The 144,179-nt window shown below is 44.3% G+C and overlaps 2 protein-coding genes across 3 annotated transcripts; one reads left to right on the top strand and one right to left on the bottom strand.

Moving 5' to 3' along the window:
- Positions 1-37,520: 37,520 nt before the first annotated feature.
- On the top strand, positions 37,521-81,919 carry HPCA (hippocalcin). Of its 2 annotated transcripts, none has more exons than XM_073615344.1 (4): positions 37,521-37,857; positions 69,515-69,895; positions 79,354-79,459; positions 79,625-81,919. In XM_073615344.1, the coding sequence occupies exons 2-4, from the start codon at positions 69,518-69,520 to the stop codon at positions 79,720-79,722; spliced, it is 582 nt and encodes a 193-aa protein (XP_073471445.1). In that variant the 5' UTR covers positions 37,521-37,857; positions 69,515-69,517; the 3' UTR covers positions 79,723-81,919. The 2 variants fall into 2 exon arrangements, with proteins under 2 accessions (XP_073471445.1, XP_073471444.1); XM_073615343.1 differs by having other exon boundaries at positions 37,522-37,846.
- Positions 81,920-86,134: 4,215 nt separating this feature from the next.
- On the bottom strand, positions 86,135-141,651 carry TMEM54 (transmembrane protein 54). Its single transcript, XM_073615341.1, has 6 exons — positions 141,500-141,651; positions 115,531-115,712; positions 101,567-101,626; positions 101,230-101,418; positions 96,930-97,058; positions 86,135-88,003 (listed from the first exon to the last, which is right to left on the bottom strand). The coding sequence occupies exons 1-6, from the start codon at positions 141,510-141,512 to the stop codon at positions 87,917-87,919; spliced, it is 660 nt and encodes a 219-aa protein (XP_073471442.1). The 5' UTR covers positions 141,513-141,651; the 3' UTR covers positions 86,135-87,916.
- Between the last annotated feature and the right edge of the window lie 2,528 nt (positions 141,652-144,179).

Genomic DNA, 144,179 nt, shown 5'->3' with positions numbered 1-144,179 from the left:
ACAAATAGAGTTTTCTTTTGGTGGTTTTTAATCACTGCTGGGTTTATTTTTTACTAAAAAAAAGAAAAAAGACTTAAAAATTTTGAAAAAAAAAGTTTTTCTTAGTTTCTGTCAGTAAATTTTGTAAATTAAGTAATTTTTCTCCTTTACTGATGAGGCAGCACTGATGGGCACTGGTAGGCTGCATTGATGGGCACTGATAAGGTGGCACTTATGGGCACTGATTAGGTGGCACTGATATGGTGGCACTAATATGCCACACTGATGGGCACTGATAGGTGGCACTGATATGCAACACTGATAGGTGGCACTGGTGGGCACTGATGGGCGGCACTGATGGGAGGCACTGATGGGCATTGATGGGCAGCACTGATGAGCAGGCACTGATGGGCACTGTAAGGCTGCACTGACTCACATCACTGATGGGCACTGATTGACGTCACTGATGGGCACTGATTGGTGGCACTGATTGGTGACACTAATGGGCACTGCTGGGGCTTTCCTGTAATCTGGGTACTGATGATTAGTGCCCTGATTACCTGCCCTGGTCTCCCCTGCGAGGAGATACTGCTGATCAGCACTCCTCGCCACACACTCTGTCAGCGTGAGGCGAGGAGAGCCGATTAATGGCACTTCTGTATTTACATGTGACTGGCTGTGATTGGACACAGCAGTTCACATGGTTAAAGAGCTGTGTCATCCTGCTCTTTACAGAGATCGGGGTCGCCCCACGTCCTAGGAACACGGCGCTGCCACGATCGCCGTGCTGCACGCCTGAGAGTGGCCGTCCTGGGGAGCCATCATGTGACGTCCTCCCAGAACGAGAGCCGCACCGCTCCTCCATCATTTGACGGTGGGCAGGCGGGTGGCAAGTAGTTAATGAAGTGCTCCTTTAACCACTTCAGCCCTGGAAGGTTTTACCCCCTCAATGACCAGGACATTTTTTGAGATACGACACTGCGTCACTTTAACTGACAATTACGCGGACGTGCGACGCTGTACCAAAACAACATTTTTGTCCTTTTTTTCCCACAAATAGAGCTTTCTTTTGGTGGTATTTGATCACAAATAAAGTTTTCTTTTGGTGGTATTTGAGCTATAAACAAAAAAAGATTGAAAATTTGGAAAAAAAACTATATTTTTAACTTTCTGCCATAATACCTATCCCCAAAAAAATATATAAAAAAACAAATTTATTCATCAGTTTAGGCCAATATGTATTCTGCTACATATTTTTGATTAAAAAAAATCACAATAAGCGTATATATTGATTGGTTTGTGCAAAAGTTATAGCGTGTACAAAACAGGGGATAGATTTATGGACTTTTACAATTTTTTATGTTTTTACTGGTAATGGCGTCGATCTGCAATTTTTTGCGGGACTGCGACATTGCAGCGGACAAATTTGACCTCAAGTGACATTTTTTGTTGACCAGTGATATTATTACATTGATCAGTGCTACAAAAATGCACTGATCAATGTATAAATGACACTGGCAGGGAGGGGGTTAACGTTAGGGGGGCGATCAAGGGGTTACCTGTGTTCCCTCAGCGTGTTCTAACTGTGTGGACTGGGCTGCCTGGGACAACACAGAGATCACTGTTCCTGATCACTAGGAACAGCAGATCTCAGAGTTGTTCCCTGACAGAACAGGGATCCGCCTTCTTTACAAAGGCAGATCCCTGTTCTGCCTCTCATCACCGCGGTCGTGGATGGCCGGCGGACATCGAGTGCGCACCCGCAGTTTAACATGCACGGCATACCTCCCAACTTTCTAAGATGGGAATGAGGGACACCTGTTAGCAAAAGTATGCAGGCATAGGACATGCCCCCTGTCACGCCCCCTTAAAGGAGAATGGTACAAAAGATATTGATTGGTTAAACCTACAAGTGTTTTTTTTACCACTACTATTACCATTATATTGGCTTGTGGAATTTACAAATGTAGCAATTTAGAAATTGGATAAAAGGTTTAGTTCTGGGAAACACTTTTTGAAAGATAAATAGTGCATTTTATATACAACTATATAGATTAGACCAGAATGAGGGACAAATGAGGAGCTATCGAAATCAGGGACAGTTGGGAGCTATGTGCACGGACCAACGTACGGCTACGTTGGGTTGCGCAGGAGAGCCAACCTGCGCAGTGTATATATTGTGGCTAGTCGGCAAGTGGTTAAGGTAGGCTTAGACAAAGCAATTAAAGCATATTTTTTTTAGGTACAAGAAAGCCTGGGTTTTGTTTAACCACCCCTTAACCCCCTCCCACCGTTAAGACTCTGGCCACACCCACATTTTCCTACGCATACTGCAGCTAACTTCCTCCCTCAATTGTCACTCATTCTGAAGTTCACAATTTGGGATATATGCTTTACTGGCTCTCTGGCAGCCTGTTAGCTAACAACCTTTGAGTAAAAAGTCTTACATGTTTAAAGATCGGTACACGGTAAGCAAATGCAAATGCAGTTTACAAGCTCTTGATTACAGTATGGTCTCTCTCCTATGGACTACAGTTCCCACAGTGCATTGCCTGCCTGACTCAGCCTATTGAACTCTTCCTGCTCAGTAGCTACCTCCTCTTGCTGAAGTAGTTTGTTAACAAGTTCAGCAGCACAGGGCAGCAGGTATAGAGAGCAGCTGCAGCCAGTGTTTCTCTCACTTTCCATTTTTAGACAAGCGCCTCGTTACACTCGTATAAAGAAAACTATCATAATCTACCTTATGCCCTTGTTATCTTTTTAGTTATTTATATATCTTCAAAAGAGATGCTTACAATAAGGGTAGAGTGTCTGTTTCTAATACGCCACATATAACAGCCATATGCAAGAGTAATGCATAGAATGCATTAAGCCGAAAAACCTTAAGGCTTTAGAACCACTTTAAAGGAAGTGAATTTTTAATGCACTCTACACCTCCTTCCTTGCATTAGCTATTTGCTTGTAGCACACTGCACGCTTAGTAAACCACACAGCTCTAATGTTCTTTGATGTGAGGTCTGCACAATGCTACACAGCCAAACTCTTCCCAGTACACACAGCGAGCCAGCCACACATTATTCTCAGTGACTCTATTCTTTTCAATGAAAAACTGTCTACAAGTTGACAGGCTGCGGATGAGCACTGGAAATCAATGAAGTCCACAGTGTGCATGCAAGCATGGGAGCTGCACCAACGACCTGGAAACCTTAAAGGAGAGATCATGTGGCGCCAGGCAAAGAAAATCACAAGGGCCCTCTGGTTTAGTAAGAATAAGCTATTAGTAAAATAGCCAATACACAAAGGGGAGCCTAAGGATATGTGCACTAAAAGTGTTTATCCTTTAACCCTTTTGCTGGCACAGGATGTTGCTAAAATTTACATTACGGACTTGAAAATTCAAAAATACCTCCCCAAAGCCATATGTTTTTAAAAACTAAAGGAGCTATACTACTGACGTTGCACAATGTTTGCACAACTGGGTATGAAATCTATACCACAGCTTATTTTGCAAAGTAGAATAATGTTTATCGAGAAGTGGGGGATCACAAACATAATTTGATTTTACAATTTTTTTACAATTTACATGAGCATTTTATGACTGAAGAAATTTGGATCAGAAGACCTAAGGTTATTTTTTTTTTTTTTGTCATCAACCTACAATTATTCCTGGTGGCCTGTTACAGTGAGCCTACACACTCCTAGATGAGTGGTTTGTCACTGCTTTCATAGGAGCCAAACCTTAAAGTGGTTCTAAAGGCTCAAAGTTTTTTTACCTTTATGCATTCTATGCAGACGCAGAGACAAATAGTTTCTCTGATATCTGACTGCGTGGCTCAGTTGAATATCCTAGTAATGGAAATTCCCCATTAATTCTCTTAGTTTAGCGTAAGATTTTAGGTCTGAGTCATCGAAAATGTAATTCCTGCAGCCTCCCACCGTGTATGGCCTCTAAGTTTGGCTATTTCTGTGTAAAATCTATTCTGTCATATAGGTGTACTGGAAAGGAAGCCATTTATTCCTATTCTCCCTCTGCTTCCCTTTTAACCAATATGGCATATGTAACAATATTCAGCACTATAAAATATGGCCAATATTCAGCACTATAAAATATGGCCAATATTCAGCACTATAAAATATGGCCAATATTCAGCACTATAAAGACCACAACCATTTTTGCACACTTTAATTTTTTTAATTTTTTTTCTTGCTCAGGAGAGCACAAATTATGGTCCTGCACACAGGCCCATTAGTTGCATAAAAAAGCCCCTGGCTCTCGGATATGCTCCTCATTACATGTGTAACATGAATACCACCCAGAAAAATAATAAGGCCTGTAGATATTTTGTTTGTAACTGTGTATTTTTCATTATTAAAATTTATATATCTGGTTTTAGATGTTTGTATATTATTATCCAGTACCGTAATAGTCCCAACTTCCAATTTTGGGGGCGCAGACGGGAAGAGACAGGAGCAGCAACTGCCATCACGTCTCCACCCCCTCATTCCCTTTTTATGAATACCACCCAGGTGTTTGCTGGGGAGTCCGAGCTCATCCTGGCACCATCCTGCTGATAGCTGGTAGTACGGCGTCACACAGTACCACCAATGATTGAGAATCCTGAACCTCATCTTCTGTTCATTCATAACTGAAGCACAGTAAACTGTGTTTACTATGCTTCCGCTTGTGAATGACCAGGAAGCCGCTCAACACAGAGCACTTCCCATTCATTTACTGCCTTGTGCAGCTGAGGCTGAAGAGAAAGGCATGTGGGTTTGAGCTTTAGGGTGCACACCCTAATGCAATAAGCTGCGCACACCTATAGTGAGTGTATCAACATACTGGATTGTAAAAGAAAACTCTAGTGATGAGTGAATCTGCCTAACTTTGATTTGCACAAGGTTTTTGTAAATCCAGTTAGATATTTGGAGAACCCAAACTTAGAAGTGAACCCCATTGCAGTCTATGGGTAGCAAATCTTGTTATTCAGTTCTGACCACTATTCAAGTTAATAGGCAAGCTAGTGTCAAAAAAAGAACTGGGGAGCTGGGCATTGCCATAGGGGACGTGTACACAAAATGGTAGGAATAGCATACAGCGGAAAGAGGGTCCTTTTCGTGAGGCTTCGTGAGGTTTGGGGATGCTTTAATGTTGCACATGTTGTTTGAACAGTACAATTTTCAAGACAAGCTCAGCAACAGCATATTTTTTTGGCAGCATATTTTTTTCCACAGCAAATTTGGCTGTGAACTCTATTTTATTCTTTTTCATTTAGCTTGGCTTACATACAGTAGCAGCACCCCAATTTGATCCATTTCAGTTTAAAAAAAGGCTTTTTTAGTAATAGGCCTGCTTTGACCGATGGATGGAATTTGGCCAGTGGTTTACTAAGGCTGTCCCTGCTCTCTCTGATGCAACATTGTCCTACCACTGGCTAATATCAGCATTGCAGGAGTGAAAACCAGCAGTCATGACCAGGGCCGCTGATAGGGGGGGACCACCAGTCCTCCTGTAGGGGGCCCGGGCACACAGCTGGGCCCGAGCAGCAGGAGGAATCGGTGCAGCTGGGCAGAGGTGCAATAATTATAAAAGGATTCCCTGTGCGGCTCTCTGCAGCAGCTGAAAGACAGTTTCTCTCCCTCATGCCAGCTACAGGGAGAGACACAGACACAGGGCATTGTTCCTGTAATTGCTTGCCCTGCAGCAATACCCCTCCGTGTTCTGCCTGCTTCTGATTCTTCCCGTGTGCTCCCGTGTCACTGTGCCTTCCTCCCACAGTGCTGCCGGCTTCCCTGTCCCACCGGCTGCCGTGGGTACAGGGCATGTGCCAGGATTAAGAATGGAGAAAGGGGCTGGTAAATATGTTATTTACCAGCCTCTTCCTTTTTTGAATGGACAAAGTGAGTGATTGGCACTGCTCACTTCTGTGTCCATTGATAACTGAGCATAGTAAACTATGTTTACTATGCTTCCGTTTATGAATGAACATTCATTCATCTTCAGTGTAGCTTAGGCTGCAATTCCTTTCTCTGTCTCAAATGTGAGATGTCAGGGGTCTGTTTCGACTCCTGATATCTCACCAAGGCCTCCCCCAACTGTATTGTAAAAAAAAAAAGTACATACAAATTATATATAAAAAATGTAAAACATAAATGGTAAAAAAAATAATTGTTGAAAATTGTAATACAAAATTATTTTAAAAAATTGTAAAAATCAATTTAAAAATATCAAGGGCTAATTCACATGGGTTCTCTGTTATGCTTGTGCCCGCTTATAATGATTTTAGTGTATTTTTAGTAATATTGTTTTGATATAGTTGGGTGGGGGGAGGGGGGCCCTACCAGGTAGGCTGTACAGGGCCCCGTGATTTCTAACAACAGACCTGGTCATGACGTGGGTTGCTAACTAAAAGTATTTCAGCCAGGCTTCTAAGGGGACCCAAATGGCCTATAGAAAAAACAATATAAAAGCGATGATCGTTTTACAAAGCTGCACAGATTATTAATATCCAAGGTGGCCCCTTGACTGCATAGGCTATTTTTTGGAAAAGGTGAACTTTGAGAATAATACAAAAGTACAAGGCAATATATGTAATAGAGAGGCATGATGCACTGTTTATACTGACATGAATGTGCAATATGTAAAAGCGCTGTGTGAATTGTTAGTGCTATATCTGCAATAAATAAAATAAAATAATTCATACACAGAAAAGTATGAGGTACTGCACATGATAACAGTAAGTGAGAGGAGTGACCGAGAGGGGGTATTAGAAACTATGTGTAACAGAAAGCCATGAAATACTGTTCGCAATACAACATTGTATAAGGCACTGCATATAACAAAAGGTCATGAGGCACTAGATGTAATAAAATGTTACACAAACATTCTGTGCTCCTTAGATGTTACCTGCAGCAACTGTTTCACTTGCAAAAAACTGTGTGGTGATAAATCTTTTTTTGTAACAGCTACATTCTGTTTACCACACCAATTACCATGTTAGTTTATGCATGCCAAAATCCTGCCATCCATTTTCCTGCCAGTGTCATGTTTGCAATTTTTGTATACGTTAAAAAAATCATTTTAGGCCTGAAGATTAGTTTAAACCCCCAAACATGATGTATTTTCCAGAAAGCTGACACCCTGGGGCAGGGTTTCTCGACCAGGGTTCCATGGAACCCTTGGGTTCCTCTTCAGTTTGCCAAGTGTTCCTTGAGCAATGAAGGCGTTTTAATTTCCAGTAACCACTGATATCAATTATCTTTTTAGCTGTGTGTAAGGGGGTAAGAGTGTCCTTTTCCCACTGGACATTAATATAAGGGATCCTTCTCCACTGGCCACCAATGTATGGGTCCACTACTCCAACTACCAATATAAGAAGACACTTTATCATTGACCACCAGTTTAAGGGGCACTTCAATTTTCACGGTCGATGTTTCTTTTCTGGGTATATAAGTGGAGTTCTACCCATAAATTGATCTTTAAATGAATCATTACCTTCCTGCAAGTATAACAACATTTGGAAAAAAATTTTTTTTTTGGCTTACTGTATGTGGCTTGTTGCTAGGGTGTCCCTTGTAATCTGCCCCTTCCGGGCCGTGGCGATGTACATAATTTCCTGTGGTGCCTCTGCTCCTGGGAAATGTGTGTCATCGTTCCCAGGAGTCAGTGGGCATCGCCGCAGGATTGCTTTGCATTATTTCCAAACAGGAAATGACGAGATGAAAGGCGGATCTAAGCGCCATTTTTCAAAAGGGAAAAAAAGTATTTGTTGCCGTTACCAGTTTGTTTGTATACAGAGCAGGCAGCTGCGGTGATGGAAGTGTGTAGAGTGGCTATAGCAGGGATCTTTGTGAAGATTTACAGCATGATTACTGCACCTTTATGTCTAATTCTACATGAGGACTTCAGACCATGTAAGATTTGTAGAATGTAGAATGTGCATGCGCGAGATCGGGAAGTGCATTCTGGGTAGCCAGCAGCACTTTATCCCGAAACAGAGTCCAAGTGGGCTTTACATGCCCACAATCAAGATAGAAGCGCTCAGAAAGTTGAAAACTAAGGTAACTAAACTATAAAAAAAGATGTACTCGAACTGCGATAATTTTTTTTTTAAACACGATTTACATTATAGTATTCATACAAGCAGAATGGTTGCTAAAAAAAAAAATTAAAATATGTGGGCAGAACTCCGTTTTAATATTATTTGTTCCATTTCATGACTATTACTAAAATATTTTTTCCTTATAGAGCAGGGAAGTGTTAAAAAAATTACTGCTTTGGGTGTCAAATATTCTAGCTACACTATATTCTTCATGTATGTATTATTACATTTATAGCTTACTGATCTCACAAATGCGTTGTGTGATAGAAATGTAATAATTTAGTAGAGGTTCCCCGAGACATGAAAATTACTTCAAGGGTTTCTCTGTATTAAAAAGATTAATAAAGGCTGCCCTGGAGAATAAAATGCTGGTAGATACATTTTTTTATGTCACATGATATTTGCGCAGTTTATCGAGCACAACATTTCAGAAATACATCAAAGTTAATTTTAGGGCACAAAAACACAATATATTACCCCACTTTTTGAAATGTAAAATATGAGCTTGCACCAAGTACATAGATACCCAGCATATCAAGTTTTATATTTGCTAATGTCTGCAAAATGATTACAAACAACAGCATTTTATATTTTCCATAGGTGTTGCTTTATGCCCCCACAGGTCATCAGTTTAGAGTTAACCATGAATAGTGGCCCTAGAATTATTGCTCTCACTTCGCACGGTAATATGTAGCAGAGCGCCTATCATGCTCCATTAACTTCTTCCCTGGGCCAGGGAAAGTTGTACTAGAAAAAGAAAATTATGTTTTAAACATCTTTTCCAGGTTCATTCTAGCTAGGGGAGAAGAGCAAACAGATGTTCGCTGGTCTTCTTCCCCTCCATCTCACAACACTCGTCGTGCATGTCCCAGGCCTATAGGTGGCACTGCGGAGCCCATGACGTAAATCTATTAGCGCATTTTTCAAAAGCAAGCATCATGGTGCATTTCAGTGTTTGCTCCTCCTTCCCTTTTGGTTGTTTCAAACAACCATATTATCCTGATAAATATGGAAGTGTTAGCCTCCAAGTACTGGCACCAAAAGCTCTCAAAAAAGTCCATTAATAACAAAACATGTTGGGCATTTGTGTTGGATGTTTTAAATCATTAAAATGTTTTGCTTTCATCGATTAAAAAAACAAAACACTACAAAATCCCATCTGTTGTGTTTCTCTTACATGGTGCTAGGGACTCGGAGGCATAGTAGTAGCCAACACTTATGACCAACACATGAACACACTAAGGGCTCATTTACACAAGTGACAAAAACTGCCATGATTCTGAAAAGCGATCATCGCTTTCAAAGGCATTGACAGACAGGAGGCTACATATTGCCCGTTTTAATCCTATAAATACTACACTGAAGGGGCAGATCAGTTGCAGTCCCCTAAATACTGCACCCACCGCCTTAGTAGGGTAGTTGCAACTCAGCTCCATTTACCTAAATGGGTCACATTCGTACCCAGGTGATCATGACACATTGGAGGGATTTTCCAAGTGCCTGATCAAACATTTTAAAAAAATCAATTCACCCTATGAAGTCACCCTAAATCTGACCTGATGTTGTCAAGGTCTCATTAACACTGCCACTCTTGATTGTAGCTTTTCTAAATGCAGAAGATATCTGGGAAGTATAAACAATTGCTTTTTCTGCATTTAGATGCTCTTATTGTAGCCCCACACCCATCAAAGCCACAAGATTACTGTCCAGGTATTCCCAAACTTCAGCCCCACAGCCAGGCACACAGTAGGCTTATTCACTCATGAGGACTTAAAGCAGAGTTCCACCCAAATATGGAACTTCCGCTTTAAGGGAGGTGACCCCCTGACATGTCACATTTGGCATGTCATTTTTTTGGGGGGGAGCCGGTACCCTCTTTTCAGAGGGTCCTAGCTCCCACTTCCTCCTGGCGCACCGCGGCTCCGGAAGGGAGATCACCTCTCCCCCCCTCCCTCTCAGCAACCATCTGGGACATGTCACAGGTCCCAAATGATTGCCCAGCCAGTCACAGCACGCGGCACGGCTCGCACATGCGCAGTGGGTGCCACATTTGGGCGCCCACAGTTACAATGCCAGCGCCGCAGAGAAGAGGGGGAGACGAGTGGGGCTTAGTTCCCTCGCATCGCTGGATCCCTGGGACAGGTAATTGTCCGATTATTAAGTCAGCAGCTGCAGTATTTGTAGCTGCTGACTTTTTATTTTTTTTTTTATTTTTTTTTTTAGCAGAACTCTGCTTTAACTTTCCTTTCTGCTTTAAGAAGTAGTGAAACAAGTAGAGCAAAATTTCACCCCTTAGTGGACAATATCTGGACAGAGCTCTTTTGGAACACCAGTCAGTGTCCCCTTTAAATAGACCTACAGCTGACCATACTAGGCACCAAAGTGGTAGCTAGAGCACAAGGTCCCCAAGATCCAGCAATGTCTGTACTCAGAACCAGTGGCGGCTGGTACTCAAATGGAAAAATACTGAAACCCCCCCATCAATTGCAGCCTCACTGTGCCCATCAATTGCAGCCTCACTGTGCCCATCAATTGCAGCCTCACTGTGCCCATCAAACGCAGCCACGTGTGCCCATCAAACGCAGCCATGTGTGCCCATCAAACGCAGCTACGTGTGCCCATCAAACGCAGCCACGTGTGCCCATCATATGCAGCCACGTGTGCCCATCATATGCAGCCACGTGTGCCCGTCAAATGCAGCCACTTGTGCCCATCAAACGCAGCCACCGTGCCCATCAAATGCAGCCACTTGTAGCTGGAGGACTTTCTTTTGTTTTTCTTTTTTTCTCTTTTTTTCCATTCTCCTGTCCCCCTCCATTTTTGCTTGTTGGAGTTGGGCATTTTTTATGCATGCTAAATAATCAAGGGCTTTTATTGCTTCCCCATGAAGTGAGATGCGTGCGTTTGTTATGTATTTACCTATTGTACGTGCTATGTGAGGGTGTAGTCCTTGGAGGCATTATACTTGTTATATTCTACATTTGTTTAGATTATGGTTAGATTTTTTTTTTGTTTATATTGAAAGTAAAAAGATTTGCAACGTTAAAAAAATAATTTAATTAATTTATGTGTTTAGAAATGTCCTCTAAATGCAGGTCAAACACACCCAGTGTTAATGAAACCTAAGACTTCGATAAATAAAGAACAGGGAGCAAAATGGTAGAGAACTGGCTAACCCTACCTATCAAGATCATAATCTCACTAGACATTCCCACTTATAGCTTTTTCTAAATTTCCTGGTGTGTTCCTGACCCTTGAGTAAGTAACAGTATTGCTTTTATTCTTTTAAACAGAAAATATCTATTTAATGATTCAGTGAGAAGAGGGGACCACAGGGAGAGACTTTACTACACTGGATGTTCACAATCTGAGTTGCTGAAATATAATATTACAGTTAGAGATCTATTATTCTATTCAGGCAGAATACACAAATGTGCATATCTTTTGCATATTGCGTAGATTTAATTTAGGACAATTCATATTTCTCTGCCCTTGAGAATGGTTTGTCATTACCTCAAGTAGGTTATGTAGAGAACACTGAGCTCACAGTAGAATCCACAAGAGAGCACATGGCCCAGATCTCCATATACCATTGTCTAGATTTCAATATCACTATTACAAAGTCATTTTCTGAGAAGAACAGGGCTTTACTGGTCAGTTCAGCTGCCTATGGGCTTTGGAGAAATACAGTCCCATAGGGCCATCTGAAAACAAAGTGAATCCCAATGTCATTATAAAAATGTAGAGAAGCAAAAATGTCTGCTGCACAGGAGAATGTCCATCGAACACTGGAAAGCGGCACTTGGGCAGGGCTGTAGACCAAAAAAATACAAAAATGATCCATAATCTACTAAACTTTACAAAGGTGCCTTGACCTGCTTCACATGTATTTGGACATTTTTGCAACAAAAATCTCTGTTTTAACTTAAAGAGAAGCTCCAGTCTCCCCCCCAAAAAACTAAAAGTCAGCAGCTACAAATACTGTTGCTGCTGACTTTTAATATAAGGACACTTACCTGTCCAGGGATCCAGCCATGTTGGCACCTGAGCCGATTCTTCAATAAGCTGCAGGTGTAGGCGCCAGGCATCTTAGGTAAAGGAAACCGGCAGTAAAGCCTTCCGGCTTCACAGCCAGTTTCCTACTGCGCTTTCTGAATGGTCCTGGACCTGTGTGTGTCTCAGAAGACTGAGGGGGAAAGGGGGAGGAGAGGCAGTACATCGTCGTAGATTGTCACAGTGATCTGACCAGGAAGTGGGAGCGGGTACCTGTCAACACCAGGTACCCGCCCCACCCCCCCAAAGAAAAAGGTGCTAAATGTGACAGTGGATGGGGGGAGGGTGCAAACATACTGAGCTTTTGGGTGGAGCTCCACTTTAAATGATAAAAATATTTTAAAAAGTACTTTGTGTTTAAAACGTAGGGGGCACAGTATTTTATGTGTTGTAATTTTGGTGTTGCTAAGACTCCAGAGCCAGCACTAAGATAAATATCAGCCCACTATATAATATATACCATATTTATCGGCGTATAACACGCACATTCATTTTAAGAGGGAAGTTTCAGGAAAAAAACTTAAATTTTAAATAAGGAACTTTGAAGTAAAATAAGGGTCAGTGCCCATCTGCAGCCTCACCATTGCCATCAATGCAGCCTGATCAATGCCCATCTGCAGCCTCACAAGTGCCATCAAGGCAGCCTCATCAGTTGACATCAATGTAGCCTCACCATTGCCATCAGTGCAGCCTGATCGATGCCCATCTGCAGCCCAGAGGGGACAGGGAGGGGGGCGGGACCAGCGCAGACAGATTACATACAGTGAGAATCTCCTATGATAGACAGAACAGTGGTCCAATGGCAGCCCAGGAGACGGGAGTTCCTATTACAGAGGCCGCCAAGTAAACAGGAGATTCTCACTGTATGTAATCTGATGGTGCTCGTCCTGCCCCCCTCCCTGTCCCCTCTGAGGCAGCTAAAACTGAAGTATTGACGTATAACACGCATGCACTATTTGCACCCGATTTTTATGGTGAAAAAGTGAGTGTTATACGCCAATAAATACAGTACTTCTCTTCTATCGCCGATATGGATGCTGTGTGTCCATTGGAATGGAAGTATGATTACCAATGATATGCATTGACTGCATCTCATTTCTAACAGCTAGTTCTGTGTGCCTTTGGTTGTACGATTGCTATTATTAAAGCAGGATGTGGCTATTTTAAAGTAAAACTAATCAAAAAGCATTAAAATGTAACAGCTTTTTATTTTTTTGCAACATATTTAGCTGATTTTAACCGAATGTTTAAATGGGCTTTAAAGGCTAAGTATACATTTTTGCAAAAAAATAATAAATGCACCTAAATTCACTAATAAAAAAAAGTGCATGTACAGTAATATATTTTTGCATAGGATCCTGAAAAACATTGCAGCTGTGATCAGTGGATCATCTGGCTCCTACAGGCTATTTTTCCTGCTGCAGTTACAGGGCTGGAGGAAGTGTCAATGAACTACAAGTGTGGTGATGCCAGCACACTTGTGCTCCATTGAGAACTACCAGTCTCTCATTCCTGTGAATGAATGTCACGGCTGTGTGATTGGAGCAACAGACAGACATGTCAAATACAGGAGCAAGAAGGGAGAAAAATTCCGGGCTTCTGTAAATGAGGAAGGTGGCTTGGGGGGGTTACAGACTGAGACTCTGACTATGCTTTATATTACACACTAAATATAGGTATGACATTAAACATGGTCAGAAAGGCGGACCTTGCTATTAAGTATTTTAGAATGCGAAGACTTGCCAATTAAATGGGCAAATTTTAACCGTAATATGCCATTAACCATTTACATTAAATTGTAATATACCATTAAAAAATTAACATTCCTGTTGCACCAATTTAATGTAAATTATGGCATTTTAGCTCACCACAAAAGCTACATGCAGACAAGAATAAGTACTAGGAAGTAATATCCCATTTTTCTAAATGTGATGGCTTGAGGCAAGTAATATGGGATGAGTTAAAAGCTCTGTGGTACAATGATTACTGAAATAGCTGGAAAGTGATGCTGAAAACACATATATAATTACATATTATGGCCACAGAAAAAAATATTTGGACAATATAATCTCAAGCAAAACTCTACATCCTTGTGGGAGTCATTTTAAGGATATTTTAGAACCTTTAAGATTTTTTATAAATTGTATTTTATATACCATAATTGGACTGACCATTGCACAATTTGTGTTTGTTCCCTTATGCCTTATTGTACAATGTAATTATTAAAATATTATGATCAAATGACCAAGCTAGAAACACTGTGCTATAAAAAAAAATCACTAAATCCCATGAAAACAATGTCATGCCAATTTAATGTTACTCTTTATAGCAGAAGGCTGCTGTCTAAAGTTTACTTTAAATGTGTGCCTGAATATCTTCATTGAATAGAAATAATGATAATGCTTACCCTGTGCTATCACTGAATCCATGGAGAAAAGGTACACATTTTGCAATCAGATATCTGGAAGCATGTAAGGTACAGGGTAAACTCTATATTTCATGTTTCCTAGGCCAATGTTTTAAAGTGGTTGTAAAACCCTGTTACACCAATTTTACCTACAGGTAAGGCTATAATAAAGCTTACCTGTAGGTACAGTGAATATCTCCTAAACTTGCACAGTTTAGGAGATATCTGCACGTGCCAACATCATCGGTACGTGCGCACTGAAGAAACGGCCCGCTCGTGCCATTTCTTCAAAAGCCATGCTGTGGCTCCCACACGCATGTGCAGGAGTGATGTCATGGCGGCTCCGGCCAACCACAGCACCGGAGCACGCGAACCCGGAAATAACTCTGGGAGACATGTCACTGGTCACATGGGGACCACTGCAATAGCTGCAATCTAAGGTAAGTATTTCATAATGAGCTAGTATGCAACGCATACTACCCCATTATGCCTTTGTCTTACAGAGTTTTTTTTCTTAGTTTACAACCACTTTAAATTGCCCGTTACCCTAGTCGGCTGGCTAGCCTCAGTATCATACAAATAGCAGACATCATAGCAACATAAGACCCACTTGGGCTAGGGGTGCTGAGGCTTAAAGAACCAATTTGCACACTTTGGAGGTCATTTACTACAGTGCAGCGTGCTAATTAGTGCTAATTACTGCCAATTAGCGCTAATCACTGTAATTAGCGCTAAAACGGTATTCACTATAGCACTGTGCAAAAAATACTCTCAAAAACGAATTTACTATAGCTCCCTGAAAATAAATAGCCCCCAAACCATGACTCTTGTTAGGACCAAGACTATTGCACATGGAAATAATGTTTGGAGCATGATATAATTGCCTAAATTGTACTGAAATATGCGGTATATTGTTTAAAGATGGCAAAAAAAAAAGAAAAAATTTGCGCTGAACTGAAGGAAGCAAGCGCCAGCAAAGTTTGTAGATATCAAACAAAAAGTCACATTCAAAAAATTATTGCGGCGCTAAAAAGTTCAAAAGGAGTCTGAAGAGTGGGAGGAATCAAATCACCAGATATATTGTGCAGATGTAGAAAGAGTCACTCGTCACCACGTGATAATGTAGTCTGCTTACCAGAAGGTATTAAGGATTAGGCATGAATAATAAATTCTCAATGGCATCCAGCAAATCCAGCCCACTGGAACCCCTCGTCAGACCACAACATCCGTGTAATTTCCTTCATATATAAACATCTCCCAATGATCACTTTAGAATTAAGGCTTTCAGGCATGTAGTCATCATAAATCCGAGAAAAGAAATGAAGGACCCATAGTGAAGCCCGTAATAATAGGTATAAAAACTTTAATGTAGTAACTTACAATTGAAGCTTAAAACAGCATGCATCAAAGAAAAGGACAATCGACTGCAGCAATCAGTGTACGGATGTCAGCCTGCCTGACATGTTTCTTCCTAAGGGATGTCTTCAGAGGCAATGAAACATGTCAGGCAGGCTGACATCCGTCATCGGATTTATGATGACTACATGCCTGAAAGCCTTAATTCTGAAGTGATCATTGGGAGATGTTTATATATGAAGGAAATAACACGGATATTGTTTAAAGATAATGTGCTTTTAAACTGTGTGAAAAAGTGATTTCTACACTGAAATGTCTTTAAAAGTCTCAGAGGAGATAAATTCCCCTAGGTGCCACTAGGTGCCAACACAACTGAGCATGCTCAGACCTGCAAACAGCTCTCATTTTAACTCCCATGGCTTTTTACCAACAGTTATAGTAAATACCAAATTGAGCGCTGGGTTAAAAAGCATTTTTCTCTGTCACTTTCACTTGTTGCTGTCCATCTCACAAAAATCTTTACCCAAACTCACACAGGTGTCTTTACAAACCACAAACAAATTTAAAATGAGTCTCAATTTTTTGTGCTTTTTATTTTTTCCATATAATCATAATTTGAGCCCAAAAAATGTGATATGTGTACCAACATCAGAAATAAAAATGGCATTCCAAAAATTCTGAGGATAACATCACTATTCTACACTCACACACCAAGAACCACCAAATATCACATAATAAATCAAGAATAACTCCTGGCTAATGTAATTCCACCACCTATATTTCCAAAGTAATGCAGTATTTATGTGTAGGAGGGCTCCACATGTGGCAGCTCAGTGGCTTAGAGGTGAGCATTTCCGTCTACTAGCACTGAGTTTCTGGAGTCGCATCCCAAACATGCCACTTCATGTATTAGAAGTTCTGTTCTATTTCATGTATAGAAGTTATGTTGTTAAACATAACTCCTGACTCAGGGACTTCCCTAAATTGTCTAAATGTAGTATTTATGTGTAGGAGGGTTCCACCACCATTGCAAATTGTGTCATATGTTTTCCATGGGCAGGGACTGCATGGGGTTCCCCCCAAAATCCATACCTACATTACGCCCATCCAATTGTAGATATATCACTCCTCTAATGTTCTTCTGGACTTTGGATCACAAATGGAGGCATGATGTGTCTTTCATCTGCTGCATTGTTTCTTTGTCCGACCACTGCATCTACGGTCCTCAACAGTGCCCATTTCTTTGTGCTTATTCAAAAGAGCTTGAACAGCACATTTTGAATCCCTAGTTCACTTGAAATCTTTGTCTGGGAGAGACCTTGCTGATGCCGTATAACTACCTTGTGTGCCCAGTCTTGCCATGGTGTATGACCTGTGACATGAAACTGTCTTCCACAACCTCTTAGTAGCAGAGTTTGGCTGTTCCTTGCCCAGTTTTAAGGCTCCAACACAACTATTTCTGTTTTAGTTCATGACTGTGTTTCAACATACATATGAAATTGATGATCATTAGCACCTGCTTGTTATAATTGGTTAGTCATACACCTGACTCTATTCCTACAAAACCCCTGTGTGCAAGTGTGCAAAGTGTGCAAATGGAAAAAGTTATGCTGGTTTCAAGCCAAAGGGTAGTCACAACAAATATTGATTTTCTTTAGATATTTCTTCTGTTTGTTCACTTTGCATTTTGGAAATTAATAAAACTAAACAATTAAAATATATATTTTTGAAAGCATTCTTACTTTACAGCATTTCTTCACACTTGCCTAAAACTTTTGCACATTACTGTATATCTAGCCATTAAGATTTGCAAATCAGCCATAATTAATTAAAAACAGCAATATCCAAGACTGGGTGTTAGCAAAAGTCTGGCCCAGGCACTGTGGGGATAGTATATGAAAGGGACAAAAAAACAACACATCCCAAATGTTCTTCACCTGGTATCTAGAATAAATATGGGACTCCTATCATTTACATCATTTAACTAAATTACATCTAACCAACTCCAAAGCTTCATTACATGCTGTAAGAAGTCTGTGAAGGCCTAATTTTTTTGCCTTGAGGTTCCTTGTATATATTTTAGTGTGTTGAATTAATCTAATCAAGAAATGTACAATAGAACAATATGTGGCTCTGGTGTGGCTTTTCTTTCTCACCTTAAATCCCTTTTTACAACAGACCTAAACACAGCACTGAGTCCAAGGTACACATTCATAGGCATTTGTATTCAAAATCTCAGTAGAGGTTACAAACAGCACTCTGTTCGGGTCCAGCGCTACTCCCATCCTAATACATATTGCAGGGGTGTCCAAACTTTTTTCAAAGAGGGCCAGATTTGATGAAGTGAACATGCGTGGGGGCAGACCATTTTGCCTGACATTCCTTGAAACATTAAAATTCGGTCTAAGTGTGTTTGAGCATTAATACACTGCCCAACAAGAATTCTGTTGCCTTTGTGGCTGTGTGTGGCGAAGAGATGAGCTCGGGCATGTTAGTTGGATATATATATATCTTTTGTGGCCCCCAACAAATCTCCGAGCGCCGCTCAGGCCTAAGGATGAGCTTGGACGTGTTATTTGGATATACCGTATTTATCGGCGTATAACACGCACAGGCATATAACATGTACCTTCACTTTAAGAGGGAAGTTTTAGGAAAAAACTAAAATTTTAAATAAAGAACTGTGAAGCAAAAAAGGGGTCAGTGCCCATCAATGCAGCCTAGTCAGTGCCCATCTGCAGCCTCACCATTGCCATGAATGCAGCCTCACAAGTGCCATGAATGCAGCCTCACCATTGTCATGAATGCAGCCTCACCATTGTCATGAATGCAGCCTCACCATTGTCATGAATGCAGCCTCACCATTGCCATGAATGCAGTCTCACCGTTGCCATGAATGCAGCCTCACCATTGCCATCAGTGCAGCCTGATCGATGCCCATCTGCAGCCTCAGAGGGGACAGGGAGGGGGGCGGGATGAGTGCCAACGGATTACATACAGGAGAATCTCCTGTTTTCTCGGCGGCCTCTTTAATACAAAGTCCCGCCTCCTATGATAGACAGAACAGTTGTCCAGTGGCAGCCCAGGAGATGGGACTTCCTACAGAAGCCGCAGAGTAAACAGGAGATTCTCCTGTATGTAATCTGACGGCACTCATCTCGCCCCCTCCCTGTCCCCTCCGAGACAGACAGAATATATATCTTTTTTGGCCCCGGCGCTTGGGGATTCGTTGGGGGCCACAAAATATATATATGTCCAAATTACCAGTGGGGCTGTATGAAACTGCAACGCGGGCCGGAATTTGGACATGCCTGATATATTGACACTAGTGCCATCACAGGTCCTTTCTTATACCCATCACTTCACTAAACAACTCAAAGAAGAGTGCAGAATAGGAACATAATTCTTGTATGATTATGGGAAGGTGAAAAAGGAGAAGAATGTCATGGTGACAAAACATAGCACTATGACATGTCAATCTATTGTTGCCAGAAGCCGACACCTTTATTTTCAGGCCAATTACTGCTGTAGAGGGGTTACATTTTATTATGAGGACTTCCAAGGCATGTCCAAATCACATGGGAGATATAATCTTATAAAATTACTCTCAGGGCCTAATTCCAATCCATTTCTAATTCCACCCTTGCCCCAGCACACTCCATCTTTACAGTGCCTTGAAAAAGTATTCATACTCCTTGAAATTTCCCCACATTTTTTCATGCTACAACCAAAAACGTAATTGTATTTTATTGGGTTTTTATGTGATAGACCAAAACAAATTGGCACGTAATTGTGAAGTGGAAGAAAAATATAAATAAATAAATATCTGAAAAGTGTGGCATGCATTTGTATTCAACCCCCTTTACTCTGATACCTCTAACCAAAATCTTGCGGAACCAATTGCCTTCAGAAGTCACCTTATTAGTAAATAGAGTTCATCTGTGTGTAATTTAATCTCAGTGTTAATACAGCTATTCTATGAAGCCCTCAGAGGTTTGTTAGAGAACCTCAATGAACAAACAGCATTATGAAAGCTAAGGAACACACCAGACAGGTCAGAAGTAAAGTTGTGAAGAAGTTTAAAGCAGGGCTAGGTTATAAAAAAAAATATCCCAAGCTTTCAACATCTCACAGAGCACTGTTCAGTCCATCATCCGAAAAAATGGAAAAAGTATGGCACAACTGTAAACCTACCAAGACATGGCCATCCACCTAAACTGACAGGCCAATAAAAGAGAGCATTAATCAGAGAAGCAACCAAGAGGCCCGTGGTAACTGTGGAGGAGCTACAGAAATCCACAGCTCAGGTGGGAGAATCTGTCCACGGTACAACTATTAGTCGTGCATGCCACAAATCTGTCCTTTATGGAAGAGTGGCAAGAAGAAAGCCATTTTTGAAAGAAAGCCATAATAAGTCCTGTTTGCAGTTTGCGAGAAGCCATGTGGGGGACACAGCAAACATGTGGGAGAAGGTGCTCTGGTCAGATGAGACCAAAATTGAACTTTGTGGCCAAAAAAGCATGGAATGATTTAGATCAAAAATATAAAAACACTTAACTTTAAGAGAGCAAATTTTCTAAGGATGAGGGCTGCTCTCAAAGACTTAGACTGGGAGGGAATATTGGCAACGATGAACACAGAACAGAAATGGAAATTCTTCAAAAAGAAAATAAAACCTATGTGGCTCACGGCCAATCTTAAAAAAAGCTATAAATAATAAGAAAAGAGCTTTTAAAAAATATAAAAATTAAGGAACATTATCATCGTTTAAATGTTACACAGAATTTAACAGAATATGTAAAAAGGAAAGCAAGGATGTAAAAATTCAAAAGAAACGAAAGATTGCAAAAGATAGTAGGACAAACACTCAAAAAATCTTCAAATATAGCAATAGTAAAAAGGTCAGGTCTGAGCATTTAGACCCTATACAAAATAATCTGGAGTGGGTGACTGCGGACAAAGAGAAGACAAATTTATTAAATACATTCTTCAGCTCTGTGTATACAAAGGCGCATGGGGAGCTCAAGTCCATAATGGGGATGGTATTGACACAGCCCCAAATGATCCACAATGGCTTAAAAGTTATATGGTCCAGAAATATTTATACAGAATAAATATGGATAAAGCACCAGGACCTGAGCTCTGTCATTTCAAAGCCAATGTTTCTAAATTTTAGTGACTCGTTAATGACTTTAATAGTACCACTGGATTGGCGTAGGGCCAATGTGGTGCCTGTATTTGGTGCCTATATTTAAAAAGGTATCAAAGTCTTTACCAAGCAGCTATACACCTGTTAGTTTAACTTCTATAGTCTGGAAGATACTGGAGAGTTTAATAAAAAAACACATAGATGAGTTCTTGCTGGAAAAAAATATTTTAAGTAACAGACAGCATGGATTCATGAAAGACAGAAGTTGTCAGACAAACCTGATTTATTTTTATGATCAGGTAAGTAAAACCTTAGAAAGAGGGGTGGCTGTAAGGTAAAGTCTACAGGCTTGGAAAGATCAGTTTGTAACTGGATTGAAAACTGGCTAAGAGATAGAATTCAGAGGGTAGTGGTTAATGATTCATACTCTGAATGGCCTAAGGTTATCAGTGGTGTACCCCAAGGTTCAGTGTTGGGACCCTTACTTTTTAATACCTTTATAAATGATATAGGGTCTGGGATTAAAAGCACCATTTCAGTCTATGCAGATGACACCAAGCTATGCAGTGGAAAAACGTTCTTACAGGATGTCTGCAATTTACAAGCCGACCTCAATGCACTGTTTAGCCGCTTGCCAACCAGCTGCCGTCGTTATACGGTGGCAGGTCGGCTCTCCTGCGCAAATCGCCATAGCCATACCACGGCTCGCGCAGGCTCGATAGCGGGTTGGGGCAGACTCAATGTCAGTAGATTGCTTTGAAAAAGGTCTGGATTCTTTCCTAATTGTACATATTATAACTGGGTAGTAACATTTATAGGTAAAGTTGATCCAGGGAAAATTCTATTGCCTCTCAGGGGATCAGGAAGGATTTTTTTCCCCTGCTGTAGCAAATTAGATTATGCTTTGCTGGGGTTTTTCGCGTTTCTCTGGATCAACTGTAGGTATAGGATTGTGTATATGGGATCACATGATTTTTTAAATTTTTTTATTGCTTGAACTAGATGGACTTGTGTCTTTTTTCAAGACTAACTATGTAACTATGAAAAAGCATATTCGTGTGTTTGAATGGCACAGACTTAAACTCCAATCGAGAATCTGTGGTAAGGCTTGAAAATTGCTGTTCACAGATGCTCTCCATCAAATCTGACAGAGCTTGAGCTATTTTGCTAATGGCCAACAATTTGACTCTCTAGATGTGCAAAGCTGGTAAAGACATACCCAAAAAGACTTGCAGCTGTATTTGCAGCAAAAGGTGGTTCTACAAAGTATTGACTGAGGGGGAGCTGAATACAAATGCACGCCACACTTTTCAGATATTTATTTGTAGAAAATTTTGAAAACCATTTATCATTTTTCTGCCACTTTGTGTTGGAAAATTTTAAGAGGTATGAATACTTTTTCAAGGCACTGTATCTCCCTGAAACTAGAGTTGGGCTGAAGGGAAGGCAGAAGAGATGGCTGCCCTGGGCCCTTCATCGGTAAAGGAGGGTAGGCAAAAAGTGCCAGAATCTGCAAGGTATGTTTCTGAAGTAGTTTAGGGTTCAATCACAACAGCATGCTGTACACATGGCTGAACGCATGACTGCTGGTGTGTATTGGGAGGACACAGTGCTGAAGCACGGACTCCAGTGCATCACACTGTTTACTTTTTTTCTTAGAACTTTATTGAAATGTCACAGTTGACATTTCATTAAAGTGTCACTAAACTCACATCATAAGAAACTATCAGTACATGCTGTATTACATGATGTTCATATTCACTCAGGCACTATGGGATTTGTTTTCTGTATTCTGCAAAAAAACTGTTTGATTCTGCTGTTCTCTATAACCCCCTTCTGTCCAAGTCTCCAATTCAGCTAGGGATTTTGCAGGGCAGTGTTGGCAGCCCAGCACATGCTCAGTTTTCAGTGAGTTTCTATGCTGAGCATTTCCTCCCTATCACATCTGAGTAGCCCATGTGACTTAAGAGTCACTCATGTGGGTGTATACACAGTGGTAAATGACAGCCCACTCCCTCCCCCTCCTGCCCCAGGGGACATGTATCAATGCAAAAAAAGTTTTAAAAACTGATGTTTTTCAGGAGCAGTGATTTTTATAATGCTTAAAGTGAAACAATAAAATTAAATATTCCTTTAAATATCGTGCCTAGGGGGTCTCCTTTGCCTGCCTGTAAAGTAATGCATCTTTCCCATGTTCATAACAGTACCGCAGCAAAATTACATTTGTAAAGGAAAAAATGTCACCAAAAAAAATAAAAAAATCCACACCAGACCTGATTTTAAGGGGAACCCCGCACCAAAATAAAACAAAAAAAATGGCGTGGGGGGGTTGGTGGGAATAAGGGCCTCTTCCCCACAACCCACGTCATTTTAAAAAAAAATTTGCCGCGGGATTCCCCTTAATATCTATACCCAAAGGGCCTGGTAATGGACTGGGGGGGAACTCACGCCGTTTTTTTCAATGATATTTATGTATATTGCTGGGATCCGGCAATACATTACAGCCGCGAGCAGTTTTAAATTAAATTTTTTACTTTAGAAATGTCATTTTGCTGCTCTCAATCATTATACTATATACGGCTGCCTTGTAAGCAGCCTTACATAGTGTGGGGCGTTGACTTGCCCCCTGAGCCATGATTGGCCAAAGGCAACCTGTCTTTGGCCAATCATGGCTCTCACAGCAGAGAACGCTGTGATTGGCCAAAGCATACAGGTCAGGTGCATGCTTTGGCCAATCAGCAGCCGTCAATGCACTGCGATTTCGCAGTGCGTTGAAGATCTCGTAGTGCATTATGGGGTGTTCCGCCGGCGCTCGAATTTCCCACGAACGCCCTATAATGTTTTAATTTGCCGAAAGGCAAACACCCGATGTTCGAGTCGAACTCAAGTTCGACTCGAACATCGGGCTCATCCCTAATCCCAAAAGCTTTTTTTTATTTTGAACATGTGACCAGAACTAGACACTCCTCCTGCTTATGTTTACCTGCAGACAGGCTGGGAAGATCTGGGTCATATCACAACTGTATATTGATTAGGTAAAAGGTACTTATATATTTTTTTATTAAAATAATTACAGTGCCGTCATCCATATACAGAAATAGAAGTGACAATGTAAATTAAACAGTGTGCGTTTAGTATTACTTTAAGTTCTATTTACACAGCGGTGTTGGGATGTGGCAGTTTCTGTGGCAAGCTGCTGTCCAGAAAGAAAGTAGTGCACAAACTACTTTTTTTCAGCACACACCACCACAAAGCAGTGCTGTAAACTGACATTCTAGGACAGTGTTTCATAACCTTATTCCAGTCAAGGCACCCTTTAAAATTATGCACAATTATAAGGCACCCCACTCCAAAATGTAAAAAACAAAACTAGTTTTACATAATGCTACAACATCCACACAGGTAAGACACCCAACATAGTCCTTACAAAGCAAATACTCTTTTGCACACTGGTAATGACTAGTATTCCAGCATTTCTTGGGGGGGGGGGGGGCTGCCAGGGCTGCTGTTAGAAATCATGATGCCCCGTACAGCCTGACAGGGCTCCCCAACCCCGCCTACACCCCCCCCCCCCCCAAAGGAACAGCAACACTGACTTTATCCGCCTACATCCCAAAAATGAAAAAAAATTCCCTCTTCTGTTCCCACCTCCTTGGGCCCCTCTGTTGACCTGATGACACTTTGAATGACAATTACTCAGTCATTCAACACTGTACCCAAACAAAATTTTTATAATTTTTTTCACACAAATAGAGCTTTCTTTTGGTGGTATGTAGTCACCACTGGGTTTTTTATTTTTTGCAATATAAGCACTCCACTTCACGGCCAACACGTCCTCATTTCTCATAAATGCAGATTCCCCGTCTTGTGGATTTTTTGTTAATAAATTTTGTGGGAAGCCCTTCCTGTTTTTTTTTAAGGTACCGCAGGCCAGTGTTTTTTTTATGGTACAGGTGACGAAAAAGGGGCAAGCTGGTATAATAATTGTCCACATATAAATTATATCCTTTTTTGAACAGGGGGTATGCCAGCTTTCAGACAATTTTCCCACTGGTTCCAAAATATGTGGGGCACTCAGGGGGCTGGAGCTGGGAGTCTTTGCCTTCATAAATGTGGAAGGTGTACATGTATCCAGTGGCTCTATCACAAAGTTTGTTTAGTTTTAACCCGTGCCTGGCTCTCTTAATGGTTTGAAGTGCAGCCAGCCAGTAAAGTGGATAAGGGATGCGTCCACACATATGTTTTGGTCTGGGACAAACACTTCAGCAAATCGCTGGGAAAAAGAATTTATTAGGGGGCTTAGTTTGTACAATTTGTTGTGGTTGGCATGATCTCGGAGAGGGCACTGCGAGTTATCATTAAAATGCAGGAAACCCATAATCATGTCATAGTGTGTCCTGGATATGACAGCAGAACATATCGGCATGTGGTGGATAGGGTTGGTGGACCAGTAGGTATGCAGTTCGTTCTTCTTTGTAAGCCCCATATTAAAAGTAAGGCATAAAAACAATTTGAATTAGTCTAGTGTGAGATGTTGCCAATGGAACATATGGGTGAGGGTATATTGGGGTTGGAGGCAATAAATTGCTCTGCATAGAGATTTGTTTGGTCCACCATATACTGCAACAAATCTTTGGAGAAAAACAAATAAAAATAATCTAATTGGGAAAAATTTGTACTGGTACTGGGCTCCTCTCCTGGGGTCTGGCGCTGCTGGTGGTAGGGACGGTTTCCTCCGCTGACTCGGACTCCGATCCACTACCCTCTACTGGCTCGTATTCCAAACCAGAATTGGATGATGAGCGCTCCCCGCTGCTCCCATCACCTGACATGGCAAGTATGGTATATGCCTCCTCAGGTGTATAAACTCTTTTGGCCATGATGACGGTACTGATGGCGGGCCTGTATGACGGAACTGATAGCAGTACTGATCGCAGGCCTGTGTGAAGGTACTGTTGGTGGTACTGACAGGTCACTGATGGTAGGCCTGTGTGACGGTACTGATGGCGGTCCTGTGTGACGATACTTCTGGTGGTACTGACAGGTCACTGATGGCAGGCCTGGGTGACTGTACTGATGGCAGTACTGATGGCGGGCCTGTGTGATGGTATTGCTGGTGGTACTGACAGGTCATTGATGGTGGGCCTGTGTAACGGTACTGATGGCCGTGCTGATGGTGGGCCCGTGTGGCAGATCCAGATGGGCTGTGTGACAGATGGGCTGTGTAACAGATTCTGATGGACTGTGACAGATCCAGATTGGCTGTGTGGCAGTACTATTGTGACAGGTTCTCTTTATTGGGGAAGGGGGCGTGTGGTGCACAATAAGGTGTAAAACACTCAGACAGACAGTAATCACTCACTGAACTCCTGCTCTCTCCTCACACGATCGGTGTGTGAGGAGAAGAAGCAGGGATCAGATAGTAACCACTGTCTTGTTTACATTTGTGACCGGCTGTGATTGGACACAGCCGGTCATGTGGTAAACAGCCAATTTCATTGGCTGTTTACCTTGATCGGGGATGGGCTATGTCCAAGGGACACACGCCGTCCCAGTGTAATATGACGCCCAGTCAGGATAACGCAATGACTTCCCAGCTATTATTTTGCTATATGGGGTGATTGGGGGGATATGAGGGGAATTTGGAGGGGGGAGAGGATTTATGCTCAGAGGGAAAATTTGAGGGGCAGAGGATTTGTGGTAGAAGGGGTGATTTGGAGGGGGGAATTTGTACTAGGAGGGTAGATTTGTGTTAGGACAGGGGGTTGGGGGGATTTTGGCTAGTAGGGATAATTGGGGAATTTGTGCTAGGAAGGGAAGTTTCTGGGGGGGATAGTGCTAGGAGAGGGGATATGGGGGCAATTTATGCTGGGAGAGGGGGATTTGGAGGGGAGAGAGGATTTATGCTCAGAGGGAAAATTTAAGGGGTAGAGGATTTGTGCTAGAAGGGATGATTTGGGGGGAGGGGATTTGTACTAGGAGGGTTAGATTTGTGTTAGGAAGGGGTTTGGGGGGGTTGTGCTAGTGGGGATTATTGGGGGATTTGTGCTAGGAAGGGAAGTTTGGGGGGGGGGGGGTAGTGCAAGGAGAGGGGATATAGGGGGAATTTATGCTGGGAGAGGGGGAATTGGAGGGGAGACAGGATGTATGCTCAGAGGGAAAATTTGAGGGGTAGAGAATTTGAGCTAGTAGGGATGATTTGGAAGGGGGATTTGGACTAGGAGGGTTAGATTTGTGTTAGGAAGGGGGATTGGGGGGATTTTTGATAGTAGGGATGATTAAGGGATTTGTGCTAGGAAGAAAAGGGGGGGGGGAATTAGTGCGGGGAGAGAGGATATGGGGGGAATTTAATGCTGGGAGAGGGAAATTTGGGGAGGGAGAGGATTTGTGCTGGGAGGAGGGATCTGTACTGGGCCCCCAAAAAGTCCCGGTCTTGTGATGCTCATTCAGAATTATTAGCCCTGAGTCCCAGGGCCTGGGGTTGGCCAGGAACTTGGGGCTATACAGGGCCGGACTGCCCTGGGGCCGCTTTTCAGGGCCGATCCTGGGTGGGCACGGGCTGTTTCTGAAGGGAAGGGGCAAGCGCCACCAGTTTACACAGAGCAGGGAGCTCCCGCTTACCTGGAGCTCGCAGTCACACAAAGTCCCGCCTCCTGAACCGGTTCCTATGATGGACGTTACACTGGTCCAGGATGCGGTACTTTGTGTGACTGCGAGCACTGGGTAAGCGGGAGTTCCCTGCTCTGTGTAAACTGGCGTCTCTCCTATCCCCATGCACTGGCAAGGCTGCGCTGATGGGCACTGGCAAGGCTGCACTGATGGGCACAGGTATGGCTGAGCTGATGGGCACTGTTTAGGCTGCATTGATGGGAACTGATCAGGCTGCATTGATGGGCACTGATAAGGCTGCATTGATGGGCACTGGTGAGGCTAAGATAATGGGCACTGATCAGGCTGCATTGAGGGGCACAGGTAAGGCTGAGCTGATGGGCACTGGTGAGGGTGAGCTGATGGGCACTGGTGAGGGTGAGCTGATGGGCACTGATCAGGCTGCATTGATGGGAACTGATCATACTGCATTGATGGGCACTGGTGAGGCTGCATTGATGGGCACTGGTGAGACTGAGCTGATGGACACTGATCAGGCTGCGTTGATGGGCACAGGTAAGGCTGCACTGATGAGCACTGATGAGGCTGCATTGATGGGCACATATAAGGCTGAGCTAATGGGAACTGATCAGGCTGCATTGATGGGCACAGGTAAGGCTGCATTGATGGGCACAGGTAAGGCTGCAATGATGAGTACTGATCAGGCTACATTAACGGGCAAAGGTAAGGCTGAGCTGATGAGCACTGATCAGGCTGCATTGATGGGCCCAGGTAAGGCTGCGCTGATGGGCACTGATGAGGCTGCATTGATGGGCAATGGTGAGGCTGCATTGATGGGCTCTGGTGAGGCTGAGCTGATGAGCACTGATCAGGCTGCATTGATGGGCATAGGCAAGGCTGAGCTGATGGGTGCTGATCAGGCTGCATTGATGGGCACTAGTGAGGCTGCATTGGTGAGGCTGAGCTGATGGTCACTGATGAGGCTGCATTGATGGCCTCTGGTGAGGCTGAGCTAATGGGCACTGATCAGGCTGCATTGATGGGCACTGAGAAGGCTGCATTGATGGGTACTGGTGAGGCTGCATTGATGGGCTCTGGTGAGGGTGAGCTGATGGGCACTGATCAGGCTGCATTTATGGGAACTGATCAGGCTGCATTGATGGGCACTGGTGAGGCTGAGCTGATAGACACGGATCAGGCTGCATTGATGGGCACTGGTGAGGGTGAGCTGATTGGCACTGATCAGGCTGCATTGATGGGAACTGATCATACTGCATTGATGGGCACTGGTGAGGCTGCATTGATGGGCACTGGTGAGACTGAGCTGATGGACACTAATCAGGCTGCGTTGATGGGCACAGGTAAGGCTGCACTGATGAGCACTGATGAGGCTGCATTGATGGGCAATGGTGAGGCTGCATTGATGGGCTCTGGTGAGGCTGAGCTGATGAGCACTGATCAGGCTGCATTGATGGGCATAGGCAAGGCTGAGCTGATGGGTGCTGATCAGGCTGCATTGATGGGCACTAGTGAGGCTGCATTGGTGAGGCTGAGCTGATGGTCACTGATGAGGCTGCATTGATGGGCTCTGGTGAGGCTGAGCTAATGGGCACTGATCAGGCTGCATTGATGGGCAGTGAGAAGGCTGCATTGATGGGTACTGGTGAGGCTGCATTGATGGGCTCTGGTGAGGGTGAGCTGATGGGCACTGATCAGGCTGCATTTATGGGAACTGATCAGGCTGCATTGATGGGCACTGGTGAGGCTGAGCTGATAGACACGGATCAGGCTGCATTGATGGGCACTGGTGAGGGTGAGCTGATGGGCACTGATCAGGCTGCATTGATGGGAACTGATCATACTGCATTGATGGGCACTTTTTGAGGCTGCATTGATGGGCACTGGTGAGACTGAGCTGATGGACACTAATCAGGCTGCGTTGATGGGCACAGGTAAGGCTGCACTGATGAGCACTGATGAGGCTGCATTGATGGGCACATATAAGGCTGAGCTAATGGGAACTGATCAGGCTGCATTGATGGGCACAGGTAAGGCTGCAATGATGGGTACTGATCAGGCTACATTAATGGGCAAAGGTAAGGCTGAGCTGATGGGCACTGATCAGGCTGCATTGATGGGCACAGGTAAGGTTGAGCTGATGGGCACTGATCAGTCTGCATTGATGGGCCCAGGTAAGGCTGCACTGATGAGCACTGATGAGGCTGCATTGATGAGCACATATAAGGCTGAGCTAATGGGAACTGATCAGGCTGCATTGATGGGCACAGGTAAGGCTGCATTGATGGGCACAGGTAAGGCTGCAATGATGAGTACTGATCAGGCTACATTAACGGGCAAAGGTAAGGCTGAGCTGATGAGCACTGATCAGGCTGCATTGATGGGCCCAGGTAAGGCTGCGCTGATGGGCACTGATGAGGCTGCATTGATGGGCAATGGTGAGGCTGCATTGATGGGCTCTGGTGAGGCTGAGCTGATGAGCACTGATCAGGCGGCATTGATGGGCATAGGCAAGGCTGAGCTGATGGGCGCTGATCAGGCTGCATTGATGGGCACTAGTGAGGCTGCATTGGTGAGGCTGAGCTGATGGTCACTGATGAGGCTGCATTGATGGGCTCTGGTGAGGCTGAGCTAATGGGCACTGATCAGGCTGCATTGATGGGCACTGAGAAGGCTGCATTGATGGGTACTGGTGAGGCTGCATTGATGGGCTCTGGTGAGGGTGAGCTGATGGGCACTGATCAGGCTGCATTTATGGGAACTGATAAGGCTGCATTGATAGGCACTGGTGAGGCTACATTGATGGGCACTGGTGAGGCTAAGCTGATAGACACGGATCAGGCTGCATTGATGGGCACTGGTGAGGGTGAGCTGATGGGAACTGATCATACTGCATTGATGGGCACTGGTGAGGCTGCATTGATGGGCACTGGTAAGACTGAGCTGATGGACACTAATCAGGCTGCGTTGATGGGCACAGGTAAGGCTGCACTGATGAGCACTGATGAGGCTGCATTGATGGGCACATATAAGGCTGAGCTAATGGGAACTGATCAGGCTGCATTGATGGGCACAGGTAAGGCTGCAATGATGGGTACTGATCAGGCTACATTAATGGGCAAAGGTAAGGCTGAGCTGATGGGCACTGATCAGGCTGCATTGATGGTCACATGTAAGGCTGAGCTGATGGGCACTGATCAGGCTGCATTGATGGGCCCAGGTAAGGCTGTATTGATGGGCTCCGGTGAGGCTGAGCTGATGAGCACTGATCAGGCTGCATTGATGGGCATAGGTAAGGCTAAACTGATGGGCGCTGATCAGGCTGCATTGATGGGCACTGGTGAGGCTGCATTGATGGGCATTGGTGAGGCTGAGCTGATGGTCACTGATGAGGCTGCATTGATGGGCTCAGGTGAGGCTGAGCTAATGGGCACTGATCAGGCTGCATTGATGGGCACTGAGAAGGCTGCATTGATGGGTACTGGTGAGGTTGCATTGATGGGTACTGGTGAGGCTGCATTGATGGGCATTGGTGAGGCAAAGCTGATGGGCACTGATGAGGCTGCATTGATGGGCTCTGGTGAGGGTGAGCTGATGGGCCCTGATCAGGCTGCATTGATGGGAACTGATCAGGCTGCATTGATGGGCACTGGTGAGGCTGCATTGATGGGCACTGGTGAGGCTGAGCTGATAGACACAGATCAGGCTGCATTGATGGGCACTGATGAGGCTGCATTGATGGGCACAGATAAGGCTGAGCTGATGGGCACTGATCAGGCTGCATTTATGGGCATAGGTAAGGCTGCAATGATGGGTACTGATCAGGCTACATTGATGGGCAAAGGTAAGGCTGAGCTGATGGGCACTGATCAGGCTGCATTGTTGGGCTCTAGTGAGGCTGAGCTGACGGGCACTGATCAGGCTGCATTGATGGGCCCAGGTAAGGCTGAGCTGATGGGCCGTGATCAGGCTGCATTGATGGGAACTGATCAGGCTGCATTGATGGGCACTGATGAAGCTGCACTGATGGGCACTGGTGAGGCTGCATTGATGGGCCCTGGTGAGGCTGAGCTGATAGACACGGATCAGGCTGCATTGATGGGCACTGATGAGGCTGAGCTGATGGGCACTGATCAGGCTGCATTGATGGGCCCAGGTAAGGCTGCATTGATGGGCTCTGGTGAGGCTGAGCTGATGAGCACTGATCAGGCTGCATTGATGGGCATAGGTAAGGCTAAACTGATGGGCGCTGATCAGGCTACATTGATGGGCACTGGTGAGGCTGCATCGATGGGCACTGGTGAGGCTGCATTGATGGGCACTGGTGAGGCTGAGCTGATAGACACGGATCAGGCTGCATTGATGGGCACTGATGAGGCTGCATTGATGGGCACAGATAAGGCTGAGCTGATGGGCACTGATCAGGCTGCATTTATGGGCACAGGTAAGGCTGCAATGATGGGTACTGATCAGGCTACATTGATGGGCAAAGGTAAGGCTGAGCTGATGTGCACTGATCAGGCTGCATTGATGGGCTCTAGTGAGGTTGAGCTGACGGGCACTGATCAGGCTGCATTGATGGGCCCAGGTAAGGCTGAGCTGATGGGCCGTGATCAGGCTGCATTGATGGGAACTGATCAGGCTGCATTGATGGGCACTGATGAAGCTGCACTGATGGGCACTGGTGCGGCTGCATTGATGGGCACTGATGAGGCTGAGCTGATGGGCACTGATCAGGCTGCATTGATGGGCCCAGGTAAGGCTGCATTGATGGGCTCTGGTGAGGCTGAGCTGATGAGCACTGATCAGGCTGCATTGATGGGCATAGGTAAGGCTAAACTGATGGGCGCTGATCAGGCTGCATTGATAGGCACTGGTGAGGCTGCATTGATGGGCATTGGTGAGGCTGAGCTGATGGTCACTGATGAGGCTGCATTGATGGGCTCTGGTGAGGCTGAGCTGATGGGCACTGGTGAGGCTGCATTGATGGGCACTGGTGAGGCTGCATTGATGGGCATAGGTAAGGCTAAACTGATGGGCGCTGATCAGGCTGCATTGATGGGCATAGGTAAGGCTAAACTGATGGGCGCTGATCAGGCTGCATTGATGGGCACTGGTGAGGCTGCATTGATGGGCATTGGTGAGGCTGAGCTGATGGTCACTGATGAGGCTGCATTGATGGGCTCTGGTGAGGCTGAGCTGATGGGCACTGGTGAGGCTGTATTGATGGGCACTGGTGAGGCTGCATTGATGGGTACTGGTGAGGCTGCATTGATGGGCATTGGTGAGGCTAAGCTCATGGACAATGATGAGGCTGCATTGATGGGCTCTGGTGAGGCTGAGCTGGTGGGAACTGATGAGGCTGCATTGATGTGCATTGGTGAGCCAGGCAGCAACCAGCAAGTAAGCCTACCCCCCCCCCCATGATGCTGGGCTTGGGCTGGATTTACTTTAAAATGTGGGAGGGCTTATCAAATTTACATTTAGGCTGAAGCCCCTGGTCTTTTTCCCACCTAGCAACACCCCTGGGGGAAAATGTGAAGATTAGTGCTCACATTTTTTTGGAGGGGGTTTTTGAGGACATAATGCTCATACATTTCGAGGGAACATCTTCACCCTGGACACTAGTTGACCTTGTTCTGGCACTGCATATGGTATAATTGGACCATTCAGCTCAGGGGGGTGCGCCCTTTGGACTGTTTGCCTTGGACGCTGAAGGACCTTGTCCCGGCACTGCATATAGTATGAACGGACCCTTTAGCTCATGGGGGGTGCCCTTTGGACTGTTCACCTTGGACGCTGAAGGACCTTGTTCCGGCACTGCATAAAGTATGAACGGACCCTTTAGCTCATGGAGGGGTGCCCTTTGGACTGTTCACCTTGGACGTTGAAGGACCTTGTCCCGGCACTGCATATGGTATGATTGGACCCTTCAGCTCATGGAGGGGTGCACCATTTGGACTGTTCACCTTGGACGCTGAAGGACCTTGTCCCAGCACTGCATATGGTATGATTGGACCCTTCAGCTCATAGGGGGGTGGGGGGTGTGCCCTTTGGACTGTTCGCCTTGGACGCTGAAGGACCTTGTCCCAGCACTTGTCTTTTTCCCACCTAGCAACACCCCTGGGAGAAAGTGTGAAGATTAGTGCTCACATTTTTTGGAGGGGGTTTTTGCTGACATAATGCTCATAGATTTCCAGGAAGCATCTTCACCCTGGACACTAGTTGACCTTGTTCTGGCACTGCATATGGTATCATTTGACCATTCAGCTCATGGGGGGTACGCCCTTTGGACTGTTTGCCTTGGATGCTGAAGGACCTTGTCCCGGCACTGCATATAGTATGAATGGACCCTTTAGCTCATGGGGGGGTGCCCTTTGGACTGTTCACCTTGGACGCTGAAGGACCTTGTCCCGGCACTTGTCTTTTTCCCACCTAGCAACACCCCTGGGGAAAAGTGTGAAGATTAGTGCTCACATTTTTTTGGAGGGGATTTTTGCTGACATAATGCTCATACATTTCGAGGAAGCATCTTCACCCTGGACACTAGTTGACCTTGTTCTGGCACTGCATATGGTATAATTGGACCATTCAGCTCATGGGGGGTGCGCCCTTTGGACTGTTCACCTTGGACGCTGAAGGACCTTGTCCCGGCACTGCATATGGTATGATTAGACCCTTCAGCTCATGGAGGGGTGCGTCCTTTGGACTGTTCGCCTTGGATGCTGAAGGACCTTGTCCCAGCACTGCATATGGTATGATTGGACCCTTCAGCTCATAGGGGGGGGGGGTGGGGCGGGGGTGAGCCCTTTGGACTGTTCGCCTTGGACGCTGAAGGACCTTGTCCCGGCACTGCATATAGTATGAACGGACCCTTTAGCTCATGGGGGGTGCCCTTTGGACTGTTCACCTTGGACGCTGAAGGACCTTGTCCCGGCACTGCATAAAGTATGAACTGACCCTTTAGCTCATGGAGGGGTGCCCTTTGGACTGTTCACCTTGGACGTTGAAGAACCTTGTCCCAGCACTGCATATGGTATGATTGGACCCTTCAGCTCATGGAGGGGTGCACCATTTGGACTGTTCACCTTGGACGCTGAAGGACCTTGTCCCAGCACTGCATATGGTATGATTGGACCCTTCAGCTCATAGGGGGGTGGGGGGTGTGCCCTTTGGACTGTTCGCCTTGGACGCTGAAGGACCTTGTCCCGGCACTTGTCTTTTTCCCACCTAGCAACACCCCTGGGAGAAAGTGTGAAGATTAGTGCTCACATTTTTTTGGAGGGGGTTTTTGCTGACATAATGCTCATAGATTTCCAGGAAGCATCTTCACCCTGGACACTAGTTGACCTTGTTCTGGCACTGCATATGGTATAATTGGACCATTCAGCTCATGGGGGGGTACGCCCTTTGGACTGTTTGCCTTGGATGCTGAAGGACCTTGTCCCGGCACTGCATATAGTATGAATGGACCCTTTAGCTCATGGGGGGGTGCCCTTTGGACTGTTCACCTTGGACGCTGAAGGACCTTGTCCCGGCACTGCATATGGTATGATTGGACCCTTCAGCTCATGGAGGGGTGCGCCCTTTGGACTGATCGCCTTGGACGCTGAAGGACTAATTCCTGGAACTGCACATGGTATGATTGGAACCTTTAGCTCCTGGGGGGGGTGTGCCCTTTGAACTATTCACCTTGGACGCTTAAGGACCTTGTCTAGGCACTGCATATGGTATGGTTGGACCCTTCTGCTCATGGGGGGGTGGTGGTGCGCCCTTTGGGCTGTTCTCCTTGGACACTGAAGGACCTTGTCCCGGCACTGCATATGGTATGATTGTACCCGTCAGCTCATGGGGGGAGTGCGCCCTTTGGGCTGTTCTCCTTGGACACTGAAGGACCTTGTCCCGGCACAGCATATGGTATGATTGGACCCTTCAGCTCATGGAGGGGTGCGCCCTTTGGACTGTTCACCTTGGATGCTGAAGGACCTTGTCCCAGCACTGCATATGGTATGATTGGACCCTTCAGCTCATGGGGGGGTGGGGGGGCGCCCTTTGGACTGTTCGCCTTGGACGCTGAAGGACCTTGTCCCGGCACTTGTCTTTTTCCCACCTAGCAACACCCCTGGGGGAAAGTGTGAAGATTAGTGCTCACATTTTTTTGGAGGGGGTTTTTGCTGACATAATGCTCATACATTTCGAGGAAGCATCTTCACCCTGGACACTAGTTGACCTTGTTCTGGCACTGCATATGGTATAATTGGACCATTCGGCTCATGGGGGGTGCGCCCTTTGGACTGTTCACCTTGGACGCTGAAGGACCTTGTCCCGGCACTGCATATGGTATGATTAGACCCTTCAGCTCATGGAGGGGTGCGTCCTTTGGACTGTTCGCCTTGGATGCTGAAGGACCTTGTCCCAGCACTGCATATGGTATGATTGGACCCTTCAGCTCATAGGGGGGGTGGTGGGGCGGGGGTGAGCCCTTTGGACTGTTTGCCTTGGACGCTGAAGGACCTTGTCCCGGCACTGCATATGGTATGATTGGACCCTTCGGCTCATGGGGGGGTGCGCCCTTAGGACTGTTCGCCTTGGACGCTGAAGGACCTTGTCCCTAGCACTGCATATAGTATTAAGGGACCCTTCAGCTCATTGGGGGGGGTGCGCCCTTTGGACTGTTCAGCTTGTACGCTAAAGGACCTTGTCCCGGCACTGCATATGGTATGATTGGACCCTTCAGCTCATGGGAGGGTGGGGTGCACCCTTTAGACTGTTCGCCTCGGACACTGAAGGACCTTGTCACGGCACTACATATGGTATGGTTGGACCCTTCAGCTCATGGCGGGCGCACCTTTTGGACTGTTCGCCTTGGACGCTGAAGGACCTTGTCCAGGCACTGCATATGGTATGATTGGACCCTTCAACTCATGGGGGGGGTGTGCCCTTTGGACTTTTCACCTTGGACGCTGTAGGACCTTGTACCAGCACTGCACATGGTATGATTGGACCCTTCAGCTCATGGTGAGGGATGCACCCCTTGGACGCTGAAGGACTAATTCCTGGAACTGCACATGGTATGATTGGAACCTTTAGCTCCTGGGGGGGGGTGTGCCCTTTGAACTATTCACCTTGGATGCTTAAGGACCTTGTCTAGGCACTGCATATGGTATGGTTGGACCCTTCTGCTCATGGGGGGGTGGTGGTGCGCCCTTTGGGCTGTTCTCCTTGGACACTGAAGGACCTTGTCCCGGCACTGCATATGGTATGATTGTACCCGTCAGCTCATGGGGGGAGTGCACCCTTTGGGTTGTTCTCCTTGGACACTGAAGGACCTTGTCCCGGCACAGCATATGGTATGACTGGACCCGTCAGCTCATGGGGGGAGTGCGCCCTTTGGACTCTTCGCCTTGGACACTGAAGGACCTTGACCCGGCCATCTGCTTGTAAGAAGTCAATGTTGTATTTCGGAGCTCCCCGCAGGAATTGGATAATATCATATTAACCTAGATTGGAGACATCAGACATTATCCATGAATATTTGTAAATCATGTAGGACATCCATACATTGATCTGACACAGGACAATGTGGAATAAATAGAACCGGCAATGATGTGCCATGAAAAGTGCTGGGAGTACATATTTATTATGTGTGCACAGGACTGGGTGCCCTCCATGTGTACATCTGTGTTCTATATATGACAGGAACATACACGCATCATTCTTCTCTTCCAGCCTAAAGACTCATTCAGTTTGTGCTGAGCAGCCGACTGATCCATTCCTCACGACAGGGGGGTGAAATGTTTCCTTCCCCGTGCCGTGTGATGGCATGATGCCGGAGATTGTAGATCTCCCCCTCCTATGGTAAAATAAATGAGGTGGGGGAAGTCGGGAGGTGCAGTGGGCGTCCTGGGAGGATTCCCCTGATATTAGTGTGTAGGCTGACAGTAGGGATCCCCCCGCCATCTGCACAGTGCCGAGTCCCGGCCAGTCTGTAAGCTGTACAATCCGCTCAACTGCTCCAGGGAAGAGATCTACACGGAGAGATAACGGGGCTGCGATCGGGACCGGCTGAGCGGGGGACGGGCACTCAGTGACAGCTCGGGATCACAGGCAGACCATTGTGTGTGTGCGACCATTGGAAGATCACACCTTGATCCGAGCACAGGACACAGCGATCAGGTAATCCAGAGGTAGGCATTTATCTGTCTGCTTCCTTATGACTAATCCACGGGGAATAGATCACAGCACTTCTGTACGATCATTATCACCATCGTCATCAATGTGTGTGTGTAGGGATCTGATGATGGATCCGAGCACACTGTATACAGGTGAGGGCTGTCCAAGCCTCTCCCCAGCACCTGTCTGATCAGATCACTGAGTAGAGGAAAAGCCAGCCTTCAACTCACCTGGGGCTCTGCATGACAAGGGTGTACTCCATTCTCCATCCCCTACCCCTGGGATCATCCTGCATGCACATCTTATATAACATGAATTATGTAATATATAAATAAATAATATCTCATATCTCCATATGCAATAGGAAAAAACAAAAAAGGATTGCAATTTTTTTGGTGATATGCCAAGCCATGTACACGTCACCATTGAACCATGGATGCGTAAACGATATATGTCAATAGGCTTTTTTTGATTGCATGTAGTACATTAGCAAAGGGAAGATCAAAAATTATTTGGAGAGGGGGTGACGTAGATTTTTTTTTTTTTGAAGGTAAGGGTTAATTGGTGAAATCTAGTGTTCAACCCTAACCAAGAATGAGTCATGACTGTCAGGTCTCCCCCACCCCCCAGGATCCCCCTTTTTCCCGAAAGGGTCACATCTGCTGAGTTTGGTGTCCAGAGATAGTCTGCACATGCCAGCTGTGCTGAACAGCTGTACCAGACCTTGGGATAATCCGAGATCAGCCAGCCGGTAATGAGTTCTCCATCACACACAGGGAGGAGGTGACATGCCTGTGTTCAACACACCAGTATCTCAGGAGCAGGGGCTCATGCCCTATATCATGACCAATGCCACCCTATATGTGACATCCCGCGGTTTAGAGATTCAGTTTCCATGCATAATATTTGGGAAGCTTGGCTTCTGTGTATATTTTGATGACTCTACTTCTTTTTTAACATGGAACTGTAAGAAACACTCCATAGTTATAATCTTGATGAGTCCTCTACTTCCTTTTTAACATGGAACTATAAGAAACCCTCCATAGTCATAATCCTGATGAGCCCTCTACTTCCTTTTTAACATGGAACTATAAGAAACCCTCCATAGTCATAATCTTGATGAGTCCTCTACTTTCTTTTTAACATGGAACTGTAAGAAACCCTCCATAGTCATAATCCTGATGAGCCCTCTACTTCCTTTTTAACATGGAACTATAAGAAACCCTCCATAGTCATAATCCTGATGAGCCCTCTACTTCCTTTTTAACATTGAACTGTAAGAAACACTCCATTAGTCATTGTCCTAGATCTGCATTTTTGATCACCAACAATGGTTAATTGAATGAAAGTTTCCAAACCACTTTCCCCAAAATGCTTATATCTCTAAAGGTTGGTTAGGGCTTTTTCCCATTGGGGCTCCAGGTTTTCTTGTGTTATGTGACATGTAATTGCCCTATATTGGTTTAGAAAGAAAACTCGATTTAAGTATGTTTTGTTAACTAAAAAATGTCCCTTCTATTACACTCAGCCTCCTCCAAATACCTTTTTTTTTTGCTGCTGTGTCTTGTTAGAGGGTAACTACATTCATTCTCCATGGTCCCACTGTATGTATGAACGTAGCCACCCCCTCCTCCTTGTTTGATCCTCAATTGATGGACTATGGGATTTGTAGTGTGCATAGAGCAAGTAAGCACAAATGATCACAACTAACATGCACCGCTTGTTCCAAAAAAACAAAAGTTAAGGAAAAAAAAAAAAGAGTTTCAGGAGCTCAAAGAGGCAGAAAAACACAGTAACGCTCAATGCACAGTGGTTTAAAATCACTGCTTCTACAGGAGTTTTGTATTTTTCCTGTAGAAGCAGCTCACATTATGACGTTAAGAGGCATATTTTGAGCTCAACATTTAGAGGCAGAACAAAAACCCTTCTGGTTTGCGTTTCTGATTGGAGCTTTCTAGCATAAAAAATGCGAAACTCTCCTAAACTACAAAAAATGCTCTATATGAGTGGGTTTTTTTGCCAGGGGAACTGGCGTTTTTTTTAAGCCCAATGTGCATGGATCCAAAGAATTGATTTAATAAAACATAGATTACAGAGCCATTAAGAATGGGTTTGTATGGATTATTTTTGAAGAGTAGGGATATAATTTAATGTCAATGTAATGGATTATTACTATAATAATTTCCTACTTCTAAGACTTGATTTAGAAATGACTTTCAGCATTACATATTATACAGAGATTGTAGGGTAGCTGGGAGTGTTCATTTGACTTGACTTAATGTCTTTCCTATGGGTAGGTGCTTTTACATAGGACCAAACTCAAATTGAATGATGCAAGAATCTGAATATTCATAATTGTATGATAGACCTATAGTTGCTACCTTAAGGCCATGTCACATTGGGTGGTAAGGGTGCTTTTTACACATCACCAGCAGCAAGACCAGTTGAGATCAGCAACATCAGATCTCAGAAGCCTCCCAGCTCCAGGAGTTATCCTCAAAGTAAAGCCTCATACACACAATAGGACTTTGTACAAACGTTCCCGTGGATTGTTGTACCAAAAGTTTGTATTGCATATATACGGCATACATACGGCAGAGCTTTTTCAGCCAACTTTCACCAAATCACGTGGTTTTTCAGCTCTTTACCACCACCCTTTGGTCAACTTCTGTATTGTCTGATATTGTGTCAATCTCGACGCTTTTATCGGCGAGATTGACACCTTGCGAGTCGGGTTCACACTGGTGCGGGGATCTGCCTTGGATCCCCGCCAATGCCAGGCACTGTGTTTGGTATGAATCATGAGGGGGAACTCCATGCCAAATTTTAAACAAAAAACCGGCATGGGTTCCCCTCCAGGGGCATACCAGACCCTTATCCGAGTACGCAGCCCGGCCGGTCAGGAAAGGGGGTGGGGACAAGCGAGCGCCCCCCCCCTCCTGGGCCGTAACAGGCCGCATGCCCTCAACATGGGGGGGTGGGTGCTTTGGGGGAGGGGGGGCCCTGCGGCCCCCCCTCCCCCAAAGCACCTTGTCCCCATGTTGATGAGGACAAGGGCCTCTCCCCGACAACCCTGGCCATTGGTTGTCGGGGTCTGTGGGCGGGGGGCTTATCGGAATCTGGGAGCCCCCTTTAATAAGGGGGCCCCCAGATCCCGGCCCCCCACCCTATGTGAATGAGTATGGGGTACATCGTACCCCTACCCATTCACCTAGGGGAAAAAAGTGTCAATAAAAAAACACACTACACAGTTTTTTAAAGTAATTAATTAGGCAGCTTCGGGGGTCTTATTCCAACTTCGGGGGTCTTCTTCCGACTTCGGGGGGTCTCTCCGGCCTCTTCTCTTGATGTCCGGTTCTTCTCCGCTCTCTCCGGCCTTTTCTCCTGGTGTCTGGTTTTCTCTCCTGGTGTCCGGTTCTTTTGCCGGGCTCCTCCGCTATCTTCTGCTCTTTTGCAGCTCTCTTTCTAGCGGTGGCCCGGTCTTCTTCATCGTCTTCTTCCTTCTTCTCTTCTTCCGATGTTGACACGACGCTCTCTCCCGCTGTAATGCTGTGTGAGCGCCTCACGATGACTTATATAGGCATGGGGCGTGGTCACCAGGTGATGTCATCCTGTGATGATGCTCCCTTATGACATCACAGTCCCAGCATGCCCCGGTCACCCGGTGACCACGCCCCATGCCTATATAAGTCATTGCGAGGCGCTCAGACAGCATTACAGTGGGAGAGAGCGTCGTGTTAACATCGGAAGAAGAGAAGAAGGAAGAATAAGACGACGACGAAGAAGACCGGGCCACCGCTAGCAAGAGAGCAGCAAAATGGTAGAAGATAGCGGAGGAGCCCGGCAGAAGAACCGCACACCAACAGAAGAGGCCGGAGAGAGCGGAGAAGAGGCCGGAGAGACCCCCGAAGTCGGAAGAAGATCCCCGAAGTTGGAAGAAGACCCACGGAGCTGCCTAATAAATTACTTTAAGAAACTGTGTAGTGTGCTTTTTTATTGACACTTTTTTCCCTAGGTGAATGGGTAGGGGTACGATGTAACCCATACTCATTCACATAGGGTGGGGGCCTGGATCTGGGGGCCCCCTTATTAAAGGGGGCTCCTGGATTCTGATAAGCTCCTCGCCCGCAGACCCCGACAACCAACGGCCAGGGTTGTCGGGAGGAGGCCCTTGTCCTCATCAACATGGGGACAAGGTGCTTTGGGGGAGGGGGGCAGCAGGCCCCCCCTCCCCCAAAGCACCCACCCCCCATGTTGAGGGCATGCGGCCTGGTACGGATCGGGCTCGCTCGTCCCCACCCCCTTTCCTGATCGGCCGGGCTGCGTGCTCAGATAAGGGTCTGGTATGGATTTTGGGGGGACCCCCCACGCTGTTTTTTCGGCCTACGGGGTTCCCCTTAAAATCCATACCAGACCTAAGGGTCTGGTATGCTCCCAGAGGGGAATTCCCTCTCGCGCTCGCTGCGATAGGAAAATGTGTTTTTCCTATTGCAGCCAGCGCAAGATGTACAGTACCCTCCGATGGAGCGTACACACAGTCGGATGTTGCTCCAAAACAGCTAATTTGCATGTTTGTTGTTAAAAAGTCCGATCGTGTGTACGGGCCTTTAGAAAACACATTTTTCTTTCATAACAATACCTACATAGTTATAGTAATTTCAGACAAAATATTTAAATTTACACACAATCCCAAATGTAACTGGCCCTCTTTAAAGATACATTAGGTCACAAATATGTACAAATATGTACAAGGAACACAACTTGCTTTCACAGACTTTGGTGTTTTATTTAGACATTTTGGTTTTTTTTTTTTCTTTCCAACCGACAGTCGAAAAACATTTTGTAGTAGGTATTTACTATACCCAGATGGATTTTCCTACCCCTCTGGTTATTGGGGGTGGGGGGGGGGGGGTCATAGAGCTTCATCATACAGATGACATCATCACCCAGCCCACTATCTACCCTGCTCTGATCCCTCACTACTCCCAACTCAATATCTTTCTATATGCACTACATATGGCCACTTTGCATGGCTTCACTTCCTTATTCCCCCACCGAGGATGGCGGCGGCAGCAGCCGAGAGCCGAAGGACGGATCGGCTTCAGCTGCCGACATCGCGGGCTCCCTGGACAGGTGAGTGTCCATATATTAAAAGTCAGCAGCTGCAGTATTTGTAGCTGCTGGCTTTTAATACTTTTTTTTTTCAGCGGACCTCCGCTTTAAGCTTTGTCCAAAAAAAACTGGAAGCCGATTGGTTTCAATACAGAACTGCACCAGATTTTGCACTCTCCAGTTTTAGTAAACCAACCCCACAGGCTGCTGAAGATGTTAGTATAATGGCTGTGCTATTCTACGGACCTGATGGCTTCTTTGTAGAGCTTACAGCCCTAGAGCACTGGTGGATTTATTTCCTGCTAACACTTAACAACATTTTAACAGGACACCATATTGACCACTAAGTGTAATGGTGACCATACACACTTCTATTTTATTATTCCATTGATATGCAATTTGATTAAAACTATTAAATCAGCAAACAGTTGAATAGACATACATTCCTTTCAAATCAAGTTAGACTAAATTAAAAGTGGATTCAATCAAACTGTGTCCAAAGCAAGGGCAGGAAATGATCGATTGTGCTGCTTTGATCTGCATCACTGGGATGCTCCGTTCATGAATTTGGTTGAATTTTGCTCAATCGGATCATGAGACTGCACGGTAACAATAAAAGATGTGATGGATAACTTACAATTGTATCTTTTTAATAGACGTTCAAAATCCACATCCTCGTGTGCGACATATCGATTGAATGGCTTATCCACTATAGATCGGTTATTCCCAGGGCTCTTTTTATCAGAAAATAGGTGCAGGAGTCGGCCTTCGTTTCTGCCCCCTACTTATCTCTGAACGCTGTCCCTTGGTTCTACCTCCTACCTACCTGCCAGTGCCGCCCCTTTTAGAGAATACAGAACCAAGTCTAACTTTGTGCTGCTAAGTGATTCACACAGCATTTGTTCAACAAGCATGACAACAAGAAAGACAAGAAAGCAACAATAGACCCCACCCCAGCAACAGTAGACCACCCAGAAACAATAGAGCCCGTCCCAGCAACAATAGATCCCCCTATGCAACATTAGCTTGCACCCCCCGCGTGCAACAATGTCCCCCTGCAACAAAATACCACCTCAGCTACAATAGACCCCCAGCAGCAACAACAGATCTCCTAGCAGCCAGCAACAATAGACCCTTCCCTCAACAGTAGATCTCTCCCAGTAACAATTTCCCACCCACCGGCAACAATAGACCCCCCCCCCATGCACAAATAGATCCCCACCAGCATCAATAGAACCTCCAGCTGGAGGTGCAGGAATGGCATTCCCCCCACGTTCCTGCTGAAAAAAAGCCCTGATTATTCTTAACAGCTAAATGTCTGTGTTTCTTTAGTGGACATTATTATTTTACTACAAATAGTTTTGTTTTATAGAGCAGTGGTGTGTTCAAAAAAATAGGTGTTAGATTCTGTAGCTATTGCTACATTCCTTGTTCTTTTATTTAAAACATTTCACAAATTACTGATCATGATAATGTATCATGAGTTGTAGAGATAATAATTTTTAGCAGGGGGTCAGTGAAACCTAGAAAATGAATTTAAGATTTCCTCTGGGGGTTAAAAAGTAGAGATGAGCTTGGGCATCCTCAAAACTCATTTCTATCTGCATAGGCTAACAAACTACACCGCTTCAGGTCAGACTGCCTCAATCCAAGCCCCACTGTCCATCAAGAAAGTGTCGGTCCCATTCGCAGCTGCAGAATCATAGGAAAGGAGAGTGGATGATCGCACACTGCCTGGTTCACACCCATGCAGGTTGCAGTTTGCATATTCCAGGTGCATTTTGCGTTTTTCAATACACGTTTTTGATCCATTGAAGTCTATGGAACCAAAAAAACACAACCTGCTGGCTCCTGGCCCTTTCCATAAAACCCATAGGAAACCATGTTAAATGGACTGTAGTGTGTTTCTGCAAAACTGAAAACCCACTAAAAAAATGCGTAGGTTTGAACAAGGCCCAAATGGGAAATCTAGCAATTGTATTGAAAGGATCCAAAGATAAAAACATCACTGGACGCTCGCTGGACAGGTAAGTGCCCTTATAAAAGTCAGCAGCTACAGTGTTTGTAGTTGCTGACTTTTTTTTTTTTTTTTTTATAAATGGCCAGACCTCCGTTTTAAGGCTTCATTCACACCTATGCATTTTTAGTGCTTTTTGCATTTTGCAGATTTGCACAGCAGTCCATGTAACATGGCTTTTTATGGAACACGTTCTGTAGTGCAAATCTGCAAAACGCAAAAAGCACTAAAAATGCATAGGTGTGAATCAGGCCTAAAAGAAGAGTTTCAGCCTGGGTGAATTCAGCCCCCCTAAGGCTCGATTCACACCTATGCATGTTGCTTTTGAGCGTTTTTGGAGGTTTTTTTTTCATGCTTGCCGCGTTTTTGAGCCGCGTTTTTGCCGCGTTTTAGCGGCGTTTTTGCCGCGTTTTTGCCGCGATTTGCGTTTTTTTTTTTTTTTTTTTTTTTCATTTTTTTTTTACAGTCTTACAAAAAAATTACAAAAAAAAAAAAAAAAAAAAAAAAAAAACGGCAAAAACGCACCAAAAACGCACCAAAAACGCATCAAAAACGCTGCAAAAAAGGTGCACTTGCGTTTTTGATGCTTGTCCATTGAAAACCATTACATGCAAAACGCTGCATTTTGCATGAGAAAAAGTCCCCGACCCTTTCCAAAAACGCGGAGATACAAAAAAGCATTGATGTGAACATGTTCCATAGGAACCCATGTTAAAAAATTCCCGTGCATTTCTGCAAAATGCAAAATGCATCAAAAAACGCGCTAGTGTGAATGGGGCCTAAGGCTCCATTCACACTAGCGCCGTTTTTTGATGCATTTTGCATTTTGCAGAAATGCATGGGAATTTTTTAACATGGGTTCCTATGGAACATGTTCACATCAATGCCTTTTTGTACCTCTGCATTTTTGGAAAGGGTCAGGGACTTTTTTTCATGCAAAATGCAGCGTTTTGCATGTAATACAATTCAATGGACCAGCATCAAAAACGCAAGTGCACCGTTTTTGCAGCGTTTTTACAGCATTTTTGCAGAGTTTTTGGTGGGTTGTTTTTTTTTTTTTCTTAATTCTTTTTTTTTTTTAAACTGTAAAAAAAAAGAAAAAAAAAAGCACTAAAAATGCTTAGGTGTGAATCCAGCCTAAAAGTAAAAGTCAGCAGCTACAAATATTGTAGCTGCTGACTTTTAATATTAGGACACTTACTTGTCCAGGCATCCCGTGTTGTCCTCACCAGAGCCGATTCTTCTATCAGCTTTCAGGGGCTGGCGCCACCATCTTGACACACTAGCCGGTTTCCTACTGCACATGCGAGAAGTGCGCTGTGCTTTGTAAATGGTCCACAGTCTTCTGGGACCTGTGAAGAGTCCCTGAAGGCTGTGGGGGAAGGAGCGGGGGCCGAACTTCTGGCTCAATTTGCCACAGCAAATTGAGCTGGAAGTGGGAGAAGGTACTTATCAAAATCGGGTACCTGCCCCCCCCCCCCCCCAAAAGGTTAAATTTGTGGCAGTGGAGGGGGGAGGCAGACAGGCGGAGGCTTGTGTGCCTCCCCCTTTAAGCTCCGCTTAAAGCCAGCCATAGATGGTTCGAATCTTGAACGATTGATCAACTTGGATAAAACCAGCCTGCTGGAGTGTTCTCCCAGTGGGGACGGCCTCCCCCGTCCCCTGTGTGTGTGTGTTGATGGGGGAATCAAGCAAATTTCTTCCCTGCAACCCGTGGTTGTAGGAACAAAATTTGCTCCATTTATGGCTGGCTTTATTCATAACAAATTAGCCCATTGAGTGTGAAACCTTGAGCACCCTGAGCGTAAAATGGGTCAACGTTTGCTCTTGTCTTTGTGGGCTGTGATATTTTTATCTTTGGATCCTTTCAATAAAATTAATGGATTTCCAATTCAGCAGTGTGCGATTATCCACTCTCCTGTCATTTCTATCTGAACTCAAAGCTCGCCCTCCTCCTTTTTTTACTCCAATGAGCTGCAGGCTGTGTTCCCACATCACAGCTCACGTAAACAAAGATGCAGCCTGCAGGCATGACATGGCGTTCGGTTAGAGATAAGGTCAGAGGATGTCCAACCTCACCTCTTACTAGAATGGTTGAGAAAGGCTGTCTTGGGCTCGATTCACATCTATGCATGTTGCTTTTGAGCGTTTCTGCAGTGGTTTTTGCTGTGTTTTCTGCGTTTTTGTAACCACGTTTTTACCGTGATTTGCATTTTGCGATTTTGTGTGTTTTTTTTTTAATTTACTGTATATAGCTGGTTGCTAAGGAGCAGGTCGGGAAGCTGGCTGCCGCGTCCTTAACAACCGATGAGTCATCAGCTGTCAGCAGGCTTCCCCGCTGACAGCTGAATGTATGAAAAAGAAATTGCCGGCTAAAACAATTTTTACAAAAGAATCGTTGTTGGTCCCCCCCCCAGTTCATACCAGGCCCTTTGGTCTGGTATGGGTTTGGAGAGAACACTCCATGCCAAATATTTTTTTTAAAAATGGCATGGGGTCCCCCCAAAAATCCATACCAGACCTTTATCCGAGCATGCAGCCTGGCAGGAAAGGGAAGGAACAAGTGAGCGCCCCCCCTCGTGAACCATACCAGACCACATGCCCTCAACATGAGGGGAAGGGGATGGGTGCTTTGGGGCAGGGGGGCCTCTTCCTGACAAACCCGGACGTTGGTTGGCGGGGTCTGCAGGGGCTTCCAGATTATTGGAATATGGAAGCCCCTTTAACAAGGGGGGCCCCCAGATACCGCCCCCCCCATGTGAATGGGTATCGGGTACATCATACCTCTACCCATTCACCAAAAAAGCAGTGAAATGTAAAAAAAAACAAGAGCCGGTTTTTGACAAATCCTTTATTTAAAAAAATAGCTCTGTCTTCTCCCCGAGCCATCTCTCCCGCCGCCATCTCTCCCGCCGCCATCTCTCCCGCCGCCATCTTCTCCCGGAGCGGTCTTCTCCCGCGACGCTATCATCTTCCACACCGTCGGTTACCTACTAAAAACAAAAAAGTCCGCTCTTGTCCTAATGCTGTCTTCCTCCATTGTGACGTCCCCCGCTGTCTGACATCTCTTATGTAGCCATCCGATGACATCACCGGAGAGCCCGCCCCCCCTGTGACAGCGGCGGGAGAAGTTGGCTCGGGCAGTAGACAGAGCTATATTTTTAATAAAGGACTTGTCAAAAACCGCCTCTTGTTTTTTTTTTTGCATTTCACTGCTTTTTTGGTGAATGGGTAGGGGTACGACAACATCGGGGCAAGGTGCTTTGGGGTGGGGGGAGCGCAAAGCTCCCCCTACCCCAAAGCACACCACCCCCCCCCCATGCTGAGGGCATGTGGTCTGGTACGGTTCAGGAGGGGGGGGGGGGGCGCTCGCTCGTCCCCTTCCTTTCCTGACCTGCCAGCCTGCATGCTCAGATAAGGGTCTGGTATGGATTTGAGGGGGACCCCACGCCTATTTTAAAAAAAAATTCACACCAGACCGAAGGGCGTGGTATGGACTGGGGGGGACCCCCATGCCGTTTTGTGAATGGTTTTTTTTAGCACTTGCAGAGTGCAACTGCACTTTGCAAAGTACACAGTCTATTTGCCCTTAGTAAATCAACCCCAGTGTCTTAGTGTGTCTGCACTCTGACCTTTGGACAGCAGCATTGGCAATCTGGGAAGAGGGTAGTGTTAGATGGACTAGCAGAGTTATATGGACTTGACTAAGACATTTAAGCCCAGGTTCACACTGAGCTGCAGGAATGAAGTCTTGCGATTTCTGCTGAACTCACACAATTTCACATGTCAGTCCCGATTTCGGCCGCAATTTCAGAGACATATGTGCAGAAACTACTTTTTGAAATCAGTGCAGCACCGCAGATGCGGCGTCACACCGATTAGGATGGTGCCATTGACAGCAATTGACGCCGATTTGACATGTAATTTTACATGTCAGATTGCTCCAGTGTGAACCAGGTCTAAAGCTCAACTCCAGCTAGCACTTTATAAGCAGTTAGGCTCGGTTCACACTTGTGCGATACGGGAGCCCTGCGAATCCACTGCGGGTTCCCGCATCGCACCCGACTCGCACGACAGTTCACACTGCCATATGCGAACTGCGGGGAGTGAATACATTGTTAATGACACCCCATTTCAGCTTGCATATGCGAACTGAAAGTTCAGACATGAATCGGTTCGCATAGGTGTGAACACCCATGCAATCCGATTCTGGTGCGGACCAAAAAATAGTCCTGTGTGAATGCGATACAATTTCAGCCATACTATCTGTATGGCTGAAATCGCATTGCATGGACATTACATGTGATTTGTACTGCGGTGCGAATCACATGTGATCTCGCACCACGCAGCAGTGTTAACCGGCCCTTACAGCTTCAGTTTTTTCCTTTTTGGGATAAAGGTTTTTCTTAAAAGAATAAAGGGTAATCATTGTAACTGATTATAACTGTAACTGGTACTTTTGCTGGACAGCTTAGTCTGGTAAAGGAAAAATAAGGCTTACTGATCGAATCAGCAGGTGAAAATGAAGGAAAATAAAATTTAATGCAGCCACCACATTTAAAAATTGGTAAGCTGCAATATATTGGGCTTTTGGGGGTTTAACACTGCTTTAAAGGTATTGTAAAGGCAGAAGGTGTTTTTTATCTTAATGCATACTATGCATTAAGATAAAAAGCTTTCTGTTTGCAGCAGCCTCCCCTAACACTTAGCTGAGGTCCCTCTGTCCAGTGATGTCCAAGAGTGTCTCAGCCATCCCAGATTCTTCTTCCTGATTGGCTGAGACACAGCAGCGGCACCATTGGCTCCTACTGCTGTCAATCAAATTCAGCTAGCCAATCAGGGAAGAGATGGGGCATGGCCGGGTCGGGGCTCCATGCCTGAATGGACACAGGGAGCTGTGACTCAGCTCAGGTGCCCCCATAGGAAGCTGCTTGTCGTGGGGGCACTGAACAAGAGGGACGGGCCAGGAGCACAAAAGAGGGACCCCGAGATGAGGAGGATCCAGGCTGCTTTGTGCAAATTCACTGCAACAGAGCAGGTAAGTATAACGGATTTATTATTTTTGTTTTTTAAATGAGACTTTACAATCACTTTAAGGCTTCATATACATCTGCACATTCATGGAACGCACAAAAAACAACCATTGCACTTGTGCCATTCATTGTTAATGGCACCCCAAACGCAGTCAGCAGACCACATGTTTTCGCATGTGTCAAAATGCGCAAAGCTCAACACCCAAAAAAGATGCAGAAGCTTCTTTGTCACATGTGGAATGGGCTACCCTATGCATGTCGCTAAAAAAAACGCACGTTTATGCAACGCTAAGATGTGAACGTTGTCTAAGGTTGGTCATATATGGTTCATGGTTGAATAAAAAAAAAAACTGAACCGATTCCCCCCATTCACACATTTGAGGTGGATGGGGGAATCCTCCCTGCTGTATCATTGTTTTCTGACAGTAGGAAGATGGGTCGAGTCCCCCTGCTGTCAGAATACACACAGTTGTGCTCATAAGTTTACATACCCTGGCAGAATTTATGATTTCTTGGCCATTTTTAAGAGAATATGAATTATAACACAAAAACATGTCTTTCGCTCATGGTTAGTGTTTGTCTGAAGCCACGTATTATCAATCAACTGTGTTTACTCTTTTTAAATCATAATGGCAACAGAAACTACCCAAATGACCCTGATCAAAAGTTTACATACCCTGGTGATTTTGGCCTGATAACATGCACACAAGTTGACACAAAGGGGTTTGAATGGCTATTAAAGGTAACCATCCTCACCTGTGATCTGTTTGCTTGCAATTAGTGTGTGTGTATAAAAGATCAATGAGTTTCTGGACTCCTGACAGACCATTGCATCTTTCATCCAGTGCTGCACTGATGTTTCTGGATTCTGAGTCAGCAAAAGAATTGTCAAAGGATCTGCAGGAAAAGGTAGTTGAACTGTATAAAACAGGAAAGGGATACAAAAAGATATCCAAGGAATTGAGAATCCCAATCAGTAGTGTTCAAACTCTAATCAAGAAGTGGAAAATGAGGGGTTCTGTTGAAACCAAACCACGGTCAGGTAGACCAACTAAAATTTCAGCCACAACTGCCAGGAAAATTGTTCAGGATGCAAAGAAAAACCCACAAATAACTTCAGGTGCAATACAGGACTCTCTGAAAACATGTGGTGTGGCTGTTTCAAGATGCATAATAAGGAGGCACTTGAAGAAAGATGTATCCCGCCTATAATACGGCAAACAGCACAGAGACAAGCCTCAAACCTTCTGGCACAAAGTCATTTGAAGTGATGAGGCCAAAATTGAGCTTTTTGGCCACAACCATAAACGCTACATTTGGAGAGGAGTCAACAAGGCCTATGATGAAAGATACATCATTCCTACTGTGAAACACGGAGGTGGATCGCTGATGTTTTGGGGGATATGTGAGCTACAAAGGCACAGGAAATATGGTCAAAATTCATGGCAAGATGAATGTAGTATGTTTATCAAAAAATACTGGAGGAACCTTTTGCATTCAGCAGCCAGGAAAGCTGCGCATGGGACGTACTTGGATATTCCAACATGACAATGATCCAAAACACCATGCCAAGTCGACCTGTCATTGGCTACAGCAGAATAAAGTGAAGGTTCTGGAGTGGCCATCTCAGACTCCTGACCTCAATATCATTGAGCCACTCTGAGGAGATCTCAAACGTGCAGTTCATGCAAGACAGCCCAATAATTTACAGGAACTGGAGGCTTTTTGCCAAGAGGAATGGGCAGCTTTACCATCTGAGAAGATAAAGAGCCTCATCCACAAATACCACAAAAGACTTTAAGCTGTCATTGATGTTAAAGGGGCAATACATTGCCATTATGATTTAAAAAGAGTAAACACAGTTGATTGATAATAAATGGCTTCAGTCAAACACTAACCATGAGTGAAAGAAAAGTTTTTGTGTTATCATTCATATTCGCTGAAAAATGGCCAAGAAATCATAAATTCTGCCAGGGCATGTAAACGTATGAGCACAACTGTAGATCAGTGCTGCAGCCATTGACTGCATGTGCTGATTGAATGGCTAAAATCAGAAAGGGCAGTCGAACCGAAGTTGATCGGTAGATCGACCTCTGTATAACTGCGGTGGTCCCTTTCACGCAGGCGGAACATTTGTCCATTTTTCATCCATTGGTTGACTGATGAAAAACAGACAGCAGTGCATGTCTAAGGACAAATGGATATAAAAGGATGATCATTTGTTTACATCTGTATCTGTTAAGATCTGTTTTTTAAAAACAGATCATAGCTCTGTTTTGGCTGTTAATTTGGAATAAAATTGAGTCTTGTTTTTTTTTTCTTTTTCCAATAAGCAGCTAATAGAAGAAAAGTAATATGGGTAACTGATAAATGCTTCATCACACAATGTAGTATGAATATACTCCATGGGATAATGAAGAGAAATCTAGTTAAAAATCATTTGTGGAAGAGATGCCTTTTCTACCCCCTCCCCTGTAATTACAGCTTAGAACAATGCACACATTATCCACTAGGTGCTGTTTTGCGCATAATGCATTCAATTACTACAATTAACATTTGCTGAGCCTGTAGGGGATTACAGAGAAATGCTACGTTTTTTTTTTTTTTTTCTCCTTTTTTAGATGTGCAGGTTAGTCGGTGTGTTTTATGTTTGTGTGTTTATCTAAAACGCTAATTGATGTCGCCTAATATTTTTTTACATCTCTGACAGCACAGCAATTAACATGTTTTTACAATCTGCAGTTAACTTTCCATTTCTGCAGCCTAATGAGTATAGTTTGTCACGTAGCTTATTATAGCTTTATGTGCTGCTGCTTTACATCAAAGACTGATCCCACTCTATTGGCATGATAGTCTGATTCTGTGTGGAATAAACATGATCATCTCAACCGATGTTCCATGAGAATCAGGGTCTGGATTGACGGCTTGGTAATTATTGTCCAGTCCTCCAGTGCAACGTTTCTCAACTCCAGTCCTTAAGTACCCCCAACAAGTCATGTTTTCAGGCTTTCCATTATTTTCCACAGATGATTTTATCAGTTTCACTACTACAGTCGTTTCATTTGAGGGAAATCCTGAAAACATGACCTGTTGGGGGTACTTCAGTGGACACAGTGATGCCTAGTCTTTATTCAACTGATATCCCTACCTTTTTTTTTTTTTTTGGTGGGGGGAGGGAATGGGAGGACTCTCACTGACAGTTTGCTGGTATGATTGAACCTGAACTACGGTGGTTTCTGAACTGGAGTATTTTGCCCTGTACACAATATCGGACTTTCCAACGGAAAATGTGCGATCGGAGCTTGTTGTCAGAAATTCCGACCGTGTGTGGGCTCCATTGGACTTTTTCCATCGGAATTTCCGACACACAAAGTTTGAGAGCTGGCTCTAAAATTTTCCGACGACAAAATCCGTTCGCGTAAATTCTGATCGTGTGTAGACAATTCTGACACACAAAGTGCCACACATGCTCGGAATCAAGCAGAAGAGCAGCAGTGGCTATTGAACTTCATTTTTCTCGGCTTGTCGTACATGTCGTACGTCACTGCGTTCTTTATGTTCGGAATTTCCGACCAACTTTGTGTGACCGTGTGTATGCAAGACAAGTTTGAGCCAACATCCGTCGGAAAAAATGCATGGATTTTGTTGTCGGAATGTGCGATCGTGTGTACAGGGCATTTAAGTCTAAAGCTGCTAAAAAATAGATTTTGGAAAAGCATTTGATGTCTGTAGCATCTGGATAGCGGCTGATTTATTTATCTTGGTTTCCCTTTTATATCTGATGCATTGCGAAAAAAAACCTTTTAAGCTCCATGAACACTAAAAAAAATGCTAGTTCCCTTGGCAGAAAAAAATGCTCATAAAGAGTGTTTTTGTACTTAGTTTAGGAGAATTTAGCATTTTTTCTGCCAGAAAGCTCCAATCAGTAACGCAAATCAGATGTTTTTTTTTTTTTTCTGCCTCTAAGGCCTTATGCACACTGGACGTTATAAAAACGCCATTAGTTTGCAGTGAGTTTTTCAACGTTTTTCAACATTTTTTGCAATACCATCTTTTAGCGTTAGTGCTTTTAAGCGTTTTTTTTTTTCAGTGGGATGAAAAACGCTAAACACTGGTGAGCCACGTTTTTGAGCGTTTATCTGCATTTTATGACGTTGGATCGTCTTTACAGCTGAAAAACTCCTCTCAGAACCCACTAGTCTTGGGTGTTTTTTACAACCAAAAAATGCCCCAGCCGCAAACAGTTAATAACAGCCTATGTGTGCATGGACACATAGGATAACATGCTGGGGAGTTTATTGACTGTAGAAAAAAAATGTCTGAAGCCAAAAACGGCAGCTGTAAAAACGTCCAAAAATGTCCAGTGTGCATGAGCCCTAAACGTTGAGCTAAAATTTGCCTGTAATTGTTCGCATGGACACACAGGATAAAATTGAGCTGCTTCTACACGCAGAACACAAAGCTCCTGTAGCAGCAGCAATTCTTAAGCCAGTGTGCATGGAACATTAACACCCCTTTCACACTGGGGCGTTAGCGGTAAATCTGCACTAGTTTTAACGGCGCTTTACCACTGTTATAGTGGCGCTTTGGCGCTGCTAGCGGGGCGCTTTTAACCCCCCAGAAGGGGTTGAAAAGGATTTAAAAGCACCCGCTTAGCGCTGCTTTCAAAACGCTTTTACGGCGCTTTGAAAGTGGCGCCCATTCATTTCAATGGGCAGGAGCGGTGGAGGAGTATACACTGCTCCCACACCGCCCCAAAGAAGCTGCTTACAGGACTTTTTTTCTGTCCTGCAAGCGCACCATTCCAGTGTGAAAGCACTCGGGCATTCTATGCATTAAGATTTAAAAGCCTTCTGTGTGTAGCAGCGGCTCCCTCAGCCCCCCTAACACTTACCTGAGATCCCTCTCTGGCCAGCGATATCCATTAGTGTCTCAGCCTTCAGAGACTCTACCTCCTGATTGGCTGAGACACAGCAGCGGTGCCATTAGTTCCTGCTGCTGTCAAGCAAAGTCAGCTAGCCAATTGGTGGAGAGAGGGGGCAGGGCAAGGTCAGGTCTCCGCGTCATAAATGGACACAGGGAGCTGTGCCTCGGCTCGGGTGCCCCCATAGAAAGCTGCTTGCTATGGGGGCACTGAACAGGAGGGGGGGCCAGGAGCACAGGAGAGGGACCCGAGAAGAGGAGGATCCGGGCTGCTCTGTGCAAATCCACTGCAACAGAGCAGGTAAGTATAACATGTTTGTTATTTTTATAGGGAAAAAAACAAGACTTTACAATTGCTTTAAAGTGTATTTCCATATTTGCAGACAATTTTAAAGTAGCACTAAATATCCTTCTCCAAATATAATCCATATACATCCACTACTTAATGGCCTTGTAATTTATTTTTATGATAAATGTAAAGTGGGGACGCTAATGAGTAATATTCTGAAGTGTGTGTACCTAAATTTAAATATAATGGTAAAGCCTAGTACTCACGGGCCAAATGTCGGGCAGCTTCTGCCAATTCAATAGAAACCGGGGCGACATTCAGCCCGTGTGTACTGCAGCTGGTCCAACAGAAGCCTGCCGTTTGGCCGGCTTCTGTCGAAGGGGCATGACCAAATAAGGTCTGCCAACCAGCTCACGATCAGCGCTGACTGGAGTGCTCTGGTGGGGGGGGGGGCATCCCCCTGTTGGAGCACAATAGCACAGAAGGGGAGATTGCTGTACTAACAATGTATTGTTAGTACAGCGCTTTAGACCTGAGCTGTCAGTTTTTTTTTGTTGGTTTTTTTTGTTCAGCACGCTGGGTTGAACAAAAAAAAACCTAGTATTGTGTACTATGTTTTAGTCACGTAAAAAAACATCAATAGTTAAAAATGTTGATAAAAAGTGCAATAAAGTGTCAATAAATAATTCTGTGCGACCATAAATATATGCAATACAGTGCCAATAAACAATTCTGTGCAACAATAAATATATGAATCAGTCCATAACAAGTAAACAGTCTCTTCATGCGAACTTACAGATGGTGTTAATTTCGTCGACCAAATTAACACTATTTTAGTCGATTAAAACAAAAACAATTCAAAAGACTAAAACAAATTCAAAATTTGACATCAAAATTAACACTGCACTACTACATAAGAATAATGGAAGTTTACAGTTTTTTTTTTTTTTTTAAATATTTTAAAGTTGCAGATCTGTTTGTCAAAAAGCAATATTTTTGTTTTTGAAACTTGGTATAATGAATAAAGAAGTTATATATCACAACGGCTTAGGCCCCTTTCACACAAGTGGATCGATCGGGTCTGCCTGTTTGTTTTTCAGGTGGACCCGACTGAACCACCCATTGTTCTCTGTGGGGAGGCAAATGTAAATGGACATGTGTCCGTTTACACCCGCCTACATCCGGTCCTCGGATCGGATCACAGTCGAATGGACACAGTCTGTTTTCATCCGACTGCCCCATAGAGCACAGCGGGCTGTGTCTGTGTCCGCTCTGCATTAGTGGACACGGACCTGTCATCCGTCTTTTTAGCGGTAATCAGCAAAGAGATCCCCGCTGAGCAGACAGATCCGCTTAATGGAGTCCGCCCCATGTGAAAGGGGCCTAAATCTGTGTCTGTAGTGTATGTTCAAACCTTAAAGAGGAAGTAAACTCCATCTTTAAATTATACTTATAGGTAAGCCTATAATAAGGCTTACCCAGGGCTCAAAATGTCAAGTCCTGAGCTACTAGGCAGGCCTTAAGAGTTACTCGCCACCAGTTGCCCCACCCAAGCCCTACCCTGCCCGCCCCTAAACACACCCTGGTAAATTATCTCATGAAATTACACTGTTAAATACTTTATTGAGGATTAAGTTACAAAAATAAATATTAACAACAACTTTACCAATTTTAACCTCCCCCCCTTCAATCCAGCACATCTATGCTTTCAATATTCCCCCCAATCCATCATACCTATGCCTCCAATTCCGCCCCCCCCGATCCATCATACCTTTTCTACCCCCCACCCCCCCAATCATCCATCATACCTATTCCTCCAATTCCACCACCACTTCCCCCCAATCTATCATGCGGTATGATAGATTGGGGAAGGGGGGGTGTAATTGGAGGTATAGGTATGATGGATTGGGGAGGGGAATTGGAGGCATAGGTATAATGGATTGGGGTTGGGGGTGGAATAGATATGATGGATTGGGTTTGGAATAGGTATGATGGATTTGGGGGGTGGAATTGGAGCAATCGGTATGATGGATTGAGGAGGGTATTGGAGGCATAGGTATAATGGAATTGGGGGGGAGGGTGGAATAGATATGATGGATTAGGGGGGTGGAACTGGTATCATGGATTGGGGAGGGGAATTGGAGGCATAGGTATGATGGATTGGGGGGGTGGGGTGGAATAGGTATGATGGATTGGGGAGGGGGGGGGGTGGAATAGGTATGATGGATTGGGGGTGGAATTGGAGGCATAGGTATGATGGATTGGGGGGGGGGGTTGCAATAGTTATGATGGCTGGGGCGGGGGGTGGAATAAGTATCATGGATTAGGGGGTGGAATTGGAGGCATAGGTATGATGGATTGGGGGGGGTGGAATATGTATCATGGATTGGGGGGTAGAATTGGAGGCATAGGTATGATGGATTGGGAAGGGGGGGTGGAATTGGAGGCATAGATATGATTCAAACCTCCAACCCCCCCCCCCCCCTTTCCCTGATGTCTATTCCACCCCCCCCCCCAATCCATCATACCTATTCCACCCCCCCCAATCCAACATACCTATTTCACCCCCCAATCCATCATACCTATTCCACCCCCCCATCCATCATATCTATGCCTCCAATTAACCCCCCCCCCCAATCCAGCACATGCTTGCTCACAATCCCACGCCCCCCTCCTTCCTCCCAACACACATCCTGTTTAATCCCCCATTGTACCAATGCCTCCAGCACATTTTTTACCATTCTGCAGCCACGAGGGTCAGTCATCGGTGCACACTGAGGGCGGACCGAGATGTGCAGCAGGAGGGAGGCGGTCCCAGGTGGCTCTTTATGCCTATTGAACAGCACGCTTTGCAAGCGTGGGTGGGGATGTGCGACAGGAGGTGGAGAGGGGTAGTCCAAGGTGGCTGACTGTATGTATTGCAATGGCCGCGCTGCGAGCCTGCGCGCGGCGGGGGGGGGGAGGGCTATACATTACTGGGACAGCACAGCCCTGTCCATACTCACCCTCCTCATTTGTTTACTCGCCAAATACGAGTAGGCGAGTGCAAATTTTGAGGGCTGGCTTACCAGGTAGTGTAAATATTTCCTAAATGTTTAGGAGATATTTAGTGTACATGCAGCCAGTGACATCACTGGCGCATGCGCTCTGAAGGGAACGGCCACCCGTGCCATTCCTTCAGAGCACTGTGTCATGACCATGTGGGAGTGACATCATCGTGGCTCTGGCCAGTCACGGAGCCGGAGTCCGTGAACCCGGAAGCAAGACGGGTGAAGATGGAAGCTGTCTCAGGCTTCGCTTTCAGGTAAGTTTCACATAATGTGCTAGTATGCAATGCAAACTAGCACATTATGCCTTTGTCTTGCAGGTAAGAAAAAAAAAAGTGCAACGGTTTGCAACCGCTTTAATACCATAAATAACAACATGTTAGTAGATTTTTACTCCAGGAGTATATGATGAGTTTGTCAAATCTAGAGAGATGGTTCAATAATACATTACAAATTAACTAAACCCATTCGATTTTAATTGATTAAAAGGTACTGGAGATTTTAGTTGATTGAAATACAACTAAAACAATTCAGATGTCTAAAATACAACTAATACTAAAATGGCATTTTAGTCAAAAGACTATGACTAAAACTAAGTTGAAATTTGACGTCAAAATTAACACTGCTTGCAGACCAATGGCTGTCTTCTGGTAGGTTAGATCTCTTATCCTCCACTAAAAAAAGAAGCAAATATTTTTTTTACATATTTTGGCGTAGAGGTTTTCTTTTATATTTATCTATTTTTATGAAATTGCTTTACTTACTGTGTTTTTCTGCCTCCTTGTAGAGTCCTCCGTGAGCTCCCGGACCCCTTCTTTCCCTCCCACTTCCATTTGTTTGGAAAAAGCAGTGCACATTAGTTGTGCTCATGTGTACTGCTATATGCACACTACAAATCCCATAAGCCATAGTACCTAGTTCATCTCCAGAGTAAGCAAGAGAGGGTGGCTATGTTCCTACATATGGTGGGACCATGGAGAGTGAGCATAGCCACCCTCTAACAGGAAGTTAGATCAAAAAAGCAAAAAAAAAAATGGAAAGAGGCTAAGTGCTATAAAAGATGTTTTTTTTATAGTTGAGAATATAATTTTTTTTAACCACATGCCGACCGGGCCATAGCCGAAGGACGGCTACAGTGCGGTCGGCTTAATCTGGGTGGGCATCCATGGAAGTCCTCACAGAATCGCGCTCCTGGGGCGCGCATGCGGGATCATCCGGGTCCGGGGGACCCGGCGCATCACGGATCACGGTAAATGGCCACTGATAGCGGCCGTTTACCACGTGATCGCTCGGTCAAATGACGGAGCATCACTTGTAAACAAATCAGCGTCATGTCATGACGTCGGTTCCTCCCTCCCCTCTCTGTACCGATAGGTACAGTGAGAGGAGAGAAGTAGAGATCGTTTGCAGCGCTGTGGGCACTACAGATCCAGCCCACAGCGCTGCTAAGTGCCCATACTCTGCCATACTCTGCAATACTATGCAATACTCTTCCAATACTCGCCAATACTCTGCAATAAATTTTAACAGAAACAAAGAATTTTTTTTTTTTACCGAATTTTCAGTCTTTTTTAATTTTATAGCGCAAAAAATAAAAAACCCAGCAGTGATTAAATACCACCAAAAGAAAGCTCTATTTGTGTGAAAAAAGGACACACATTTCAAATGGGTACAGTGTTGCCTGGCTGAGTAATTGTCATTCAAAGTGTGAGAGCAGCAAAAGCTGAAAATTGGTCTGGTTAGGAAGGGGGTTTAAGTGCCCAGTGGGTAAGTGGTTAAAACAGAGTTTAGTGTAACCCCCACAAAATATCTTTAACTCTTTGTTAAGATATGGGGGGGGGGGGGATCTGGCGCAGCTATGCAAAGAAAACAATCCGCTTCCAGGTTTAAATTGAACAAGCTGAAGGCTACAGGCATCATCCAGATATCTTTTTTTTCAGCCAGCGATTCTCTACAATGTAAAAGCCATCCTAGCCATTAGCCATTGGATTGCTTTTACAGACAGCAGAAGGGGACATCCCCCCTCCCGCCGGCCATCTGCGCATCTCCTAGCTCTCCCGTGCGCTCAGGAAGCCAGAGATCTGATCCGACAGTGGTGCTGGGTTACCACAGAGCTGGTCGAGGACCAGATGGTCTCCGGCCATCTCAGTGACCCTGGAAGGCTGGAAGCAATGTCATGACGTCACTTCCGGCTCTGGCAGATGTAAACACTGCCATTTTTTTTTTTTACCCTAGAAGGCAGAGATCAAGTTTTTTTTTTTTTTTAAATCTCACGCTTTCCAGGGTAGAGGAGAGATCTGGGTTCTTATAGACCCCAGATCTCTCCATAAAGAGGACCTGTCATTAGGGTTGCACCAATACCAATACTAATCATTTGCATGAGTATCGGTAATAGCGCTAATGCTTCGATACCCAAAACCAATACCAGAAGTGATGTCAGCTTGGGAGCAGAACACCTCCTCCCATCCAGCCGGCTGTCATCTCTGGCAGGTGCCATTCCCGCCTCCTCCTCGCCTCCATCCGAGGGTCTTTTCTGGTGGGTGCCATCCCTGCCTCCGGCCAGCTGTCATCTCTGCGGGTGCCATCCCCGCTACCTCCTTCCCTCCAGCCGACTGTCTTCTCTGGCAGGTGCCATCCCTGCCTCCTCTCCTCCAGCTGGCTGTCTTCTCTGGCAGGTGCCATCTCCACCTCCTCCTCCCCTCCGGCCAGCTGCCACTTCTGCCTGTTGCCTCCTCTTTCCCTCCACCGGCTGCCACCTCTGCCCCATATCTCCCAACAACCCTTTCATACCCATCCACCCATCCTCTCACCCCCCCCCCCCCCCCCCTCAGCGATCACAGCCTTTTCCGTCCCAACTCTCCCACCCCACAATCCCTATTCCACCCCACCCTCAACTACCCTGCCCTCACCCTCTCCCACAATGCCCTCACCCCCAGCCTCATCCAACTGCCCCCCCCCCACCTCCCAAACCACCCTCTACCTACTCTTCCAAGGCAGTAGGTATCGGTAATGGCGGGTACTTTAAAAAAAGTATCAGTACTCGTACTCAATATTTAAAAAATGGTATCGGTGCATCCCTACCTGTAATGCTTTATTTCTATCACAAGGGATGTTTACATTTCTTGTGATAGGAAAAAAAGGGATCAAAAATAAATAAACTAAAGGGACTGTGTTAAAAATAAATGTAGAGCGCCCTTGTTCCCCCGTGCTGTGAGGGATTGCTGCAAATGTCAGAGTGAGAGCAATAATTCTAGCGCTAGACCTCCTCTGTAACTCTAAACTGGTATTCTACAAGCATGCACAATTTTAAAGCGTGACATATTTATTTGGCGTAACATCATCTTTTATATTATACAAAAAAGATGGGTTACATATTGTGTGTGTGTGTGTGTGTTTTTTTATTTTTTTTTTTGCATTAAAATTCATTAAAGTGTATTTCCTCCTAAAAAAAATTGCGTTTGAAAAATTGCGCAAATACCGTGTGACATAACAAATGGCAGCGATCGCCTTTTTATTCTCTAGGGACTCTGCTAAAAAAAATATATAATGTTTGGGGGTTCTGAGTGATTTTCTAGCAAAAAAAAATACTGATTTTACATGTAGGCGAGAAATGTCAGAATTGGCCTGGATGCGAACTAGTTAAATCGTTCAAACTAAAAGTCCTACCTATAGACAGGTGCTACAAGAGGTCTTCTTTTTAGGGCCGGTTCACACTGCTGTGTGGTGCGAGATCGCCTGCGATGTCCGTGCAATTCGATTTCAGACATACAGATATTATGGCTGAAATTGCATCGCATTCAGACTAAACTCGCACAGGACCCTTTTTTTGGTCCGCACCAGAATTGGATCGCATGGGTGTTCACACCTATTCCTACTGATTCATGTCTGATTCATGTCATGGAGGTAAAAGCAGAGTGACATAGATTAGCTCTTCACTGTGCTGCTTCTCCTTTCACTGTCCAGTCTTAAGGCCCGTACACACGATATGAAAATCGGATGGAAAAATTTGTACGACGAGCTGTTTGACGATTTTCGGATTGTTAGTATGGTGCTTTCGACAGACGATTTTTGCTTTTTCATCAGACAAAAGTTGGATGCGCAGACTATAAAATTTTTGTCGGATGTGAACTCAACATCCGATTTTAGTTTCATTAGTACGGTTTTCATACAAAAAAAATAGTAAGAGCAAGACTACGCATGCTCAGAAACGAAAGAATACATACAAAACTATTCAACACATTACATCACTTCTGACGTTGTATTCTGTCGTACGAAAATTTTCGTATTGTGTGTAACCTCTTCACTTTTGACATGAGACTAGCATGCCACAAAAAAAGGACGTTTAATCGTTGGAAAATCTAAATGTGTGTACGAGGCTATAGACTGGGGGCAGGTCCAGGACAACCTGAGCTTAGTGGAAATGGGTTGAATGATGCTGGCCATTAAACAGAGGACATCTAGTGGCAGCAAAAAAGTACTACGATGGAATGCTCTGGGCTGAAGGTGAATGTTGCAGCAAAAGCTGATCTTGTTGTTTTATGTGTTAATGGAAACCCCCGCTAGCGGTCGAAGAGAGATTTAAAACCGACCATGTTGGAGGGCTTCGGAAGCGCTGCCCATTCATTCCAATGGAGGGGGGGGGGATAGGAGTGGTGTATACACTGCCCCAATGATGCTGTTTGCGGGACTTTTTTTCCCGTCCCGCAAGCGCACCGCCCCAGTGTGAAAGCACTCAGTCTTTCACACTGGGGAGGCATGAGAGGCAGTTTTCATGCACTTTACAGGCACTATTTTTAGCGCTAAAATGCCTGAAAACTGAATCAGTGTGAAAGTGGTCTCAATGCACTTTAAAGTAACCCCTGTTGCTGCAGTTATTTTGAAGCAGTCCTCAAAGTTCACAGCAGACGCACTTGAGTCATTTAAGTCAGCAGCTCAGCTAATTTTTTTTTCACTCCCTGCAGTGACTAGGCAGCCATTCAGTCTTCTCATCTTTAATGTGGACATGTGGAGCAGGTGCTGTGGATCAGAGGAGCGGGGTGAACTGAGCTGCTGAGAGGCGGGTGGACAACTATAGCATGTCTGTCTTAAACTCAAAGATGGTTTGCTCTACAATGCCTGCAGCTAGAGAGGTCAGTGAAGACTTGTTTTAAAGCGGATGTTGGGCTACTTTCACATTGGGGGCGTCGGCAGTAAAGCGCCGCTATTTTTAGTGGCACTTTACCGTCTTTTTTGCGGCACTTTTCGGCCGCTAGCTGGGCACTTTTAACCCCCGCTGATGGCCGAAAAAGGGTTAAATGCGCCCGCAAAGCACCGTTGCAGCGGCGCTTTGCCAGCTCTTCTGCGGCGCTGCTCATCGATTTACACCGCTCCTACAGCACCTCAAAGATGCGGCTTGCAGGACTTTTTTTGGCGTCCTGCCAGCACACCGCTCCAGTGTGAAAGCACTCGGGCTTTCAGACTGGTGTGAGAGAAGAGGCTCTTTACAGGTGCTATTTTTAGCGCTATAGCGCCTGTAAAGTGCCTCAGTGTGAAAGCAGCCTAAACCACAGGTTTTTTAGGACCTGCAAGGTAAAGGCATAATGTGCTGATATGCATCGCATACTAGCACATTATGTGAAACTTACCCAAAAACGAAGCCCTCCAGTGATCAGCGTCCATCTTCACCCAGCCTTGCTTCTGGATCTATAGGCTTACCTATAGATACAAATTATGCACAGGCGTTTTCTTCCTCTTTTAAAGCTCATTTAATATTTGTTAAAACGTGTAAATACTTACTGGTAAATGTCAGTAGGCTGGGGACAGTTCTACTTTAAAATGGCGACAAGTGTATCAGGCTGTGTTTAGGGCAGTGCCACAAAGTCTTGTTGGCCTTTATAAATGATTGGGGCTTACAAGGAACCTGTCTGGGTAGAAGTATAAGACCTGCCATTGCTAAATTGTTCTTGTGGACCCTGGGGGCTGCTATTCATACATTGACCATACACTGTTATAATTTCAGAAACTGGCTGAAAATATAAGAGGGTGGCCCTGCCAATCAGCTGCAGGCACTGTTCCGGTATTCTGACAGCCAGAGCGTGCAGCTTTCAAAATACAATGTCCTAGCAGGGGGATTTGTCCATCCATGCCATCAATTAAAGTATGGCCAGCTTTAACTATTATTACTGTACTAAATGAACCACTAACCTGATAAAAGCATCCAGCCAAGGAAGCATCTGATATGAACATGCTTTTTTGGGGTTAGTGATTTATTAACCCATAATAGTGAAGGATGACAGCTCTGAAGTTTGCACCTTCAAAAACAAGTCGGCAATGGCAGCTGTCCCAATTCTATAATCACATACAGGTTACATTTCACATTTTCCAAATGGTTTTCCAATTTAGTTTAGGAGCTTTATAGTCTAGTTAAGGTAGTTGTAAAGGCAGAAGGTTTTTTCTTAATGCATCTATACATTAAGATAAAAACCCTTCTGTGTGCAGCAGCTCCCCTAATACTTACCTGATCCCCATCTCAATCCAGCGATTGCCTCGGCTGTCCGGGACTCTCCCTCCTGATTTGCTGAGATACAGCAGCGGCGCCATTGGCTCCCGCTGCTGTCAAAGTCAGTTAGCCAATGAGGAGAGATAGAGGGGGTGGGGCCAGGGCTCTGTGTCTGAATGGATACATGAACCTGCAGCTCGGCTTGGGTGCCCCCATAGCAAGCTGCCTGCTGTGGGGGCACTCAACGGGAGGGAGGGGCCAGGAGTGCCGAACAGGGACCCGAGAAGAGGAGGATCCGGGCTGCTCTGTGCAAAACCACTGCACGGAGGAGGTAAGTATAACATGTTTGTAATTTTTATAGCAAAAAAAGAGACTTCACAATCACTTTAAGCATTTGAAACCACTATTTTTTTTTATTTCATGCCATAAATTATTTTTGCATTTACATCAGCACATTTATTATACAAAATCAGTAGTGTATGGTAATAGCTGAAAGGGTGCACATATCTGAATCAGCCTTTTTTTTTAAGTGTTTACTTTTTTTTTAAGAAAGAAAATCCATTTAAAAACATTTACAGCAATAATGAATAAAACACAAGTTGGCTCATACAGAATGGTACATCTGCATCTCTGTGTTGAAAAGGCTCAGAAACAAATTACATCTGAAGATGTTTTATCTAGGGTCAATGTTAAATGCTTTTTGATAGGCCAACTTATTTATTTTATTATTTTAAAAAGATATTTATATAGCACAGACAATATACGCAGGGCATTACACATTGTACATTCACATTAATCCCTGCCTTCAAGGAGCTCACAGTATAAGGTCCCTATCTCATATACAGTACATATTTACACATACTAGGGCTAATTTAGACAGTTAGACTAATTAACCTACCAGTATGGCTTTGGAGAGTGGGAGGAAACGAGGTACTCGGAGGAAACCTTTACAAGCACAGGGAGAACATGCAAACTCTATGGAGATAGTGTCCTAGCTGGAATTTGAACCCAGGCCCTAGATACATTTTATCTGACAATAGGTACCAGTAAAATACCAAACATGAATTAGAAGCCTGTTGTGTCCTGGGCATAAACAGACATTTTTCTTAACTGGCTTTTACGTATGTGCTGTGAAAGGAACGAGGAAGAGGCAAACTCAGAATACTGCATATAATCTGCTGCCAGAGTAGCTCAGTGCAGTTACACCCTGTAGGCTGTCCTCTATTATCTTCCATTTCTTTTGACTGCAATTCATTTGAGCAGCTTTTCCGTTCTGTCCACAGCTGTCTGTCATTGAAACCTTGGACTGAGCTGTCTATTAAGGGATGAACGATTGTTCTGAGTCATCCAGCCCTTTGTGTAAATTTCATCTTGATCTATTCACAGCAGGCTTTTCTCAACATGTACCAGGGAGGGAGAACAATGAGTGGGACTGAGAGTGCCACCTGCTGGGTGGATAGAGGACTTTAGAATGTTCATATGAAATATTTACTATTTACACATTAAAAAAAAACACAAACAAACGAGTAACTTGCTTTTAAAAATGCTTATTTTATTAATCTCTGACAATAACAAAATGAGAAAATATGTACAAATATTCAAAACCACTATACATCCTCTTTAATACAGTATACAGTGCATCATAATTCTAAAAACAATACCCCATAATTACCGCACGAAAGAAGTTGGCTTGAAATCTTTACAAATGTTAAAAATAAAAAACGAAAAAAAAAAAAATCACATGTACATAAGTATTCACAAAAATTGAGCTCGCGTGCATCCTGTTTCCACTGATCATACCTGACCTCCTAAAAAAAAAAAAACAATAAAAAAAGATCAAGGTATGTAAGAGCCCTTTCACACTGGGGCGGTTTGCAGGCGCTATTGCGCTAATAATAGCGCCTGCAAACTGACCCGAAAGTGCCGCTACTTTCATTCCAGTGTGAAAGCCCCGATTTGATGTTGTGTGTGGTTTATGGTCTGAGCACTGACATACAGACCCCCCCACCCCTTCAACCTCTGCAGCAATGCTGGCAGCACTCATACATCTATTTCCCAAAGACAACCTCTGGATTTGACACTGAGCACGTGCACTCAACTTCTTTGGTCGACCATGGCGAGGCCTATTCTGAGTGGAACTGGTCCTGTTAAACCACTGTATAGTCTTGGCCACCATGCTGCAGCTCAGTTTCAGGGTTGTGGCAATCTTCTTATAGCCTAGGCCATCTTTATGTAGAGCAACAATTCTTTTTTTCACATCCTTAGAGAGTTCTTTGCCATGAGGTGCCATGCTGAACTACCAGTGACCAGTATGAGAGAGTGAGAGCGATAAACGCCAAATTTAACACACCTGTTCCCCATTCACACCTGAGACCTTCTAACACTAATGCCCCGTACACACGGTCGGATTTTCCGATGGAAAATGTTCGATCGGAGCGTGTTGTCGGAAATTCCGACCGTGTGTAGGCTCCATCGGACATTTTCCATCGGATTTTCCGACACACAAAGTTGGAGAGCAGGAGATAACATTTTCCGACAACAAAATCCGTTGTCGGAAATTCCGATCGTGTGTACACAAATCCGACGGACAAAGTGCCACGCATGCTCAGAATAAATAAAGAGATGAAAGCTATTGGCCACTGCCCCGTTTATAGTCCCGACGTACGTGTTTTACGTCACCGCGTTCAGAACGATCGGATTTTCTGACAACTTTGTGTGACCGTGTGTATGCAAGACAAGTTTGAGCCAACATCCGTCGGAAAAAATCCTAGGATTTTGTTGTCGGAATGTCCGAACAAAGTCCGACCGTGTGTACGGGGCATTAGGGTCCTTTCACACGGGACGGATCCATCATGTTTCGCCCCGTGAACATCCGCTTGCTCCGTGGATCCCCGCTGAGCAGGCAGATGTGTGCAGCGACGGACCTGTCAGAGTGCCGCTCTCCCCTATGGCGGATCGGGTGATGACGGACCGTAGAGTCCGTCGTCACCCGATCCGATCCGAAAACGGATGGAAAAGTAGGCTTTTCCTCCGTTATACTTTTCAGATCGGAGCGGGTCGGATATCAGCGGACATGTCACCGCTGACATCCGATGCTCCATAGAGGTTTATGGAGGGTCCGTTCAGGTCCGCCTAAAAAACTGACAGGCGGACCTGAACGGATCGTTCATGTGAAAGAGGCCTAACAAGTCACATGACACCGGGGAGGGAAAATGGCTAATTGGGCCCAATTTGGACATTTTCACTTAGGGGTGTACTCACTTTTGTTGCCAGCGGTTTAGACATTAATGGCTGTGTGTTGAGTTATTTTTGAGGGGACAGCAAATTTACATTGTTATACAAGCTGTACACTCACTACTTTACTTTACATTGTAGCAAAGTGGCATTTCTTTAGTGTTGTCACATGAAAAGATATAATAAAATATTTACAAAAATGTGAGGGTATACTCACTTTTGTGAGATACTGTGTATATATAGGGTATATTTGTTTATGTGGTATATATCACATTTGCAGTACACTTAGTTGTCTCCTTTGAGTTATATACCAGTTATTAGGCTAGGTTTCCACTATTGCGACCCCAAAGTCGCGTGATTTTACAGTGCGACTTTACAATGCGATTTTTGATGCAATGTCATGCGACCGGGAAGAACCATGCGAGAACAAGTCGCACTGACGTTGGAATAAAGTAGTGCAAAAACCTTTTTTGGAGTCGCACCAATTACTACGGGGACCATTGAATTACATGGATTTTGACTTGTCATGCGACTTCACATGTGTCAAATCGAAAACAACTCACATTAGTGGAAACAGAGCCTTAAGGTTTCAGCAGCATAAGTTGGATACAGCATTCTGGTGATTCACATTCACATAGGGGGTTTCCATCACTATTCACATGTTAGTTTTTTAAGGCAGCGCTACACTGTTTGGTTTTTTTGGTTCCCTTAGGTGTGAGAACTGCAAGAATTAAGGGTCTCATAGAAAACTACACTATATTGTCAAAAGTATTGGGACGCCTGCCTTTACACGCACTTGAACTTTAATGGCATCCCAGTCTTAGTCTGCAGGGTTCAATACTGAGTTGGCCCACCCTTTGCAGCTATAACAGCTTCAAATCTTCTGGGAAGGCTGTCCACAAGGTTTAGGAGTGTGTCTATGGGAATGTTTGACCATTCTTCCAGAAGCACATTTGTGAGGTCAGGCACTGATGTAGACGAGAAGGCCTGGCTCGCGGTCTTCACTCTAATTCATCCCAAAGCTGTTCTATCGGGTGGAGGTCAGGACTCTGTGCAGGCCAGTCAAGTTCCTCAACCCCAAACTTGCTCATCCATGACCTTGCTTTGTGCACTGGTGTACAGTCACGTTGGAACAGGAAGGGGCCATCCCCAAACTGTTCCCACAAAGTTGGGAGCATGAAATTGTCCAAAATGTCTGATTGTGCCATTTGTTATGACCTACAATTACAGAATATTAAACCTTATAAATAAAAGGCATGCTTTTGCCTGCTCACTCATGTTTTCTTTAAAATGGTACATACCGTAGGTATTCTCCAAGGATATACAGTTGAGCACAACTGTAGACTAATATTTCGGGAAACTTGCAGGTAAATAGTTCAGCGATTATCTATCTATCTATCTATCTATCTATCTATCTATCTATCTATCTATCTATCTATCTATCTATCTATCTATATGAAACCTAGTTCACATTTATAATCCGTTGTTATATATTTTCTGAATTTTCAATAACCATTTCTACTTTTGGCCCTGTGCAGGAGATGGGTAAGCAAAACAGCAAGCTGCGCCCAGAGATGCTACAAGACCTGCGTGAAAATACAGAGTTCTCAGATCATGAGTTACAGGAGTGGTATAAAGGTTTTCTAAAAGACTGTCCATCTGGCATTCTCAATGTCGAAGAGTTTAAGAAGATCTATGCCAATTTTTTCCCATATGGAGACGCCTCTAAGTTTGCTGAGCATGTTTTTCGTACATTTGACACCAACGGTGATGGGACCATAGATTTTCGGGAGTTTATCATTGCTCTGAGCGTCACCTCCAGGGGGAAGTTAGAGCAGAAACTAAAGTGGGCGTTCAGTATGTACGATCTAGATGGGAATGGCTACATCAGTCGGGAGGAAATGCTGGAGATTGTACAGGTAATCGGGAATTTAGAAACATTTATACAAATGTAAAACTGTGTGGAACTTGATTGATTAGCCCCGGTTCACACTTATGCGCTGCGAATTCAGTGTGAATTTAAAGCCGTACACTGTGCAAATTCTCATTGTGATTTCTGCTTGCCATGTGCGATTTCAATGCAAATTAGTGAAGGGAGTGGTAACATCTGTGATTTTTATTTTCTATCAAATCTCTAGGTAAAAAAAATAAAAACTCTGGACTGCGAATTTAATCCGGTCCCATAGAAGTCTATGGAGCTGAAATTCGCACCGCACTAAACTCGCACAGAACTTTTTTTTTAACCGAATCAAATTTGCACCACATATATATGAACAGCCTTCATTGGGAATAATGCTTATTTACATGACATGCGATTCTATGCCTTTCAGATCGCATCTGATCTGCAAAGAATTTGCATAAGTGGGAACCGGGGCTAAAATTACAACAACCAAATACATTGCTCTTGCATGCTGCGACTTTTTCCTGACTGTACCTCTAGGCAAAATCTCTTTTTTTTTTTTTTCCTTTTTTTTTTGTGTGGTTTTTTTTTTAGTTTTGGATAGATTGGGGAAGAGTTAAACCGTCTGTCTTGTTTTTATTGCTATGTCCCCATTGGGATGATTCACCGCTCTATTTGTACCATTGTCACAGTGAAAGGAATTAAGGGAAAATCCAAAACTTTACAGTTGTCCCAATCTTCTAATGGGGACACTTGTTCTGGTGACAATAGTCTAAAGCCCCCTACACGCTGATTTTCTGCTGATTTTTTCCTTCAGATTTACCAAAACCATATAATATGAGGTCAAACCTTAGGAGCTCCAGTTTGTATGCAATCAGGCAGGCCCTTGCACTACATGGTTTTGGTAAATCTGAAGACAAAAATCAGCAGAAAATCTGATAGTGTGTATGGGGCTTAAGAGGGAAATTCTCCTCGCTTTGAGTGTTTTCCACTAACTCAATGTTGTGTCTCCAAAACAGGATATGAAGGGAATTTTTCACAATGGTACACCAAAAAAAAATCTGGCAGGGGTTTTAACCCTTCCCTACCCTATCCAAAATGAAAAAAAAAAAATAGAATAGTATCATTTTACGTTAACAGCTTATAAAAGTACAACAGACAGAAATGCTGACGAGTTAAAAATGTAAATAGAGCGGAAATCATGGAGGTTTATGAAGTGGAATCTACAAGCTTAAAGTGGAACTAAAGGCAAGAAATACTCATGTATGCTCCAACAATCCGACGCCCACAAGGTCCCTCGCCAGCACCGGCCTCTTCTGGGTGCTGGTCTTCACGTGCATAAGTCATTCATTTGGCGCTCTGGCACTGTGATGGAAATGTAAACAGATCTGTGCATGTGCAGCTTGTGTACATTCTGCGAAGGATTGCAAACAGGCAGGTAAGTTTATTTTACTGCAGAGAAGACCTTGCATGTCTCTAATGCAAAAAAAAGTTCCTGCCTGTTTGCAACTTTTTATTTTTCGTATTTCCGCTTAAAAGCAGGATTTCAGGCAAATGAAATACACAGCTGAAAACACACATAAACAAGCCCCTTTCACACTTGTGCGACATGAAAGACGCGCGATTTTGCTGTGATTTTGATGTAACTTTAACTGCTTGCCGCCCACCGTCAAATGACGGTGGGGCGGTGCAGCTCTCGTTCTTGGACGCCGTCATAATGGCCGCGCACACTGGGGTGCGCAACGCGGCCGCGCCGTGTTGCTAGCCGTGTCCGCGCCTCTTTAACCATGTGATCGGCTGTGTCCAATCACAGCCGGTCACATGTAAACCAGAAAGTGCCTTTAATCGTCTCTCCTCGCCTCACACTGACAGCGTGTGAGGAGAGCCGATCATCTCCTCACAGGGGGACATGTAGCAATGTAATCAGGGCACTGATCATCAGTGCCCTGATTACAATAGTGCAACACAGTGTCACCAATCAGTGCCCACCAACGCCAGCTATCAGTGGCAGCAATCACTGCCCACAAGTGCCACCAATCAGTGCCCATTAGTGATGCCAGTCAGTGCTGGCAATCAGTGCCACCTATTACTGCTGCCCATCAATGCCCATCAGTGTCATCCATCAGTGCCACCCATCAATGCCCATCAGTACCACCTATCCGTGCCCACCAGTGCCACCTATCAGTGCTGCCTATCAGTGCGGCATATTAGTGCCTCCTCATCAGTGCCACCTATTTTTTCCCCCAAAAGTGCCGCCTCATCAATGCTCACCAGTTCAGGCTATCAGTGCCTATCAGTGCCGCCTCATCAGCGCACATCAGTGAAGGTGAAAAATTACTTACAAAATTTACTGACAGAAAAAAAGTAAAAAACATTTTTTTTTCCAAATTTTTGGTCTTTTTTTTGTAAAAAATAAAAAACCCAGCACTGATTAAATACCACCAAAAGAAAAGAAAGAAAATGATAAATTGTTTGGGTAGAGTGTAGCAGGACCGCGCAATTGTCATTCAAAGTGTGACAGCGCTGAAAGCTGAAAAATGGCTTGGGCAGGTAGGGGGTGTAAGTGCCTGGTAGGCAAGTGGTTAAGCAATGCCTGTGTAACCTTGAGGTCTTTGGACCTCAAATTGCATCAAAGTCGGACCAAAGTAGTGCAGGGACTACTTTGAAGTCGTCCACATATGAATGGTACTCATTGGAAATAATGGGCTATGACTTGTCATGTGACTTTGCAGTCCCAAGTCGCACAAGTGTGAAAGGGGCCTTATATGTGCCAGTGTAATTAGTAAACCCCTGCCACACTGCATAGCCAGGCAAGTGACAACCCTATGTCCTAATTCAGCTTTGCAGTTTTTTGGTTTTCCATCTGCAGCCTGTCCTTTGGGCATCAAATCCTTATCATCATCATCATCATCATCATCTCTGTCCAGTAAGCTGGGAAATCAAACAGGAAGCTGTAAAGCTGAGCAGAAGGGTTATGACTAAGGCTCGGTTCACACTGGGACGACTTGGGATCCGACTTGTCGCCCCTCAAGTCGCCCCAAATCGCCCCAGAAAGAGATTCACATGACAGTGAATGGGAGCGTCTTAATAGACACTACTGAAGTCGCTCCGACTTCAGAGCGTACTCCCTGTACTACTTGGATCCGACTTGGTAGGCGACCTGTACCATAGAAATCAATGGAAGTCGCCTCCAAGTCAGATCTCTCTCTAAAGTCAAGCGACTTTGCAGGCAAAAAATTTCGTTTGCCCAGGCAAACCCCTCCCTCCCAGAGAGCTGATTGTCCTGTGATTGGCCACAGCCGAAGTCGCCTGTCCTGGAGGCGACTTGAAGTCGCGTTGTAATTTGCTAAAGTCGCGTTGAAGCCGCGTTGAAGTCGCCGTGCAAAGTCGCGCTGAAGTCGTGTTGCCCCTGTGTGAATCGAGCCTAAGGCCGGCCATACACATTAAACAGTACCTGCAGCTCTCTGAATACTAGAGCAATGACTGCATCATATTAGAAGCAGTTACTAGTTGGCTGATAATTTTCTCCCAGCTTCTTTGACTTTGTCGAAATTTGTCGAGTGGGGCGGTGCCAACAAAGCTACCCACAGTTTGAACACTGGCAGATTCAACAGGAATCTGCCCAAAATTTAAGTTGTGTATGTCCAACTTAAAGAATAAGTTCACATTTTTTTTTCTGAATTCCTGCTCCAATATGCATCAATAGGCTCAGTTCACATATATGCGAATAGGATGCATTTTGAACCGCATCCCAAGGACAGACCTTGGGATGTGACACAGGAAGGAGTTTACCAGTTGACCACATTAGCACACACCCTGCATTTGGCCTCCCCCTTCCAGAAGATCACTACCACCCCTCATCAGGGGCATGTTTTTCTCATGCAATCAGCGAATATCGTTCTCATTAAATACACATGCAGTAATCATTCATTTGGCAGAGTGTGCAGAGGATGAGCAATCAAATAACTGCCTATGTGGATAGAGTTGTAATATTGAAAACAGGAAAAGTATGTCCTGGGTTCTGTAAAGCTCACCATACACTATACAATCTGATTGTACAATTTTTCTTTTAGAGCTACCTTCAACTATGTAGTGCAAGGCCTGATTGGCTACAGAGTGGCTGCATAAATGGTGTGTCCTTCTTCTATCATATAGTTTTGGTAAATGTAATGGAGATCGTACAAAAATTGTACAATCAGATTGTATAGTGTTTGGCCACCTTTATACACCTAAAAATAACTAGTTGTGCTTATGGTGCCATTAATTGTTAACAGCACATCCAACACAAAAGCAAACACACATTTTGCCACATGAAAAAAAACTAGCGAAAAATGCAGCAAAACGCACAGTAAAAAACATGCAACCAGGAACACACCAAAATGTCCCATGAGCTACTTTGCCACGTGTAGGGCAGACCACTAACATCAACAGGCTGCCTTGTACGTGTCATGGTAAAAATGCGCCCTTCCAGTAACACTAAGTGAAATTGGTGGGTTTACACAAGAACAATGAAACTCCATTCACCTTTCATTTCTGAACGTATGGCAAACCACACACAGAAAATGCGCACTTTGCCTTGCCTTTCAGAAACACGCTGCCAATGTGCCAAAAAGCATGTTAAAAAACGCATCAGGCTCTAAAAAAAAAAGTTATGGAGCTGCTGTGGCACGATTGTTGCGCGTAGGGCAGCCCATTCAAGTGAATAGGCTGCCCTATACGTGACAAGTGAAAATGCTCCAAAACGCATGCGGGAATGTGTGTTCACACTACGCAGAGATGTGAACGGGGCTTGACAGCTGATTGTCTCCACCCACTCCCTCCTATGTACTTGTATAAAGCTGGCCATACACTACGCAATCTGATTGCACAATCTCTGTACAATTTTCTTTTAGATTTACTAGAACTATGCAATAAGAGAACCCACCTATCTATCCATTGATTCTGTATCCAATCAGACAGGCCCTAGCCCTACAAAGTTGATCTAAACCAAACTTTCTAAAGAAAGGGCCAATTTACTGTCCTTAAAACTTTAGGGGGACAAAACTGTGCCTAGTAGGAGTAAACGATGACTGATCTTTGGTATTAGGAGAAATATTTGGTATCAGTTGAAGGAATTATGCCCCATTGTTGGTTTCGGTAGCAGGAATTATACCCCAAGGGCCAGCTAAAAGCAAGCAAAAGGTCGCATCCGCCCCAGGGCCACAGTTTGGTCACCACTGATCTAAAGGAAATTGTACAATGCGGCCCCAGAGTATAGCATGCAGCCCGGGCCCATCTGGAGGGACACTGGGGATGCTGTACAAACATAGCAGCTGTGGCAGCTTATATTGACAAGCCAGGCAAATGCACGTGGGGAGGGATGCCGGGGATGCTGTAAAAACCTAGCTGATGGATGCAGGACATGTGCTAATGAGGTCAGCTGGTAAACTGCTTCCTGTGTCTTATTGGCTCTCACATCCCAAATCACATACCAGGAAGTCTCTGAAGCTTCCTCTGGCACACAGCAAGGGCTAAGGTAAGGCCTTGTTCTGAAAATCAAAGAAAGCTTGTATCTTTCTGAAACGGAGGTACATTAATGGTATATTGGTACATAGAGGAGCTAGATTTTATTAAAAAAAAAGGTGAACTTAGCCTTTAAGGCTTTACCTTTTTGAAGTAGCCAAATTTGTCTGCCTGTGTTTACTTCTATGCATCACAGCATGTAAAATCTGGTTTCCCCACCAACCTTTTGAACATACAACATTTTAAATGGCTGAACTAGAAGGTTTCGTTCACCTGGGTGTACTACAGCATACACCTGTGTGAGGTGTTTGCCAGGGATGCTCAGGTGTTCAATGCATCCTTGTGCAGGCAATCCCATTCCTGTCAATTGGGGTGCCCTGCCGCTGCTCTCAGATTGACAGCTTTGGCAGTGCATGGCCCCTGCACAGTCATTGTGCGCTCACAACCATGCACCTGTATTCTTGTCAAAGTGGGAGCAGCGGCTGTATCCGTGCAGCCGCTGCATCCCACTGTAGTACACCCTAGGCCTTAAAGTGTTACCTAACCCAGGACTGCATTCACTATATCTGGTCTCCCACAGTACATAGAAATGCAATTATTTTAGTAAATATAAACTGCTAAATACCTTTTCTCATCAGCAGTATATAGCAGCCTTGTAACTTCTATCAGTGTCTATTTAAAGGTTGTAGGAGGAGTGTTCATTCTTCCCTGATTGTTCTATGAGGCTGCAGGACCCCTGACCCTGTGTCTGGGCAGTGCTGATTGGCCCTGTACTGATCACATGCACTCTCCCAAGGAACAAAAAAAACTTCCTAGCAATGCACACCAAACTTAGCATGTGCAGCTCGCCCACAAGGCTCTGTTCTATCGGCAGATAGTTTGGGGACTGTGGAAGAAGGATAGGATCAGAGAAGACAGGATTAAGAAGAGAGGATTAACTCCTTAGGTTCCATAGTGAGCATGCTTTATTGCATATACACGCTTATTTTACTGTTGTGGGTTTAGGAACACTTTAAGACATCAACATATCAGAGATGTTTTTATTTTTTTAGAGATATTCGGCATGCTATTTCTTGCAGTTGCTAAACTTCTCCTTACATGTGATCAGAACTGAGGTTTTCTCCTGTGTTTTATTTCCGGTACCCTCTTGTTCGCCCACATCTTTAAAAAAAAAAAAAAAAAATCTAGGTGATGATTTTTTTTTTTTTTTTTTATTGTTTATAGCATATGTGCGCCTTCTGACAAGAATGTCATTACAGCAGAAGCCATTCCTGGCCTTTTAAATAATTACCTTGCTATAGCTGATCTCCATGTATTCCAGGTCTGTTAGGTAAAGTACAGACCTCTGTCTCTATAAATATAAAATTAAAATGGTGCAACTGCTTGAGTAATATGTTCTTTCTTAGGCAAAACAATTTCATTTTCTGAAACATCGAGACAGAAGCACTGGTGTCATTTTTCCACCCCCTTTTCCCTTGGTCATTCACAGAATGTTATGTTTTCTGTGAACGATTCACTCAATACATGGTGTTCTGTGAATGGCAAAGGGGAGATGGGGTGGATAAATAACATGAACGCTTCTGTGTTTGAGAGCTGCAGCTCCCGCATCTGCAGTGGACCATAAATATATTGGGAGCAGTAATATTCTGTATATAGAAAAGTAATGATTTTAAAAGGACAGAGCAGTGATCTGACCATGACATATACTTTAGCAGGGGTAACATTTGTAGAACTGAGAAAAAAACAAAAAACCCTGTGTCTTGAGTTCTGCTTTAATTAATAAATTACTAATATGGTGTGTAATGTTAGTGAGGTTCTTTTTTTTTTTTTTTTTTGGGAGGGTGCGTGTGATCAACACAGGGCCAATACGCACCGTCCAGACACAGGGTCAGGGGTCATGCAGCCTCATAGGACAGTCCAAGGTGAATGAAAACTCCTCCTACAAGCTTTAACCAGACACTGATAGAAGTCACAAGACTGCTAGATACTTCTGTTGAGAAATATTTTCTAAAATAATTGCATTTCCATATTCTGTGTACTGTGGGAGACCAGATATAGTGAATGCAGGGTCCTGGGTTTAGTAACACTTTCAGTGTAAGTACCTGAAGTTGAGTTAGTATCAGTCTCTTACAATCCCTTATACAACAACATGCATACTGGAAGAGGGAGGGACATGATTGGGAGCCAATCAAATGTACTACATGCACATGTGCTGACAAGGAGCATGCTGTTTCACTATCCAATCAACAGGCTGGGGTGGAGAAAGGACACCATCGTATCCCCTCTATGGTCTAGAACTATAACAGCTAAAAGGATGCCATCTGCCTGGCTGTACTGTGCGGCAGAGCTGTGTAAATCTGAAAACGATATCGATTGAAACACAAATACACGTAAACCAGTTTAAAGGAAAGGGATGGTCGGCACTCAGGATGACATTCAAAATAGTATTTCTTTTTTAAATGCATGTACAAAGCTGTAAAACAGCCTATGCGTTTCGGACATTAGTCCTTAGTACTGATGGACTAACATCCAAAAACGTGGGATATTTTACAGCTTTGTACATGCATTTATTAAAGAGATACTATTTTGGATGTCATCCTCAGTGCCCACCATCCCTTTCCTTTAATCTGGTACGTTGGAGGTGTCAACAGCCTCAAGGTCTGAGCACCGGGCGGAGCTTTTATGTGGGAAAGTTGCTCCTATACACCTATTTTCCTTGCATGTAAAGCAGTTCCCATATATGTACAGTATTTCATTTGTCTATTTAACTGTTTGCCTGGAGTTCAGCTTTAAAGTGGTTGTTAAGCCACTCTAACCTGTATACACCATTAGCACTGTCTCCTATTGTAGTATCCCCCTCTGTGTGTGATTTATAAAAATAAATGCTGCAAATACCCAATTTCATTGCCGAGATTGCGAGCACATGACCAGCCAGCTTTCTCCTTTCCACCTCTGAGAGATGCAGCGGGCGGGGCTGAGATTCCCCTGCTGACCTCAGTCTGGAGGGAAGGAGGAGGATGGGGAGAGAGCTGGCTGGTCATATGATTGCAATCTCAGCTCTTAAATGAGGTATTTACAGCATTTATATTTATAAATCATTTACAGAAGGGAACACTGCAATAGGAGGCAGTGTTGATGGTGTATACAGGTTAGTGTTATGAGAGCAGCAGAAGGGGGGAGGGGCGTCTTACACACAGACAGGGAGGGGAGGGGGGAGGGGGACACAGGCACAGAGAGGAGAGCAGAGAGCAGGCTGCTGATGACAGAGGCACGTAAACTGACCACGGTGTCAGGGCTCAGTAGCCATGATACACTGTGGTCAGTTTACAGAGGCGTGGGGAGAAACTGGCAGGATCAGCCAGGTTTTTTAGGTGTTACAGGGGGCCAAATGACACAGGACAAGCACTGTGTCATATAACATGCTTTAAAGGAGCAGGATCCATTTTATTTCTTTTTGGGTTAACAAATGCTTTAAGGCTTGGTTCACACTGGTGTAACGTGGGAACTACTGCGATTCCTGTGTGGGTTCCCGCATTGCATCTGACTCGCAGGCAATTCACACTGACATCTATAAAGTTAATGACACCCCCAAATCATTTAGCAGATCGCAGTGTGGAATCAAATCGCATAGGTCTGAACACCCATGCGATCCGATTCCAGTGCGGACCAAAAAAGGGTCCTGCACAATTTTGATGCAAATGCGATGCGATTACAGCCATACAGAATGTATGGCTGAATTTGCATCGCACAGACATCAGATGTGCACAGCAATGCCAATCACATGTGATGTCTGGCATCACATATATGTGAACCCCTCCTAAAACAAACATCTAAACATGATGGGTAACAAAGTACAGTCAATATCTGAATTCAGTAAATGTGTACATTTCCTTTGCTGCAGAGATGTATTTCTTTCTGATAAGGAGGGCATGTGATGTCTGATTTTTGACTGAGTTCCCGTGCATTTTTTTTCAGGCAATTTATAAAATGGTTTCCTCTGTAATGAAGATGCCAGAGGACGAGTCCACGCCAGAGAAACGCACAGAGAAAATCTTCCGACAGATGGACACAAATAATGATGGTAAGATGGGAACATGTTTGAGTAATTTATTCTTTTCTCCATGACTTAATGAGCTATGTTTTGTATTTATGATTGCCACGTTGTAGATTTTCTGTGGTCTGCCCCCAAGTTTGGTTAAAATACCACTTCTGCTTACCTTTTTATCTGTGTTGCTTATCGTTCTAGGTAAATTATCGCTGGAGGAGTTCATTAAAGGTGCCAAAAGTGACCCATCTATTGTGCGGTTACTGCAGTGTGACCCCAGCACAGCATCACAGTTCTGAAGCTGTCTGCAGCCTGGGAACCATCCAATTCATCTAGTGGCTGTGCCTCGCCTCTGCACAGCGGCCTGTCCCAGAATCCTTTTGGGCATTAGATGGACTTGAAAGCACTGCCAGTCAATCAGCCCACTTCCTACCCCCTATTTATTACTATAAAACTTGTATTATGTTTATTGTATGGAGTAACCATGGATTGCATGGAGATTTGGGGCACAGGGGTGGGTAGGGCATAATAAAGTGTCTAAAGGGACCAGATGCACATTGAAATAGTAAGAGATGCTACGAAATAGAGTAAGTGACCACCAGCTGCCTTGCTTTGATATATACTTTGTGGCAGTGAGTTGAGGTGGTCTTTACTGAAGTGAGCAAAAGTGGAACTGGTTGCACTAAAGCAGGGAGTAACTATGCACGCTATATTTATTTATTTATTAGGGGATGAGAGAGATGGTAGTAGTCTATTATGTTGTTTAGATATGCACTTTCCTTTGTATCCTTCTTCCTTCATTTCATTATAGGGAACCCCTTTGACCTAGTATCCTTCTGTTCTGGGTGGGGGATTTGCATATAATTAGACCCTACTTCGTTTTTATTATAACTGAATCGGCTCTTAATACTTGTAACTTTTCATTACAAAGTGACAAACTTTCCATCCATGCATATATTGCCAGGTATATTATTTGTATGTATATTATGTGTGCATCCTTACAGCAATAGAATGAAGAAACCTAGCTGCACTAAAAGTTGCTTCTATAGGAAAGAATATTTTTTAATAGTATTGATGTGTTTTTATTATACTAACTGCCTGTCACTAAAAACAAAGTAATGTTATATAAAGAGATAACATAAGATCAGGTGTCTTTAGATTCTCCAATGGTTTAAATGAGTGCTTCCATATCGCTGTATAATTTTATATGCTCAGTAACATGTGAATGCTCCCCATACCCGTGAAAAAGTGGTGATTCATTAGGATTGGCATTTGTCTGTTCTGTCTTACGTGATCATTAATTCACTTTGTGGGCATTGATGATTAGGTATGATATTTTTGGGTCATGTATGAACTGTTCATAATTTCTCCTGCATTTTTGAATTGGTATTGCAGAATTTTGCAACAGCAACAGATACTAGTGAGGTTAAAGCGTTTGTAAAGGTGTTTTTTTTTTTTTTTTTAAAATAACAAACATGTTATACTTACCTTCACTGTGCAGCTCGTTCTGCACAGAGTGGCCCCGAACCTCGTCTTCTGGGGTCCCTCGGCGGCTGTTTCAGCTCCTCCCCGCAAGCATTCACCACCTTAATGCGAGCTCCCTCGCACGGTGGTGAGTGCTTGCGGGCGCGCTCCCGTGATACAGCCGGCGGCTATAGCCGCTCGCTGTATCACTCGGCCCCGCCCCCCGGCGCGCCGCGTCATCGGATGTGATTGACAGCAGCGCGAGCCAATGGCTGCGCTGCTTTCAATCCATCCACTGCAGCCAATCAGCGGCCAGGGTGTGCGGAGGAACAGATGTCGGGAACGCGAAGCTGACTTTCGAGGCGTCAGGTAAGTAAAACGGGGGGGCTGGGGGCGGCGGTTCTGTCAGAAGTTTTTTCACCTTAATGCATAGAATGCATTAAGGTGAAAAAATTTTTACCTTTACAACCCCTTTAAGGCTTAGCCGGCACAGGGCAAGGCTTTGCACAATGATGGTAGGTCACATTTCATTTGTGTTTGGGGGTCTGACTTCTTTAAATCAGCTAGAGGCTGCTGCAAAGGTGTTGTACAGTGACACTCGCATTAATGAAGACACTTGTATTCATGTGTCAGTCAGTGCTACAGGCTGTGCTAGTAAAATTGCAATTGTAAGATGCAGAATTTTCATACAGGAGCTTGACTATAAAGAGAGCAAAGAACATGGAATTACTTTCTTGACCACCAGTATTTTAGTGTTTCCTAATAAAGCAGCTTAAATTTTCATAATGCATCCTGACAGTTTGTCAGTAAATGCCTCTATTATTAAGGGGTGTAACCACTGTGCTATTTGGTTACTCATACAGTGCATCCGGAAAATATTTACAGTGCTTCACTTTTTTCTACATTTTGTTATGTTACAGCCTTATTCCAAAATGGATTAAATTCATTATTTTCCTCAAAATTCTACAAACAATACCCCGTAATGACAACGTGAAAGAAGTTTGTTTAAAATCTTTGCAAATGTATTAAAAATAACAAAATGAAAAAATCACATGTACATAAGTGTTCACAGCCTTTGCCATGACACTCAAAATTGAGCTCAGGTACATCCTGTTTCCACTGATCATCTTTGAGATGTTTCAACAAATCGATTGGAGTCCATCTGTGGTAAATTCAGTTGATTGGACATGATTTGGAAAGGCACACACCTGTCTCTATAAAGGTCCCACAGTTAACGGTGCATGTCAGAGCACATACCAAGCAATGAAGTCCAAGGAATTGTCTGTGGACCTCTGAGATAGGATTGTATGAAGGCACATATCTGGGGATGGGTATAGAAAAATTTCTGCAATGAGCACAGTGGCCTCCATCATCCGTAAATAGAAGAAGTTTAAAACCACCAGGACTCGTCCTAGAGCGGGCCACCAGGCCAAACTGAGCAATCGGGGGAGAAGGGCCTTAGTCAGGGAGGTGACCAAAAACCTAATGGTCACTCTGACAGAGCTTCAGCGTTTCTCTGCGGAGAGAGGAGAACCTTCCAGAAGAACAACCATCTCTGCAGCACTCCACCAATCAGGCCTGTATGTTAGAGTGGCCAGATGGAAGCCACTCCCCAGGAAAAGGCACATGACAGCATGCCTAGAGTTTGCCAAAAGGCACCTGAAGGACTCTGACCATGAGAAACAAAATTCTCTGGTCTGATGAAACAAAGATTAAACACTTTGGCCTAAAATGGCAAGCGCCATGTCTGGAGGGAACCAGGCAGTGCACATCACCTGTAAACAGAAAAGAAAAAAGTCTAACCCTGCGCTTACCCAACGACTCAGCAGCTCACACAACAAATAAGGATTTTGTCTAAAATTACAAGTGCACAAACAAGTGTAGCGCTAAAGGTATTGCAAGCTTATGATATTACATATACATAACAAGAGTTTGAAAAAGAAACGAAAAAAGTCTTAATCAATTCTTAGTGCACAAAAACACAGTCTCTGGTAATCTTCAGATGTCACTTTAAATGCGGAAAATTATTCATAATCCAATGGTTGCATGCAACTTCCTAATCACCACGTGGATAACTCATACGAAGAAGTGAGTGTGATGAACCCTCCACACAGAAAAAATGAAGGCTTACCAGAGGGGTTGGACTCATAGGAAGATATGCTCAATGAGTCAACCAGGCTTGTATCACCAACAGGTAATAAAAGGAGGGGACCTCTCAACTGGATGACAGCAGAACTCCAAACTTGTCCAGAACCGTAAGGGAACCCTCTTTATAATTATAGTTAAAAAAAAAAAAAAAAAAAAAGCGCTTCATGTAAAATTATGGCAGGCAGTGGGAGACTCCACTGCCTGCCATAATTTTACATGAAGCGCTTTTTTACTACAGAAATGTAAGTTGTTTACCTATTTTAAATAAATTTGTTTTACAAACGGTATTATGCTATGTGGCCCCTTTTTATTTCATATGGGCTATTCCCCTGAGACGGTCCATTGGACGGGTTGCCATCCATTATAAAGAGGGTTCCCTTACGGTTCTGGACAAGTTTGGAGTTCTGCTGTCATCCAGTTGAGAGGTCCCCTCCTTTTATTACCTGTTGGTGATACAAGCCTGGTTGACTCATTGAGCATATGTTCCTATGAGTCCAACCCCTCTGGTAAGCCTTCATTTTTTCCATGTGGAGGGTTCATCACACTCACTTCTTCGTATGAGTTATCCACGTGGTGATTAGGAAGTTGCATGCAACCATTGGATTATGAATAATTTTCCGCATTTAAAGTGACATCTGAAGATTACCAGAGACTGTGTTTTTGTGCACTAAGAATTGATTAAGACTTTTTTCTTTTCTTTTTCAAACTCTTGTTATGTATATGTAATATCATAAGCTTGCAATACCTTTAGCGCTACACTTGTTTGTGCAACTGCACATCACCTGGCCAATACCATCCCTACATTGAAGCATGGTGGTGACAGCATCATGCTGTGGGGGTGTTTTTCAACGGCAGGAACTGGGAAACTAGTCAGGTTCGAGGAAAAGATGAATGCAGCAATGTACAGAGACATCCTTGATGAAAACCTGCTCCAGAGTGCTCCGCACCTCGGACTGGGGCGAAGGTTCATCTTCCAACAGGACAACGACCCTAAGCACACAGCCAAGATAACAAAGGAATGACTATGGGACAACTCTGTGAATGTCTTTGAGTGGCCCAGCCAGAGCCCAGACTTGAACCTGTTTGAACATCTCTGGAGAGATCTGAAAATGGCTGTGCACCGACGCTTCCCATCCAACCTGATGGAACTTGAGAGGTCCTGCAAAGAAGAATGAGAGAAACTGCCCAAAAATAGGTGTGCCAAGCTTGTAGCATTATACACAAAAAGACTTGAGGCTGTAAATGGTGCCAAAGGTACTTCAACAAAGTATTGAGCAAAGGCTGTGAATACTTATGTACATGTGATTTTTTTTTTTTTTTATAAACTTGCAAAGATTTCAAACAAACTTCTTTCATGTTGTCATTTTGGGGTATTATTTGTAGAATTTTGAGGAAAATAATGAATTTTATCAATTTTGGAATAAGGCTGTAACATAATGAAATGTGAAAAGAGTGAAAAGATTGAAGCACTGTGAATACTTTCTGGATGCACTGTAAATAAAGAGTACAGTAAGGCCGGTCATAGGTGGAGCGATTTTCTTTCCTGCAGCCACGGGTTGCAGGAAAGAAAATCACTCGATTCCCCCATCAACACAGTCAGTGTTGATGGGGGAACCCCTCCTGAGGAGCCATTGTGTTCTCCTGGCGGGGGAAGCCATCCCCATTGGGAGAACACAGTGATTATTGCTAGTGGCTATAACAGCCGCTAGCAATAATCGCATGTAGAATCTGAACAGGCTAGATAGATCAACTTGGGTACACTCAGCCTGCCCATACATGGTTTCAATCCGTCTACGGCAGGCTTAACTTGTAACAACCAATTAGAAATCAGAATTTAGGATTCTGATTTCTGTGTGGTGGTTATGGAATAAGGACGCAGAAACCACATATCATTAGCACTTCAGCAGTTAATTCAGCTATCTAGATACACGATTTGAGCAGACACCCTTGAAACCCTGATACTATGTATGTAATACACAATACAGTCTTGGAGCATGTGGAAATTTTTCTTATTATTCAGTCACATTAACTACTTTTCCTGGGCCATAGAGAATTTGCTGAAAAGTAACACTAATGCGTGGATGGCATTGTTCACATTGTTTTGTTTTTTTGTTTTTTGTTTTGTTTTTTTCATAAAAAAGTTAAAAAATGAGTTGTATATTTTCTGGAGTTTCTTTTTTGAGCCACACGAACAATGAATGATTGTTTGTTTTTAGCCTTTGTATAACCACGTGAAAGAAGGCCGAACATCTGTGTCAGCTATAACCTTTTGAGAACATACACAAAGCTATGAAGGGCACTACTATATTGAGTACTATTATGTTGGTTATATTCGGTTGTGATTAATATGGACCCACATATAACAGCCTGTTGACTTGGTTTTGTTTTGTTAAGTGCCCATTTGACCATTGGGAGTCTGCTCCATGCGCAGCTGACCTCTGCAGAGTAAGGGCCCTTTCACACTTACAATTTGCAGTAATGTATGCGTTTTTTTGTTTTTTTTTTTACACTGCATAGATTTATACACATCTTTGTACATTTTATACATGCATTTATGTGCGCTTTTGTGTCTTTTTAAACATGTGGTTTTTTGTTGATGCATATAAGTAAGGGAGTAAAATTGGATATTGGTATTGAAATTTTCCATGGTGGAGATGTGTTAGAAAAAGAAGAAAAAACGCACAAAAATGCATGACACGTGTTTTTATGCATTTAACAGTAATTTTCCATGAATGCTTATTTGATTATTACTGTTATAGGACAGCATATGACCTCCTATGTAACAGTACTCTGGTCTAACCGTAAATCTAGGCCTGAATACTGCCACATTATGGACGGGGCATTGTCACCCAACACCTCAGACGGTAGGTATTTAGGTGGCTTCTGCAACAGAAGCAGCAGCAGGGGATCGCTGCAGAGGTAAGTATCACTGGGTCAGTAAGGAGGTCCCCTTCTCACAGACACTGTCACCTTGCCCTAATTAGGTAAAGTGACAGTGTCTCTTTTGTGTTTGTGAAAAAAAAAGCTACATGGCATATTTTTATAATATCCTAAGTAGTAGCGCATAGGTACAAACCAACCACATGGTACTCAATGGGATTTCTACCTAAACTGCTTTTTAATGCAGTAAACCTATTTTTTTACTACAGGAAAAACAAACAAGTGTGAACAGACCCTGAGGCTGTGAAAAAAACATAAATGGTGTGTGCTGAGGTCAAAGGCTGAACCTTGTATGTCTGCAATACACAAAACCTGCTCTGTAAGTGAGGCTGGCCGAGTGCAGCAATTATGTTATTGGTAATTTTTTATCACTGTAAAGTCCCCAGAACAGGGGAAACACTATTTTTTCTATAACAAATAAAGCCTTGTATCAATGTCTAAATGTTGTATTGCTTCAGTTACCATGCACATTTCTCATCTGATGGTTACTATGACATCAAGTTGCTTTTGGAGTGCAACATAATCTTGAAAGCACAGTAACTACAAGCACATCCAAGCATCATGATGGTGAAACAGTTTCTTCTGGTGCTGGGGTCTTTGCACTGCTTGATTTTGACATAGGACCCTGATGCCCAACCTGTAATTTACTAAAACTGAAGCAGTTGTGCATAGTAACCCCAATCAGCTTCTAAGTTCAGCTTGTTCAGTTAAGCTTTAAAAATTAAAGCTAATAGGTGATTGGTTGCCATAAACAGCTGCTCTAGATACTGGCTGCTCCAGTCTTAATAACGTCCACCTCACTTTGCGGCCCTCAGGCCCCAGCCGTCAGTAGACATTATTTTCCTTGCCTAGCTGCTTGCTTAGGGCCAGTGAAGGAAAATATAAATTATATTGGTTTCTACTATATAAATAAATTGGTTTCTTTCACACTTTCATCCTTTTTCTGTGCAGACCATTCTTGCTTCTATTTTTTTATTATGTAGCTTTTTAAAATTTAATCATTTTCCATATCTCTATACAAATCTGTAGTATATCTTTAGTTTTGGAATGGTAGCATTACCCGTAGTATATTTGCTGTTTTTGACCATCTCCTAAAGCAGGCATATGCAATTAGCGGACCTCCAGCTGTTGCAAAACTACAAGTTCCATCATGCCTCTGCCTCTGGGTGTTATGCTTGTGACTATCAGAGTCTTACTATGCCTCATGGGACTTTTAGTTCTGCAACAGCTGGAGCTCCGCTAATTGCGTATCCCTGTCCTAAAGTATGTCCAGTCTTTGACCATAGCCTTGCATATGTGCAACCTTTTGGGGATGTTAGAGGCCACGTTTGAGGCCCCATAGAACAAGTAGTTGACCACCACTGACATAGTAGGTGAATGGTCCTAGCACACAGATGAGAATATAGCAGGATAGGGATTGAGGGAAAAGTTAAGTGTTCAGGCCTTAGTTTAGGGGTTAATTGTTGGGAGAATAGAAAACCATGCAACACTGGGTGCCTGAGCATTCAGTCACCAGATCTTGTGAGAATCCTTGCTTGGAGCTTATACAGGGCTTTTCCCTTTTACTCCACTGGATGAACAAGCTAATGAGGGAGCTAAAAAATAAGTCGGGGGGTAGGTGGCTGTGTTAACCTGAAGCTTTGCCCTGCATTTTTATGGTTGGGGGCATTAGGGCTAAGGAACAGTTTAGGATTTATTGTTGAGGGCTATTTTTTCACTTCATGGAAGCTGCAGAGTTATTTGTTCTCGTTGGAGGACCCATACCCTCGAGTCTGCTAGCATAAAGACAAATGGATTAAGTTTTTCTTTTTATAGTAACAAAACTGTTGTGATTTATGTAAGATTTTTAGTTTTGCTGTACACGTTCTCTGTCGATAGGTGTTCAAAGCAAAGTTTAGAGTCTTGATCTGAGAAATCTTTTGTCCAGCTGGTACCTGAGTATTAAACCCTTTCAGTGTAGCTGCCTGAAGCATTCAGCCTTTCTTGCTCTGTTCTACTTTCTTCTTCCACAGAAAAGTGAATTCTGACCTATAGAAAAATGTCACAAGACAAATTAGAAATTACAAGGAGGTTAATGATGTATCCCACAATTTCAAGCAATGCACTTATTAAGGCATAGAATAGTGGAGGCCAGGACACTGCAGAATTTAGGGGATTTCATTTTTGCCACTTTTGCCAAAATATCAATGTACCAAATATACAGTGTGTAAAGAGTCCCCAAAATGTCAGGCCAGTTGAAATCTTTGTGCCTCACACAAAAAAGTAATTTTAAAGGTTGTCTTCACATTTTAGGATTCCAGGTGCCTTTTACCCCCCCACCACCACTGCTTCCTAATAGGACTGCTTTAGTTTTGGATAAATTATAGAGAAATTAGAGCTTCTGTGTCTGTTTCTATCTATGATAAGCGGGGGAGATTTCCCCTACCTTCCTTTCTGAGACACAACAGCACTTGAAAGGAAACTTCACTTCAAATTATGTTTGAGTACTTTCACAGTATTTAAAAAGCCCTATGCTTCACAGGTTAGAAACACACTGTATAATGTGGGCTCTGCCCCTTGTGTTATGCTATTATTTTCTAAAACTACTGCTGGATTGCACCATTGGGGAAAGCATGGGATCCACCGTGTATTGCGATTTACTTGTCAACTGTACAGACCACTAAATAAGAGAAGGGAGAACTTGCTTTTGAAATTCTGAGCCTTCTGACTACTCCCAGCATCTCCTGCACCCCTAACCTCTACACTAGTTGAATTTTTCCAGAAATATAAAGAAGTAGACATAAATTGTAAATTCTGAGGCATAGCACAGCCCCCCCCCCCCAACCTTGCAGCTCAAGGCACAGGCCCATGTGTGATTTATGTTAAATACAGCTCTGCACAGAATGTTGTAATTTGGTTCAGCAAAGTCTGGCCAGAATTAGAAATAGACTTGAAAAACTTAACATTAATAAGTCACCGGGACCAGATGGCTTGCACCCGAGGGTTCTTAAGGAACTCAGTCAAGTAATTGCCAGACCATTGTTCCTAAATTTTTTTGAACGGTCTACTGACTGGAACGGTACCAGCTGATTGGAGAAAAGCCAATGTAGCACCAATATTTAAAAAAGGGCCAAGATACATCCCTGGGAATTACAGTCCAGTTAGCCCAACATCAATTGTATGCAAGCTTTTGGAGGGGATGATAAGGGACTATATACAAGCTTTTAGTAATGACAACGCTATCATTAGCATTAATCAGCATGGATTCATTAAAGTGGTGTTCCACCCTAAAAAAAAAAGTCATGATTGTGCCTAAAATAAAAAAAAAAATTTGGATATTTTTTTTTTTTTTTACTTGCCTCTAAATGCCTGTTGCTAGGGGGTCCCTCGTAGTCTGCCGATTCCAGTGCCTGGGCTGGTGACATCACTTCCCCCTCGGCACAGGAAGGGCTCAGCTCTGCTCCCTCCCTCCTGTCAATCATCTGGGACCCATTACAGGTCCCAGGTGACTGAGCGGCCAATCACGGCGCGCGGCACCGCTCGCGCATGCGCAGTGGGTGCCAGGCTGTGAAGCCACAGCCCAGCGCCCACAGTTGCAATGCCGCCGCCACTGAACGGAGGGGGAGACGAGCGGGGCTTTGATCCCCGCATTGCTGGACCCCGGGACAGGTAAGTGTCCAATTAAAAGTCAGCAGCTGCAGTATTTTTAGCTGCTGACTTAATTTTTTTTATTTTTTTGACTGGCCCTCCTCTTTAAGAATGGTTTGGCAAGAACGAATCTATTAACCTTCTATGAGGAGGTGAGCTGCCCTCTAGATAAGGGAAGGCCCGTAGACTTGGTGTATTTGGATTTTGCAAAAGCATTTGATACAGTTTCCCATAAACATTTACTGTACAAAGTAAGGTCTGTTGGCAAGGACCATAGGGTGAGTACAGTGGAACCTCGGATTACGAGCATAATCCATTCCAGGAGTATACTCTTAATCCAATGTACTCGCATATCAAAGCGAGTTTTCTAATTGAAGTCAATGGAAGCGAAAATAATTAGTTCCGCATTGACTTCAATGGGATGCAATACCGCATGCAGCCAGAGGCAGGGGGCGCCGGAGAGCCTCGGGAACGGCCGAAAAGGCCCGAGGGACACTTCAGAAAGACTCTGTTCACGAGCCTTTCCGAGGTTTGCCGAGGTCAGCCAAACTGTCCTTGGGCCTTTCCGTGCATTTCCAAACGGCGCGATCGGCGACTTTCGGCGCTGCTCGGCTCCGGCGCCCCCCACCTCAGGCCAAAAGTGGTACTGCACACCGCATTTGGCCTGAATTCTGCTAGTTTTGCGAGACAACACTCGCAAACCAAGTTAGGATTTTTAGAAATACAGTGCTCGGTTTGCAAAACGCTCGTTAACCGCGTTACTCGCAAACCAAGGTTCCACCTGGATTGAAAACTGGCCACAGAGATAAATTGGGGGGTACTCGGAATGATCTGGGGTGGAACGTGGGGTCCCCCAGGGTTCTGTCCTGGGACCAATCCTATTTAAGTTATTCATAAATGACCTGCTGGATGGGATAAACAGCTCAATCTCTATATTTACGGATGATACTAAGCTAAGCAGGGCAATAACTTCTCCGCAAGATGTCAAAATCTTGCAAGAAGATCTGAACAAATTAATGGTGTTGGCAACTAGATAGCAAATGAGGTTTAATGTAGAAAAATGTAAAATAATGCATTTGGGTGGCAAAAATATGAATGCAATCTACTCACTGGGGAGAACCTCTGGGGGAATCTAGGATGGAAGAGGACCTGGGGGTCCTAGTAGATGACAGGCTCAGCAATGGCATGCAATGCCAAGCTGCTGCAAGCAAAGCAAACAGAATATTGCCATGCATTAAAAAGGGGATTAACTCCAGAGATAAAACGATAATTCTCCCGCTCTACGAGACTCTGGTCCGGCCGCACCTGGAGTATGCCGTCCAGTTCTGTGCACCAGTCCTCAGGAAGGATGTACTGGAAATGGAGAGAGTCCAGAGAAGGGCAACAAAACTAATAAAGGGACTGGGGGACATTAGTTATGCAGAAAGGTTACGAGCACTGAACTTATTCTGTCTGGAGAAGAGACGCTTGAGAGGGGATATGATTTCAATGTACAAATACCGTACTGATGACCCCACAATAGGGATAAAACTTTTCAGGGAAAGGGAATTTAATAAGAATATGCGGCCATTCACTAAAATTTGGAAGAAAAGCGGTTTAACCTTAAACTGAGTAGAGGGTTCTTTACTGTAATGCCCTGTACACACGATAGAATTTTCCAACAAATGTTGGATGTGAGCTTGTTGTTGGAAAGTCTGACCGTGTGTATGCTCCATAGAAGATTTGTTGCCGGAATTTCTGCCAACAAATGTTTGAGAGCAGGTTCTCAAATTTTCCGACAACAAAACGTGTTGTCGGAAATTCTGGGCGTGTGTACACAATTCCGACGCTCGGAATCAAGCAGAAGAGCTGCACTGGCTATTGAACTTCATTTTTCTCGGCTCATCGTACGTGTTGTCAGCACGTTCTTGATGTTCGGAATTTCCGACAACATTTGTGTGACCGTGTGTATGCAAGACAAGTTTGAGCCAACATCCTTTGGGAAAAAAAAAACATGGTTTTGTTGTCGGAAAATCCTACCGTGTGTACAGGGCATAAGAGCGGTAAGGATGTGGAATTCTCTTCCACAGGCAGGTGTTTTCAGCAGGGAGCATCGATAATTTCAAAAAACTATTCAATAAGCACCTGAACGACCACAACATACAGGGATATACAATGTAATACTGACATAAAATCACACACATAGGTTGGACTTGTGTCTTTTTTCAACCTCGCCTACCATGTAACTATGCAACTAATGCCGTGTACACACGGGTGGACTTTTCGACAAGACTGATCCAACAGAACAAATCCGTCGGACAATCCGACCGTGTTTGGGCTTCATTGGACCTGCAGCGGACTTTTTCGGTCAAAAATCAGATGGACTTTAGATTTAAATCATGTTTCAAATCTTTCTGATGGATTCGAGTCTGGTCGAAAAATCAGTTCGTCTGTATGCTAGTCCGACGGACGAAAACCGACGCTAGGACAGCTATTGGCTACTGGCTATGAACTTCCTTATTTTAGTCCAGTCGTACGTCATCACGTACGAATCCGTCAGCCTTTGGTGTGATCGTGTGTGGGCAAGTCCATTTGTTCGGAAGTCCGTCAGGAAAGACTGTCGGACCTTTGATGCTGAAAGGTCCGCCCATGTGTACACGGCTTAAGATGTGCCCCATCTACTAGTCAATGCTTTAAAGTGGGGGTCTCCAAACTATGGCCCTCCAGTTGTTCAGGAACTACAATTCCCATCATGCCTAGTCATGTCTGTAAATGTCAGTTTTGCAATGCCTCATGGGACGTGTAGTTCCATGACAGCTGGAGGGCCATAGTTTGGAGATCCCTGCTTTAAAGGGAATGTTTAGTTCTGGGTCCCTTAAAATTTTTTACACAATAGGAAATATTGTCACCTACAGGAGGATTGGATATTGGTAAATATAAAACCGTAATCCAGAACAGGATAACTCCTCCCACTACTAGCATGCCTCCGATTTAAAGCAAAGCACTAATGACAGCATGATCATAAACTCAGAGGGATTGAAGCCATGTCCCTCAATGGGCTGCAAGAAAAGTGAGTACAAAAATATAATTTCCTTATCCATTAAGGGACAGAAGAAATCTTAACCTAGAGGTGGTGGAAAGGAGAGGCCTATGCTTGCTATAAGGGGTCCATCCTGCGTTATAAAAAGGGAATCAGTCTTTCTGGAGAAAGCAGTGGTTGAAACAGACTCTTATTGCCCAACTCAGAAATCAAACAAAGGTGGGAAAGTTCCTATTGGTGAACTGAAGCCAGACAAAGGGACAGGAGAATAATGTTCTGGTTGAAAGGCAAAAATGACTTTAGAAGGAAGTCCTGGGCCTCAACACCACTGTCTCCCTATGCAAAACCAGAAACAGATTCTTGTAGGATAAGGACACCACTTCAGACACTTGCTTCAAAGGGGTGATGGCTACAAGAAACACCACCTTGTGGATGAAAGTGGAGAGGGGAATGTCTCTAATGTGTTCAGCAGGGGCGGATCCAGGGGGGGGCAACGGGGCAATTGCCCCCTCCGAGAAATGCGGGTGAGTGACTGTGAGAGAGCCCGCCGGCGGGCGGCTCCGTAAGTGAGAGAGCCGCTGGGCGGCTCCGTAAGTGTGAGAGCCGCCGGACGGCTCCATAAGTGTGAGAGCCGCCGGACGGCTCCATAAGTGTGAGAGCCGCCGGACGGCTCCATAGGTGAGAGAGAGAGAGCCGCCGGGTGGCTCCGCAGGAGAGAGACAGCGGGCTGGCCCGGCGGCTCAGTTGGTGAGATGTGCCAGTGCCGCTCGATGTGTATGTGGGCGGGCTGCTGGCCAATCAGGGAGCTGGCGGGCAGGGGAGCAGAGAGATGACATCATCTCTCACCGCCCGGCGCCCGCCCTGCATCCCTGCAGTACCCCCCTCACCATGCAGGCAGCTGCGGCAGCAGAGAGATTACACCATCTCTCTGCTGCCTGTCTCTGGGACACAAGAGACCACCTTAGCAGGTGGCAAGTGACAATCTGCATCTGGTGGCAGGCGACGTGGCAAGTGACAATCCGCAACATGTGGCAGGCGACGTGGCAAGTGACAAGCCGCAACATGTGGCAGGCGACGTGGCGAGTGACAATCTGCATCTGGTGACAGGCGACGTGGCAAGTGACAATCTGCATCTGGTGACAAGCGGCGTGGCAAGTGACAATCCGCAACATGCGGCAGGCGACGTGGCAAGTGACAATCTGCATCTGGTGACAAGCGACGTGGCAAGTGACAATCTGCATCTGGTGACAGGCGACGTGGCCACTGCCATGGCAAGTGACAATCCGCAACATGTGGCAGGCGACGTGGCAAGTGACAATCTGCATCTGGTGACAGGTGACGTGGCAAGTGACACACTCGGGGCTCCCACTGATTCTGCATTATGGTGAGTTAAACTATTTAATTTTTTATAACAATGTAATAATAGTAATAATGCGCTTCAATCATCCTGACACCATAACAACCATGGTGCCGTGATGATTGAAGCACCAACACCAGCCATTTCCCCGATAGATGTACCCCAAAAAAATATATTTTCTGGCAGTGCCCCTCCCGAGACTAGACTCTGGATCCTCCCCTGGTGTTCAGCAGTTTCTAAAGTGCAGAAGGAACAATATTCATATTCTGTGGAGTCACACTGAGTAGTCGGAGGGAGCTGCAGGGAAGAATTTGTCCCATGAAGAAACTCTTGGGGTCGATGCCCTGAGACTCGCACCAAGTGAAATCTGCCTTCCATGTCTAATTATAGCCCTTGTGAGTAGTATCTTTCATTTTAGCACTGTTATGCCCCGTACGCACGGTCGGATTTTCCGACGGAAAATGTGTGATAGGACCTTGTTGTCAGAAATTCCGACCGTGTGTGGGCTCCATCACACATTTTCCATCGGATTTTCCGACACACAAAGTTTGAGAGCAGGCTATTAAATTTTCCGACAACAAAATCCGTTGTCGGAATTTCCAATCGTGTGTACACAAATCCGACGCACAAAGTGCCACACATGCTCAGAATAAAGAGATTAAAGCTATTGGCTACTGCCCCGTTTATAGTCCCGACGTACGTGTTTTACGTCACCGCGTTAAGAACTATCGGATTTTCCGACAACTTTGTGTGACCGTGTGTATGCAAGACAAGTTTGAGCCAACATCCGTCGGAAAAAATCCTAGGATTTTGTTGTCGGAATGTCCGATCAATGTCCGACCGTGTGTATGGGGCATAAGAATCACAGCTCCCCCTGTTCCTTAAAACCTGGGATTCAACTGCCATACAATTAACCACTTAAAGACCAGCCTCGTTTTGGAATTTAGGTGTTTACATGTTTAAAACAGTTTTTTTTGCTAGAAAATTACTTAGAACCCCCAAACATTATATATTGTTTTTTTTCTAACACCCTAGAGAATAAAATGGCAATTGCAATACTTTTTTTCACACCGTAATTGCGCAGCGGTCTTACAAGCGCACTTTTTTGGAAAAAAAAAATCACTTTTTTTTAATAAAAAAATAAGACAACAGTAAAGTTAGCCCAATTTTTTTTATATTGTGAAAGATAATGTTACGCCGAGTAAATTGATACCCCCGACATGTCTCGCTTCAAAATTGCGCCCGCTCATGGAATGGCGTCAAACTTTTACCCTCAAAAATCTCCATAGGCGACGTTTAAAAAAATTCTACAGGTTGCATGTTTTGCGTTACAGAGGAGGTCTAGGGCTAGCATTATTGCTCTTGCTCTAACGATCGTGGCGATACCTCACATATGTGGTCTGACCTCCGTTTTGATATGCGGGCGCTACTCACGTATGTGTTCACTTCTGCGTGCGAGCTGGTCGGGACAGGGCTTTTAAAAAAATGTTTTTTTTTCTTATTTATTTTATTTGATTTTATTTATTTTTACACTGTTTTTTTTTTAAATATTTGGGTCACTTTTATTCCTATTACAAGGAATGTAAACATTCCTTGTAATAGAAAAAAGCATGACAGGTCCTCTTAAATATGAGATCTGGGGTCAAAAATCCTCAGATCTCATATTTGGACTTAAATGCAATAAAAAAAAATGTCCGTTGAAAAAATGTGGCTTTAAGAGGTATGGGCCCTGCAGTGGCATGGAGACGGGTGGGGGCCATCTTCCCCTCACTCGTCTCCATGCACAGCAAGTGAGAGGACACGATCGCCGCTGCTACGGACGGCTCCGGAAAGCAGCGGAGAGCACCGTATCGCGGCAGAAGGGGAGCCCCTCTCCCGCCACCGATAAAAGTGATCTCACGGCAAGTCCGCCGCAGAAACCATTTTTATCTTGTAGCCGACCGCCGGACAAAAATGGGGTTATGGCAGCTAGCTGTTGCCATAACAACGATATCCGTCCTCAAAAAAGGGACGTACATCGGCGTGCGGCGGTCGGCAAGTGGTTAAAGTTAGCAACCATGAAGCAGGATGGTAAATTGGTTCTTTTGACAGAAGATCAGGAGATTAGGTAGAGCCCACAGAGCATCTGCCAGGAATCTTACAAGGTTTGCACACCACATCTGCCTGGGCCAGTCTGGCACTATAAGGATCATAGAATGCCTTCCAGTTTGATCCTGGAAATCAGATGAAGAAGGGTGTAGTAATTTCATGGAACCACCAGAGCACTCACTGCTTTGGCTAGAGAATTCCTGTACCTGGAGACAAACCCGACAAGTTTTTTCTTTAAACATGGAGGCCAGAAGGTCTACATCTGGTGTCCCCAAACTGTGACACAAGTCCTGGAACACCTTCAGATGTTGGAACCAATTCCCCTGATTTAAACACTGCTGGCTGAGGAAGTCTACCTGCCAACCGTCTATGCCTATACACACACACAACTTACAAGGCTGGAATGAGAAGTTCTGCCCTGGAAAGCTTCCAGTCTACCTCTCTTGCCTTCCTAGTTCCTTGCTTATGCTTGTTTCTGACTGATTCCAGATTAGATGGCCTTCCATTATTATTCTTCAGGATTTATTTAGCTCCAACAGTTTACACTGTGCTTTACAATATAAAGGGAGACAGTACAATTACAATACAGTTTAACACAGAATAGGAGGACCCTGCTCATGGAGCTTACAATCTAAAGGGGTGTGGAGGTGGTACAAAAGGTAATTGCTGCAGGGGATGATCTGATGCAGGTGGCTTAACGGTTCTGTATACTCATATAACATGTCACTCCTTGCATACAGTATACAGTTCCACCCTCCTAAAATGCTATATACATATACAGTCTTGAAGAGCCATCCATGCCATTGATAAGTGATCCACCGAATCCATATGATTTACCCATGAATTATATGATGTGCACTTACTTTCTTTTTCTTCTTGGTGCACATGTGAACATCCATCAGTCTGAGTACTGTCACATAACAGCGTGCACTGAAAACAATTTCAATGCTATCAAGTATAATAGCCATCACCCAAAGGCACAGCGTTGTACTCTGCAAAGTGAAAGAGGTCAAACAATTTATTATACTATGGATGATAAGCCAGATAGTTGCGTACAATTATTTATCTGCTCAGGAGGATGTACAGTTATAAGAACAGCCTATAAATTAACAGTATGATTTTATTGTACAATGTGCTTTACCCCCACAGCAACTATTACATAATTCAAAATTGACACCAAGTTAAGGGTAATGACACTAGCCCTTAAAGTGTATCTAAGGATAAAAATAAGGTAGAGAATGGTTAAAACCCATGTAAGGTGTTTTTCTGCTGCCTGTGCCTGACTGAGATTTTACTTCTTTTTCTGTCTCAAGACACCATAACAAGTGAGAGTGATCCCCCTAAAGTAAAATTAATTCTCTCATAGACAGCTGTCATCTGAAAGATATATCCCTTTTAGAATATTTTACCTCTATTCCACTTCTAATAACCAAATTTTTTGACAGCTTTCACCAGGACAAGGAGAGCGGGTGAATTTCCCCATTGGGTAAACAGACAGCAAAGAAAACACAACAGAGGATCTAACTCTATACAAAACAATAATTAAAAAGTGTTTTCAAAGATTTCAAGATTTTCAAAGATGTGTGGCAAATTTTTCTCATTAAAAATTGTCTTTTGGCAAAAAAAAAAAAAAAAAGAAAAAAAAACAAACAGGCATTGATGAGGCAGCAGTATCGCTGCAGATTGAACAAGTGAGAGAAAGAACAAGTGTGAACTTAAAGCCTAACTCCATGTTTACTGTGCCCTTAAATAATATTTAGTTTGAGCCAAGTTAGCCCAGGTGAACTATTTCCTTCACTAACAGGAGCACTTGCTGGGAACACTGTATATCTATGTAGCATCTGCTATGTCCAATCATGCTGTGTTCTGGCAGCGGGACAGAGACTTCCCTTCCTGTTCCTGCTCAGCCATTCACAGGAAGCTTTGTATTCTGTGAATGAATACAAAGCTTCCTCTGACTGGCTGAGGCAGAGAGGTGGTTAGATGTCATAATCTTTTACTCAGTCAATCAGAGAAAGCTTTGAATTGTTTCATAGAATACAAAGCTTCCTGTGAAAGATTGAGTAGCGCTCAGCCCAATTTGAGTTTTGTCCCAGGAGTGGAACAGGAAGTCTCCATCTCGCTGCCAGACCGCCGTGCTGTATGTAGTTGATACGCTTGGCCCAAACAAAAAGGCACAGTGAACATGGAGTTAGGCTTTAAAACCTCTAAAACTTAGAGGTCTAAATATCCTGCTCACCTCATGGGACCCAAGGAGTGGAGCTAAGCATACCACCACATCTGAGATCTAGCGTAAGGATTGCAATGCGAACCCTAATCTTAGGCGAGGGACAGGAGCACCAGAACAGCATTTTCAGCAGAGATCACTTACAGGCTTTCAAGAGTGGATTCTGCCACAAGATCTGCATGACAATGTAATCTAAAGGCAGTAGTTCAGTGTGTGCGCGTGTGTGTGTGTATGTGTATACAAATAAATAAAAATATATATATATATATATATATATATATATATATATATAGTGACGTTATAAAACACGAGGTAATTGACGGACGTTATGCATTTATTTGCAGGAAACTAAGATGGAATCCGGTCCGGGTTTTACCAGCCACCTTAGCAGGGTTGGTTCCGGACCAGATTTTAAGGTCCACTTGTGTCCACCAACAGGTAGTATAAATGAAGCAAGACTGGAGCAAAGAATTGCTCTTGGCCTGGGACTCAGGAAGCCAAATACCTGAGAGAGCTGCTTGTGGGAACTCTGCTTTGTAAGAGAAAAGGTTTGCACAATCGTTGTTTTGTGAGTGACTGGGAGAAGCCCTACACATGTGAGTTAGGAACCTGCAAATGTTCAGTTAGAGCCTGGATGGCAAGGATTTATTTTCTGTTTTTGTTTGTTATTTTTATGCAACCTATAAAAATAAACCTGGCTACAAGTCAGACTTAAAGAAAACCTGCCGTGTGGACTACCTTTTTCCCAGGGAAGGTGATCCCCACCTTGAGCTAACCCCTGACAAAAGATATACATCTATACACACTACTGTGCAAAAGTTTTAGGCAGGTATGAAGAAAATGCTGTAAATTAAGAATGCTTTCAGAAATAGAAGTTTTAATAGTTTATTTTTTATCAATTAACCAAATGGAAAGTAAATGAACAGAAGAGAAATCCAAATCTAATCAATATTTGGTTTGACACCCCTTTGCCTTCAAAACAGCATCAATTCTTCTAGGTACACTTGCACACAGTTTTGAAGGAGCTCATTAGTCCAGTTCCTATGTTTTCTGAACCCCAGTTCCTATGCTGTTTTCTTCCATAGTTAAATCGCTTAGCCTTGTTTCCATGTCAAAGGTATGGATTCTTCCATGAAGACCTCTTCTGGCCAGCCTTCTCTGGACAGTAGATGGGTGTATCTGGGTCCCACTAGTTTCTGCCAATTTTGAGCTGATGGCACTGCTGGACATGTTCCAGTGTTGAAGGGAAGTAAGCATGTTGTGTCTTTCATCTGCTACGTTAAGTCTCCTTGGCCGACCACTGCGTCTACGGTCCTCAACGTTGGCCGTTTCTTTGTGCTTCTTCAAAAGAGCTTGAACAGCACATGTTAAAGCCCCAGTCTGCTTTGAAATCTTTGCCTGGGAGAGACCTTGTTGATGCAGTATAACTACCTGTTGTGTCTTTTAGCTGTGCTCAGTCTTGTCATGGTGTATGACCTGTGACATAAAACTGTCTTCCACAACCTCACCTTAGTAGCAGAGTTTGGCTGTTCCTCACCCAGTTTTAAGCTTCCTACACAGCTCTTTCTGTTTCAGGTGATGACTGTACTTTAACCTACATATGAAATTGATCATTAACATCTGCTTGGTATAATTGGTTAATCATACACCTGACTCTATTCCTACAATATTTGAATTTGTGTAAGTGTACAAAGCGTGGAAGTGTAAGAATTGATGCTGGTTTGAAGCCGGAGGGTAGTCGCACCAAATATTGATTTAGATTTTTCTTCAGTTCGCTCCCTTTGCATTTTGTAAATGATAAAAAAATAAACAACTGAAATATATATTTTTGAAAGCATTCTTACTTTACAGCATTTCTTCACACCTGCCTAAAACTTTTGCACAGTACTGTATATACAGTGTGTATACACAAAATATGACATGATTTTATCCATCATGTCTCAACTTAATACAGTATATATATATATATATATATATATATATATAAAAATATACTGTATTAAATTGAGACATGATGGATAAAATCATGTCATATTTTGTGTCTGCTGCTTACATATGAAGTCTGTTATCTGACTAAATGCCTTGAAGTAAGGTAGCTTTCACACTGCTCTTTTTGATGCAGTTTTTTTGTTTCAATATATTTTTTGTATTTTCAGAGTAAACATAACAAGCTCACGGTTTGTCCACACAGGGGCGGAGATAAACAGTCACATGTAAGAACAAGTACAAATAGGCAATGTATAATGTTAAATCAGCAAAGGACTAGCCAAAACTAAGGAGGGCCAGTAGGAAAGTCAAAGCAAACATTGCTATCATTGCCAAGCTGTCCTCTAAGGGGTGACAATCCCCAATAACAAGTATCATCTGGTAAGAGAAAGGAAGAACAAAGAATAAGAAAGGAAGAGAGAGAGGTTTAATGCGGCTTTTTAATGCGTTTCTGGTGTGGTTTTTTTGGTTGCCTGACACTCGGTATGCACCTATGAAACATGGCCACGTGACCCAAAAAAATGCACCAAAAACAGTGGTGACGCGTTTTGTATTCATTTTAATGGAGAGCTGCGTTTTTGGTGCATTTTTGAAAAGCACAACAAAGATGCAGCAAGCAGGACTACTAAAAACTGACTGGTGTGAGGGGTTCCATTGGATTTAAAGGGATGCATTTTTCATATATTTTTATTTTGCTTTTTTTGAACTGAAAAACTGATCAAAAACTGGTCAGTGTGAAAGGGCCCTTAGTTGTTATGCTTTGGAAACCCAGCATGCTTTGCACAAGCAATGCAATAACATAGCGACACCCTGTATGTATAAAAAAAAAAAAAAATTTGAAAACTTATTTAGACTAAAGTATGCAAGTAGAGTTATGTTTAATTAATTTTAATTTACTGCAATGCATTAAAAATGTAATTCTTTTAAGCAGACCATAGCTTATAGCTTACATAGATTCTTGTGGGATCGAAAGGACATTCATAGGAAATCTGGATAAGTTGCAGGTTGGTGAATGTACATGTAGACAGCAGTGTGCGACCTTGATTAGCCACAGTCATAATTACCGACACAGCAATGCCTACGGTGCAGGCAGTAGACAGCACCACATTAATTATACTAAGAAGCAGTGTTGCCCAACGCTGTAAGACAAAACACAAGATCAGTAGTAATATACATAGACACATATACAATTAGAATAAATATTTAGCGTGGCATTAAAAAGGCAGCATAACAGCAGCTATTTCATCCATTGTCAACATTATCCTAAGGTCAAATGTTCTTGCTTACCAGTGTAGTTTTTTTGAGGTATCGTGAAAGAACAATAGCAACTATTCCACAGGATATACTCTAAGGGACAGAAGAGAAAAAACTGTGATAAACATTACTTGTATAAAATTCTTACAAAATAATAAGACTTTTATATGTACTGTGTATACATATAGAGAGCTGATGTCTTTTGGCAGAAGAACCAGATATAAAGTAAAGCCTCTTGCACCTAAATATCTTGAGGCTTACAAACCTGGCCTAGCATGAAATCCCAGTGTTTTTAAGCACCTGGGGAGTCACAGGTGGTGCATACAGCTGGTCATCGAAGTGGATGGCTGCACGTGCCCATCCTCGGGTAAACAGATGATTTTGGAGTAAACACATGCATGCGAGTGTGGTGTATTCCCCAAAAGCAGAATTTCGGCATATGCACATGCATATGTTTACACCGATGCACAACAGGATTCAATTCTTTGGCCAGCTGTATATTTCACCTGTGGCTCCCTGGAAAGGCTAGGCATATTTTTTAGGCCTTCAAATGCCCATGGGCTTGTAGCCTAGCTGCTGGAATTGTTGAGTTGGCATTTCTGTCACTAACCTCACACACTTCGTGCTCAGAGAAAGAATTGACTTTGTAGAGAAATGTGTACGTTCCATAAAGAGCATCTCTCCAAAGTAAGGGAAATCCCTGGTAGTCTGGTGACCACTCAAAATTTTTGATTTTCTGTTACTCTCAGAGTTGATGACCACTTGGACACACTTCTGTATGATGTCCACAGGCTGTCATTGGATGGAAGGCTACTCAGACTGGCAAAGTCACATGAACGCTACTTTAACCACTTGTGGACCGCCCATCATAGATATACTGCGGCAGGGCCTAGTACGTGATCTGACGTTTCCGGGTCTGGGGCACGCACGCGGCTGCTGCCGGACAGCTCCCGCTGTGATCACACACAGTGGGAGCCCAGCGGCGGGTAACCTGGACTCGATGCCCGCCGGCACCCGGAGTGTTGCACACTGAGCAAAAAGAATACCAAAGTGGAAATGGGACCTAAATCAGCTCAATACATTCCAGATGCATCAAAACAAGGTGTGCAAATTTGTTTTCTTTAAAAAGCAGCCACAACCTATCCCTTGCCAGGAGGCTGTAGCTACAGTGCCTTGAAAAAGTATTCATACCTCTTGAAATTTTCCACATTTTTTCATATTGCAACCAAAAACGTAAATGTATTTTATTGGGATTTTATGTGATAAACCAACACAAAGTGGCACATAATTGTGAAGTGGAAGAAAAATGGTAAATGGTTTTCATATTTTTTTACAAATACATATATGGAAAGTGTGGCTTGCATTTGCATTCATCCCCCCTGAGTCAATACTTTGTAGAACCACCTTTCGCTGCAAAGACAGCTGCAAGACTTTTTGGGTATGTCTCTACCCACTTTGTACATCTAGAGAGTGACATTTTTGCTAAATCTTCTTTGCAAAATAGCTCAAGCTCTGTAAGATTGGATGGAGAGCGTCTGAACAGCAATTTTCAAGTCTTGCCACAGATTCTCAATTGGATTTAGGTCTGGACTTTAACTGGGCTATTCAGACACATAAATATGCTTTGTTCTAAACCATTGCATTGTAGCTCTGGCTGTATGTTTAGGGTCATTGTCCTGCTGGAAGGTGAACATCCACCCCAGTCTCAAGTCTTTTGCAGACTCTAACAGGATTTCTTCTAAGATTGCCATGTATTTGGCTCCATCCATCTTCCCAATAACTCTGACCAGCTTCCCTGTCCCTGCTGAAGAAAAGCATCCCCACAACAGGATGCTGCCACCACCATGTTTCATGGTTGGGATGGTGTGTTCAGGGTGATGTGCAGTGTTAGTTTTCCGCCACATATAGCAGTTTACTTTTATGTTAAAAATTTCAATTTTGGTCTCATCTGACCAGAGCACCTTCTTCTACGTGTTTGCTGTGTCCCCCACATGGCTTCTCGCAAACTGCAAACGGGACTTCTTATGGCTTTCTTTCAACAATACCTTTCTTCTTGCCACACTTCCATAAAGGCCAGATTTGTGGAGTGCACGACTAATAGTTGTCATGTGGACAGATTCTTCCACCTGAGCTGTGGATCTCTGCAGCTTCACCAGAGTTACCATAGGCCTCTTGGCTGCTTCTCTGATTAATACTCTCCTTGCCCAGGCCTGTCAGTTTAGGTTGACGGCCATGTCTTGGTAGGTTTGCAGTTGTGCCATACTCCATACTCTTTTCCATTTTTGGGTGATAGATTGAACAGTGCTCTGTGAGATTTGCAAAGCTTGGGATATTTTTTTATAACTGAACCCTGCTTTAAACTTCTCCACAACTTTATCCCTGACCTGCCTGGTGTGTTCCTTGGCCTTCATGTTGCTGTTTGTTCACTAAGGTTCTCTGACAAACCTCCGAGGGCATCACAGAACAGCTGTATTTATACTAAGATTCAGTTACACGCAGGTGGACTCTATTTACTAATTAGGTGACTTCTGAAGGCAGTTTGTTACACTAGATTTTAGTTAGGGGTATCAGAGTAAAGGGGGCTGAATACAAATGTATGCCACACTTTCCATATATTTATTTGTAAAAAAAATTTGAAAACCATTTATCATTTTCCTTCCACTTTATAATTATGTGCCACTCTGTGTTGGTCTATCAGATAAAATCCCAATAAAATACATTTACGTTTTTGGTTGTAACATAACAAAATGTAGAACATTTCAAGGGGTATGAATACTTTTTCAAGGCACTATAAGACAGTAGTTACAAAAGTGTCTTGGCACCCTCACATACTAGGGAGTACACTGCTATTTTTCATGAGATATTCAATTCAAAAAGTTACATACAGGTTACTTATTAGGCAAGCGAACATTTCTTAATGTTTCCTACAGGTGGTCCCCCTAGTTACAAACATCCGACTTACAAACGACTTCTACTTACAAACGGAGGGAGACAACAGGAAGGGAAATTCACTCTTATAATGCCATGTACACACGGGCGTATTTTTCAACCAAACTTGTCCGCCGGAACGAATCCGTCGGACAATCCGACCGTGTGTGGGCTTCTTCGGACTTCCGACGGACCTTTTCGGTTGAAAATCAGACGGACTTTAGATTTGAAACATGTTTCAAATCTTTCCGCTGGAACCAGTTCCTATCGGGAAAAGTGTTCGTCTGTATGCTGGTCCGACAGACAAAATACGACGCAAGGGCAGCTACAGCACCTGCCCGCGAGAATGTTTCCAGCGAGATCCTATCACGCTGGTTCTCGGCGACAGGGTACAGTACATCTCGCACTCACTGCAATAGGAAAAACATATTTTCCTATTGCAGCAAGCGCAAGACAGAAGCGACAATGTCCCTTAGGTCTGGATTTTAAGGGGAACCCCCTACGCCGAAAAAACGGCATGGGGGTCCCCCCAAACTCCATAACAGACCCTTATCCGAGCATGCAGCCTGGCCAGTCAGGAAAGGGGGTGGGGATGAGCGAGCGCATCCCTTTCCTGAACCGTACCAGGCCCCATGCCCTCAACACGTCACAGTCCCATCATGCCCCCGGGACTGTGACGTCATAAGGGGTGGGGTCACTGGGTGACATCACCCGGTGACCATGCCCCATGCCTATATAAGTCGTTGCACTCCGCTCACACGCCATTACAGCAGGAGAGAGCGTCGTGTCAACATTGGAAGAAGAGAAGAGGGAAGGAGACGACGGAGAAGAGCGGGCCAATGCTAGCAAAAGAGCAGAAGATAGCGGAGGAGCCCGGCAGAAAAAACGGAGAGTGGGAGAAGAAGCGGGAGAGAGCAGTGGAGTCGGAAGAGACCCCCGGAGCTGCCTAATAAATTACTTTAAAAACCTGTCTAGTGTGTTTTTTTTATTGACACTTTTTTCCCCCAGGTGAATGGGTAGGGGTACGATGTACCCCATACTCATTCACATAGGGCAGGGGACCGGGATCTGGGGGGCCCCCTTATTGAAGGGGGCTCCCGGATTCTGATTAGCCCCCTGCCCCAGACAACCAACGGCCAGGGTTGTTGGGAAGAGGCCCTTGTCCTCATCAACATGGGGACAAGGTGCTTTGGGGTGGGGGGGCCACAGGGCCCCCCTCCTTCCCCAAAGCACCCACCCCCCATGTTGAGGACATGCGACCTGGTACAGTTCAGGAGGGGGGGGGCGCTCGCTCGTCCCCACCCCCTTTCCTGACCGGCCGGGCTGCGTGCTCGGATAAGGGTCTGGTATGGATTTTGGGGGGATCCCCACGCTGTATTTTCAGTGTAGGGGGTTCCCCTTAAAATCCATACCAGACCTAAGGGCCTGGTATGCTCTTAGAGGGGAACCCATGCCGGTTTTTTAATTTAAAATTTGGCGTGGAATTCCCCCTCAAGATTCATGCCAAACACAGTGCCTGGTATTGACGGGGATCCAAGTCGGATCCCCGCACCAGTATGAACCCTGCCTTAATGTCAGCAATGCTTGTCACTCATTGGGAAAGGAAAAAACATTTTTCCTTTCCCGATGAGCAAGCCAACTCAGCGCTGGCTCCCACGACGGGGCTTGCAAGGTGTCAATCTGGCCGATAAAAGCTTGACTTCCTTCTCTAGTCCGGTCATACGCCATCACGTTCAAAATGAACAGACTTTCAACGGACTTTAGACTGTTCGTGCATGGGCAAGTCCGTCGGAAAGACCGTCGGACGTTTGATGCTGAAAAGTCCGCCCGTGTGTACACAGAATAAGGGTTATTATGGGAAAAAGGTGTCTCCACTGATGCTTTATCACCAATCCTTGTTTCCACAACAACCCAAAATTTTCAAAATCCAACTGTCATTGGGACAGAACGGGAGATGAAATCTTCTGAACAGGGGCACAGACGGCAAAACAAACATTACAGGGGTGTTAACACTTCCCTATGCTATCCAAAAAGCTTAAAAATAGTTTTTTTGACTGGAGCTACACTTGAAAAATGTACCTGTTTCAACTTACAAACAGATTCAACTTAAGAACAAACCTACAAACCCTATCTTGTTTGTAACCCAGGGACTGCCTGTATTACATAGCTAATCTTCCCTTTTTGAGTTCAGGTACACTTAAAAGCTGAACTCCAGGCAGTATATAAGGCACACATTGACGAAGTCCTGTATTATAAGATATTAAGATATCATTAAAACACTAGATGATGAAAAGGCTTGTAATGATGTCTCCTGGACATGGTTAAAACAGGTATTAAAGCATATAAGCTTCACAAGTAACTTACTGTAAGACCCCTTTCACACTGGAGCGTTTTGCAGGCGCTATAGTGTTAAAAATAGTGCCTGCAAACCGCCCTAAAACAGCTGCTCCATTCACTCCAGTGTCAAAGCCCGAGGGCTTTGATACTGGAGCGGTGCGCTGGCAGAGCGTCAGAAAAAGTCCTGCCAGCAGCTTCTTTGGAGCGGTGAACCCACCGCTCCTCCATCGCTACTCCCCATTGAAATCAATGGGGCAGCGATGCGATACTGCTGGTAAAACGCCGCTCCGGCGGCGTTTTGCGGGCGGATTTAACCCCTTTTCGGCCGCTAGTGGAGGGTTAAAACTGCCCTGCTAGCGGCTGAATAGCGCCGCTACAACGACGGTAAAGCAGCGCTAAAAATAGCGCAGCTTTACCGCTGACGGCACAGTGTGAAAGGGGTCTTAATGTTCTACAATACTCCTCAAATCTATATTTCCAACACTCTATTGGATTATTTCCCACTGTAAAAAGGGAAGAGACAAGGTTGCCCCCTATCCCCTCTATAGTTCATCTCTGGAGCCACTCTCGATCTTTTGAATCAATAGAGATTATTAGAAGCCGAAAGGTGGGCAACCAGGAGGCCAAACCTGCGCTCTTTGTGGATGATGTTATTCTCTTCCTTTTTCAGCCTCAGATGGACATACCCAACATAATTTCACATAAAAATGTTGTTTGTGTCCTCAAGATTGTATGTAAATTACAATAATGAGGTATTGTTTCTCTCCAAAGAGGTGCCTGGCGTGTTCAGGGATGGGTTGTCTCAGTGTAGATTTAAGATACAATCAGACGCTATCACTTATCTAGGCATTGTTATTCCCCAGGAAATATCAGTAATAAAAACTTTGGTCCTGCTATTGCCAAAATTGAAAGGGAACAGTCTAGCATGGACAGGTGCCAATAGATCAAAATGTTCAGTTTTATTTATTTAATATAGCCCATGCCCATCTGCCTTTCCTGCTGAAACATAAGGATGCACAGAGGCTTGAGCTGGCTTTTCAGACCTTTTTTTGCAAAGGGAAAAAGCTCAAAATCTCTCTAGGTAAACTCAGAATCCTTATGCTGCAAATAAGTAATTTTCCCAAATATCCAACTGTACAATTTGGCAAGCTTAGCCTGACATGTGAGGGACTGGATTAACAATACTCTACCTATTTTTAAACAATTACCGCACTACAGTTAATGATGCCCTGGTCATTGCTAGTGACCATGCATACCGCCATGTGTCATTTTCTTAACTATATTATGAAAGACATGTTACTTAGATAAACCATTATAGTTTGGAGTAAACTAAAAAAGCTATTTTGACTACTGGGGGTGCTCTCAATCATAGTGCCCTTTATCACTTCTATATATTGTAAAAGCGCATCAAATTTGGACAGTAAAACTCATACTAGACATCTCATGACCTTTCCTCAGATCTCTCACTTTGCGTTTTGGATTACCTTCCCAACACTTTCTGACTGCACCTTTGGAACACCTGGAAACTTTTCCTTTTTTTTTTTTAATCCAACAAAATTTTATTGAATTTGCAGAAAAGTATTACAAACATTGTTTTCAATACCATATGGTACAACTGCATATTACACATTCCAGTTATTATTCAACAACACGAATGTAACATCATTAACACAGTATCCCAGTTATAGCCATTCTTATTCTGTGCTTCACCCAGCTTTGATTCCTAGTAACCTGTCAGCCACTAGTTCCAACGGGGCCAATCCCGACACATCTAACCAAAGTGCACATAATTTCTCAAATTTTTGCACACTTCCTCTATGTTGATATATCAACTTTTCCAGTCTCAGAGTTGTGTTGATGTTGTCAGTCCATTCTTTAATAGTAGGGGGCCTCTCAGACTTCCAGTGGGTCATGATTAGTTTTTTAGCTTGAAAAAGTACTCTATGTATAGCTTCTCTACTGTGTCCTTCCCACTCGTACTCCTCCAGAACCCCCAAGAGACATGCTCTCGGGTCCTGTGGAAGAGCCACGTTAAAGACCGAGTTGACGGTCCGCACCACTCCGCCCAATACGTATGTAGCTTGGGACACCTCCACAGCATGTGTATAAGGTCCCCATGGTCTCGTTTGCATCTTGTACAAGTAGGTTCAGTTTGCATATTCATTAAGTGGTGAGGGGTATAGTACGTTCTCAATAATATGTATATATATATATATATATATATATATTTGAGTACGTTTTTGGGACACATTAAGTGAACAAAGGTTCACCGCCTGAAAGATCTCCTCCCTCTGTTCCCCGTCCAGGTGTGCCACTTCTGCCTCCCATTTCTCCCTTACCTTCAGGGGATGCTGCTGGCAACTTTTCCTTAACAGACTAAGCTAGACAACGTTGCCCCCTCGGCAAAGGAAATCATTATAAGAATTTATATTTATCCAAAGTCAGGACACAACCTGTCCACCTCTCCTGACATTCAAAAATGGTATATATGTTGGGCAAGCCCTTGAAGGATGCTGTGAACATAATATAAATGGTGGTGCGGTGTGACGTCACGCGTAAGGACGGGACAGGCTCTACATACTGCAATAGAGTTACGAGCTCGTCGGAGATAGGAACATTACTGTTGGTTTTTATGTGAGTACCCTTGTTTTACCTAATAAAGTACTTGTTTTAATAGTATTACACTATTGGGGCTCCCCGTGTTTTTTATCCCCCTGTATTACCGAGGGAACCACCCCCTGTAATTAGGACCGCGAGGATAGGTCTCTGCATCCTAGGAGGACCCCCCTTTAAAGATTCTTGGCCATATGTGCTTGCTCCATTGCTCCAAGGAGGACCCTTGTAAAGACCCCTGGTTATATGCGCTTGCCCTATTGCCTTAAGGTAAGGGGCCATCTCTTACATGAGTGTGTTTACACGAAGCTGAGCACCGTGTGATTTACGTCAAACACCACGGAGCGACTGTTGCATGTTAGGACGCTATCACTATTATTTAAAAAGGACTTTTTTTACTGTCACATCTGGTGCATGTCAAACTATCCAAGTCACATTATTTATTAATATCGCCTGCCATAGTTCCGGACAATTCCTGAACATTGCACTGGCTTACATTTATTTATTTATTTATTTATTTATTTTTTCATTTTCTTCACCTTGCACCTTGTCACTTTATGTGCTATTTTGCTTGTTACCCAATTTGAGTCACATAGATTCCTTGTTACGATGTGATGATTGCTAACACTATTGATTTTTGCACATGATTACAGTTATGGATTGATGATTTATTTAATGGCACTATTTATGATGAGTGAATTTTTAGTGATTTTATTTTGCACATCCATTTGTTTTTAGCACTGCTAATGTTTATTTATGAGTGCGATTTTTTATGATTGATGCCAACACTCCCTTGCTGTTTACACCACCTTTTAATTATTCACTATCACCCTAAGTCTTTTGATAAGGGTGTCTAGGATTAGCGCAGCACCATTTAATATTTTTATGTCCCTTTAAGGTTCGGTTTGCACCTGTATTCGGTGCATGCAGCTTGTCCTTAAGATTGTTATCAGAATTTATACCTGTTAGCGCGGGAATAATTCCTTCATTTAAATGGGTGTATTGCTATGAAACATGCAAAAATTCACAAGAAGTGGAGAGAGATTCAGCTCAAAATTGAACATAGGGCCTATGAAGCCTTTAATATGCAGCTTAGAAATTGACTCCAGGGTTGGATAACTGACTTCCCAAAGTGCAAACTATCTTCGCCTAACCTGGTCCACCTTAAGTGACGATGTTTGGTCATAGTAGCATTTTGGAAGAGTGCTGTTGATTATTTAAACAAGGTGATCAATAAATATAGGGTCCTCCCCCCTTAAGATGTGACTATTACATCATATAGAGAAATCTCAGGGAGACCAACCTTCTCATCTGATGGGATGGAAGCACATACGTATATTAGACATTAAAATGTGCATCTTAAATAGATGATTACAATCTGTCTCCCATACCTTATCTGATATTAGAACTCTGCTATATCATTAAATGCCTATGAATTAAATACACAAGTCAACAGAAGGACAAGCATATTGAGCATTTTTTCAATGTTTGGACTGACTTTATTATAACAGAATCTTCAGCAGAGCAATTAAAAGATATATGTTCAGGCACACAACTTGGTATGCCTTTGAAAAACGTGGTATGCCTTAGATGAACTCTAGGCAAGCTAGAAGTATTTTGGGGTTAGTAGTCTTGATGGACATAGCTCCCAACTGTCCCTCATTTAGAGAGACTGTGGGGTTGATTTACTAAAACAAAAAAAGGCTGTGCACTTTGCAAGATGCAATTGCACTCTGCAAGTGCAGTTGCTCCAGAGCTTAGTAAATAAGCAGAAACTCTGCTGACTGCCATCATCCAATCATGTGCAAGCAAAAAAGCATTTTCTTTATTTTCCTTGGTCATGATTGGGTACTCTTTGAAAAGTGAAGCTTTACCTCATTTACTAAGCTCTGGAGCAACTGCACTCGCAGAGGGCAACTGCACTTTGCAAAGTGCACAGCCTTTTTGCCTTTAGTAAATCAACCCCTTTATGTCTTTTGAGGCCAAAGCCCCCTGTCCCTCTGGCAGCCTCAGTTGTCCCCCTTTTTGGTCTGATATGTATATCTCCATACAATATGTACTTTTGTTATGCTACACTACATGTTTTATCAAACCTCTATGTTACTGCATTTGCTATTTTAAAAAGCCAATATAAAAAGGTAGAAAAAAAAGGTCAAAAAAGTACTGGTGTACTTTAGCCAGTCAAGTTCTGCATATTAGAGTTTTATGGTCTCTGTAAAAGGGTCTGTGGCAGGGACATTTCCTTTGCCTAAATATTGTAAGCTAAAAGGTATGCCAGTTTAACATTTCAGAACATTGGGATGTATGCAGATGGATGCGTAAAAACAGTAATGCTGCATACACATGAGCGGACTTTTCGACCGGACTGGTCCAACGGTCTATCTGACGGACTTTCCTAACGAACGGACTTGCCTACACACAATCACACCAAAGTCCAACGGATGACGTACGACCGGACTAAAATAAGGAAGTTGATAGCCAGTAGCCAATAGCTGCCCTAGCGTCGGTTTTAGCCCATCGGATTAGCATACAGACGAGCGGATTTTTCGACCGGATTCAAGTTCGTCGGAAAGATTTGAAACATGTTTTATTTCTAGGTCCGTCTGACTTTTGGGGAAAAAAAAAGTCCGCTGGAGCCCCCACACGATCGAATTGTCCGACGGAGTCCGGTCCGCCGGACCAAGTCTGCCGGAAAATCCGCTCGTGTGTACGCGGCATTAGAGTAAGAAAATCTGAAGACTTCCCTAGAATACTGTGCACCAGAGATGCTTAGGGACAGAAATGAGGGTGTAGTAGGGGAATCATATTGTTACTAGCCTTTGACGGGGATGGTTATTTCCTGGTGCTTTTTGCACTGCAATATGATATTTCTTTCAAAATTGTCATTGTACATCTTTACATAAGTGTGTGAGATCAAAAGAGTGTTTGTATCCTCTTATCTGTGTTGTATGTATAAAGCACACACTGCAACTAAAGAAATTATATATATATATATATATATATATATATATATATATATATATATATATATACACACACACACATACACACACACACACATACACAGTATATCAGTATATAGAAAGAGTTTGTTTACTCCCAATGTACTCTGATTCCCAATCCAGATATAAGGATATTTCATGCCTACTTCTAGAGTGGATGCTTTGTACAGCTGAATGATGTAATTTGCTTGCTTCATGTACTTACTATAGTAAAAATGTACTTATATGCCAGGAGTGCTTATCATGCTTTAAACAACACATGCCTGTGGCTACATGAGTGGCAATGTAACATTTTATCACTACCCTGCTCTTTCTATACTTTTTCCATTTATCTTTTGTTTAACTCATTTTACCCATTAAAACATTAGTGAAGTGGTATGATATAGAGGGATGAGGTTTTTTGGAGTTGGGGCGGACTGACCATTCGGGTACTCCGGCCGAGGGCCCGGGGTCAGTAGGGAGTCCATGAGAGGCTCGGTCCGCCCCTCCTACCCATCCCTGCTGACAGTTGATGCAGCGCTGAGAGAGTACTCATGCGCTGGCTGGGATGAGAGCCATGGTGCAGCCACGGAGGTGATTGCAGCGGCAGCTGCTCGGGCCACCTCTCCCCTGGGGAATTCGGCTGAGGGGTGGGGCCACAATCCACATCCCCGCCATGTGGGACAGCCAGTGTGGATCTGGAGGTGTGCTGGAGAGTGGACTGCAGAGCGGACTGGTCACAGAGATGGTAGCAAACCTGTATGCAGCACAGCAACAGGTTAGTTACTGACCATTCAGGCACCAAGGCCGGGCTTTTATTTGCTCCTTTTTGGTCTGTTAAATGTACTATTGAACATGTTTTCTAATATCTGTTCAACAAGTGCAAAAAAAAAAATACCTGTTCGTCCATCTTGAAATTGTACGAGCTAAAAACTTCATGTATGCTCTGCCTCTATTAACCAGCATTGTTCTCTGCTACTTCAGTGGACTACAAAACATGTCCCCCAGTCGTGGAGAAAAGAGGGAGGTCCTATGTTGTCCTAACACACTCCCTTTCCTAAGGGGGCAACACTGTTCTGTACCATTGTTACCCTAGGACAGGAAATGAAAGGCTGAATTACCAGGTTAAAATAAATGTGGCTTTTGAGAAGCATCTAGTACAAACAAACATTCATATCAATCAGAGGTCTTTTTTTAAACTGTATTAGTTAAGAGTGCTACGAACTGCTGGCACTACATAGTACCATCAAGATCTGATAGTCTTTATCAAATCCAAACATAGGTCTCCTTTTGCATCTCAGAGTGATTCTAATAACATCCACCGATCATGCCCTGAGGAAGAGGTGGGCCTTTATCCTGAAACATGTTAGCTATATTTGATGCTCTTAACCAATAAACATTTCACAAAGTCCTCTGAGTGATATGAACTTTTGTACTAGGCACTCTCCACAACCTGCCACTGAATTTATCATCTGTTGAGTGCTCTTTTTGTCCCAATCAGAAAGGTAGCAGCCTAGGATCAGAACAAGGTCCACCTACACTATGGCTTAACTATGTATCAGCTCCTTTAAATGAAGACGCACTCTATTGTAAAACCATCAGAACCAAGCCTCACTTCACTATTGGTCCAGCTCTATCACACTCTCATCGGACAGATTAAATTAAAGAAAAAAAAGAAAACAAATGCAATCACCACATCTAAGGACTGGTAAGCTTCAAAACTACCAATGGTTGTTCTTGGGTTTAGGTACGCTTTAAAGCATTTGTAACTCCAACATTTCATATTCCTGATATGTGCCTGCTGTACCATGTACTTGTATGAAAAGTATTCTGTTCTCTTTGTATTGCGTCCTTTGTGCAAAATCCCTGGTGTTCCTGTAAGTCCCTCTGCTTTCCTACTAAAAACTGACCACCCTAAGCAGGAGAGCACACCATGGTCAGGTCTCTAGCTATGCTGGGAACCCAGTCTGCTCTCCTCCAATGATCAAACTTGTCCATCTGCTTCTCCTCCCCCCAGCTCTTATGCAGCTGAGAACAGAGGGAACAGAGGGAATGTGATCACTTATAAAAAAGGGAAAACAGGTATTTATAATGTTTTTAATCTATACACAAATGGTTTGCCTTTTTTTTATATCTTAAACTGAATGGATTGTTTTACAAGGTGATCATTTACAACCACTTTAAGTACCTGGGAACACCAGGCAGCACCAATCAATCTAATAATTTTGGTCTCATCAGACCAGAGCACCTTCTTCCACATGTTTGCTGTGTCCCCCACATGGCTTCTCGCAAACTGCAAACAGGACTTCTTTGGCTTTCTTTCAACAATGGCTTTCTTCTTGCCACTCTTCGATAAAGGACAGATTTGTGGAGTGCACGACCAATAGTTGTCCTGTGGACAGATTCTCCCACCTGAGCTGTGGATCTCTGCAGCTCCTCCAGAGTTACCATGGCCCTTTTGGCTGCTTTTCTGATAAATGCTCTCCTTGCCCAGTCTGTCAGTTTAGGTGGACGGCCATGTCTTGGTAAGTTTGCAGTTGTGCCATACTCTTTCCATTTTCAGATGATGGATTGAACAGTGCTTCATGAAATGTTCAAAGCTTTGGATATTTTTTTTATAACCTAACCCTGCTTTAAACTTCTCCACAACTTTATCTCTGTCTTGTCTGCTGTGTTTCTTGGCCCTAATGATGCTGTTTGTTCACTAAGGTTCCTCTAACAAACCTCTGAGGGCTTCACAGAACAGCTGTGTTTATACTGAGATTAAATAACACACAGGTGGGCTCTATTTACTAATTAGGTGACTTCTGAAGGCAATTGGTTCCACTAGATTTTAGTTAGGGGTATCAGAGTAAAGGGGGCTGAATACAAATGCATGCCACACATTTCAGATATTTGTAAAACATTTTGGAAACCATGTATCATTTTCCTGCCGCTTCACAATTATGTGCCACTTTGTGTGTTGGTTTATCACATAAAATCCCAATAAAATAGATTTACGTTTTTGGTTGTAACATGACAAAATTTTGAAAATTTCCAGGGGTATGAATACTTTTTTCAAGGCACTGTAGTACAATCAGTGTTGGTATAATCACACCATGCATACCAATATATATACATATAAATTTGTGCACTTACCACAATCGCAGTTGCCACAGCGATGATGTTGGTCACAGAATATTGTAGAGAATTACGTCCAACGTGTCTCAACACTAATCCATGTACAATAGCCCCCACAATAAAATTCAGGTGTCCAACCACAATCAGTGCAAGACCAACTTTCATCAGGATCTTTCCATACTGGCAACTATCCAGGGCTTCTGTTAAGAAAGGTAAAACAAAAGTAACACATAAATAAGAGTATATAGATTAAAATGAAGTACAACTTTAAAAAAAATTCTTAACAATACTTTTCAATTCTGATTTCTGTCACATATTGCCTAAAGATATAGATGTGATTTTCTTCTACTGTCAGGTCAGATATAATTTAGGAGGGTAATGATATGTAATAATTGAGTTATCCCATCTGAATTTTATGGATAAACACATTTAGGCACATTTTTGTGGTATATTTACTACCCGTCTTTTTAAATATATTTACATGTAGTAGAAAATAGAGGAGGAGTTATTAAAAATACTTAGTGGCTTATGTTAGAAAGTTATAAGTATAATGCTTTTCATAACTTAATATTTCCAAAGTACATTATGATTGTAAGCTTAAGCTCCCCTTTTAGCTGTTGAAAGTTTTTTTTTTTTGTATTTCAGTAGTAATAATGTTTTCCAAAGGGCTCTTCTTTACACAGGCCTTGAAGATAGGCAGCTGGGTCACATTTTTACCGCTTCCTGAGCACCTATCAGTGCTACTCAAATTTGTTAAAATAGGGAGCAAATGGAGGTGTTCACGTTACCATTGCTTTCCATCGCATCAAGCAAAATTAACACTGTCTGCAGATTGGCAGTTTTTGATGTCCATTCACTTCTATTCAAATGCATCACAAGCATGGCGTAAATGCACGTATCATGTTTACAGTGCATTTAAGATGCAGTTGCAAAGTGTCAAAAAGTAACTATTTCCTATTTTAGCTTTGTACAAATTAAAAAAAAAACACAGGGCATTTGTTGTCGTTGTGCAGCGCAACCAAAATGCTCATTAATGCTATAGGTGCAGTAATGTGCGTTAGGTTGCTGTAGAGCCCAAACAGATAATTCCATTTTTTTGAGATGCAGTGAATAAACACCGCTGAGTCAGTCAGATATCCATATCATAGCTCCCAGCTGCCTAATTGAGCCCCAGTTTTGAAACTTAATCCCTCTGTCCATTTGTCCTATACAATTGTCCTTCTATTAGAGGGGATGTATAGATAGGCCCACACTCTTAATCACTGGGTATGCCCAGAAGGTGGTCAGGGAGGTGGTAAATAGCCTGAAGCCCTGGGCAGACTGTCTTTTCCCTACCAGGAATAGATCTGTGAGCTTCATGGGGCTGCTTGCCCCTGAAGTACCTTTGAAATCATTTCTGCCAAGTGATCAAGTCTGAGGAGGTGGCTGCTCTAGGGCTTGTGAGTAGAGACCCTGATTTACTCCCTAAGCTAGCATAACCGGAGAGATATTCCTCATGGCCCCAAACTTTAATCATCCTGGAGTTACCTCACGGTTCCCAGCTATGAGACTTTATTCTGAATTATCTCACAGTTTCCAGCTGTGAGAGCTAGACTGTGCTGCCTTTTTCAAAGAGAAGAGTGTCCTAAGTCAATTGACTTTAAATGTTTGGAGTATCCCATACCCTCTTATCCCTCTCTGGTTAAAATTTCTACAGCAATAAAACTTAAAAAATACATCCCCTAGACTTTTTAATGGAGCTGTAGTGAATAGACTGTTGCATGTGTGACTGGCAGCCACTGTAATACATAGGGAGAACCCGCAAAATTCTCAGCAGCCCCTTCGAGGGTAGCTCTACATGACTTTTTTCTGGTGATGATAGCTACAAGTGTCTACAATTGCACAAAAGGATATATTTTGTTCACCATGGAGTTGTGGCACCATCTGTACTTCCATTTGAAAGGATGGAAGTATGACCTAAACATTTTGAGTTACAATTGGTGTCCACCTTTCCCATTTTGGAAAGGTGGGAGTATGGCATATGGCAAGTTTTTATATCACACCTTGAGGCTCCATGCACACTGGACTTAAAAAACGTCAATTCTACAGGTGTTTGATGTTTTTTTCTCCTACCTCTAGAAGCACTTCTATTGTATTCTATGTGTCTTTGCACATTATGACTTCTACAGGCGTTTTCTGTCAGGGACGTTCAGAGGCAGGAGAAAAAAACCCTTCTCTATCGTGTTTTCTGGAGAAGATTAGGAGCTGTAAAAACGTCAGTCTCTCCTAAACTCCTCTTATCTCTTCTGAACGTCAAGTTTCAACGTTTTTTAGTAAAAATGCAATGCAGTGTGAAATGCATTCTGGTTATTTTGGGAGTAAAACTTTTGCAGAGGGGCGTGTAGTGCAAAAAACACCTATAAACTAAAATTCTTAAACTCTCATAGACTCACCTAAACTTTGTACAATATGCTTTCTATTTGTGTCTTTTAAAACTTTGACGTTTTTTCTGCTCCTAGTGTGCATGAAGCCTTAAAAATGTGGTATTTAGACCCAGTTTAGTAGCAGCTACTCTACAACCATGATATGTTCTATATAAAGCTTAATAAAAAAGAATTGTGTATAGATCAAAAATGCCAGAATTACTTTACAGGACAAAATCATATTGTCTGATAGAAAATCTATAACCAGTACTAGAACTGATGTATAAATTAAATTATAGCACACAAGCTGTGAATACTTTAATATGAATAATAAGTATGTAGGCAGGTGTAGTTTAGCCTTCCTGCACAGGTGGTGCTGTTTCGGCAGCTATTATGCAGAGGAAAGGGAGGCTAAGTGGAGCTATGGTTCCTCTGAGGCCTCCATAGGTGTCATCAGGGAAGCAGCCATCTGATTGGATGCTGCTGCGCTGAATGGCCTCCGTGGCCATCTTTAGTTACATAACAGGCGAGTTTGAAAAAAGACACAAGTACATCAAGTCCAACCTATGTGTGTGATTTTATGTCAGTATTACATTGTATATTCCTGTATGCTGTGGTCGTCGAGGTGCTTATCTAATAGTTTTTTGAAATTATCAATGCTCCCCGCTGAAACCACTGCCTGTGGAAGGAAATTCCACACCCTTACCGCTCTTACAGTAAAGAACCCTCTACGCAGTTTAAGGTTAAACCTCTTTTCTTCTAATTTTAGTGAATGGCTGCGTGTCTTATTAAATTCCCTCGCGCTGAAAAGTTTTATCCCTATTGTGGGGTCACCAGTACGGTATTTGTACATTGAAATCATATCCCCTCTCAAGCGTCTCCTTTCCAGAGAAAACAAGTTGAATGCTCGTAATCTTTAATAAAATATACACTAAAGCGGCCGAAGCAACAAAGTGTAAATCCAAAATGGTGGGACTTTAAATGAAGCTCATGGTGACAAAAAAGAACAAAATTTTGGATACACTTTGTTGCTTCGGCCGCTTTAGTGTATATTTTATTACAGATGACACGGATGGAGGCACATGGTTTTACCCAGCCATATTAACCTCATTTAAAGTCCCAATTTTCCCAATCCCCCCTTTCTATTTATTTGCTCGTAATCTTTCCTCATAACTAATGTCCTCCAGTCCCTTTATTAGTTTTGTTGCCCTTCTCTGGACTCTCTCCATTTCCAGCACATCCTTCCTGAGAACCGGTGCCCAGAACTGGATAGCATACTCCAGGTGCGGCCAGACCAGAGTCTTGCAGAGTGGGAGAATTATTGTTTTATCTCTGGAGTTAATCCCCTTTTTAATGCATGCCAATATTCTGTTTACTTTGTCCTAATAAATAGCACTGTCCCACTGCAGTTGGCATGCATTTACGAAGTGGCTAGGTTAGTGACAGGAACCCGCTGGTGAGGGACAGTGTGTCTAAAGCAGGGAAAGGTTCCAGCGGGGAAGAGGAGCAGGGACCTCACACCCTATTCTGCCAACCCGTTGGGTCGGTGATCGAAACTACCTTCTGCATCCCGGGCACTCTTGCTGCCACTCTGTCTCTTAGCCACCTTCATCATATCCTATCCGGTATTGTAGGCTTGCTCTTGTATCTTCTACCGCATAGAGACTGTGCTGTAACAATCCTACTGGGAGGAACCGTGATATTTAGGCTGCTTGAGATCGTGCTGCTTGTACCAAGTATCAATTGTTTTTTTAACTTTGTTGAAATACAACTTTCTTCTGATACAACCTGCCCAATGTCTTGGCCTCTGTGTCCAGTTATTCCACATTGGGTAACAACTAGCTAGCCCCACCCACAACAGGATATACTCCACATGGCAGTCAGCATGGAAGGTGATGCAGGGGCCACCTTTGGCACAGTTGGGAGCAGCTTTAGCTCTGATTCCTATATTTGAGGGTCTAATATCTCACTAATGGAGTGGGAAGAGTGCTGTACGTCTTTAGTTTAGAGCAAATCCTGTCTAGAAGGCCTATTTGGGGAAAAATGTGACCCTGAATAAGTTAAGACAACAAGAGGGGGAGCCTCTCACATCGCTGTCGCCCTCCAGAAGTTATGGAAACGGTTGAAAGAAGAAAGCCCTACAGGGGTGATATAGGCGCTCCAGTCAAGCTGTTATGGGACCAATTCATGGAAGGGGTGAGCGTTGGCCCTGTCCGGCGGGCCCTGCAGGAACGAGTGAGGTCTCAGCCCTCCCTCACTTTCAGTGATGTGATGGTGGAAGTGGTGGCCCAAGAACAGGAGGATGAGAAAGCCACTATTGTAATGACAAAGAAAAGCGAGCTAATATACTTTACAGAGGAGGCTTTAATCCTTAAGCCGTTGATGACCCTGCAAACAGCCATACAGGAGCTGACCAAAAATATGGCATCCATGCCTCAGGAAATTACTACAGTCAAGCAGGAGTTGGTCCAATTCTCTAAGGACTGGAGATGCTGGCAGTGTGGGCACTACCGGCCAGGGCCGCTGATATAAATCATGGGGCCCCGAACAGCCTACCTGATGGGGCCCACTTCAGCCTGGCCCCTCCCCAGACCCTGCCTTGAAAATTATTTTTTTTCCCCACAAATAGAGCTTTCTTTTGGTGGTATTTGATCACCTCTGTGTTTTTTACTTTTTGCTATAAACAAAATAAGACCAACAATTTTGAAAAAAAAAACAATATTTTTTACTTTCTGCTATAAAAAAGTAAAAAATCTAATTTCTTAATCCCAATAAGCGTATATTGATTGGTGTGACTAAGCATCTGTTTGTGATGTGAAACGCGTTAGGTGTTTTTCCCTGTTTTCTATGCTTCAGATATGACTGTTTTTGGATTTTAATCTTTCAATAAAGATGCCTTCAGCGGTGTGCGGCCGTCCAGGATTTTCCCTTCCTTCCTAATTTGAGCAGAGCCAACACCTGCAAGATTGTATAGGGCGGGTGTCTTCAACAGGTCTGGAGCCTTTGAGTTGCAATTTCTCTTCCACATTAAATATGCAGGCAGGCGGCCGTCTGGGACTTGAGCCAAGCCACAAGAACGATATGCGGACCTGACTGGGAGATGTGGCTGCCCTGAGAATAAGGGTACCTCTCGTCAACTGTTAAACTAGAGGTTCCTGGGACGGAGGGACGATCACCGTAAACTTCACATCAATGTCCTACAGGGCAAGAATCCTTGTTTGCCCTGAGTCCTCTGGTCACTGCCCTAGTGAATGATCAGCTGGTCTCTTGCCTTATAGACACTGGGTTTGAAGTTACCATCATGGAGTATGATTTCTATGTGCAGCAGTTTGGGACCTGGGACCAGCAGGACCTGTCATGGCTGTCTCTGAAAACAGCCAACAACTTGCCCATTGTGGTGGAAGGTGTCATCTGGGTGATGGTTAAGGTGTTTGACCAAGTGGTGGAGCAATGGCCGTGGTCACAGTTACCACAGTTCTGTGGTTTCCCTGGTACCCATTATCCTGAGCATGAATTTTCTGAAAGACAGGAGGTCAAGAAGTTCCGTGGGCAAAAACGAGGGTGTGGCTTGCAATCCGTATGGCTCAATGTGATCAAGGCCTACGTCAGAGAAGGTAGACAGACAAAACGAGAGGGTGTCATCCATACACCGCTTAGGCAAAAGCTACCGACGGCCACCCATCAAGAAGTTATCTGGTCATTACCTATTGGAGCCCACAGGAAGCTCCAAGGGGCTACTGTTATGATAGGATCTTGTGGAATCCTCAAGGTTTCAGGAGAATGGTTAACAGCCAAAATCCTGTCCAAAGTCCATTGGGGTAGGGTGCTGGTCCAGCTAGTTAACCTGGGAACCAACCCCTATTCCCCTACCAAACTGCATTGTCATAGTGGACCTCTATGTGGTACCCAGGCATTGCATTGCGGAGTCCCAAACAGTGGTCAAACCTATCTGTGCTCCTTTGCAAGCCACTATGTCCTCTCTGCACGTTGATCAATACCAACAGTTGTTAGACCAATTGGCCATTTCCTTCCAGGAATATCTGCTGTCCCAAGAGGGTCTCCTCCATCAGCTGCTGGAAAAGCACTTGTAAGTGCTGAAGACTATGGATGTACTGAAGGTATAGGTCATTCCATACACAAAGGGAGTACCCGTGATAAGTTAAAAAGAATTTGTGAATAAAGAAACCGTTGGTTATTAGTAACAACTCTGTCACTGGTTGCTAGGTTGCTGTCAACTACACAACATTACTGGTTGCTAGGATGCTGTCGGCTACACAGCTGACAACGTACTAGCAATCAGTGATGCTATGTAGCTGACAGCCTCCCAGTAACCAGTGATGCTGTGCAGCCCTGGAGCTGAACATGCACTAAGGATGGAGTTATGCACACTCTGGTCTTAGTGCTGCCTCCCTCCATCCCCACCATGCCTCCATGTGAAAAACGTATTTCCTGTTTTAGAGGAATGACATGATTGTACAGGTTTTCTGCGACACTCTGGAGGAAGCGTACAGGAAAAAAAAAGAAAAAAAAAATGTGGACAATTAGGCAAATGTCATCATATAATTGATTAAAAGAGGAAAAAAGGCCCTAGACACAGCAGACATGGTTGCCAAGCCAAGCCAAGGCGGACCCCCAGAGACCTGACTCAAAGGCAAGAGATCATAAACCGGGACATATGAAGGAGTCACAGAAAGCAACGGTGGTTCTAAACCCTCACCACTCCAAAAAACAAGGTTAAATGCAAATGTTTTGCGTTTGGATACACTTTAAATACTCCCACATAGAATGAACATCATATGCTCTGATTGATTGATTTGTTCAATATTTCCTTCATGTGTCATAGCCATAGTTACACCACACCCGAAGGTGATTTTATATTTAAATACCACATAGCGTCTCGCTTTGGGATTAATTAGACCACACAACACTGCTGAATCAGCTTCCACTAAAAGTAAATGGTGATGTACTCTGGGAGATCTGTCTGATACACTACATTGTTTTGACAAGATATGCAGGGAATCATTCTGTCTGTCTGAACATTTCATTCAGTGAGAGTGTATCTGGAGGCTGTGTGGTTGGTTTGGATTAATCTAACCTTCAGGGATCTATTGATTTAGGACATCTACCTATTGACCATTGAAGTATGTTGAAGTGACTTCCCACCACACATACCACTATGTCAGCATTTTCTAATCCTCCATTTTCTAATCCTCTGAACAGCAGCAGCAGGCTAAGAGAGGGAGGGCAGTTCTAGGAGTCAATCGATGTGTAATATAAAGTACTTGTGTGCTGACAGGGAACATGCTGACAGGAGAAGAGAGCAGAATGCCAGTGGGATGGACTGCAAATGCTCAATTGCTGTCCAGTCACAGCATGAGGTAAAGGAGATGACCTAGCTTTATTTCATATCTGCAGTAGAAAAAAGTCAGGTCATCAGACTGGCTGTCCTGTCTAGCAAAGCTGTGGAAATCTCTGGACTGCATAATCACAAATGTAAACCTTTTGGCAGGTGAAACAGCTCTTTGTCTGGGGTTTTATATTAGCATCTGATTATTTCTGGCACTGTGAACTTTAAGATTGGATTTTTTTTTAAATCAGCCACACATTCCAGGTGGATGAGGGAATCTACCCTGTTGTGCTATTGTTTTTATCAGTGGGATTCCTCTGCTGACAGAATACACTTGTAGGCATGTTGAACTGTGTTTAGGTATAGTGAATCAGCGACTGGCCAAGGCTGGGCAAAGGATTGAATGTTACAAGCTCAGTTCCCAGGATTTTGGTCCTAGCCAGCCCACCTGTGCTATAAAAAGTCTTAGGTCCGGGGGTTCTCCAGGTCCAGTGGGTTCTAGACTCCCTGTGAACAGAATCGTATGATGCTGCTAAGGACACCTGGGTTTTCGGAAGTCATTCAGCCACAGACAATGCCATTATGGAGTCTCGCCTCATGGAGGGTTTCCTGAGCCACTACACTATTCTAGTTGTAGTTAGGGGAAGGACGTTGTTCATATTGAACTGTTACAGCATGTCACACTTACTCAGTAAAGTTACATTAACCGTTATGAGCCTGGTCTGAAGTTATTCAAAGGGGTGCATGTGGGTTCCGGCGTATCAAAAAAAACAGGGTCTGTACAGTGGCGGCTGGTGCTCAATATTTTGAGGGAGCGGCAAACCAATCCAAACCCCCCCCCCAAGAGAGATGATTGGGAAGGTGGCGATCACCAACCCCTCCCCCGCAAGAGAGACGGACGTGAAGGCAGTGATCAGAGGCGTCCTTACCTTAGGAGGCAGGTGACAAGGATCTGGGGTAGGGCTGCTGCTCCTCGCTCTGGAGCTGTTGCTTAGGGTCCTGAGACCCGATTGATCGGAAGTCTTAAGACTCCAGGCCAAGCCAGTCTCAGGACCCACTTTCTGATTGGCCAGGAAGAGAAGAGAATCGGCAAGACAATAGCGAATGTTAATTCGCTATTGTCACACAACTGGGTGGGCTCAGGGCACAGTGCTCTACGCCCTGAGGCCACCCTTTTTTAAGCCAATTAGAGCCTCAGGCTCTAATCATGTGCTTAAAAAAAAAACCCAATTGAAATCCATGTGTCCGGCGCCCTGCATGTAGATTAGGGGCCAGGTGCATGGATTAGGGGGGCAGCGTCCCTGTGCCCCTTATGGACGGGCCGCCACTGAGTCTGTAATTGCACTTTGCAGTATGAAATAACACCACTACAGAAGGGCTAATGCGGCAAGATAAAAAGAGCAGTGTAGCTGTTAAGAGTAGCTAAACACAAGTTAAAGACACAAAGCAACTAGTCATTAAGTGTGGTACCTGGTATAGGTGACAGGTCCTCTGGTAGCAAGGAGGTCAGAAATCTGGCTCCTTCCTCCCGAGAGGTTGGTTTCCAGCATCAACTGGGTCCGAATCTAAATCACAGAGATCTATGGCCTGGTTACAAGATACAGGAAGGAAGAAACTAAGTGACGGTATGCATAAGGTCCATGCTATATGCTCGCCGGGACCCCATTTTGGGAGTGAGGCAACAGAGGTACACTGGACTGGTGGAGTGGGCGCAGGCCCAGCATGTCCCTCCTGATGCAACATCTACCAAGTTACAGTGTGTACTGACATGGGACAATTCACTTTTCAGGGGAGCTCATCTCTAAGTCGGGAAACTGCCCTAATGTTAGATTCTTCACATGACCGCAGTCTCAGCCTGGTCCCAGGCATTGATGAGCAAGCTCCGCATGAAATGCATCCCCTCCACATGCACGGGCGCAGATGCCCCCGCCCACACACTGATCAAACAAAAATATACACAGTGCCACCAGTGACGGCCCGGCCATGTGGGGCTCAGGGGCGCCGCCCCTCTAATCCATTTGCCCGCCCCCTAATCTACATGTGTGGCATCGGATGCATTGATTTCAATTTTTTTTTTTAGAAGCACATAATTAGAGCCTGAAGCTCTGATTGGCTTCAAAAAAGGGTGTGCTTGGGGCGCAGAGCACTACGCCCCAAGCCCACCCACTTGTGTTACAATAGCGAATTGATATTCACTATTGTCTTCCTGATTCTCCTTCCAGCCAATCCGGCCTGATTGGCCGATAGGAGAAGCGCTCATTTTGGAGGGGAATCGGTAGAGGAGGAGAAGACGCAGGGGAAGGCGCCATGAAGCTGGGGAGGAGGAGACGCCGGGTGAAGCCACCACCTGGAGGAAGCACTTCCCGCGACCTAGATGGGGTAAGTGCGGGGCTGGTGACCAACCGAGGGACTGAAGAGGGGGGGGTGCGGGTGATCCATCCGACCAACCCAGGGGTGGGGGGATGATGCCGCTGATCCGATTGACCGGGGAAGGGTGGTTTTGGGATATTGTTTGCCCCCCCCCCCCCCCCCCAAAAAAATATAGCACCAGCTGCCAAGAGGAGTCGACCATTGGACAGGATTGGCCGTAGACAGTTCAAAATTCAGCCAGTCTCTGCAAAACTGGTTGAAAATTTCGATCCATTTATGGCCAGCTTAATAGTTTAGACCGAAAAAAAAAATTATAAACAATATATGATTGCAGCACTTGCCACAGCTACAGTAAGGGAAAAAAGTATTTGATCCCCTGCTGATTTTTTACGTTTGCCCACTGACAAAGAAATGATCAGACTATAATTTTAATGGCAGGTTTATTTTAACAGTGAGAGACAGAATGACAACAAAAAAAAAAATCCAGAAAACGCATTTCAAAAAAGTTATAAACTGATTTGCATTTTAATGAGTGAAAAAAGTATTTGACCCCTTTGCAAAACATGACTTAGTACTTGGTGGAAAAACCCTTGTTGGCAATCACACAGAGGTCAGACGTTTCTTGTAGTTGGCCACCAGGTTTGCACACATCTCAGGAGGGATTTTGTCCCACTCCTCTTTGCGGATGCTCTCCAAGTCATTAAGGTTTCGAGGTTGACATTTGGTAACTCGAACCTTCTGCTTCCTCCACATATTTTCTATGGGATCAAGGTCTGGAGACTGGCTAGGCCACTGCAGGACCTTAAAGTGCTTCTTCTTGAGCCACTGCTTTGTTGCCTTGGCCGTGTGTTTTGGGTCATTGTCATGCTGGAATACCCATCCATGACCCATTTTCAATGCCCTGGCTGAGGGAAGGAGGTTCTCACCCAAGATTTGACGGTACATGGCCCCATCCATTGTCCCTTTTGATGCAATGAAGTTGTCCCATCCCCTTAGCAGAAAAACCTCCCCAGAGCATAATGTTTCCACTTTCATGTTTGACGGTGGGGATGGTGTTCTTGGGGTCATAGGTCACGGCGAGTTGAGTTGATACCAAAGAGCTCGATTTTGGTCTCATCTGCCCACAACACTTTCACCCAGTTTCCTCTGAATCATTCAGATGTTCATTAGCAAACTTCAGACGGCTTGTACATATGCTTTCTTGAGCAGGGGGACCTTGCGGGCGCTACAGGATTTCAGTCCTTCAAGGCATATTGTGTTACCAATTGTTTTCTTGGTGACTATGGTCCCAGCTGCCTTGAGATCATTGACAAGATTCTCCCATGTAGTTCTGGGCTGATTCCTCACCGTTCTCACTATCATTGACAATCCACCAGGTGAGATCTTGCATAGAGACCCAGACCGAGGGAGGTTGACAGTTATTTTGTTTTTCTTCCATTTGTGGCTAATCGCACCAACTGTTGTCACCCTCTCACCAAGCTGCTTGGCGATGGTTTTGTAGCCTATTCCAGCCTTGTGTAGGTCTAATCTTGTCCCTGACATCCTTGGACAGCTCTTTGGTCTTGGCCATGGTGGAGAGATTGGAATCTGATTGATTGATTGCTTCTGTGGACAGGTGTCTTTTATACAGGTAACAAGCTGAGTAACAAGAGAGTGCTCCTAATCTCAGCTGAACAACAAGAGAGTGCTCCTAATCTCAGCTTGTTACCTGTATTAAAGACACCTGGGAACCAGAAATCTTGCTGATTGATAAGGGATCAAATACTTTTTTCACTCATTAAAATGCAAATCAATTTATAAAACTTTTTTGAAATGCGTTTTTCTGAATATTTTTGTTGTTATTCTGTCTCTCACTGTTAAAATAAACCTACTGTCATGGTTATGCAGTAATCTTTCTCTGTCAGCTTACCCTCTCCTCATGTGTTCAGACTAAGAGGCCAGCCACTCACACCTCTCTGGTTTTATAACCTCTCCTCTAAGCATGGCCCCACCCCAGGCCCTATCAGGGAACCCTATATTGACCTGTGCACTGCAAGCTAGCAGTGCTGATCAACCATTGTGTGTTAGCCATGGTGTGTACTTGCTGTGTTTCCTATGTCTGATTCCAGTTACCAACTTTGGCCTGTTCTCGAATTTCCCTGTCTGCTTGTGACCCTGACCTTTGGCGAGTCCCGACTATCCCTGTTTGCCTGTGACCCTGAACCTCGGCGTGAACTCTGTTGTCCTTGTCTGCTTGTGGCCCCGACCTTGGCTTATTCCCTTACTATCCCTGTCCTACTGTTGCCTACTGTGGGTGTGAGCTGGGGGACCCTGGGGGTCGCGACCTAGAGCCAGTTGCAGCCCAGTCCATCCTCACCACTAGAGGCTCTGGTGAACACCTGCTGGCTCTTAGACACCGCGCCCCAGGGAATCTTACGTTTTAACCCCGGTGGGATCCGTGTTGGCGTTCCAGCAGCCCTGCCTTCCTTACTACCTTGACTCCCATCCGCAGTAGTCAGCCGTAGGGTCCACTAATTTGCGGTGCACTCCTGATCCCAACGGTATGCATCTGTCACCTAGCCTCAAGGTGACCTGACAGTTTGATCAGCCATGGACCCGGCTGATGTGCCGCTACCCGCAGATGATCCGTTGCAGGGCTTAGTTCGCAGACTTGAGACCCAGGAATCGCATCAGACCCAAGTAATGCGATTCCTTCAGGATTTGGCATCCCATTTTGAACAGGTTCAGGCCTCATTAGGACCCCCGGTTCAACAGCCTCAACCGCTATCTGCTGCTGCACCTATCGCACCAGTCGCAGCCACACATTCATTACAACTGCCAGCTCCGGCCCGTTTCACTCCAAGGCTTGCAGGGGGTTCCTTAGCCAATGCACAATTCATTTTGAACTTCAGCCCCAAAACTTCCTGTCCGATCAGGCGAAAGTAGCCTATATTATATCCCTTCTGTCCAGCGAGGCACTAGCTTGGGCTGCCCCTCTGTGGGAACTGAATGATCCAGTGGTTTCTAGCCTGTCTGATTTCTTGAAACTTTTTCGTAATATCTTCAAGGAACCGGGTCGTGTCTCCTCAGCAGCTAGCACTCTTTTATGTCTCTGTCAAGAGCTCGCTTCTGTGGGACAGTATGCTCTTCAGTTCCGTATCCTCACAGCTGAATTGAGCTGGAATAATGAGGCCCTAGTTGCAACCTTTTTACATGGCCTCTCTGATAGAGTGAAGGATTAATTAGCAGGAAGATCCCTTTCTGCTGATATTGGACGGTGTCATCACCTTGTGTAACCAGATCGATATTCACTTTTAGGAGAGGGCCCTGGAAAAAAGATACCAGCACTCCCCGTTCCTTAGGCAGCCTGAGCTCCCACTCCCTTCTCTTTGATCCGAGGAGCACCCCCTGTCCGCTGAGGAACCTACGCAGCTGGGCTGGACCAAGTTGTCTCCTGAAGAACGCGCTAGGTGCAGAACTCTGGGCCTGTGCCTCTATTGTGGGGCCAAAGGTCATTTTCGTGACACTTGTTCTCTTCGTCCGGAAAAACGATCGGGGCTAATACATCTGGAAGGTGGAGTATTAGACCCTGAAATATCACCTTCACCTTTTCGTCTTCTTCTTTCTGTGTTCCTTCATGTCAGCTTCCTCTTGTTCGGTCTCGGCACATCTGGATTCCAGAGCCGCTGGCAATTTTATGGATTGGGAAACTGCATCTTCCATGAGACTTACCCTTTTGCCCCTTTCAACGCCATTGGTGGTCTTGGCGATTGATGGCACTGTTCAACCACCAGGAGTGGATATCCTTCCTTGTCCTACCTAAGGCTTCATCTCCTATCATATTAGGTCTACCTCGGTTTCGGTCTCTGAGGATAATCTTAAGTACGAGGTTAGTCAAGTTCTGGATTCCCGGCACCATAGAGGCATTCTTCAGTACCTCGTACATTGGGAAGGGTTTGGTCCTGAGGAGCGGTCTTGGATCACTGCATCTGAGATCTTTGTGCCTCGTCTGTTGAGGAGGTTTCATCTGGATTTTCCCTTTAAGCCAGGGCCCAGGTGGGGGAGGCCTCATAAGAGGGGGGGTACTGTCATGGTTATGCAGTAATCTTTCTCTGTCAGCTTACCTTCTCCTTATGTGTTCAGACTAAGAGGCCAGCCATGCACACCTGGCTGGTTTTATAACCTCTCCTGTAAGCATGGCCCCACCCCAGGCCCTATCAGAGAACCCTATATTAACCTGTGCACTGCAAGCCAGCAGTGCTGATCAACCATTGTGTTTTAGCCATTGTGTGTACTTGCTGTGTTTCCTACGTCTGACTCCAGTTACCGACTTTGGTGTGTTCTCGACTTTCCCTGTCTGCCTGTGACCCTGAACCTTGGCGTGAACTCTGTTGTTCTTGTCTGCTTGTGGCCCCAACCTTTTCTTATTCCCTTACTATCCCTATCCTCCTGTTGCCTACTGTGGGTGTGAGCTGGGGGACCCTGGGGGTCACGACCTGGAGCCAGTTGCAGCCCAGTCCATCCTCACCACTAGAGGCTCTGGTGAACACCTGCTGGCTCTTAGACTCCGCGCCCCAGGGAATCTTATGCTCTAACCCCGGTGGGATCCGTGTTGGCGTTCCAGCAGCCCTGCCTTCCTTACCACCCTGACTCCCATCCGCAGCAGTCAGCCGTAGGGTCCACTACCTTGCGGTGCACTCCTGATCCCAACGGTGTGCATCTGTCACCTAGCCTCAAGGTGACCTGACATCTAACATTAAAATTATAGACTGATCATTTCTTTGTCACTAGGCAAACGTATAAAATCAGCAGGGGATCATATAATTTTTTCCCTAACTGTAAATACATATATGCAGAGGCGTAACTAGAATCTTCAGGGCCCCGTTGCAAGAAACCATGAAGGGCCCCCACTAGGGGCTTTACTTGGTCTACAAAAGATCTCGGACTAGAGCCCATAGCAGCTAAGTAAGGAAAGTCATACGCTTTGGCGGGCATACACATGTATATAATATATATGTGTGTGTGTGTGTATATATATATATATCTACATCAGGGTCCCCAGAGAGCCCCCCCTTACATCAGGGTCCCCAGAGAGCCTCGCTCCTTACATCAGGGTCCCCAGGGATTCCCCCTTACATCAGGGTTCCCAGGGAGCCCCTCCTTACATCAGGGTCCCCAGAGAGCCTCCCCTTACATCAGGGTCCTTAGAGAGCCTCCCCCTATATTATGGTCTCCAGAGATCCTCCCCTTACATCAGGGTCCCCAGAGAACCTCCCCTTACATCAGGGTCCCCAGAGAGCCTCCCCTTACATCAGGGTCCCCAGAGAGCCCCCCCTTACATCAGGGTCCCCAGAGAGCCCCCCCTACATCAGGGTCCCAAGAGAGCCTCCCTACTTATATTAGGGTCCCCAGAGCCCCCCTCATTACATCAGGGTCCCCAGAGAGCTCCCCTTAACATCAAGGTCCCCAGAGAGCCCCTCCTTACATCAGGGTCCCCAGAGAGCCTCCCCCTACATTAGGGTCCCTAGAAAGCTTACCCTTACATAAGGTTCCCCAGAGAGCCTCCCCCTACATTAGGGTCCCCAGAGAGGCTCCCCTTACATCAGGGTCCCCAGAGAGGCTCCCCTTACATCAGGGTCCCCAGAGAGGCTCCCCTTACATCAGGGTCCCCAGAGAGGCTCCCCTTACATCAGGGTCCCCAGAGAGGCTCCCCTTACATCAGGGTCCCCAGAGAGGCTCCCATTACATCAGGGTCCCCAGAGAGGCTCCCTTTACATCAGGGTCCCCAGAGAGCCTTCCCTTACATCAGGGTCCCCAGAGAGCCTCCCCTTACATCAGGGTCCCCAGAGAGCTTTCCCTTACATCAGGGTCCCCAGAGAGCCTCCCCCTACATCAGGGTCACCAGAGATCCTCCTCTTACATCAGGGTCCCCAGAGAGCCTCCCCTTACATCAGGGTCCCCAGAGAGCCTCCCCTTACATCAGGGTCCCCAGAGAGCCTCCCCTTACATCAGGGTCCCCAGAGAGCCTCCCCTTACATCAGGGTCCCCAGAGAGCCTCCCCTTACATCAGGGTCCCCAGAGAGCCTCCCCTTACATCAGGGTCCCCAGAGAGCCTCCCCTTACATCAGGGTCCCCAGAGAGCCCCCCCCCCTTACATCAGGGTCCTTAGAGAGCCTCCCCTTACATCATGGTCCTTAGAGAGCCTCCCCCTATATTAGGGTCCCCAGAGAGCCTCCCTCCTTACATCAGGGTCCCCAGGGATCCCCCCGCCTTACATCAGGTACCCAGAGAGCCCCTATTACATCAGGGTTCCCAGAGAGCCCCCCTACATTAGGGTCCCCAGAGAGCCCCCCTTACATCGGGGTCTCCAGAGAGTCCCCTCCTTATGTCAGGGTCCCCAGAGACCCCTTTCCTTACATCAGGGTCCCCAGAGAGCCCCTCCATACATCAGGGTCCCCAGAGAGCCCCTCCATACATCAGGGTCCCCAGAGAGCCCCTCCTTACATCAGGGTCCCCAGAGAGCCCCTCCTTACATCAGGGTCCTCAGAGAGCCCCTCCTTACACCAGGGTCCCCAGAGAGCCTCCCCCATACATTGGGGACCCCAGAGAGCCTCCCCCATACATCAGGGTCCCCAGAGAGCCCCTCCTTACATCAGGGACCCCAGAGGGCCCCTTCCTTACATTAATGTCCCCAGAAAGCCCCCCCCACATCAGGGTCTCCAGACAGCTGACCCCCCCCCCCTTCTTCAAGAGGTTCCCCATGTACCTGGCTGATGGAGGTGGGAGGCGGCGATCGGCAGCTCTATGGTGCCCACTGGCAGGGAATCTCCATGAGGCTTGTAGTTCTTCTCCCGAGTGTATACAGTGGAGAGGGGAGGGGCCTCTGACCCAGGCATGTATCAGCAGCAGTGTACAAGCAGAGCAACTCACTGAAAGTGAAACTGATACCTGCCCGGGTCAGGGGCCCCTCCCCTCTTCTCTCCACTGTATACACTGACACTCGGGAAGAGAGAACTACACGCTCCAGGGAGATCCCACCGCCCACAGGCACAATAGAGCTGCCGATCGCTGCCTCCCACCTCCCCCACTGCATTCTAAACGGCCAGCCAGAGGTGCAGGGGGAGATGCCGGGTCTTGGGGCCCCCCCGAACAGCGGCAGAATGGCAGGGCCCAGTCACAAATGCGACTGCAGCGACCCCTATAGTTCTGCCACTGCATATATGGGTATTGCTTACTAGCAAAAGTTTTTTTTAATTCAGAGCAGCCAATCCAGATATCTGTGCAAAACTGCACATCCAGGTCCTCAACCTACACTGTAGCATCAGCACAGCACAAGCAGGCTGAGCGGAGCTACAGAGAGAACTCGTTGCAGTCCCTATAGCTACAGAGGTCAGTATGGGCAGGGCCAGTGCTAAAACGAGCCAAACTAGGCAGCCGCCTAGGGCGCCCTGCTGCTTAGGGCGCCCGGCCACTGGTGTTCCTACTCTCTTCTCTCTGCAGCAAGCAACTAAGTCTCAGCATCAGTAGGCAGCCGCCACTCCGTTCGCACATAGTGTCAGAGGCGCAGCAGCGGCAGAGGACTGTGTCTGTGTCCCGACTCCCAAACGAATGACAGCAAGCAAACATTCATTGATGGGTACTGGTAGGCTGCATTGATGGGCCCTAATAGGCTGCATTTTATGGGCATTGGTGAGGCTGCATTTGGGCACTGGTGAGGCTGCATTTGATGGGCGCTGGTGAGGCTGCAATTGATGGGCGCTGGTAGACTGCATTTGATGGGGGCTTCATTGAAAAGTTGGGGTATACATGGGCAGGGCAAAGAGGCAAAGGGGGTGGAGTCAGAGGTGGAGGCCTTTTAATACTCTTAAAACTGCTCTCACCCCCCCCTTTTAACATCTACAGTATCTAACAAAAGTGAGTACACCCTCACATTTTTGTAAATATTTTATTATATCATTTCATGTGACAACACTGAAGAAATGACACTTTGCTACAATGTAAAGTAGTGAGTGTACAGCTTGTATAACAGTGTAAATTTGCTGTCCCCTCAAAAATAACTCAACACACAGCCATTAATGTCTAAACCACTGGCAACAAAAGTGAGTACACCCCTAAATGAAAATGTCCAAATTGGGCCCAAAGTGTCAATATTTTGTGCGGCCACCATTATTTTCCAGCACTGCTTTAACCCTCTTGGGCATGAAGTTCACCAGAGCTTCACAGGTTGCCACTGGAGTCCTCTTCCACTCCTCCATGACGACATTACAGGGCTGGTTGATGTTGGAGACCTTGCGCTCCTCCACCTTCCGTTTGAGGATGCCCCACAGATGCTCAATAGGGTTTAGGTCTGGAGACATGCTTAGCCAGTCCATCACCTTTACCCTCAGCTTCTTTAGCAAGGCAGTGGTCGTCTTGGAGGTATGTTTGAGAGCGTTATCATGTTGAAATACTGCCCTGCGGCCCAGTCTCCGAAGGGAGGGGATCATGCTTTGCTTCTGTATGTCACAGTACATTTTGGCATTCATGGTTCCCTCAATGAACTGTAGCTCCCCAGTGCCGGCACCACTCATGCAGCCCCAGATCATGACGCTCCCACCACCATGCTTGACTGTAGGCAAGACACACTTGTCTTTGTAGTCCTCACCTGGTTGCGGCCACACACGCTTGACACCATCTGAACCAAATAAGTTTATCTTGGTTTTGGGACATGGTTCCAGTAATCCATGTCCTTAGTCTGCTTGTCTTCAGCAAACTGTTTCTTTCTTGTGCATCATCCTTAGAAGAGGCTTCCTTGTGGGACAACAGCCATGCAGACCAATTTGAAACAGTGTGCGGCGTATGGTCTGAGCACCGACAGGCAGACCCCCTACCCCTTCAACCTTTGCAGCAATGCCAGCAGCACTCATACATCTATTTCCCAAAGACAACCTCTGGATATGACGCTGAGCATGTGCACTCAACTTCTTTGGTCGACCATGGCAAGGCCTGTACTGAGTGGAACCTGTCCTGTTAAAGCGCTGTATGGTCTTGGCCACCATGCTGCAGCTCAGTTTCAGGGTCTTGGCAATATTCTCATAGCCTAGGCTATCTTTATGTAGAGCAACAATTCTTTTTTTTCAGATCCTCAGAGAGTTCTTTGCCATGAGGTGCCATGTTGAACTTCCAGGTGACTAGTATGAGAAAGTGAGAGTGATAACATCAAATTCAACACACTTGCTCCCCATTCACCCCTTGAGACCTTGTAACGCTAACGAGTCATGGGAGTTTAAATGGTTAATTGGGCCCGTTTTCACTTAGGGGTGTACTCACTTTTGTTGCCAGTGGTTTAGACATTAATGGCTGTGTGTTGAGTTATTTTGAGGGGACAGCAAATTTACACTGTTATACAAGCTGTACACTCACTACTTTACATTGTAGCAAAGTGTCATTTCTTCAGTGTTGTCACATGAAAAGATATAATAAAATATTTACAAAAATGTGAGGGGAGTACTCACTTTTGTGAGATACTGTATACTAACTAACTATCTTGTGGAAGAAAGATACATATACACACCCATTTTCAGGCTTCTCCAGTTTGGACACATGATCTCCCCTGTGTCAACCAGCATTGGCTACAGGGAAGAGGAGAGACCGTTCAAATAACACCTGGAATCCCTAAACGGTAACATCATCCATAGGCTTACTATGGGCCAACCATTATCAGTGCTCCCTCGTCTCCCCTGAAGCTCTTGCTAGCTTATAGAGAAGAGCAGATCACGTGACCAGACTGGGGCAGCCTAAGAATAGGTATACAGATCTTTCTTCCACAGAGTAGTTAGTATAGGTGTTAGAAAGTGGGTGGAAGCAGTTTTAAGATTAGTTAATATAACCCCAAATTCCACTTTAAAGTTATTTTAGTGCTTGTTGGGAAAATACTTTAACCACTTGCTGACTGCGCTGTAGCCATCATTCAGCTATAGTGTGGTTGTCCAGCTCTGGGAGGGCGTCTAATTACGTCCTCCCATAACCCCCCCGTGTGCCCTCGGGGTGTGCATCGGTGCACTCAGTAATTGCAGTGTCCTTCGTACGGCTGATCACAGATCCAAGTAAAGGGCCAGTCACAGCGGCCCTTTACCATATGATAGGCTGTGTCCAATCATAGCTCACCACATGTAAACAAATGCCGGTTATGGTCATTTCCTTTCCTCAGCTCTTTTACTGTCTAAGGAAAGGAAAGCTGATGACCGGCGATGTGTGACAGGGGACATTTAAATGGATAATCATGGCACTGATCATCAGTACCAATCAGTGTCCATCAGTGCAGCATATCAGTGTTCATAAGTGCAGCATATCAGTGCCACCTCATCAGTGCAGCTTATCAGTGCAGCTCATCAGTTGCATGACCGCACAATTGTCATTAAAAATGCAACAGCACTGAAAGCTGAAAATTGACCTGGGCAGGAGTGGGGTGGAAGTGCCCAGTGGGAAAATGGTTATAAATTAATATCTATCTATTACTTGAAAGTACACCCATCTTAAAAAAAAAACCAATATGACACTGGTGTCCTTCTTCTAAAAATATCAGTGCCCTGAATGTGATCAGCTTCACACACAGCTCAGGGCTCACAACAATCATGAAGCAAATGAATGTCACAGAAAAGTCAGGATCCGCATGACAGCCAGGTAATTGCCATTCTTAGAAAGATAGTTCTTCTTTGGCAGGCTAAATTTCGTGTGACAGGTTTCCTTTGAAGGATAAAGAGTCAATTTGGCAAAATGATGTATGAATCATCAGCTGATATAGGTTCAGTATACAGTATGTGTGCATGGTGGGACTAGTTAGTGGTAAAGAGTATATTCTAAAGGTACAGGGTTGCAATGAAATTCAACTTTAAAGCAAACAGATTGTAATTATTAACAATCTGTTCTGTTCAAGGCCATGAATGTTAACTAATGGGATATTTGTTCAACTGCCATCTGCACGGGGATAGGTTTCCTAAGAGAATGCTTTACATCCCTAGATATTACAAATAGTAGCAATATGGATCGATGACATTTAATGACCTAGTTATCGGGTTTTATACATTGGAAACGCACATACAATTTATTCCTGAACATATACAGTATATACACAGAATTGGGAATTGATGCTGCCCAAGGTACTGTAAATAAATATAATCTGAATCTATTAGCTTGTAAGATCCAATGAACTATCAATCTTCTGGTCTCCTGTTATATTCAGGCTGTTATTAATATATGTATATATATTGCTTCTGCATATCCTACTGTAAAGTGGTATTGAATATAAATAAATAATAACAAACGGTATGCAACTACACAACTACAACAAGCTCATCCCCTTTTGTTACAGCACTTCACTAATGTTTTAATGGGAAAAATGAGTCGAACGAAAAACTAAATGGAAAGAGTAAACAAAGAGTACAGTAATGGTAAAGGGTTTACGCTGCCCTGAGAATAATTTCGCCACAGGCGCGTGTTAAGTTTAATGCGCGATAAGTACTACCAGACACATAAACACTCTTTCATTGTAGTAGGTACATCAAGCAGACATTTTGCCTCATTCAGCTGGACAAAACCTCTCTAGCAATAGATTTGCAGCAAGAATATGCACATCACAGCCTTTATTAAAAAAAAAAAAAAACTACCAAACTTCAATCAGAAATTGGTTTCATAACTAGTTCCAAGAAAACAGCCAGAAATCATTTTTTCAGACCTATGCCTCATGGTGGATGGTGTAGAACAGCATTGTTACTACTGTTTGTGTTAATTTACTAAATACATGCCTTACTGCAGCATACCTCCAAGCCACATTTTCATATGGTATGATATTGTCAGGGCAACTTTTTTTGTACTTCTTTAGCTTTTTATGAGCTTTTGAATTTAATTCAATTTTAATTTAATTTATTAATTTTAATATATGTAAACTGCGGTTACCGATAGCACAGAACCATAATCTTTCACTGGGCTAACATTGACAAAGTGAAATTCGATTGGTTGGTGTAAGGTTACCTTACTATGAACATCATAAATGCTTTTTCCACCAAACTACCCAAAACACTGTAAATATCTGCTCATTTTTCAGTATTACGGCCAGGGCTGGATTTACCGTTAAGCTCAGCAGACATGTGTCTATAGGTGGCCAAAGAAAAAAGGCAGCTTTTCCCTGTATAATTAATAATCGCCATACATTTCAATCCCCTTCATCAGCATAAGTAAAAATATTAATCTCTTATACGATTATGTACACATTATCATAATATCCTAAACTGAGTAGGGAAAAAGTTAAAATAAGTAAATGTATGCATTTATAATTAGAATATATAGGAAGTAAGCAAAATTAGGCTTAGGCTTGGTTTTCAATCAGTAACGTTTTAGGGCCCATTCACATTTAGGCTAGGTTCACACATGTATGGTGCGAATTTCCCCTCAGTTTTCACTGCGAATTTCCAAAGCAGCTGTTCAGCTGTGATTTCGAGGCAGTTCAGATGCAAATTGTTGGAGCTGGTGGCCACCAGCGTCTTTAGCATTAGCTAAAGGATTGTTGCTGCTTCCGTAACAACAGACGACTCATCAGCTGTCAGTGGGGTTCCTCGTTGACAGCTGAATGTAAAAAAAAAACATTGCCAGCAATAAAAAAATTGTGAAAAAAACGGTGTGGAGGTCCCCCCCAATCCATACCATGCCCTTTCGGTTCTGGTACAGATTTTTAAGGGAAAATGCTAAAATTGTAAAAAAAAAACACATGGGGTCCCCCCCAATCCATCATACCAAACCCTTAGATCTGATGTGGATTTTGAGGGGAACCCCACACCAAATTTTTTTTTAAATGGCGTGGGGACACCCCTACAAAATCCATATCAGACCCTTTTCCAAGCATGCAGCCTGGCAGGCCAAGAAAGGGGGGGACGAGCGAGTGCACCCCCCTAAACCATACCAGACCACATGCCCTCAACATGTAGGGGTGCTTTGAGGCAGTGGGGGGCCCCCACCAGAACACACTGGTCAGCACTCTCAGCAAATAGCTCACACAGAGTTTAGCAGTCGGGCATGCCCCTGGTCAGTACTTCAACCAACATCCCTAATCAGGGAAGGCAGATTAGTACAGTTAAATGAGAAGTATGGCCAAAGCTTTTTTGCCTATACATCTCCTGTAGGTCACCGGAGTGCAGTTTGTTCTGCATTCCTGTGACCTGTTTTCAGCCAACAGCGGGCTAAAGCCCACTGTCAGCTGATAACACGGAGCCTGTCCAGACTCTAAAGAGATCACGACCAAATGGTCAGGATCCACGCATATGCTTGGACCAGCAAGTGGGTCAGCCTCTCGGCGAACCACCGCCTAACCCAGCACCTCCTGTCAACTCCACAGTCCAGCGCACCAGTGAGCGCTGGAAGGGCAGAGCAGAGAGCTGGTGACTGACAGGGGAGAACTAAGTGATCAGCGTTGTTTGATCACTCAGTTCTCACTGCAGATGAGAAGAGATTTTTTTGGGGGGGGGAGGGGCAGCAAACAATGCACCCACATTGTTACTCGCAGCCACCCCCCTGTCGGTCGATTGGTCAGCCTTGCACTTAGCCCATCAAGCGGGCAGCGCTTCCTTCTGGGCGGCGGTTTCTCATGCGTCTCCTCACGGCGGCTGTGCATCTCCTCCCTCCTTCTCCTAGGCAGCCAATAGGATCGCCTGTCCCTTTAGCCAATCAGGTGACGGGTCTCAGGACCTGCTTCCTGATTGGCCGGGAGGAGAATTAGTGTGACAATAGCGAATATTCATTCGCTATTGTCACACAACTGGGTGGGCTCAGGGCGCAGTGCTCTGTGCCCCAAGCCCACCCTTTTTTTAAGCCTATTAGAGCCTCTGGCTCTAATCACATGCTTAACAAAAAAAAAAATTGGAATCCATGCGTCCGGCGCCCCTCATGTGAATTAGGGGGCCGGACGCATGGACAGGGGGGGCGCTCCTAATAGACAGGCCGCCATTGCCTCCCCCTGTCATACCCTTCACTCCTGCACATACTGCCTGTTGTCATACCCACCACACTCCTATCCTGCATATACTGCCCACTGTCACGCACTTTTCTGCTGCACCCCTGTCATACCTTCCATAGTACTCTCCTGCATGCATTGCCCTCTAAGACACTTCTTTATCATTGTTTTTTATATGCCTAACCTTTCCCCATTCTAAAATTGGCACATTTTTGCCGTTAATTAAAATACCATATTCTTTACTTGGTATGCTGCCTGACTGTATAAAACAAGTAAAATAGGCAGGGCTGCAACTGGGCTTAAAGTGGAACTTCAGTCATTTTGTCATCTTTCCATCTGATAAATCTTCTGCCCTTGTTGGATAGTTAAGCATTTCTTTTCTGCCAGTAAATACCTTATACAGCCCACTTCCTGTTTCTTGTCTGGTAAAGAGCCCAGGCTTATGAGATCATGTACAGCTCTCTCTTTCACTCTCCTGAGAGTTTGCCAGGAAGGAAGGAAGGAAGGGGGGGGTGAGTCATAAGAGGGCCAATGAGAGCTGCAGAGCTGGAGGTGTGGCTCTGTGTGTCTGTGTAAATCCAGGAAGTGAACAGGCAGCAGCTTCAGCTGCCCACAGTTAAAATGGTTGCAGCCAGACTCAGTGGAGGGAGATTCAGCATATTTGGCAAGTACAGAAACACAGTATATATAAAATAATATGCAAAGCGGTTGGAGGGAAGCTTCAGTATGGCAAAGATGTTTTTATTACAAATTATGTGAGCAGACTGCAGTTTCTTTTTAAATGCACTTTAAACACAACACATACTGCAAATAGGGCATATTTATAAAGTAGTTTTACTGCCCCTTATTATAAATGGGGCCTTAGGTTCCTGTACAGTGTACGCATTTAGATGACAGTCTCTTGATTTTTTCATTTAAAAAATAGTCTGGGCAATGATGCAATGTAGAGAGCACTTTCAGACAACACAGGTTGGCGGTCATAAGTATGCAACCTGATTGTGCAATCTCTGTACAATTTCTTTTAGATATAACAAAACTATGTAATATGAGGGAAAAATCTAAACAATCCATTCATTTAATATCAAATCAGGCAGGCTCATACACTACATGATTGGTGGTAAATCTAAAGGAGATTGCACAAACACATTATATAGTATAAGGTCAGCCATAGCTTTAGCAAACCTTTTCCAATCCGTACTATAGACCTCCTCCTAAACTGGCACTGAACAAGACGAGTGTCACTCTGTCTGTACCAGGGAGATGACCTGCCCAGCACAGATCCCTGACGGTCAGAATGATCCAGTCAGCACATTTTAACAGTTTGCCTTGTCTATGCTCTGCAGTGTTTCTCAACTCCAGTCCTCAAGGCGCCCCAGCAGGTCATGTTTTCAGGCTCTCCATTATTTTGCACAGATGATTTGATCAGTTTCACTGCCTTAGTAATTACCACAGCTGTTCATCTGAGGGAAATCCTGAAAACATGACCTGTTGGGGCGCCTTGAGGACTGGAGTTGAGAAACACACTGATTTATAGAGTATTGTCAGATTTTTTTAGAGAGCAAGGAATAATGAGAAATCTATAGGAAGGCCGATACCCTCTCGACCTCTCACCCTTATTAACCCCTTCACATACATGTGATGCTTCTGCACGGGCACCAATAACCACCAAGCCAAAGGCAAATCCTGGGCTTGTTAATGTTAAAGCGCAACATCTGATTAGGGGTAAAGCAGATAGAGTAAAATAAATAAATAAAACACGACGCAGTATACGTGTTACAGTGAAATTATCATAAGTATGTGTGTGGGAGTGTAACCTGACATATTTATATCACATTCCTCTCTTCATTCTATCTCATTAAATCAGCATTAATAGATGATGATGTCACTATTAATAAAAGGGCAACTTACTGGGTCCACACATGGCTTTTGTTGGTGTTTTCTCACAGTTTCCTCTTGGAATCCATGTCGCTTGTTTCTAAATTTCTCTCGGCAGAATCCACCATGGGCGGCTCCAAATTCCAACCAGTCGGACTGGTTTGTAGGCTCCACCTGGAATCTGGCTTCTCAGCACAGCAGGATGTCTCTGTGCTATCAGTAGTAGTGACAATACGACCATTACAATTTTAATGAAATAGGCCAATGGGGAGCAAAAAGCACTCTTCCATGAAATGGGACATTGCAAGTACTTACAAAGCAAAAACATTTGTCCTCATTATAGCCTCATTCACATGGGTTATTAGGAATAGGCATTTAGGGCACGTTTTCACCACTGCCCGAATGCCTAGCAAACGCAGCCCACAAAGTATAAATGGACAGCGGACAGGGCTGTTCACATTTGAAAAACCGTGTAGCGTTTGCGTTGCAGTGTGCGGCAAACGCAACACTAAATGGAGTGTCTGGGAGGCATTGAAGCTTGTTAACTGCTTTTATTTAAGTGTGTGGTAATCCACTGTAAATGTGCCTGTAGATTTTATGTTGTATGCACAGCATGTTTTACAAGCATTTATGAAATATCAGTGAGGTAAAAAAAAAATGCTTGAGGAATATAATATCCTAGAATACACTGGAGATCATAGATTGTGTAAAAAGTCACCTCGTTACTTATTTACTAATTATTATATTTTTTATTATTTTTTATTTACTAGTAATACCATACCCTAATTAACCGATTCAGCTCTGGAAGATTTACCCCCCTTCATGACCAGGCCATTTTTTGCCATACGGCACTGTGTTACTTTGACAATTTTTCAATTCTGCGACACTGTACCCAAATAAAATTGATGCCCTTTTTTTCCCCAAAAATAGAGCTTTCTTTTGGTGGTATTTGATCACCTCTGGTTTTAATTTTTTGAGCTATAAAAAAAAAAAGACCTACAATTTTGAAAAAAAAATACAATATTTTTTACTTTCTGCTATAAAACACATCCAATAAAAAAATGTAAAAAATCAAATTTCTTCATCAATTTAGGCCAATATGTATCCTGCTACATGTTTTTGGTAAAAAAAAAAAAAAAAATCAGAATAAGCGCATATTGATTGGTTTGCGCAAAAGTTATAGCGTCTACAAACTATGGGATATTTTTATGGAATTTTTATTTATTTATTTTTCTTTACTAGTAATGGCGACAATCAGCGACTTATAGCGGGACTGCGACATTGCAGCGGACAAATCAGACACTAAATGACACTTTTGATACTTTTTTGTGGACCAATACAGTGATCAGTGCTCAAAAATATGCACGATCACTGTACTGACACTGGCAGGGAAGGGGTTAACATCAGGGGTGATCAAAGGGTTAAATGTGTTCCTAGGGAGTGCTTTGTAACTGTGTGGGGGGTGCTTTAACTGTGGGAAAACAGAGATCCGTGTTCCTGTGTAGCAGAAACATAGGTTCTCTGCCTTTCCCTACTAACAGGACGGTGATCTGCCTTGTTTACATAGGCAGACTGCCGTTCTGCCTCTGTCGGGAACGATCGGTGGGTCCTGGCAGACATGGGGTCCGCCGGACTCACTGATTGGCTTCTGCTGTGTCCAACCACAGCGGGAGCGGGTTGCTGCCAGCGCGCATGAACGCTTTAGACCCCAAAGTGCAAAATCACGTACCTGTATGTGATTTTGCTCAGAGGAGCCACCGCCCCGCAGTACATGTACATGGGGCAGTCAGCAAGAGGTTAATTACTATATAATTTATGTACATATACATTTATATAAACAATATAATTTATATAAATTAATTACTATATAATTAATATTATTTATTTAATTACATTATTGTAACAGAATTCATTTTGCAAAATCTAGCCTAGGACTAGGCCTCCAAAGTTAACCTGATTATAGACGAACCATGTATGAGCAGGCTGAATGTACCCAAGTTGATTGATCGATCAACTTGGGTACTACCAGCCTACCGGATTTTACACGCCATTATTGATAGCAGGTGTTATAGCCACTAGCAATAATCACTGTGTTCTTCAGGCGGGGACGGCTCTGTGGGAGGGATTCCCACCTCAACACTGACAACCCAGTGAGCAGGGTATCTTCATTTTACAGAAACCAGCACCATCAGAATCCACCCACCGCAATACAAATCTTGTTTGACACGCAGAGCGTACGCCCTGGCGTGTTCAAACATTCTGGTAAGCCTCCTCTACTCATGGTGGTGGTTTGATCACAGTCACTAATTTCTTCCATGGATTCACACGTTTTCTGATCAGAACTTTCTGATGTCAGACTACACTATTTCACTTTCATAGACTTGGATCTTAAATAACTGGAATCTGTTTGTTATGTGATATCATTATCAATAATTTCATATGTACCATTTATACATGGACACCACTCTATATATTTATTTACTGTGTTAGTTTGTAATAATTTTATTCATATTATTGATGGTTTTGGGTTTTCAACCCACTTCTTTACAGCGCTACACTTTTATTTACTTTTATTTATGTGAGGATCTGGAGCAGTCTCCCATGATGAGTGAGGACTCGACAACGGACTCGCTCCAGCAACCATCACTGCGGAATGCTGATCTCCTCCTCCTGCTTCAAGACCATGCTGCAGGCAGAACTCTCGGCAGCGACA

Source organism: Aquarana catesbeiana, linkage group LG02 (genome assembly GCF_042186555.1).
Source record: "Aquarana catesbeiana isolate 2022-GZ linkage group LG02, ASM4218655v1, whole genome shotgun sequence".
NCBI lineage: Eukaryota > Metazoa > Chordata > Amphibia > Anura > Ranidae > Aquarana > Aquarana catesbeiana.
This window is presented reverse-complemented; position numbering and strand designations above follow the sequence as displayed.

Excerpts from the sequence above, each read along its gene's own strand:
- TMEM54 (XM_073615341.1), bottom strand. Across the intron at positions 97,059-101,229 it reads TCGATCCCACAAGAATCTAT|AGTACAACGCTGTGCCTTTG; the intron begins GTAAGCTATAAG and ends TTCACTTTGCAG. Across the intron at positions 88,004-96,929 it reads GCACCAAGAAGAAAAAGAAA|GTCAGAATTCACTTTTCTGT; the intron begins GTAAGTGCACAT and ends ATTTTTCTATAG.
- HPCA (XM_073615344.1), top strand. The coding sequence starts at position 69,518 with ATGGGTAAGCAAAACAGCAAGCTGCGCCCAGAGATGCTACAAGACCTG. Across the intron at positions 69,896-79,353 it reads AAATGCTGGAGATTGTACAG|GCAATTTATAAAATGGTTTC; the intron begins GTAATCGGGAAT and ends ATTTTTTTTCAG. Across the intron at positions 79,460-79,624 it reads GATGGACACAAATAATGATG|GTAAATTATCGCTGGAGGAG; the intron begins GTAAGATGGGAA and ends TTATCGTTCTAG.